General features: G+C 39.9%; 6 protein-coding genes across 9 annotated transcripts; 3 read left to right on the top strand and 3 right to left on the bottom strand.

Annotated features, from left to right (window-relative positions):
* Positions 1-524: 524 nt before the first annotated feature.
* On the top strand, positions 525-18,721 carry cfap43 (cilia and flagella associated protein 43). Its single transcript, XM_044136559.1, has 38 exons — positions 525-629; positions 737-990; positions 1,059-1,155; positions 2,931-3,098; positions 3,300-3,405; positions 3,512-3,647; positions 3,731-3,813; positions 3,888-4,019; positions 4,107-4,220; positions 4,321-4,398; positions 4,519-4,667; positions 4,795-4,898; positions 4,976-5,125; positions 5,648-5,802; positions 5,920-6,084; positions 7,032-7,162; positions 7,934-8,087; positions 8,310-8,405; positions 8,834-8,911; positions 10,063-10,170; positions 10,255-10,359; positions 10,451-10,567; positions 11,055-11,222; positions 12,237-12,443; positions 12,605-12,691; positions 12,922-13,002; positions 13,629-13,757; positions 13,875-13,994; positions 14,203-14,310; positions 14,503-14,589; positions 14,674-14,762; positions 14,839-15,046; positions 15,171-15,283; positions 15,904-16,069; positions 16,206-16,370; positions 17,356-17,436; positions 17,533-17,686; positions 18,306-18,721. The coding sequence occupies exons 1-38, from the start codon at positions 601-603 to the stop codon at positions 18,479-18,481; spliced, it is 4,848 nt and encodes a 1,615-aa protein (XP_043992494.1). The 5' UTR covers positions 525-600; the 3' UTR covers positions 18,482-18,721.
* On the bottom strand, positions 18,479-20,045 carry sfr1 (SWI5-dependent homologous recombination repair protein 1). Its single transcript, XM_044136560.1, has 3 exons — positions 19,750-20,045; positions 19,044-19,379; positions 18,479-18,959 (listed from the first exon to the last, which is right to left on the bottom strand). The coding sequence occupies exons 1-3, from the start codon at positions 19,837-19,839 to the stop codon at positions 18,771-18,773; spliced, it is 615 nt and encodes a 204-aa protein (XP_043992495.1). The 5' UTR covers positions 19,840-20,045; the 3' UTR covers positions 18,479-18,770.
* Positions 20,046-26,161: 6,116 nt separating this feature from the next.
* Positions 26,162-53,787, top strand: LOC122842543 (collagen alpha-1(XVII) chain-like). The gene is made up of 55 exons (XM_044136521.1): positions 26,162-26,563; positions 27,804-27,856; positions 30,888-30,938; positions 31,091-31,198; positions 32,727-33,032; positions 33,131-33,187; positions 33,271-33,306; positions 33,464-33,514; positions 35,052-35,195; positions 36,159-36,623; positions 36,775-36,858; positions 36,953-37,015; positions 37,130-37,288; positions 37,833-37,925; positions 38,012-38,056; positions 38,283-38,426; positions 41,002-41,577; positions 41,652-41,702; positions 41,815-41,832; positions 41,910-41,936; positions 42,042-42,104; positions 42,186-42,290; positions 42,387-42,431; positions 43,727-43,762; positions 43,861-43,905; positions 44,036-44,071; positions 44,155-44,190; positions 44,269-44,322; positions 44,468-44,503; positions 44,624-44,695; positions 44,784-44,810; positions 45,503-45,538; positions 45,618-45,653; positions 45,741-45,821; positions 45,947-45,982; positions 46,079-46,162; positions 47,157-47,237; positions 47,311-47,361; positions 47,477-47,536; positions 47,654-47,713; positions 47,790-47,816; positions 47,935-48,069; positions 48,163-48,201; positions 48,308-48,424; positions 48,501-48,620; positions 48,720-48,830; positions 49,968-50,105; positions 50,180-50,299; positions 50,375-50,554; positions 50,811-50,951; positions 51,872-52,099; positions 52,311-52,475; positions 52,581-52,661; positions 52,751-52,834; positions 52,960-53,787. Exons 2-55 carry the CDS (start codon positions 27,814-27,816, stop codon positions 53,013-53,015), a joined length of 5,343 nt encoding a protein of 1,780 aa, XP_043992456.1. The 5' UTR covers positions 26,162-26,563; positions 27,804-27,813; the 3' UTR covers positions 53,016-53,787.
* slka (STE20-like kinase a) lies at positions 53,769-82,325 on the bottom strand. 4 transcript variants are annotated; one of them, XM_044136522.1, is made up of 20 exons: positions 81,707-82,325; positions 77,543-77,707; positions 75,192-75,240; positions 74,605-74,754; positions 73,330-73,402; positions 72,876-73,070; positions 72,627-72,708; positions 72,395-72,526; positions 70,672-71,871; positions 70,462-70,592; positions 69,368-69,491; positions 68,929-69,108; positions 67,161-67,253; positions 65,462-65,533; positions 57,843-57,972; positions 57,028-57,152; positions 56,756-56,950; positions 56,466-56,591; positions 55,489-55,602; positions 53,769-55,399 (listed from the first exon to the last, which is right to left on the bottom strand). In XM_044136522.1, the coding sequence occupies exons 1-20, from the start codon at positions 81,854-81,856 to the stop codon at positions 55,253-55,255; spliced, it is 3,633 nt and encodes a 1,210-aa protein (XP_043992457.1). In that variant the 5' UTR covers positions 81,857-82,325; the 3' UTR covers positions 53,769-55,252. The 4 variants fall into 4 exon arrangements, with proteins under 4 accessions (XP_043992457.1, XP_043992458.1, XP_043992459.1 ...); XM_044136523.1 differs by lacking the exon at positions 65,462-65,533; XM_044136524.1 differs by lacking the exon at positions 67,161-67,253.
* A 3,321-nt stretch (positions 82,326-85,646) lies between these two features.
* LOC122842548 (SH3 and PX domain-containing protein 2A-like) lies at positions 85,647-110,556 on the top strand. The gene is made up of 5 exons (XM_044136529.1): positions 85,647-86,064; positions 94,981-95,061; positions 104,063-104,138; positions 105,020-105,096; positions 105,564-110,556. Exons 1-5 carry the CDS (start codon positions 85,993-85,995, stop codon positions 105,657-105,659), a joined length of 402 nt encoding a protein of 133 aa, XP_043992464.1. The 5' UTR covers positions 85,647-85,992; the 3' UTR covers positions 105,660-110,556.
* LOC122842547 (N-acetyllactosaminide beta-1,3-N-acetylglucosaminyltransferase 3-like) lies at positions 87,407-91,038 on the bottom strand. Its single transcript, XM_044136528.1, has 2 exons — positions 90,827-91,038; positions 87,407-89,244 (listed from the first exon to the last, which is right to left on the bottom strand). Exons 1-2 carry the CDS (start codon positions 90,832-90,834, stop codon positions 88,080-88,082), a joined length of 1,173 nt encoding a protein of 390 aa, XP_043992463.1. The 5' UTR covers positions 90,835-91,038; the 3' UTR covers positions 87,407-88,079.
* Positions 110,557-116,787: the final 6,231 nt, after the last annotated feature.

Here is a 116,787-nt window from a genome sequence, read left to right as displayed (position 1 = left end):
AAATTCAAGGCCTGCCATAAATTTTTATAGGGCTCTATACCCTGTGGAGGGACATAAATAGAACATTCAAAGTAACTTTGTAATGTGTTCATTCAAGACAAAATATATTTCTCAATCAAACCGTAGCAGTTTTTATCGGTATATTGCCAAATTACATCACTGTGACAAAATGTTCAATATTATTCAATAAGTATTTATCAAATGTAGACAGTAGTTTATTCATATTTTTACAGTTTGGGAAAATAAGAGTAGGAATAAGACAACATTCTTCTACTTCAGCTAACTTGAGAAAAAATATTTTTAGAAGAATTTTACAATTTTAGAGTTTTACCTTTGATCACACTCTTTTCACTGGACATCTTTGCACTTGAAACTTGCCACAGCAGACTTTATGAACAGGAACGTAACTGTGGACGTTTAATTATGTGCTTTTATTTTGTACACTACTTCCGGTGCACGTGGTGTCTAACAGCCAATAGCGTGACAGATAGGGCTTTCCAGTTGTTAGTGGTTGCTATGGATACTAAACCACTTTCCTAAGAAATTCGTTTTCTTGAAACTCGGACCTGTAATAGCGCTCAGTCATATTCCTGAATTAAAATGAGCGAAGTTGGAACCTTAGAAATAAGGTAATTTGTTTTTCTGTTTTATTACTACTTTATTCCTGAAAAACTGCCAGTTTTCCGCTGTGCCCAGCATTGCTTATATTACTTTCCTGCTTTCTCCCCTTTGCTAGCTGGATTCAAGGATTTACCAGAGACAATGTCGAGTTTGTGGATAATCATACAGTGTGTTACGCGTGTGGGAGTCATATATGCTTCCTAAACCTGGAGACAAGAACACGGAGCGTATTTCAGAGTCCTGGCAGTGGCGTCGGTGCGCTGACAACTAATGGCAGAAGTGGAATGTTTGCTTTCTCTGAGAGAGAATTGAATCCCTCTATATTTGTGTACAGTTTTCCGGAATTAGAACTGAAGAATGAACTGAAAGGTAGTTAGCTTTAGCGATATGTTGTCGTGAAACGTAATCATTGTAGTGAATTATAAATGTTTTTGCAGGAAATACGCCACTGGACTATACATCTTTGACATTAAGTGATGGAGAACCTTATTTGGTCTCCTGCTCGTCGCTTCCTGACTACTCCATCACACTGTGGTAAGACACCAAACACGCCTTTCAACTTTTTCACATTGTCAGCGTAAAGCGGAACTCTCAGTTACTACAGAGGAGGACTGAGTTGGCAGTTAAGGTCTACAATGACCGTGGAACTCTCGGTTACTACAGAATGAGACTGAGCAGAATGTTATAACTACAGACATGACAAAATGTTTTGGGCATTTAACCCAACCACTGTTCCTCATAGGATTAGTATAGCCCTTTATAATACAGTTTACTGAAAATTTCAAAATAAAAGCCTAAATATTCCTCTCAGGGTAGTGCACCTTAGGCGGTGCCCTAATATTAGCCTTTAATAATATCTCATTAGCACAAACATTAGCATTTCACTGTCCCCCACTATCATTAGCCTTTTCCCTAAAAAAGCTTTTGTTATTTCTCCGATTTATTAGCCATGTTTAGTATACTGAATGAAGCAAGTCAAAGAGAAGTCATACTACTGATACCCCACATGCCAATGACAACAATTAGGCTAACATTAGCATTTTGACTAATTTTAGCTTATACACTAATTTTAACTTACTGAATGGCGTAAGTCCATGTTACTCAACATGCTCGTGATTCTCCACATCTTTTAAGTACTTAGCATTGATGCTAATTTTTTTAGCATCAGAACGCTGGGTCTAAACCGACGGGCATATTTTGGCAGGCCCCTTTTAAATTTCTTCATAAATTTTCTAGTTAGGTTTTTAAAATTATTATTTAATTTTGAATCTGAAAATTGTGACATGCATTGGCATTCTAAGTCAATACTTTTAGAACCACATTAGAATTACATTTGCATGTCTTTTAGGAGTTGTGTTGCTGCACACAGCTAGTTATTAAAGTTGTCAAATTCTTTACCACATTGCTGAAGATCAGTCAAAAGGAGTCACCAACATCTCTGAATATTATTTTTAAGCAGATTGTTACTGTCAGTGGATCCCCCTTACACACAAATGTTTTCCTCTACCAGGAGTTCATCAGGGAGGGTGGGGTTCACTCAAATGTTTAGCGGCAGCATATATAAATGAATTGTCGACAGCCATCACATCAGGGGACTTTTTTAAAATGAATATCAAGGGCAGTCAAAAGTGTATTATACAATAACAGTAGAAAGTTTCCAGAGAGAATAACAGAAATGTGCCTTCTTGTCTACATTCTCTCCTGCTGCTTTCTGTACATGGAGGCATATGGCTTCATTTCAACACTAGTTTCCATTTTGCTACTCTTCCATAATGGTCAGATTTATGGGCTGACCAACTACCATCGTAGTCTTCCTATCAACATCCTCCGCCTGAGCTTTGGATCTCAGCAGCTCCTACAAAAAGAACATGTCTCTTGTCTTCGTCTCTGATTGAACCTTTCCTCTCTGCTTGGAATGTCCATGCTCTCCTGATTGATGCACAGGTTCTCTTCGGATACTCTGGCGTTCTCCCATCTTTCAAAAGCATGGCTGCTGTGTTTGTTGGTTACTCAAATTGACCTAGATGTGAGTGTGTGCATGTGTGGTTGTTCTGTGTCTCTGTGTTGCACTGTGATAGATTGGCTGCTGCAGGTAAGGATCAGCTCCCATGCTTGGGTGAATGGATAAAAAAGGAATAGATGAGGGGTGGATAGATTGATGGATGGTGAAAGCAATTAAGTATTTTCCTGTCACTTTGTGTTGGTCTATCAATTTGTGGTTGCAACATAAAATGAAATATGAGGGAATGAGCACCTTATACACTTTAATGTTTATCCCAATTAGGCATTTATAGTAATTCTGTGTACAGGAACTGGGAAAAGGCTGAGTTGATCTGTGAACAGCCTCAAGGTGGACAGGATGTCATTTATCTGGAGTTCAACCCTATAAATTGCTTCCAGCTGTGTGCTTTGGGCACCACAACCCTCACTGTCTGGAACATAGAGAAATGTGGATCTTTCCATCTGTTGATACCAAGGTAAAAAAAAACAAAAACAAACACACACACAGAGAAATAATCTGTGAAATTCACCTATTAGTTCATAAATATAACCAACATCATTTAGAGGTAAAATAACACATTTATTTATAGTTGAAGTGGTAATCTTACAGAAAAGTTGTCAAGAAGAAATATTAAGTTAGGATTTACATGTGTAGATTTATTTTTGTCCTATTGCAGTGAAATAGAGCTTCCAGAAATCCCGGATTCCTCTTCAGAGAGATCAACTCCCACTTCCACAAAGGACCCAAACTGTATTTCTCAAATTCTGGCTGCCTTTACAGAGGTCTCAAAAAATAAACCTTTTGGCTATGAAGTATTTCCCCACTGTTTACAGAAATGAAACATTTAACTACACCAGTTGAACCACAACTCAACTTGTGTTCAAACAGCCTACGGCGGCCACAGTAACACCATCTACCGTATGCTGGACAGCCACATCACAACTTTGTGTGGGCTGTGCTGAAGGCTATCTCCTTCTTGTTGACCTTCTGACCCTCTCTGTTTCAGTCCTTGTCGACCCTAAAGGTAAACTAAATTGTACACAGGTCATAACAAACACCTCTGCTATTCATCTGAGTGGAATCATTTTCTGTTTCTTTTGTTTTTAGCTGATGATGCCCTTCCTGAACTCAAAGACTTCTATTTTCAATCTGTAGCCCTTTTTTGCAATGGTCTTGTTGCAGTAGGAAAGGTAATGCAGCATGAGCACAACCAGCATTTGACATTCTCAAATAAAAGCGCTTTAAATATTTCAATGTTTTTCAGGAGAGTGTGATGTACTGTCTGCAGACCAAAGGGACTGAGATCAGCATCACACAAACTTGGCAGTTAGAGAGACCTGTTACATCTGCAGTGGTCTCCCCCAACAACGACACACTGCTTCTGTCCGCCAATACAGTAAGCACCTAAATGTGGTTTAGCCTACATGTGATATTCCATCGAGCTTTACATGCTAGCTAAATGTGAACTTGGTCAATCTTTTAGGGGCAGATCTATTTCCTGGATGCAGAAAGGTCAAACCATATTAAGAAGATCTTGAATGTTCTCAGTGGCAACTTTTTGAAAGCTGCTTTCCACTCTGGCAAGAACATTTGTGTGGTAAAGTGTTTAAGTTGCTCGTAAATTGGACTATAGTGTGTTGTTATAGCCTATATAGTTTAGCTGTGAGCTGTTGTGTTTACGTTTCCACTGACTGCAGTCATTAAGGGATAGTGGCATTCTGCAGCTGTGGTCCTCCAATGGCACCTGCCTCGCCTCCCTGCCCCTAGAAACAGACGTAAGATCGACGTTGAGTAAAACCACCGATTTCACAAGCATCTTAAAATATACTGTATTCAGATTTGCCAGAGCATAATTAAGCAATAACAGTGTATCGAGTTCATTTACGTCTGTTTAGGTGACTAACATCACCTGCTGTCCCATTGCACATTACGCCGCTGTTGGAACAGCTTCAGGAAAAATCCTTTTCTTTGACTTCCACGTTGAGAAGCATCTTCGCCTGGTGAATGAGATTTATCTCTACCACACTGCTGTGGATGATCTAGTGCAAGTATCCTTCATCATTGAAAGAGCATCGACTTTCAGATGTCTCGTGACACATAAATGCATTAAATGCAAGAGAGAAGCTTTTAGTTCTGGGTCATGAAAATAAAACCAAGATATCATTTTACAGTTTTGATCAAGAAGGACGCTACCTTCTCTGCAGTGGATTGAATTCACATCCTTATGTACTCGATGGAAGGCCATCAGCAAAGTTTTCAGTTCTGGGATACATCGGTAAGAATATGTTACAAAGACTCATGCGAGGATTCTTGAGCTTTATTGCAAACTATCCTGTATGTGTTCTTCTCCAGAGGTTCCTGGCAGAATTTTGTCACTTTCCACTCACTGCGCCAGCCGTGGTGAGGATGTGAAAGTTCTTGCACTCTTTGGTTCACAAGATGACAAAAAGGATGAGGGGAGCTGGCTGATGATGTTTTATCTACCTTTCAAGGGCACTGGAGGTAAAAAGCACATTGGTTACATACAAACTATAATAAAATAAAATTTAAAAAAAACATTCTAGTCTCTTTTACATAGTCATGGAGCCACAAATCTAGGTTCACTATGTGAGAAAACTAAACAAAGCACAGAACACATTTATCATGTCGACAGCGGCTGATTGTCGACAGCTGTCTTTGTAACAGCTGATTAATCATCTCGTGAGAAATGTGTGGGGTGATTGAGCAGAACTTAAAGGAATTTCTCTCTGCCCTTTGATGTCTTTGTGTAAAAGCTTTGAGTGCAGTTCTTGGTTAAAAAAAAATACTTAACAGATTGATGTCCGTGATTTGGCTATTTCAAAAACACCCTTGTTTGAAGAACCGACAGGTAAACTGCTGAATGACACAGCAATTTAAACTTAGTACCAGAGCAATGACTTGCAATAAATATGGTTCAGAAGAAATGAGTTTGGCTTATCTTTTCTGTGGCGCGGTCTTTATTGCTAAAGCTGATAACGCTGATGTGCCTCTGCTCAACTTTAGGTCTTTTTTATGCAGACCGCAATGGTTGTCTGAACATTCCCAGAGTATTCAGATTCAAAGTGCAAGCTCCATTGATGTCCTGCGTTCTCGGGGCCGGTGAGGCCTTTGGTTATTGCCACAGAAAAAAATCTCTTCAGCGATTTCAGTTTCCTGAGGTTTGATCCCAAATGATATTTTCCTGGGGTCTCTATCCTCATACATTCTAAACTTAGGCACGATTCCTTGCACTAATTGGATTTAAACTATTTTCTGACCCCTTTTTGTTGACTTAGGACACATTTGGTCTCTCCAGCAAAAAGAAGATCAACCTAAACCCAAAGAATGAAGTTAATTATCAGCTGCCTGGCCGTGCCACTCTCTTTCTGTCTCCTGACTGCATGTTGCTCGCCTCTGTGGGACGACAAGGCATACTTCAGCTCAGACCAACCTCCTCTATGGTAAGTGGTCATTTTGTTTGTATTTCATGCCATCATCTAGAGTTGATCATTTATTCATACCTCTTGACTTGTTCACATTTTCTATGTCAGAATCAGGTTTCATTCTTTCCCACTGTGATTTTATTTGTTAGGCCACCACAAAGTGATACAAACTTGTGAAGCAGAAAGTAAATGATGCTTAGGTTTCAGACTTTTTTTTTTTTTTTTTTTTTTCAAATTAAACTTAAAAATAGCATGTGTATTTAGCTCCACTAACTCTAATACATCCTGAATTATAATCAGTGGAAGCAATTGGCTTTAGAAGTTTGAAATTCGTTAAGAGTCCAAGTGTGTGTCATTTAATCTTAGGATAAATGCAGCCGTTCTGTGAAGATCTCAGAGGTTTGTTAGAGAACAAATTGCATCACAGATGTGGTAAGGGATGGAGTTGTGGAGAAAGTGGTTTAGTAAAGAAATCCAGACCTGTTATGTTCAATCCACAATCCAAAGATGAACAAAGTATGGCATATATGCAAACTTGTCAAGATGTAGCTGTCCTCCTGAACTTATAGACCTGGTAAGAAGGAGCATTATTAATAAGAGAAGGAGCAATAGGGCCATGCTATTAGAGGAGCTGATGGGATCCACAGCTTAAGAAGACTCTACAAATATAGTCTTTGTGAAAAGGGCAAAGAAAAAGACTGTGTTTAAAGAAATTCTTATTAAGTACTTAATATGAGTCATGTTTGATGTATACATAAATTTTTTAACAACTGAAAGTAGTTACCAGGAAAGTACATAATCATTTTCTTTGGCTTCACAACAAAGTATTCGTTTGTGCGTGTCTGTTAAATGAACTTTTAATATCAATATATTTGCAATAATCTGTAAATACATTGATACTTTTTTTCTTTACTCAAATATTATTGCAAAGTGCCACAGATATAACACTGCTGATTTGCCTGCAGGAGCTCTGCTGTGAGCTGCGGTGTCATTCAAGACGCCTCGGTGGAATGCGGAGTGTGTCCTTCTCCACAAACAGTCACACGGTCGTCACTACTGGCGTAGACGATGGCTCCCTCCTCTGCACTAACATCATGTAAAGCACCACCCAATGCACATGCTCATTTTGTGCACAACTGTGAACAGCAGGGGGCGTCCTTGCTTGCATAAGAAAGTCACACCTGCAGTTTGATGTAGCTTTTAATAAACAGTGCCTTTTCCTTCTACGGTGCAGGATAGCAGTAAAAACAACATGACTTAAGCTCCAGTGGGTGATATTATGAGGTTATAAAGAAACCATGAGCCGAAGGTGTGGAAAAACAAAGACTTGCTGTAGTAAAAGTCACATTCTGGCTCTGAAAATCTTCCCACTCAGATTCCACATCTGCCTGCTCTGTCCACTCCCACGCACATGTTAGTTTCAGATTTCAAAACACTGTGAACATAAGCACTATTCTTGATATTTTAGTAATATTTTATGAGCCTCTTATTGGTTCACCAAGCGTCTGATTTTCTGTAACATTTGATAAAAAAGCGTGAAAGCGGAGTAGAGAAAATCTCACTTCAAAAATTATTAAAACATAACTAAGTTACAATGATGCATGTTTTATTAATTGAATATTAAATTACTGAATAATTTATTGAAATGTCATTCATAAAGATTTGTCTCATTATTTTTAAAGATAGTTTATCATTGCTAGTTATGAAGTGATGTATTTTATTAACTGTTATATTGTAAAATGAAATAAGTATCATGTTAACTCAAGTCTGAGGTAATTACAGTGTATACTTCAATGTAACAATATTGCATTATTGAAACTACGCTAACATACTAATTTGCTTATTTATTTCTTATACCTTCCTACAGAGTTGAAGATGCATATATACCTCCTTTCCAAACCCGCCACATTAGGTCTCAGTCCTTAATGACTTCATTCATGTCTGAAAACCCCGCTCTGATTAACTTTCCTACGTGGGACCAGGAGACTCCAGATAACGGCGAGAAAACAGAGGAAACTGAGGTGAAACTCACTGTGTTATAATGCTTTTTCTCTTTATTTGGAATTAAATTATCCTTAAATTCCAGCACTACTGGTGTCTAGCATAATACTCTAGCTTTTATTAGTCTTTTTTTTCTCCATTTCTAATAATAATATAAATTTGTTAGCTAATTGATTTTAAAAGTTATATATGTAATGTCCCTAATCATTTACAAATATTTATAACTAAATTTTGATTTACAGTTCAGCCGTGCAGCATCAATTGATGTGCTAGAGGAAGATGAGCTTTATATCCCCCCTGCTTCAACCTCCACGTGGTTGGAAAAAAGACACGAAGAAGTGAGTGACAAGCTCTTGTATTTGTGGTTATGACAAGGTTGTAGACAGGGTGAAAATATGCGTCGTTATTTATCTTGTTTCACAATATTCCAGGCGGTGGTTTACGAGAGGGTCCTGCTCCACCTTGTGTGTGAAAGTAATTTCAGAAAGAGCGGTTATTGTTGGCACTGAGTTGCTATTTGCAGATATTTGATTTATTGTTGCTCACAGAGTGGGAGAAACAAGTAATTGCAACGGCATTAACCAGATGTTTACACCTGTTGGCACCGTTCCACATGACAAAGTGCTTGGCATAAAGATGAGCTGATAATAAACATGTGGGAGGTCTCTACTGCACCTGGTGTGGGGAAGGTGGAAAAGACTCTTCTCACTCTGTGTGTTTTCAAGACAATTTTACCTTCATGTTTACCTTTATCTTTTAAAAACAGATTGCGAAGGAAGATGAAATAAAGTATGCAGAAACTAAGAAAGGCCTAAGAGAAACCATGACAGAGTTACGGGAGATTGTAAGTAGGCTTTTAGAATTTGCTTGGAATTATGGTTTGTCCTCACAGTTTAGTAAACAGTCAACAGAAAAAAATTTCACTGCAGACAAACATAAGAAACTGTCACTATTACTAAAATCACAACTTTAGGTTTAAAAAAAAACCTCCTTATCATTATGCCACACAGCTTTTCGTTTTAGTTTTTTTCCCTCAGTTTTTGATTCAATTGTAATTATTAACATTTTTTGCCATTGACACATTATTAAAAAAGTCAATCAGGCTTTTGCTTCCTTGTGCCATTTTTCATTTTTCTTCATAATGTGAGTTGCTGGTTCCTATTTAGGATGATTTGTTTTTTCTTTATTCTAAGGACCAAAGCACTTAAGAGAAAAATGTGCTGCAGGTTGTTGGTAGAGTTACGTAGTTTTACATCCAACAGCATATTGTTATACCAAACAGAGAATTACAAGATATCAACGAAACACATTATTTGACGGGTTGTGAATAAGACTGTCATGACACCTTCATAAACATGACATAACACCTGTCATGAAGTGATATCATGACACTGTTATTACAAAGTTGACATTATTCAAAATATCTTTGTTATGACAACTTGACATCAACCAAGAAATCATGATCTGACTTAAATTTGTGATAAAAGTATTACTGATTAAACTTTAGCTTTAATAACATAAAGCTACATAATTTTAAAATCAATAATACTTTTTTAACAAGTTTATGACATTTTGAATAATGTCAACTTTATATTAAAAGTGTCATGATTTACCGAATGGCACTTTATGACAACAGCCATAAATATTTATGAAGACTTAATCATGTTCATGACAGGTGTTGTGTCATGTTTATGACGGTGTCATGACAGTCTTATTCACAACCCGTCAAATAAGCATATGTCCCAAACATTTATCCGATTTGTATTCTATTCGGTAATCTAAATAACTGATGTTGGTTTACATGATAACAGTAAAAAAAATGACATTCAAAGGAAAGGATAAAAATGAAAGATTGTTCTGTATTTAACTGATTTCTGAACTCATGACATGCTGTAACTCTACAAACATCTTTTTAACATTTCTAAACAAATCTGAATTTGGATTGAATTCTTCTCTATAAAGACATGTGCAAAATGTGATTTTGTTTGTGGTCAGGTTCAGGAAATGCTGCTCGAGAATGAAACCCTCCCAGTAAAACTGTTTAACTTAGATGTGGAGGAGCAGAAGAGACTGGACGCCATGGTGGAGGAGGAAGCCCAGAGGGTATTGAAAGCTCAAGTAAACACTATCGCCATCGACCTTAAATTATTCCTTAAAATGATCTTTTAAACCTGCTCCAATGCACAGGTGAAGGCCGAAATTGAGCAGGACATTCTAGAAAAGCAGTACCAAAGAGACGTCCTGAAGAGAGAATGCTGGGATTCTATGCTGATCAAACCCCGGAGCATCAACGTAAAGTGGCTCAGTGGCAAGCTTTTAATAAAGAAGACTACTTTTTTTTTAAATCAGTTAACTTTGATTTATGTATGGCTGTCATCCACAGGCGTTCCACTCTAAGTTAGCCGTGCAGAACTATCCCCTCAAAGTGCGAACAGAGAAGGAGTTGGAGGACATCCGCAGGGTTCAAAATATGAGGACGATCGAAAAAGCTGCAGGCATAGTGAATAAAACCGATGGTTTAGATTCTGATTGACGAAGCAAAGTAATGCACATGTGATGAGTTAAAAGTAATTAGAGCCATGTTTACTGTTGTGGTTGTGCAGCAGGAATGCAGCAATGTGATGTTTTCTGAACGCAGTAGCAGGGAAATGTCAACTTTTTCATCTTTATTTTCTTGTGGAAATCTATTTCAGGACAAAACCATTTAAGTCTAAACAAGTTTACTTCTGAAAACACTACTGGTTGTTTGAAATCACAGTCTTTCCTCTGAACCTTCCCCACTGCAGCCCTCTTTAAATACTTGAACACACGCCAGCCCAGCGCTGTTGAAATGTTTTTAGATTTATAGCCGTGTGGCTGAAAGCAGGCTGCTGCAATGATTTTCTCAATTGCAATATTCTTTGGGTATAGTTTATAATCTTCTGGCCACAGATTCGGCGCTCATGTTTTGCTCCATCATTTGTTGTGCCCTCAATTTCAACCTGCAGCTGATCGGCCTGACGAACAGCAGCAGTGAACCAGAGGAAGGCCAAGTGGCAGAGGGTGCAGACACTGTAGGACTCTCAGCTCTGTTAGCCCAAGCCAACAGTTACCTCTACAACCAGTTCAGCATGCAAACTGTCGAACAGCGGATCAACCAGATCATACTGTTACAGGTGGGAATCTGTCGAATCTCTGCAAAATGGTGATTTCTATTCATTTAGATTCTGACGCTTTCCAAAACCAGTGCCCAAAACACACTCTCAAAAAAAATAAAAAAAAAGGAAAAAAGGACAACAGAGATATTTATTTAAACTGTATAAAAAGACACATAATTGTTTTTTCCTCTCTGGCACTTATTCAGACTGTTTTTTTTTTGTTGTTTGTTTCTGTTTTAAGTCAGTTAGGTAACCAAAATTCTTTACATTTGCTAAGGCCAGAGTACCAAGAGTGTTTTATTTTTAACTTTTCATATATTTCCGTTGTATTTCATAGAACTGCCTTTTAAACTGCGTGACCTAACAGTTTTGTTGTACTACCACAAGATTCTCACAATATATTTGAGTCATTACATCATACAGATCTGAATACGCTTCATATGTCTTACTTTTTAGACACACCTTTTATCTCTCCAATAACTGGTTTTGTTGTCTTCAATCCACTTTAATTACAACTAATTTGGTCGTATGCATCGTTTATTTGGAAAACCAATTTGAACCCAGGATTTACCTTCCTGTCTGGTTTCTTATTATTCTTATTATTACGTGCATAGTATTATTTCATCATCTTACTAGGTCTGTTTTGTGAAGTGCACTAGTTGATCCTTTAACACAAATACATGACACTGCCACCTCCTGTGATGTTTCTGTTTTTTTCAGACATACCAGATTGCATTTGAAAAAAATACAATCTACTTTTAATTGTGGCTTCTTCCACTCTGAGTGGCATATGTGCTGGTAAAGGATTCGTTCACCACCATCACCCAGAATCTTTTTTTCTTTTCCTTTTTGTTCTGTGCTTAATATACATTTTCTTCCTCTGAAAAAGCAGAACCTGTCCCCTTCCTGGACTGACTAATTAGACATTCACTTGTTGTATATACACAGAGTCTGGGTGCAGATTCGGTTTTGTTATTGTTTTTGTCCCAGTCTTAATCAATAATGAATTCTTTCTCTCACTTCTGAACGCAGGATTTGATTTATGGTATCAAGATGGCCTTCAACTCCGACTTCGAAGCCCTGTTCAAGCGGAAACTGAAAGAGATCAAACTTGTGGTGGACATGAACAAAAACATCAGGGACATCATGCTGGAGCTGAACATCAATCAGACGCTGTGGGAGCCCACCCTGACCGACATGGAGTGGCCAGAGAGGCTGTTCATCGTGGAGGACTCTGAGGTCACTGTCCTCATGAAATGTCCTAGCAGTGGACATGGTTCATGTGAAGTTCAACCAAGCATGAGTGAATGTGGAAGTGCTGTGTGGTTTGTTTGTTTGTTTTGTGTGCCGAGATGTGAGCTTGTGTGTAATTATGAGACGTTGCCTTTGTCCAACTTCAGATTAAAGCGGAGAAATACCTCACCCCAGAGCAGAAGGCAGAGGAGGAGAGACTTAGGTTGGAGAGGGAGGCCCGCCTGGCTGCACACGTACGCTGTCATGATAAACATTTGAGCTTTTTGCTAATTCTTTGCCGTTGTCTATGAATTGCACACTTTTATCCGCGTCGTTCAGATGAGTGGTTTCATTTTACAATTGTAAACTGAAACCAATTGTGTGTGTCGCACACGCAATTTAAAACTCTATAAAGTAAGTAAAATGATAGTGATTAAAAGGTTAGTTGAGTCCTGTTGAGGGACGAATGCTTGTCCTGTTGCAGAAAGACGACAGCAGAGAGAGAGCTCTTAATGACATGATGGACGGAGTCCTGGAAGTGAAAAAAGTGGACATTTTAAAAGTGGTAAATATATAAATGTCCTGTTCACATAATGAAATTTTAATTGAATGATCGATCAATCGAAAGCATATCTTGCAAGATAACATGATATTTTTCCATAGTGTAACGTCTTCCCTAGCTTGATCAGTCTACTTAGAAGAATTATGAAGAATTATGTCTAATAGAAATGTACTTACAACTTGAAGGGTTTGACCATTAAACTGTCATTTAACCTTTGTTTTTTTTATTATTTAAAAGAAAACATCTCACCCCAAGTACAAGCAATCACATCTAAACTGAAACTGATTGAATTATATGTTAAACCCCAAGAGACAAACCTACATTAACCCTTTAACTGCCATGAGGATGCCGGTGTCCCCATTGACCCATTGACCTGCATGGGACAGTATTTGGGGTGACAGTTAAAGGGTTAATATCTTAGTTTATACATTATATCAGATTTCTCTGCAGCAGCACTTAACGTCACTCTATATAATATTCTTCTAAGTATTCTCTTTTGGCTAGAACAGTTAATTTAATTAAATTTTTTTTTTTTTGTAAAGCTTTTACATGTTTCTTTAAGGCACTGCCAGTAGAATCAAACCAAACAGCATGAGGAGCCCACAGTTTGTTTTGGTTTTACTCCACAGGAAATATTTCCTCCTGAGTTTTCTCTGACCAAACCTCCCATTCAGTGGAACGAAGACGAGAAGAAAGCCTTCAAAGAATATGAAAAGAACCTTAAAGATCTCATTGAGGAGAAGGAGAAATATAAACGGGTAATTAAAAAAAAGGGGGTGACCAAAAGTTCAGTTTGTGAGGATTGTTCTTGGTATTTTATTACCAAAATATTAGTCGAGATCAGTGTTAAGCATGTGTGAACCTTGGCTTTGCAGGGATTGGAATTTGAGATGAAAAAGCTGCAGGAAATCAGCAAAGAGTCAACGGAAAAGTTTGACGAGTCACTGACAAAGCTGTTTGAGAAGAAATTAAAATTCACAGCTGCTATATATCAGGTAATGTACGTTAAAGCGCAAAAGTGTGGCATTCATATGTATTCCGCCCTCTAAATAATGTCCAGTGAAACCAATTGCTGTAAAAAAAAAAAAAATCACCTAAGGTAAATCTTATATTATTCCTGCAGTGATGCACATGCACATGATAAAAAAATGTTCTCTCTTGTTCTGATTTGTTGTTTCGTATTGGTTTGGGTGTGTTTCACAGGAAGAGCTGAAGATCAGCTATCTTGCCGAATCAGTGCACGCGGTTGAGGCGATGAGCCATCAAGAGTATGAGCTCAAGCTCCAACTTGAACAACTGCTGGCACAAAAGGTTAACAATGTTGGACACACTCTTGCTCAGGAATGTATTAATGATGGAAACTAGATTCACTTTGTAGAAATTGCCGTGTGATCCAGTACAGCGCCTCACCATCTCAAGACATAATTTGACAAAGTGATGTGAAGCAGCAGGTACATGTGTCAGGCTGACTGGCCAGAACTGCGAACCTTTTTTTCCTGACAGGTAAACACGGAGAAAGACTTGGGTGGATACAAGGACACGGTGGAACAGTTTCAGTTCGACTATGAGAACACTGTAGCTGAAGACAAAGTAAGCGCGCTGATGAAACGCACACCAAAAAGAAAACATGGTTTGTGTAAGAGATAAATACAATTTTGTTTCATCACTCTAAAGAATCTCGACAAAGAATTCCGGAAAGAGTTTGCTGATCTACCAAAGTTTCTGACTGACCAACTTTACAAACAGTTCAAGCGTAGGCCCAGGTTTGTGACCATTTCCAGGCAACTGTTGTTTAACGCCGGTTGTTGTTAAAGCTCGGATTGTCACGACTGTTTCCAGGATTCAGAAGTTGAAGTCGCCGTCTACAGATTCCTCCAACGTGTTCAAGCCGCTTCGTCTGAGCACCCCCACTCCTGACGGACTCAGCCAGATACTCGCCGCCATGGAGGAGATGGACGCTCCAGAAAACATGCCAAAAGGACTGACCCTGCCCGCCTGGGAGAGATTTTGTGTTGTGCGCAAAACAAAAATAGAGTTCGAACAAAAGGTAATACAAAGAAAAAGACATATCTACCATCCTTGTGCATTCATTTTATATATTCAGAGATGCAATGTATTTACTTATTTTATTCCCTGACAGATTGTTAATTTCTTTGCTTACTGTTTTACAGATAAAAGTCAAAGTTATGGAGCTTGCTGAGATGCAGGCCTTTCTGGAGAGACGGATAAATGAAGATAATGCTGCCCAAGAAGAAATTAAGCAGCATTTTGAAGACCTCCGAAGGTAAGACCCAGAACCTCCGACTCGACAATCTGTTTTTCTCAGACCAGTTAAGTTGGGGAAAATAAAAACTGAGCTTGGAAAATAAGGATTTACTTTGGAACTAAATACTTTGGAAAAGTAAGTATCTACATCCAAGCAAGTAAATACTTGGAAAATAATTTGATAAGCACTTTTCTAAATATTTTGATCCAAATACCTAATTTGGATCTAAATATTTAGTGTTCAAACTCAGCTAAATATTTAGCTCAAATGTAAATATTTTGTTGGGAACTAAACATTTAGTTTATAACTAAATATTTAGCTTCTTACACAAATTTTTAATTTGAAAGCTAAATGTTTAATTTGTCAACTAGAAATTTCGCTTGTGAATTAAATACATTTAGTTTGTAACTGTAATGTTTATAAATGTGTGAATAACATGGCAAAAATATGATTTTGAAAAAAGAAACACCCACTTTTTTTTCCCCCCTGTGACAGCCTAAATAAACCAAAACATCACCGTTCTTTTTTTTTTCTTTTACTAGTACCCCACAAGAAATGCTTGAAAATGCTTAAGGACAATAAGTTTGGAAAATATTGTCGATAATACTGGGGTGGTTTCTGATGTGATGTTTCTGCAGCCTGAGGAACAGGAGGAACCAGTATCTCATGAACCCTACCATCCAGGTCGTCCTGCCACAGGGACAGGTGGAGACGTCCACCATAGATCTGGCAGCTGAAACAACCGAGACTGACTTCATCCTTCTCAACAGAAAGGTGGTGGATGACGTCAAAGAGAAGATCAGGGTCTGTCTTTACCGTCAAAAGTCTTCATCAGACATTTTCATTATCAAAAGAGGGATAAGAAAAGTGTTACAAGTGCTAAAATAATTATGACACAATACAAGCTGTCTATCAAATTCTTATCGGCTGTGTTTATCAGAAAGTTGCAGAGCAGAAGATTTCCTACATGGAGGCGCACGGCGCGGTCCGAAAAGAAATAATCCAGCTGGAGTGGGAGCACCGGGTGTTGGACAAGAAGATAGAGGACTTACATGAAAAGAAGAGAGAGATCAAGATGCTTCGGCTCTCAAAGGAAGATATGGAAGTAATCTAGTTTATAATCATAACTCCGCTTTTGAAGTTCTGGGAAACTGTGATTTGCTCTTTGACGACGACTGGAATTTTTCTTTCTGCCGCGTTAATTATATGTCGGAGGTTTCCAGAGGATTCAGCATCAAGTTTAAATAATAATACGAAGAAAGAAAAAAAAAAAAAACAAAGAGGGGAAAAAACAATCTACATATGGGGCAAAACATTAATCCAGTGTGCATGTCTGGCCAACTTTCTCCCTGTGTTATCCACGCAGGTATTTTGGTTTTGGCACGGCGAGATGTTTTGCAAGCAGAAAATTGTTACCATCTCCCAGCACAGATGGATTATCTTTTATAGAAAACTCACACCCTCTTCCTTCAGCCTCCCCACCCTTTTCTCCTTTTCAGCGTTTAAACGTCTTATTGAAGATGTCGTGTGTGGATAGAGGTTTTTACATCCCCTCCTCTGCCAAATGTATTTTTATTTAGTTTAGTCCCAACAGTTTTAAGCAAGAAATTCTTCACATCCTTTTTTTCCCCCTAGAATTTAAGCCAGAAAAATGCAGTTTAATTAAATTCATGCCAAACCGCAAACAGGATAGTTGTTTACTCTAGAATAGATGTTTACCCTTGCACTAAAACAATGCATTTCACTAGTATTTTTAAACCTATCTTATATTTTGGATAAGAAAACAGATCAACTAAATTATCTGTTACAGTTTAACAAAGCATTGCATGTGAATTTCCTCACTTTAATGCCAGTTTCCTTTGGCAGAAGATTTATGTTGCTCTACCGCTGGTAGCTTCCTGACATTGTTAAGGCCCATAAAACCATGCAGGAAGAAAGCTGTGAATATAAATAATCCATTCTTATCGTTAAAAATATTTCCTGATTGGGACATTAGCTTGGAAAGTTTCCATCTAAATTTAGTGAAAACACCGTTTGTAATTCATTTGTACAAATTAACCGTCTCCTTTTCTTTCTTTTTTTTTTTTCAGTGTATCGGCATGAAGGATCCGACCGCTCACGAGTTGGAGAAAATTTCTAAGCTGGAGAAAAGTATTGCTTTCATGAAACAGGTAACAGCCTGAACATGTCTTAGCGCAACGTTTAAAGTCTGAACCACAAAAAGCCAGCGACATCTTATGTGTAATGCACGCCGCTCTCAATTTCAGACCCATAAAAGGGCCATTCACCGGCGAATGAAAAAGGTAAAACAGATTAACAAAAAGATATCAATGATAGCAGACAGCAGTGTTGCTATACAGAAGGAGCTTCCTGAGATACAGGCTTCTGTGGCAGAGCTGAGACACATTTATGAAGCCTCAGGTAAATGAAAACGGATCTGGACACATCTCAGTAGTCAAGAATATCATTGAAATGTATGAATGACTGTGTGCAAAATAGCATAAAAAGAATGCAGCATGGAGGAGGCGCTGCTGAATCCCCCTGAATTGCTGAAATGGACTTTGCTTCACAAATGTATTCAACTTTCCATTCAACTTCAGTTAATCACAACACTGTCAAAAGCCAATGTTTTTAGCCATGATCTTTAGGCTTGCCTTACCTGTGGTGAGTGTTAATACCTGCTGGACATCTGTCAGGTCAGCAGTCTTACTCATGACAGTGTAGTTGCTAACATGGCCACATTGTAACAAATCTGTATGTGAAGTATAGCTTTATCGATCTTATGTGTCACTGGGATTTGGGTTTTCATTATGTGTAAAACATTATCACCAATTAATCAATCAAGTCAACAAAATAAATTCTTGAAATGTATCAGTCTGTATAGAGGGAATCTGTAAAAATTTGTAAATTTTAGTTTTTGAACAGATCAATACATATTTTGATGATATTCTGACTTACTGAGTTGACCATTAACTAATTACTCCGCACCAGGGAGTTTCCTCCTGTTTCAGCTTTTAATGAGGCTCTTTTGGCGTTTCAGCTACCGAGGCAAATGAGACAGTGGCAAGAGAAGAGCGCTACCAGGAGATTGTTGAAAGGCGCAACCTGAGGGACCTCGCTAGGGCTAAGTCGGACGAACTGGACCTCCTCCGGAAAGAAGTTGAGCGTCTGGAAAGGAGAAATTTTCCCTCACTCGATCAGCTGAAATACAACTAGTGCCCAACAAGTTCATTTATTTATACATTGATTTGCTAACAACTAATGAACAAGTTCATTTATTTATACATTGATTTGCTAACAACTAATGAACAAGTTCATTTATTTATACGTTGATTTGCTAACAACTAATGAACAACAAGTTTATTTAAATATATATATTGATTTGCTAACAGAATATTTAGTGTTATTTTTGCTGTGAACAAGAACAAGCACTAAGAATAAATAAGATGAATTGTGTTAAGTCTTTTCTGTGGTCCTTGATGGACTTAAGATACTTCTTCTGGCATTATGTAGTGAAGTCTCCCTCTGGACGGTCAAAGCACAGAATGCTATCATCCAGACCGAAGAGGTCAATGAGCTCGGACAGGTCGGCCTTCCTTCCGTCTATGGGGAACTCTGACTGGAGCTCGTACAGAGCAGCCTGAGTACAACTGCGCCACTTGTCAATCAACGTTTGGAGCTGCGTCAAATCATTCTGAGGAGGGAGACACATATATTGCCTTTTTCAGTCTAAGTGATAAAACTGGTTAAAGATATTTGATGATTTTACTGATGATACCTTGCTTCTGTACATTTTCACCATCTTGAGTCGACGCAGTGTCTCCGTTTTCTCCTTCACTTCCTTCCTCAGCTGTAGAGCTAAATCTCCTGAGGACATGTGTGATGGTTGGGGAGCAAGTGAGGACAACCTCTCATTGCCCAGCTTCACTTCAGTCCCGTTTGCGTCCAGAGTGTGGACAGGGATAGTCTCCTGGGAGTCTGCTGGAGCATGTGGGGCATCTTCCTCCTCCTCACTGTCAACACAAAGGCGCTTGGCCACAGAAAGGGGGGAGACGAAGGAGCGCCGTGTTCTCTTCAGCCTTTCCCTTAGGGAGGCACTCAGCCCAGAATGAAGCTGGGGAGTGGCAGTGGGAATCACACCAAACGATAGAGGTAAATGATAATTAACATGTCAGCGAGGATAACAGCATGTGTTTTGTACAAAATGTCAAACAATTTCCTCAAACATGGAGACTAAATGGATGAATAGATGGACAAACAGATGAGTGAAGTAGATGGATAGATCAATAGATCGATCGATCTGAAACAGACATGGAAAACAAATACTTTCCAAACTTTTATTATTTTCCATATTTATCCAGAAAAACACACCTACAATTAATTCTTTACTCTTACGAACTTTAAGAGACTGAAAACTTGTTAGTTTGATTCCAAGTTGCGTCAAGGGTGAAGTGATGCATTTAATAAAAGTCAACAATACTCACCTTCTCTTTAAATTCAGAGGGGCTTGACTCGACTGAACAAGGCGATGAATACCCACATGATAGTTTGGCTGCTTTCGGTGTGATCTCCATTAGTTAAAATCACTTTGACTCATGTGAACTCTTTCGCCAATGCAGTACAACGAGTCAGCTGCGTTGGCAACATTAAGTTTGCGAGTTAAAGCTTTTATATCTAAAGTCTTTTGTTTTGTTTTGTTTTTTGTAAATAGCACTTTCTTTCGAACACCCACTGAAGACTACTCTGTCTTTCCGTATTTTTGCGGCGTACTGCCTTCAACGTAAGTGATTGGACAGAATTTGATTACGGTCAGTCGAACAGCATCCTGGGAGTTGTAGTTTATTCTACCTATCTTAAAAGTGCCTGAAAATTACACGTGTTCGCAGGTTTTCTGAGACATTTGTTGTGTTTACATGTCATCCTAACCATTTTTCACTTGTACTGCGTTAAGTCACTACTGCCTTTGTGTTGTTTGTTACCGCCCAGAAGGCAAACTAACCTATAAGACGTTTTAGGGCTTTTTGGCCTGAAAGCTCTGTTTTGTTTCAGCTTCAGATCACATTTTAGCCCAAAACCATTCACAAATGATTATTAGACCTTGTCCTTTTCTGCTTTACAAGCTTTTTCTTTTTCTGCACTTCACTGTTACCACTAACTTTTTCAGTCAAGGGCAGTGCCATAATATTTGGGCTCCTCCATTTTTTTTAAAACTATGATTTATTTTTTATTTTAACACAACAATGAGCACCATATATTGACATTCAAGTCATACTTAAAGCAGTAATTTGAAGAATAATCACAAACCAATAAATGACAAAACAAAAACCAAAAGTAAAACAAAGCACACAGAAAAACAGCAATTAAAAACATAATAATATAATTATGGTATTTTAATTATAGTATACTTCAGAGATATCCTTTAAAAAGCCATCTGTTTGGAATTTTTATTTTGACTATATTTCTTTGTATAAACTATACTTATGTTTACAAAATAAATTGGTGCTTTCAATGTAATTAGTCTAAAAGTTCAAAAGTTAATAAAACTGACATTTTCTTCTAATGTAAATAAAGACCTAAATTAAGAAGTGTGGGATTTGAGTAATAAAAACGAGTATTAGTAAGAGTACAGGCTTATAAACACACGCACACAAAAATACAAGTGGTTTCTCCATTACATCTTCATTAAGGGCAGTAAAGTTACAGAAAGCCCCAGTGGCTCATAGTTTTGTATAAATATGAGGTCAGTGTTAAACTGAGCCGTTCTTGAGGGATAAACAGAGGAACTCTAATGCTGAGCTCTGAGTAAAAGTGATTTATCTGGGCCTTCGGACGTGTCTGGTCCATGTTCATCTTGTTGCTGGGTCTGAGTCACTTTGTTCTCGTTTGCTGATTCACGTCCTTTAACAGACCTATTTATAAACTCCTAAATGTAATTCAGAAGTCTTTTCACACTTGCACATGACACTCTGTCTGTCGCCACGTGGAGCATAATAATGTTAAATAAAATGCTGCCTGGACTTGATTCTCAGTACTTGAAAAGTGATATTACACACCCTGAGGAAATGGGATTTTTTTTCTTACATTTTACATGGATGAATCTTGCAGGGCTGAGGGTTGGAAATAATTACTATGCATTAGTCAAGGCTCTGGAGTGTGCTCTCCCTTTTTCTTTTTTTTTATGTCATTCACAGTAAAGATAAAATACTTTGGTTGCTCTCCAGTAAGATACATGAATCAACTGGTATGAGTTTATAGAATCTAGAGGCTATGTGAAACACCCAGTGAGCCAAATCTTTCAACAAACACACAAATGGCTACTTATTAAGTACATATGCTTGCACAAGCTATTAACACTTCTTAATGTTTATGTAGCTTAGGGTTAGGAAACTACCTTTAAGTTAAACATAATGTTGGAGAATAAAAGATCCAGTTTTTCTGGCTTATTCCTTTAGTCCCACTCAGTTTCTGTTTTGCTGAAAATCTTGTTTTGTGTTTTGGGTTACTTTGATTTCCAGTCAATGTGCTACATTGTCTTCTTAAGATCTCCCTGTAATTTGACGTGACTCATCTGTTAACACTTTCTCATACAGATACGGCAAAATTACCTGACGGCACCAGATGCTTTCACCTTGAGAAACACACAGATGTGGAGAACCAGAAACATTTTAGGCTATATGAAGTTTAGTTTGTTGTAACTGATATTTTTTTCCCACAGCAGACATGTTGACATGCCACTGATAAAAAAACCCCCACAGGTGTCATTGATGAAATAAATAAAGTTCCTGTCAGCAGGGAGCTCCTCCACAAATAGCTGTTTACTTCATGTTTCCTTTCCTTGTCTTGATAGATGAGAGAGGTCTGCTGTTGAAATGTGCTTTAAATTTGGTCCAACTGTTGTTTTGAAACAGTTGTTTTGCATTAATCTTCATAACTGTGGTGTCTGAATAAATACAGACCCTCTTTTTTGATTAAAAAAAATAAATAAATAAAGGTTAGTCTGGTTTAATTTTTAAATTTACTAAGAAAGCATGGGTACTCTTTTTTTTTTTTTTTTTTTTTTTTGCTTAATTCATTGTATAATAAGAAGCCATCAAAAGTAAATTATTATTGCTGTTTGACATTTCATAAATCTATTGGTTGTTTTCACTTCAAACCAAATACAACATGTTAACTGTCATGACAGGACTTGAAAAACAAACAGGAGGTTTCAATCTGTTTGCATCATTTAAGAGCACCCAAAGTGCCTGATTATAGACCAATAAAACAACCCAACAGCAGCGGAGAACACTGCTGAATATTCCCGCTGAGTGACGGTGTAACGTTTGAAATTGTGTGAAAATTTACATGACAGTTTATCTGGCGATAAGGAGGAAGTCACAAGAACTTCTGTGTAAGAGCAGTAGCTTGGAGATCTAACAGACCGGCATCCTATGGAAGATTTTAAAAGTGCACCTATGGTTTCCAGCAACATATGGAACAGTAAATATAGACTCAACATGATCTTTGTTTCTACAGTGTTTGCATCAGCAGATAATTTGTGTTGGGACATAAAAAGTAAAAGACCCAAAAAAGGAAACTTTTTTTTTTTTTTTTTAATGTGATGCATTTTATGGCCAAAAACAACAGCTGCAGTGGCAACGTTGGTCTTTGTTTTTACTCTGTCTTTGTTCAAGCTGTAGCAAGAGCTGTTACATCCTCTACTGTTAGGTTTTTGTTTGTAGTTGAAAAGGTGATAGTTCCCAAAGGTGTTTCATTAGGCAGAAAACAATTAATATTCCATGCACAACAACAGTCCATCCGCAGTCAAAAGTCTTTTTCCATATATGGTTTCAAGAGACATGCTCATTTGTTCTCAAAAAGTACTTTTAAAAATCACCAGTCTCCTTAAAAACTGTGAAGTTATGCTAAATATAATTTACTGACTTCAGTCTTTTAATATCCATAGGTTGCATCACTCTAGGATATAATGATGAGCCCTTTAAATGTGCTAAGTTATATTAGATGTGTTAAGTTATATTAGATATAAACATCAAAGACAGTCCTCTGAACTGAGCAACAGCATATTTAAGTTTTTCTTGTCAGATAAAGCGACGGTTTTGTATCAAGACAGATAAGCAACAGTTAAGCTCCTCTCTCCAGAATGTGCCTGGATGTTCTCTGAGCCAAGGGTCCAGTGCCGCACAGGAATGTTTTTTTTTTTTTTTATTATCACAGTTGAGTGGTTTAAAAGTTTAGCTCAGAGCAGAGCCAATCAGTATCTCTTTAGATATCCAAAACCCTCCAAGATTAATGTGACCGTAAAATTATCTCTTTTGTTTGGTTTTGTTTTGTTTTCTTGTCAACTACATAAGACAGGCTTTAAATAATTTGAGCAACAGTTTCTTTCCAACCTTGTAAATGAATGATAGTACAAACATTCCTATCAAAATCAGTATGGTTACCAAGTCCACGTAATACAGAGGCTTTTGTTTTTTCTACCACTTGTGTAACAGTGAATAATGTCACATTATAGTGTATTTTCCATGTTTAGGTCTTTTGTTGGACCTCTGGAAAATGCTGCTGTCCCGCTCTGCAAAAATACCAAAGCCGTGTCCGGCTGGTCTTTCACACAAAAGGAGTGTATCTGAAAAGAGGTATCACTGTTTAGTCAGCCCTGCTTTTTTCCTTTTTTCCCACCATCCTGGAATTAGTTGCTTTCTGCTACAGACCTGGAATTGTCCAAACTCACACATGGATGTGAGCGGGGCAGTTCCTCTCCGTGGGGCCATTTGTTTTCAATCATTTGAGCAGATTAGAGTCTTACTGGCTGTGAGTCATGCCTGGTGGGTGGATTTCTTCGCTGGGTGTGGCGGTTGAAGGGAACCTGTGGAAGTCTGTGGCTGCCACTGGAGGAATAAAGCATCTAATTTGGTGCCAAACGGCATTAAAACGTAAATTAGCAGATTGGGAATGCGTATCCTGATTACAGAGTTAAAAACAGGCCTTGTGTCCTCTCATTTGGGAATGCGCATGATGAGTATGATAATTGACACATGAAAAGTACCAGACCTCCCTAACAGAAGTGCAAACAGGAAGAGAGTCCCTGCAAAAGCTGCAAAAATGAAGCGCTTTCACTTGAAGTGACAATAGCTTGTAAGAGAATTAACGCCCTCTGAACTTACCCGCATTTTACTACGTTACAACCACAGACTTTCATGTGGTTTATTTTAACTTTATGTGCCAAAGCAACACAAAGTAGAAAATAATTGTGAAGTGAAAGGAAACTGAATTTTCAGAAAAAAATCTGAAATGTATGGCAGGCATTTGTACTCTGCCTCTTTTACTCAGACACCATAAAGAAAAAAAAACAAGTGCAAGTCAATTGATGAGCGGATTTAATTTGAAAAACTCTCTGAAAAGTGACGATTCTTTAAAAAGATTATTGCCCGAGTGTTATTTTTTAATCTCAGCCTTTATGGAAAACAGAAATTAACTGGAGGGGGAACAAACATCTGAAACGCCAGTCTCAGCTATTGAGTCAAGTTTCTCATAAAAATCCTGTCAAAAAAAGGGAGAGTATGAGCCAGTGAGGAATTATTCAGTTCCCTTTTTAGCTAAAAAAAAATAATAGGTGAAAGCAGAAGGACACAATATTTAAAAAAACACTCACAGAGAAAAAAAATCACTATGGAGAACATTTTTTGCATTTCTTTGACAGTTGTCTAGAGATTTAATAGCAACAAAACAAAAACAAAACGTAAGACAATTTGTCTATGTCTGTTTTTCTTGTATTGTACTTGTACTTGTATGTGGAGAACTTGTCTATTTCCTTTTAAAAATTTGTCAGGAAAATGCATTTGTGGGTTGAGCTGCGAGGGTTGCACCCATGGAAACCTTGCCAAGTCCCCTCTGCCAGAACCAAACAACTTTCTCTGCTCCTAACTGTGCAAAGCATTGGTATTGTAATAAGCAGAAGTGCTTCACAAGAAACGACTGAATTAAGAGATCCTCTCAAAACATGCGACTGGTCTGTGAAGGCGTCCGAGGTTTTACTGGGAAACATTAGTGAACAAACATCAAAAAGAACAAGAAAGGAGACGTGCCTGAGATAACATAAAGCAAAACGGTTTAAAATCATGATAACAGTAGCATCATGCTGTTGGAGCCAGGGATGCTGATCAGAAGTGATGCGCAGACAGACCCCAATTCAAAAATGGTGCAGGCTGCAAAAGATGGAGGTTCATCATCCAACAGGAGAACCACAACAGATGTTCAGCCAGGGATGTAACGGAATGGATTAGATTAAAACATTTTGTTGTGTTGAAATGGCCTAGTCAAAGCTATGATCTAAGTGAAATTAAAAAATAAATGATGCTCACTTCTTCATTCAATCTAACTGAGCTTGAGCTATTTTAAAAAAGACGTTTATCGATCCGCACACAAATTTTTCGTGAAAAGTAGTTCCAAAAAGTTGTCACATTAAGGACTTTTAAAACCACGCGCCGTGTCCAATCCACGTCATTAATGCAAAGTCCAGTGAAAACACAATGAAGTTTGATTAGCACCAAGCCACTCACATCCGAGTGCTGATTTTTACCCTCCAACTGACTGCGCATGTTGGAAAAATACGCAGCTATGCCTACTGTCTGAAGCCATAAGGAGCAAAAGTTGAGTTTCTTATTTCAATATGGGGACCAGATGTGTTGCAGCTGCAATGGATTTATTACTGCCCACTGCAAATCAGCACAACCTGGGACAGCCCCCTCCCTATCTGTTCAGAAAAACACAGAAAAAAGAGAGAGAGAGAGAGAGAGAGAGAGAGAGAGAGAGAGAGAGAGAGAAATCACAACTCCCAAATCTAACTTTTTTTCCCTTTTTTTTTTTTTACCACCTCCGCCCAAAACTTTGCCCGTTTCTAAACTGGTGACCACAGCGGTGAAGCAGTAGCGAGAAGAGGAGGAGTTTTTCTCCTTTCTTTCCCCCCCGGTCGACAATCTGTGTCTGCAGGGGCTGAGAATATGACAACTTAATTGCTTCTCTGTCCCCCCCTGAGGCTCTATTTTCTTCTTTTATATTCACTTTCCCGTGTCGTCTGCCACACCTGCCTGCCAAGCTGGGCGCGGCTGGGACCGGAGCCCAAATCTGTGTTTTGACTCGCCTGGGAAAGTTGAGCGAAAAGGCACAAAAGAAGCGAAGGGAGTTTGGGGGAACATCCCCGCACGCTCTGCGCGTCAGCTCCACACTGACGCATTGTTCTTCCACAGGATAAGTCGCTGCGTCCTGAGAGGAACCCGACTGCGACAAGGAGACTGCTTGAAGGTATGGAGAATAACACTGAAGGTGGAAGTTTTTCTCTCTTTTTTAAACTTTTTTTTTCTTCATTGTCTAAAGCCTATTTATGTTGGATGTGCGGTTATACATATATAGCCTATATTTATATATATATTTTATTATTATTATTTATTTTTTTCTTGCACCTGGGCTGGCTTGCATCTCTGCTTTAACGACGGCGCTCTGGGAGTTTTGGTGACGGGCTGTCGTTAGTTTTACAGACTGGAATAACTTTAGCTTCCCTCTGGCTTCCTCCTGAGAAGTACTTCTCGGCTTGTTTGTTAAAGCCACCGGGGGATTTTTTTGGGGATCGTTTTTCTGTTACAGAATACCCCCTTTTGCTGTGCTATTCACATCCTTCTAAATATATTCCAGAGGACCTGTCCAAGCTGTGGCTTTAGACATCAACCCTTAATAATTGTTGCCCAGATCAGTTACATGCTATAAAAAGGGGGATGAGTTTATAGAAACTTTAATAGGATGCTGATAGCATTTAATTTATGATGTGTGTGTGTGTGTGTGGGTGCGTGTGCGTGTGTGTGTGTGTGTGTTAGTTTTTATCTTTACTTTCAGAACAGATGCGAAAATGTATGTTTCTAGATGTTTATAACAGTGACTACAACCTTGGTATGTATGGGCATCACATGCCCCAAACAGGAATATACCAATGCAGTTAAATGTCCTTATCTGCCAGGGTGTGGTCGAAGGATGGTCTTTTGAGAACTGTGCTCTGATCCGCCTCAACTCCTTTTGTTTCTTTGTTGTTTTAGTTTCCAAAGACACAAAAGTACTCCGTATACGATCCATTGCGGGTCTAATGTGGTTTTCAGCATTCAGATGAGAGGTGTGCATTGCAGGAAAAGTTTTCTTCACAGAGGGGAGTGTCTCTGGGCCCGTCTCAGTTAATACCACTGGAGGCCAATGTCCAAATAAAAGGAGCCACAGAGGCATTCGACCGCGGTCTTTAAAATATGGTCATGCGACTGATGTGGGGGGACGTTTTCCAGCTTTGGGCTGGATGAAATTTCAATTGATTGCTGTAAACAAGCAGCTTTGAGTTCTTACACCCCCTTTCATCCGAGCACAAGAACTTCTCCTTCATCAAACAGTTGCTGAAATCTTGTTTTCCACATTTAAAGACTAACAGAATATGCATGACGGTGGCCAATGTTTCTTTTTTTTTTCTTTTTTTTCTCTTCTTCTGCTTCTTCTGTCACCATCTCACTAGATAAGATGGGATGGACGAGTTAACAAGGCAGATGGAGATCTCTGGAGAAAAGGGTGAGAATGCTTGATTTCATCACAAAGTGTTTAAGATGACAGACAAAAAAACAAAAAAAAAAACAAGAGCACAACAATTTGCTTTTTAAGGTGAAGCGAAAAGTTGTTTGACAAACTTTATAAAATAAGCATTCGAAACTTGTATGAAACTTTTTCACCTTGGAGACGGTTGTGTTTCCCTCTTTTTGAAGCCGTGCTAACACCATGCATGCCTTTACTGGTTTCCACATCTCATCATTGGGGTAATCGTTTTCTGGATCTTTTTTTTTTTTTTTCACAACCTGCAGCTAAAATGTTAAAGCCTACAGCATTTCAGGTCCAGCAAACAAGAGTAAATGTCAGACGGTAGCTGTGTTGGAGTGTGTCATCAGCTTCTCCGTCTGCTTATTTTACTGTATGTGTCTCCTTTGAGAGACAACTGCTGAACCCAAGAGTCAAAATGGCAGTCATTCTGACATTTTGAAGCCTGACGTAAGAAAAAAAAAAAAAAATGTACACAATTCTAGATTTTTTTAATGTGTTTGTTGGATGATTTGAAACAAATCAGTGCTTTCTTGTAACGTTGACCTATTTCTGATCGACTTCCCCTTTTTGTATTGTATTTGACACGTTAGGCTTTCACAGTAGATGTCTGCATAGTGCAAACACTATGCACTAAACTGAACAGGATTTTGTGTCTATATAAAGAACGTGTAAAATATATTTAGCAGCACATTTCCTAGAAAAATCAGGTGTGGAGGAAAATCGTAGTGAAGGTCTCATAACGAGCTGCATCAAAAATTATGCATTTCTAGAGTAACAGGGTTAAAGAGTGCATATTCCTCTAAGATAAAATAAGTCCCAATTTCATTTTTGAAATTAAAATCAGACAAACCTTTTGCAGGGTTGACTTACCTGGAAGGGTAAATTTGATTAAGAACTGAGTTGACTATATAGAAGAAACATACTGTAAGAATAGGAAATATCAGGAATATCAGTATATCAGTCAGAAATACAAAGTAAAAATAAAACACAGCCAGAGAAGGGGATTCCAACCAGCTTTAGTCATAAAATCAAACACCTGAGATGCACGTGTGCTTTAAAACCTCAAGAATCGACTCAGACTTGTTGTCTGGGACTAAAGTTTATTAACAATCTTTACTGGATTGATTATTTAGAAGCCAACGAATCTTGACGTCCACACAAAACCCTAACTCGAACGAACTGTGCTTTAACAAAAGAGAAGGGCCGACGAAAATGTGGTCTGGCTGATCGTCAAAAACAAATCTGTTTTTGGGGCTGTTATTGTGCAGGAAACTGCAGTGAGATTTTGTTTCCATAGTCAAACGTTAAGAGCAGCAGAGTAATGATTAGGTTTAGCCTCGACTGTGAAACAGACGGAGATCCCTAAAAGGAAGGAGAGCAAGAGGAGGACAGACGTGGAGGAGGACAAAGAGGCGGAGTGAAATCTAAGTGGAATGAACATTATCTTTAAGGGAAGCCAGTAAAGTGCAGAGACGAATTTGGTTCATAACGATTTTTTTCCTGCCTACAATTTACAATCTATACTAGACAAATAATAATTTCACAAAAGCCTTAATTTCCTGCCTTGAGGTTGTTCTAAAACCAGATCTTAATTGCAGCTCGCTGCAAGCATGCGCACGGATTAGGAAGGAGTTGTTTGTGCGTAGTACTTCTTAGATCAGCAAGATGAGTTCTGTTTAATGTAGGAGCCTCTGCATAACAGGTCCCAGCTGTCATAGCAAGTTACTGTGGAAAGGAACAATGTCACATGCACTTTGACCTCAACAGACTAATCAACTTTCAGATCTTCACAGAATAACAGCCAGTTAAAAAGACAGATTCTGACATGCAGAGACAGTCCACAGACGGATTATTAGATAAAAAAAAAAAGTTTGATATGAGGTGAGCTCGCTTTGACTTTTCTTATATTCAACATCTCAGTCTACTTTTTGTGCCAATGAAAATATAGATTTAATTAATCACAGCCAAAGACCTCAGGATCCGTCACATTTGGAGCAGAAAATAGTTTTGTATCCACCAGCAAAGGCGTCGCAAAATTTTACTGGACCTACAATACAACTAAAGTCTATTTTTTCAATCATTTTTTTCAATCATCCAAACTTTATTGCTTGCGTCTAACATTCCTAGTTAGAAGATTTACAAGTTAGAGAAATAAACTGACTATATTGCAAAGTGTTTTTCTTGACCATCCAAAATAATTTTCTCTACATATTAGGTAACTATAGAGGCGAAGTTACGTCTCCGACTCGTTTCGTCTGGCAGTCAGGCCCGACTTAAAGGAGAGTTCTGAAAAAGCTTCAACATGATTAATTTAAATTTATTTCTCTAAAATTCCAAATTGTGGTTTTCCTTTTACATACCAGACATATTTAAATCTTAAATACATTTTCCCATTTGCTCTCAAAACTGATTGAAAAGGCTCAGTATTGATAAATTACTTAGAAATGAGAAGTTTTATGGTTAGTTGTTGCTCTCAGGCCGGCCCCCTGCTGGCCTGTGAGCATAAAGCCTTTTATGTAACGTTGTGCCCTGGGCTTGATCTGTCCACCAGAAAACATTCACTTGTCAAATAGTTTTATAGTTTGGTGCAATTTATTTATGACTCCGCAGTCATGAATTTTAACTGTAGTTATATTATTGTCATCCATTCGGGTCAAAGTTTGCATCGGAAGACATTCCAGCTTCAAGAATAAGAGGCATGATTGAATTGATGAGGCCAAAAACTAATAAAGAAAGAAACTCAAATTGTCTGTGTTGTACAAGAATAAACTCAAACCAGTCATTGTTCTCTTTCATCTGTTAAACATTGTTAGTAATTGTTTCGAGGCGCCTCGTTTGATAGCGTTGTTGAGAAAATATGCTGCTGCTGCTGCTGCCTGAACTGAAACCCGGCATCAGCTTAGAGAACAGTCAGAGCACTAACACAGCAGTTGTTAAAATGAGATGAAGAGCACAGAAGTAGACCAAACACACAGCACACAGTGATAACAGTTTGTCTTTTCATCAGTTCTGACAGAAACCGTAACCTCCACCACCCGACTGACTTCTCTCCCACCAAGTGAGTCTGCTTTCGCCTTCTTTTGTTTTTTTCTTACGTTGTTGTCAGTATACGGCAAAAGTGTAATAAAATCACGAGGCAGCTATTTCTAAAGGAAGTAGCCAATGAGTAACAGCTTCTTGTTGTTTTGCTGTTTGTCTTCTTGTTGCCAGAGGGAACCAGCGGATCAAATCACAGGAATATGTCCAGCAGTACCGGAGGGCTGGGTTTTGAGAAGAATGTCTTAACGCAGAACAGCAGTGGAACCTACTTCTCTTCATGTGAGAGCAACTTTCCACTCGTCGGCTAAGTTGTGGGAAGCTGTGGGTTTGTTTCCAAGCAAAGTTTGGGGATGTTGTATTTTTATGCCCTGGTAGAGCAGAAGATTTCTGGGCTTGTGCAAGAGAGAAACTTTAAAGGGCTTCCAGGCAAAGTGGAGGAGGGAGTCCAAAGTCGATGCAGTGGCCGCTCAAGCAAACGGAAAGCAGAGTTATACTGAAATTGCGCTAATTCAGTTGCCAATAAGCCAAATGCCACATATGAACTATTACCTAAAGGGAAGAATTTTTCAACTTGGATAATGCACGTTATCATGCAGACAAATGATAACGTGCATTATCATTTGTCTGATAATGATATCATTATCATTATCAGATGATAATGGAGCAGAGAAAAAAGTAATCAATTAAATTGCCTGAACAAAGTCCTGTACATAGTTATCTTTAATTTAATTGAGTTTTACTAAGAGTGATGTCGTATAGAATGTGGGCGTCTGATAGCTTAAAAAATGATTTCAAAGTTTTACTAATACTCGCAAAGTTTGGTGTAAAAAATTTTTTTATTTTTTTTTGTCTGAAATGTAGCAGAACAAAATAACAAAGTTAAAAACAAGCCTTCTTCTTTAGAGCGTTAGGCGTGTTGCATTAAATTATATTTAGGTTGATTTGCGATTGAGACGAGTAAATGGGAGGAGAGATTTAATGTGTCAAGCCTTTGATTGGTCAGCTCCCACGACAGCACAAATAGCAGGGTGTCTAGTGTGTCTGAAATTGGGCTCAGCTCTTTTGCTGAACGTTGCATCTGTACTGGGATCAAGAGTGTGGATTTCTAAAGTTTTTACCGTGACATCTTTGTCTTGTTTTTTTATGGATTCACAAATCAACTGGGCATCTAGGGATGAAATTTTAATGCTCTATCAGCACCCCTACATGGTCAAATAACTATTAGTCAATTTATGCAGACAAAAGGTCAAGTTTTTCCATTTCAAGCGTCCGGAATGCCGAGGTGAGTGAATTTGTATTAGTGCAGACAGCTTAGTATGGTATGAGATTAAGTCCTAGTTTATTGCGAGTGATATTTGAAAGACAGTTGTATCTGCTGCAGACACACGTTTGTGTGGTTTGCTTGGCGTGTGAGGGCTGCGGTGCTCATGCGGCACAAATTATTCAATATGTCCAAAACATCTGTAGTCGTCTAACCTATCTGGTGAGCAAACTGCACATGCTAAAGAGTTAAATGATCAGTAAGGCAATCCTCCAGCCTTTTCTCTTGTGACATTGTGTCTTCATACTGACACACCAAAAAAGATGCACTGATATCTGATGTTGAACACAAGAAAAACGTCCTTTGAGTATCGCACTTTGAGATCATTATGACATCCATATTTTGATGAAATGTTTTTATGACTAGCGTTTGGAGGAAATAAATTTTCAGATTTTCTGTGCACTACTTAGAGTATCTTAAATGTTAGTCACCTCGGTTGTTCAAATTCGAGTTCATTTAAAAAGTATTTATTCATTGTCTCCCCAGCCTCTATAGGCGTGACGAGTAACTACAGCTCCTCCTCAGGAATCTACCTGGGAGGAGATTCCTCTGGAGGAGGTGAAGGTGGCGGGAGCTACATCGATGGAGAGGGCTATGGGAGTGGAGCAGGAGGAGGAGGAGGAGGAAGAGTGGGAAGCAGTGGAAGCACTTATCTCGTGAGCTCCGTGTCAAAGGTTCGGTCCAGCTCGTCGGGTGGTGCCAGGAGAGCTCAGACTGGGGGTTCATCAGTGGGGCTGTCGCCAGGTTTCAGAGAGAGGAAGACCATAACCAGCCGCTCGGGAGGCTACGACGGTAGGATTCTGAGTTTTCCACAAATGGAAACCAAACCTTGAAGGAAACAGGCATGACTCACGGGGATCACTAACTCTTCATATGTGTTTTACTTTTAGGGAGTTCCAGTGGTAATTCCTCCCCAGAATTTTCACGCAAAGACTATGGGAACTACTGTAAGACTGAAACAAGTATAGTATCAAATAGTTTGTGGTTTCACAGATGTGTTTTTGATGTTTCTTTCCATTTTCCTTCTTAGGCTCCGGTGCCACAAGAGGGAGGAGTGAAAGCAGAGGTATTCAGGTTTATTCCCCATTATTATTTATGCTCCATCTCACTAAATTGTCTTGGCCTGCTTTTCTTTTCTTTTTTCTTTTTTCTTTTTTTTTTTTATTAAATCAAGATTCCTTAGCCTAATGTGTGCTTTGATTTCTTTCTTTCTTTTTTCTCAGAGAGCGAGATCAGAGCCAGATTGCAAAGTGCCTCCCCATCTGCCGGAAGATGTAAGACCACTGGAGACACTGATCCTTTGGCAGTTGTTACGCAACTCCTCATAAAGCATCAAAAACAGTTTTCTGAGCATCCTTTCAAAGAAGTGCATTGCCGTTAAATGATTTCTCATGCGGGTTTTTCAGTTTTTGAGTTATGTCGCTGTCAGATGTTTTGGCTCGAAAACTGCATATCGCAAAGTCAAATTCCAGCTCTCACATGCCTTGACATTTATTCTATTAGTTGCACATGTATAGTTAGTTATATGAACAGAAACAGTAAGGGTGGGGTTGGAACAGGGACAGCTTGGACTCGCTCTGCAGTAAGACAATGTGGGGGGAAAGTAAAAGGGCCAGATCATGGTGGCAGGAATGGTACAAATGAGTCACTCCTGTTCTGGAAGCAAAATACTGAGGAGGCAAAGTGCTGCTTGTTGCGCCCCCTGCTGATTAAAGTCAGTAACTACTGTTATTCAATCAGTCATATAACCATTTTTCAGTGCCACCTTGGGACTCTTAAAATGAGTCTCTGACTTTTCCGTTGTGGTAGAAGAAGTGCTATTCCTTTAATTACACAGAATAGCAAAAATGACTGTAAAAATTAAATGTAGAATGTAAAAAAAAAAATGCTTTCTCTCAAGTACTTTTACTTTTTAAATTTTTTTTTTCCACTGTGGAGTTCCTCAACATATCAACTAAAAACAGTTTTATTGAACATACAAAAACACTGAAATGCTTAAGATCACAACCTTTACTATAGTTTATTATAAATCCGCCATTTTGCCCCCCTAAAATATATACCTATAAAAAAATAAACAATTTTGGAAAACATCTTAGCTAACTGCCGTTTGATAACAAAAGTTAGCTCAAAAGAAGGGCTATAGCTGACTAGCTTATTGAAAACGTATAATATTGTTATACTTATTAACGATTACTACCACTTATTTGTTAATTTTGTTGTGTAGTTAAATTTTTGCATAAATTTTAACCTGTTTTTTCACAGAGAAACAGCTAACTGTTTAACAAAACCTGGCTTGGTTGAACTAGCTTCTGGCTATCTCCATAATGTTATCCATGATCAATTGATTTCTTTAGGCCAGCTGGGAAGTTAACAAAATCCATGAAAAACTGATGTTTAGACAGAGAAAAAAAAATCACATAAAATCAAAATTTCTGCCAAAACTAACTGGCTTAGCATCATTGCTGAAGCTTTTGACTCATTTTGAGTTTTCATTGTTGCATTAGAAACGCGTGTCTCATAAATGCCACTATTATTTAATTGCATTAAGATTTATGTGGAGAAATAAACAATAAACATAATTTTCAGTCAGTAAAATTCTACAAAGACAGAAAAAGCAAAACTAACAAAGCAGATTTTGCTTTTCAAGCCTTTGAACCTGAAACCGTTATGCAGGCAAGTTAGTGCCTCAAGGCTTTATTTATTCATAGATTGTCTTTCGACTTATTTTGGATCCTTACAGTTAAGTTGCCACCGACATAGATTTGCTGTTTGAGTTTTTTGAGCGGTGTTTGTATGGCCGGGGTGTGTTAGGGGCAGAGTTGGAAGATGTGAAGAAGCTGCTGAAGGGACGCTCCAGCAGCGTCAGTCCAACCCGCTCCTCCGCCTCGGTCACCCTGCCAGTGCCTAAAAAAGCCAGCGTGGAGACCAAGACCGTCTCAGTGGGCACTCAATCAGGTATATTCTGTTACCGGAGCTACAAATATGCATGTGCGGCACATTCTTAGACACTTTGTCTCTGACCCAGAGGATTTAGTCTAGATTATTTGTCCCACTGTCACTGTCAAGCATCTTGTTCTTTAAAGTCCAAGAGTGCTTGTCGTTATGAGCTCTAAAAAATATGACTTTAATAATTGATGGAAGGAGTAAAAACCTGGCAGAAAAATTATCATGTCTTAATTTTTCTATTAAGACATAACATGTCTTAATAGAAAAATATTTTTGTCCATTTTGAAGCAATTGAAAAGTAACATTTGAATGAATTATAAACATCTTCAAGTATGCTTTATAAAAATGTTTATAGAAATTTATGGCAAAAAAAAAAAAATATTACAGTAAACTCAAAAAGGTGTTTGGTACAGGCAAGATTCCTGTTTGATGGACAGTATCTTTGTGCATCACACAAAAGAGAGGAAAAAAATTATAATTAATGTTTAACATGAAATGAGTAGCTAGAAAATTACTGAACACATAACTGCAACCACGTTCATTTGAAATTCTGCTATATGTAATTCATGGTTGCAAACTGAGTAACTTTTAAATAAGAGGGATTGACAGTGTTTGGTGTGAGGTGTGACTTGCAGATTCAGCAGTCAATTAGTTTTTAAAACATCAAAAGAATATATCACATTTAGATGATTTATTTTTCTCTGTCAGAGCTTATAAAAAATATAACTATCTCGATTACTCTCATTCTGATTCATAATCCTAATTCAGCCTTCTACCTAGTAAAGCTTTGCAACATTGTAAGATTAGAAAACACTATTTGAGCTTGTTAGTGTTATGAAATGATCATTTAGTAGCGTTTATTCTGATGTAAAATATACTTTACTCTAATAATAATATGATAAGGATAGACTTAACAAACAGTGTATGGTTCATTTCTCACATTTTTATCTCTTTGATGATTTTCTCCAACAGCTTCAACTCTATTTGAACCTATTGTTCAGACGAATGGGTTCAACACTATCGATGTGTCGGGCCTCTATGACAGCAGACTGACATCCAGGCAGCGTGACTCTGGTGTCCAAACAGGCCAACACACTGTCACAGTGAAGTCATGCCACTGTGACGCTGGCGTCAAATCCAGCCAGTATGACGTTAGCCTGAGCTCCGGTCAGTACGACACCGGTCTGAAATCTGGACGATATGACATGAATCTCAAATCAGGCCAGTATGACACCACTGGGAGATCAGGCCAATACGACACCCTGGATTCAGCCTTTCCCACTTTCTCCTGGTCCACCTCCACGCTGCCCTCCCCCTCCACGACCGTCGTCGCCGGCAACACCAGCAGCTACACCTATCAGCTTGGTCAGGTCAGCGCCAACAACAGGTCGGGAGGCTCCCCGCCGCTCAGTCCTGTCCCACAGCAATCTCTATCAGGTCAGAATCATCAGTTGGAGGCACACCTACAGGAAGATGCAGATGATTTTTTGTGCACTAAATGTTTTAATTGACTGGAAGCTTAAAAAAAGACAAACTGCTAAAGTTTTTGATAAAGTTTGTCATTCTGTGTCTGCATCTCTGTTTCCAGTTTACGGTTTTCAGAATAATCTGGCACCCACCTCTATCGGTGCGCTCACCACCAGCGGCGGCAACGTAACGGCTAACCTTGGAGGTAATGGCTGCTTGTCTGTGGAGTATCAGATGTCTACCAGGCAACAATAAACCAAAACAGATCTTTTATTTAGAGAGTACGTTTGATTTGACAGGGTATGGCGTCCAAAAGAACGTGTCAAACGGCAGTGCTGTCATAAGCTCAGGGATCTCTACAGGTAAGCATAGAAAAGTTTTCCTTTTTCTCTTTATTTAAAAAACAAAATCCAGAGAAATATTTGATAGGCCATATCTAATTGAAATGGCCTCTGAATGGGTTTCATCTTCTTTAGCCACTAGGTCCCAAACCGATGATGTCTACAAGAGAGACTACAGATATATGGCCTCTGAAAAGGAGAACGTTCCTGCCAGGAGGGAGGGAGAAATGCTCATTCTGGCAAAAGACAGTGGCAAGCAGTTTACCACCACCAGCAGCGCTCATATAGGAGGAGGTGAGAGGTGAACTCATGCTCCCTTGTGGAGAAAAAGAGGCACGTCTCATGTCTCAGGAGGAGACGCAGCACTTTATTTAAACCCAGGATCCCACATGCTTAAGCTTCAGTATAAATATCAGTTTATTTATCAGTTTCTTTACGATGGACAAAAAGTAAACATAAACACAGAGCCTACTTAACAGGCTATCATTAGGGTTGTAACCCTGTATTTTCGTACAGCGCTAATATTGAAAGGGGTGCCAATTTCCGACTGTCCCAATACGTAAGTAGGCAACTGAAAAGAGGATTTTTTTTTCCTATTGCGTAGCCATATGACACAGTGGTACCCTGGAAGATGAGCCATTTTGCCCAAATCAAAAAACGCCACTGTTGGTGATGTAACATATGTTACAACTGCAAAACCACACGTGCTCTTTATAGCAGTATTTTGTTTTTTGTTTTACCATGTGCTCACCACAAGGGGGCACCCATGATTATTGATATAATTGGATTGCGCAAAAAGCGGATTTTGAGTGATTGTTTGCCATTATGCTCGCCACAGGTTCACTTTCAGGAGACTCAATAAAGAAGGAGAAGCTTATTTCCAGCTACGTTGACACGGGCACGCTGAAAGCAGAGACAGGCAATTCATACTGTAAGCATAAATTATACTTATCTTTTCAGAAATATTAGTTTTCAGTGTAAATAGTGGAGATTGATCTGTTTTTTTTTTTCCATCAGATGGATCATCCGGAGTCCTGATGAAAGATAAGGCAACCTATGCAGGTATATCATTAGTAATGCGTTCATCAAAGGTTTTTAGGTGTTAATTCCTAAATAAGGCCCATTTGGAGCTTTACTTGCAGTATTATCTCAAACTGAACTGAAGCCATCTTTAGCATCTTTCTTCTGTTTTTGATGTTTTATAAATTAGGAACAACGTTATATTGATAGATTAAAACAGTTGTTGAAAGCTGGGCTGTAACTCCTCGGGTTAATCTGCTGTTTTCAGAGATTCACAGAGACAGCGGCATCTTTGGGGGAGGAGGTCTGTGCTGCTGCTCCGACTCCTGCTGCTCCTGGTGGAAGTGGCTGCTGGGCTTGCTGCTCCTCTGCCTGCTTCTGCTCGGGCTCCTGTTTGGCCTCATCGCACTGGGTAAGAGGCTTGTAAAAGCATTAGCTCGATTAAAGTAATACTAAGAAAATAAATGTGTCCCTTAAGAAACCACATCAGTACTGAGAGTTTAGAGTTTCGGCACCACAAGGTGTCAGAGAGTGAAAGGTTTTAGACCAGTAGGATGTGCTGCTTTAGCTTTTACAAGCTGAAGAATGTTATTTCACAGCACTGTGAGACAGTACATGTGGTCCCTAGGAAATTTGATCTCTGAATGCCTCCTTCACTCTCATAAAGTCTGCCATTCATTGGTGCAGCTTTAGAAATTGTTGCTTGATGACATCACTTCACACAACTCATCTAAGATCTCTGTGCAGTAAATGAGTCAACAATCTGCCTCCAGACTGATAAAAACGTGATAAACAGAACTGTAAAATCTGCTCTCTTTTTTTAAAGTAATTATGAACTTACTAAATGTAGCGGATAATAGCATGGTTAGCTTTTAATTAGCGACACACTCATGTTAATATTGTCCCCTAAATAAATGCTTTTTGTAAAAGAACACTTAAACTTTCCTCAGTTAGGTTTTATTGTTAATTCCCTTTTTGTTCTTTAAAGCAAAGTTAAGTTTGGAGGCAATAGAGAGCAACTGGCATCAAAACTCATCTTACAGTGGTGTCTGTCAATAATTGTTCAGCAGCATCAAAGGATCACTGACTGACCTATTATTCATTAACGATGCATGGAGATTTACTTAATATATTTTTTCACAAAGGTGCTATAAGTCAAACTTTGACTTCAGTAGCTAAACACCAATACTTGACAGGAGGAAGAGTAGCATGCAGGTAATATGTGCAGAGAAACCCATCAAGTTTCAAGAAAGCAGAATATTTTATACTACAGCTGCACGTTATGTTGCAAATATGTTGCCAAATGAGTGTGAGCAGTATTTTGTTTGCAAAAGACTGTTTGTAGGCCTATTTGTTAATGAATATATTCCAAATCTAAGAAATTTAAACTCTTCATGACCGAAAACTGAGTCACACTGTTGGAGTCTCACTGCCAGAGAGACGCTTCTGATGGAAGCGTCACTTTAAAATTCTTTCCATTCACTGTAACTCTGACAGCAAGGTTTCCGTCTTGATGTTTCTCCCCTGAGTACCAATGTGATTATCACCCAGAAAGAATCCTGCCTGAAATGAAGCTACACCACCTCGTTCCAGGAAACACCTTTTCAATGAAATAGCAAGGAATATATCTGTATTTGATTGTCTGATTGTAAACTCCAGTACTGATTTGTAATAAAGAACCAATTCTATTGTCGGTAAATATACTTGATTGTAGTGACTAAAAACCTGACAGAGGTATCTGTTAGCATGTTGTTTAATGGCATATTACGTGATAGACACAAAGAAGTGCATGTAATGTGAGAAATGGAATATAAATGAAAACATCTGGAAAGTGTGGCATGCATTTATATTCCCCTCATTCACCCGTCCTGAGTCAATACCAACTAGCATCACCTTTCACTGTTTACAGCCCCCAATGTTTCTGTGTGTCTGTGTCTGCTTTGCACATTTGAGCATTTTTAAGTCTTAGTGTGTGTTTTGGATTGATGTCTGGACTTTGACTGGGCCATTCTAACCCATACATAAGGCTTTGACCTAAACCGTTTAATTGTAGTTCTGGCTGCATCTTTAGGGCGGTTATTTCGTTGGAAGTACCTTGCAGACTCCTGTAGCTTTTCTTCCAGAGTTGCCCTGTATTTAATTGCTCCCATCATCTCTGACAACACTCTGTTTTGGCATATTGACCAAAATCTCAACTTTTCTTCCACATTCTCACCGTGCCGCTACATGGCTTATCGCAAACTGCAAATGGTACTTCATATTACTTTCTTTTTGTGTCTTTCTTTGTCACGTTTTCACCTGTGCTGTACAGCTTCTCCAGAGTTACCACAAACTTGTTGGCTAAATACTTTGATACATGCTCTCCTGGTCTGACCTGTTAGTTTAAGCATCATTGTCTTGGTGTTTTTGCAACTTGCACTATAGTCTTTCTATTTTCAGATGATGGATTGAACAGTTTTTTTTTCTGAGATGTTTAAAGCTGTGGATACTGTTTACTTTCTCCACAAATGTTCCCAAGATCTGGCTGTGGGTTTCCAGAACAGATCTATATACAATGAGATCAATTACACACAGATGGATCCTATTTACTAAATAGGAAACTTCAGTCGGATTAAATTGATTTTACTTTGGGGAAGACTAAAGGCGGCTGAATAAAATGTGTACCACAGTTTGAATTTTTCTTTCACTTCACAATTATAAATCACTTTGTGTTGGTCCATCATATAGGATTGCAATAAAACACATGAAAGTTTGCAGCTATAATATTACATCAAATCATAGCCTTGCCTCTGTCTATGGCTTTGCGCACTAACAGACAATATTTTCCGGTTAATTTGCCATTTTCTCACAAGTAGATTATGTGCTTATGTAATGTAATGTGACAGCACAAGTTACTTCTCGCATCCTTTGTGAATTGGTGCTTTTAAGTTTACTGAAAAATACAAACAATTCGTCAAAGTAAACACAGAAAATGTTCATTCTTTCAGCCGAGGACGTGAGGAAGCTCAAGAAGCAAGTGTCGTCTCTGGAGAACGACGTCTCAGTCGCCAATGCTCGCACTAGTCGGCTGTCGGGGTCGGGTTCCTCCAATGACATCAACACCTATGTGAGCGGCGGAGGGGGAGGCGCAGGCACCGACAACACACTCATCCTCGGATTCGGAGGTGCAGGTGGAGGTGGCTCGGATTCCAAAACGCAAATCAGTATTGCTGGTGCTGGTGCTGGTGCAGGCGGATCTGCCAGTCGGAATGATGTGGATGTTGGCGTTGTGGGTGTCGGTGGTGCTGGAGGGGCTGCGGGAGCTGGAACTAGCTCCAGTAGCAGTGCTGGTACCAGCTTGAGCGGCGGTGCTGGGAGTGCTGGTACTGGCGGTGTCAGTGCAGGCGGTGCCAGTTTTGGCGGCGGCACCGGCGGTTCCGGTACCAGTTTTGTCATTGGCGGCGGCGGTGGGGCCGGCAGTGGTGTCGGGACTGGAGTGAGTGGAAGATACATAGATAGCGCCTTCCTTCAGATGACCGTCCATCAAATGTTGAAGTCAGAAATGCAGTCACAGGCATTCAGAGGTAAAGCGCAAACACACATTCTCCCACATGCAAGTTCTGAATTCAGTTGACTGATATCCTCTTCTCTGACTCAGGCTTCCTGGCATCCTCAGTGCAGGGAGAGAGGGGATTACCTGGGCCTAAAGGTACCAGTAAAACACAGTTTTTTTTTTCATGAAAACCAAGTAAATGAAACTTCTTTTATGTAATGAGAATCCATCTGCTTATTTATTTATTTATTTATTTTGCCTTTTTCAGGGGACTCTGGATTGAAAGGTGACCAAGAAAGATGCCTGTTTTCCATTTTTTCCTTTACAGTTTCATGAAAGTAAAATATATTTCTGCATCAACAGGGGAAGCCGGTTTTCCTGGAATTCCAGGTGTGTAGCCATTTTCTTTGGTCAACCAATTGATTTTCACGTTTTCCTTTGGAAGGTTAAACCCTTTCATGATATAATCCTCCTGACTTTGACCTTTGCTTCCAGGCGCACCAGGTCCTATGGGACATGCTGGTCCTGAAGGTCCCAAAGGACAGAAAGGAAGTCAAGGTAAAGAGATTGCACTATGCTCTATTGTGGTACTTATTGGTTGGTGTGGACTGACGTATTTCATGCAAAATATCTGATCAGGTGAGCATGGAGTGGAAGGGCCACCAGGTATTAGGGGCCGCGAAGGACCACCTGGGCCTAGAGGTGACCCAGGAGCTACAGGCTTTGGACTCAAAGGGGATAAAGGTATGGCTCCGTGTAGGGGTTGTAGGCCGTTACTGTTGTATTTCTGGTTCAGAAGCAAGGGGGTTTCTTCATGATCTCGTGTTTGGGTTTCTCTAGGTGAAGCTGGATCTGTTGGACCTGCTGGGGCCCCTGGACCCAAAGGTAAGATGAGTGGAAAAAAAACTTCAAATTTTGTAGAAAAATTTGAAGTTAGACGGTATGTTTCTGTCAAGAGCCCTCTTTGGTGTATGAACTAAAAATGCCACCAGATGGCAGTGTGGAGTCATTTTTAATCCAAACCTTTTTTTTCAGAGGCGGTATTAACAACCTTTCCCACCAGTTTCAGATGAAAGTGGAGCTCACTAATCAGATCACAGTTACCCGGTTTATGTGCAAATAAAACATGCAGCCGAGTCCCAGCGTGGCCTGTCAGAGAGACAACCAGCAGGACATCAACAGCTCTGCTCATGTATCCATAACATCAGTCAAATGAAGTACATCTCCTGGCTGACATTTTCCCAGGATGCACTTTGAGTTTGTTTCAGCTGCAGTGCCTTGACGAGCTTAATGGTGTAACTTAACAGACATGGCATGAGAGAAGTAAAGGGACGTAAATAATGCGAGACTTTCCAAAGCTCAGCGCCGGTGCACAGACATGAAAGACTAGAGTCTGGATTTCACATATCGAGAGATAATCTGTACTCTCATACATGCATCATAAGACATTAGAATATTGTTGAAAAGTAAATGTTTCATACTCATAAAACCGACTTTTTCATTGCAGCAAAATACAGTTTCTCTCTCTCCCATGAAACCAACAAAAATGATTATTAATGCAGAAATGTTCAATCACAACTATTAAGTGACCCACATAAACATTAATAATATTATTGAACTCTTAGTTGTCCAGCAGGTATTTATATGTTAAGTGAAGAATAAAATAAACTTTAATATGTTTTTGTTTTAAGCAATAACATTTAGCAGCACATGTTCAGAAGTCATTGGAGAATCTTTAGCTTTTGAATACTCAAGAGACAATATTTTGGCGTACATGATAATGCTGTGTTCCACCTTTCCTATGGGAAGTTGAATGGAAGGAAAAAGTGAGGTAGCACATGAGGCATGATCGCAGAGATTAAATGCTAAATAAAGGCTAAGCTTGATGAACATCTAACCTGCAGTAATTCATTAACAGTAAGCCATATTCATCAAGATAAACATAAATAAATGCTTAAAATACATCACTGCAATGAATCTGAAATACATGGGCCTTTTGATACGCTTCATTTTTATTGAGATGATGATGTAACATCCTATTGGAGGCGAGAGTGTTATCCGACTCCTCCTCTCGCTCCACTGCAGCAGGTGTTCCTTTTGTAAAATAGATGGCCCTGAACGCTACAATGTAGATACAGAGTCAGGTAGTCATGGTGATTTATGTTTTGTTTTGTCCATAGGTGCACAAGGAATCCAAGGGTTACAAGGGCCACCTGGTCAGTTTCTTTCTTTCATACATACGCACTTTCCCAGTTTTAGTAGCCGACTATGTGATTTGATATTCTCCATTCTTGGTTTCCTGTACGTCAATCAGGTCCTCACGGTTTCCGTGGTGAGGCAGGACTACCTGGACCAAAAGGCTGGTTTTACACACGATTTCACCACTCAAAAATAACAACAAAAAACAGCAAATGCTAACTGTTTCTATGTTGTGTATGGCGCTCATGGTGATTTGTTTTTTCCTCTCTCTCTCTCTCTTTCTCTTGCAGGTGATAGAGGGCTGGCTGGATTCCAAGGACTCAAAGGTTTGCAGCTCTCCTCTTATTTTCAGACACAATCTGGAGTCAGCGAATGATCCAAATCAGTTTTATTTCATTCTGGATTTTAGGTGAAACTGGTGAAAAGGGAGTCAGAGGTCTGCAAGGTGAGCACAGCTCTGTGAATTGTTATGAACTTGGTTCGGTCTGCATGGCTTTACTGATCCAGACGTCTTGCTTATCAGGGGAACCTGGTTTACCAGGACCAGCGGGAGAGAAAGGCTCCAAAGGATCTATGGGTGAGTCGCAGGACTAACTAATCGAATCTGACATTATCTTGCTGTTCCAGACTATTAACTGTAAGCAATAAACACAATCATTATGCCACATCTTGTTTTGTGGGTTTATTTTTGAAATGATGAGCTTTTTGCTTTTTATCATCAGGACTTTCTGGACAAGATGGTGAAAAGGGATCAAGAGGTAAATTAAATATGTTCTCACAGCAGCACAAATCCACACTGAATTTTATCGCCCAAGAAGGTCTGAAGCGCGTCAACCTGTGGTCGTCGTGAATTCAGTTGTTTATTTTATGGACTTCAGGTGACCAGGGACCGTCTGGACCGCCTGGACTCAGGGGTTCTGCTGGGCCTCCTGGAGATGCTGGACTTCCAGGTAAAATCCCTTCTTGTAAAATATTTGTTGTTTGACCACATGCATGTTTTCTATTGCTATAACACACGGCGCCTCCTTTCCCCTGTAGGAACACCAGGCCTTCAAGGACCACCAGGTAGGCGTTTTGTTAAGGAAGCTTCACAAAAATCCAAGGATTCTAATTCAGTTCTTCTTGTTTAAAAATATGGTTTAGGGATTTTTGAACTGAGGTTCTGTTAAAACAGCATAAGCACTTAAAATCTCCCAGCTTCAGATTGGTTGGCCCTGGAGACTACAGATGATGTCTCATCCAAGATTAATGGAGACTTCTACAACACTATCCTTATTCAATAAACCATTAAAACTGTGTTCACATTCGGTGCACATTTTAATCATGAGTCAGTGAACCAGTTGGATTTGTAGTTTGGTCTTGACCAAGCAACTACAAGCAACACAATAGCATTGATATTGAACAATGTATTTCTCTCCCTGCAGTCAAATACAAAAGGAACATGTTAAGAAATGGCACAGAGCTGTCTGGCACTGGTTTAATAAAAAAAAACAAACGGTCAGAAATACCAATAAATAGGTTATATCTGAAACTGTAACCGAGTTATACAGCAGCTGCCATATTGGATTCTCCAGCCGGGGCTGCTGGGAACTCAGAAAAAAAAATTTTTTTGATTGAATACACAGAAAATGAAAAATCTGCAAATTAGATTGAAAGATATCAAGTGCTTCTGACCTTAACAGAACCTCTTTTTTTAAAGTCTGCTGCTTTCATTCCTGTAATGTTTTCCACATCGACGCTGTTCTTTGTGTTGTTAGGAATTCCAGGAAATCCCGGCCGACCTGGAGCCAAAGGTACAGCTGCTGTCCACCTGCAGAGCTCTCCTTTCAGTGAATGTTTTTCAGCTGTTTGACGTGCGTTTGTGTGTTTAAGGTGAACCCGGTCAAGCCGGACGAATCATCAATGCAGGTGAAGGAAATTAGAATGGCAAGACACTTTTCAACACACTCGGGTCAGACAGCAGCTAACGGTGTAGCGATCTCTGTCGTTTCCCAGCCGGCTCGGCTTCTGTTGGCATCCCAGGACCACCTGGACCTGCTGGGCCCCCGGGTCCCGCTGGTCCTCCAGGACTATCAGGTCTCTCTCTCTCTCTCTCACAGAAATGATACCTGAAAAGTTTTTGCCATCCGTTATGATATATCGTTGAACCTGGTGACTGTTACAAGTAGAAACCAGCTGATGTTTTATATCGATCTCCTCAGGTCCCATTGGCCCTGCTGGTCTGCCTGGCCCACCTGGTAGGTCAATGTCGACATATATTTCCATTTTATTTTAAACATTTTGCTCTTAGATGGCAAGTCTGATGGGTGTTGTGTTCTACTTGTCCTCTGCAGGTCCTAAAGGTGACAGAGGATATAAGGGAGAGCAGGGAGAGACTGGAATAACCAGGGAAACCATAAGTTCATCTGCAGCAGGGAGTGAGTCCTTTTTAATCTCCCTGCAGATGAATTTCCAATTTAATTTAACACAGAGTACGCTGAACGTAAATCTCTCTTTCTTTTTTAAACTAAAAGCATTATATTTAAGTTGTAAAGTTTCTGACATTGTGGTTTAGAAGTCTTCTTTGTGTATCTCGTCATCCATTTGCATGTTGCCACTCGTCAATACTGTTTACATAACAGTAAATCTCAATCTGCAGCAAACCAAGATATTTTGACCGCAGCTTAATTTATAAGTCACACTTTTGAACACCGACGTCCGAGTGAATCCTCAAAACGCATTTCTTTCGACAAGTTGCGGCACACAAGTGAGAAGTGATTTGGGATCATTGTGGAAAACTTGCTGTGAAGTGAAGCATGGCGTTGGCTGCATCATGACGTGGGAACGCTTTTGTTCAGGAGAGCAGAGTTGAGGCCGGAAGCTCACCTTCCATATCAGTGCAAACCTTTTAACATATGGTGAGGTACAACCGAATGGCTTTAGTTGATTAACATTCAACTAAAATGTCCCAGTCAAAGTCAAGACCTACGTCTAATTGATGGTCTTTGGTAAGACAATCATGTTCATAGATGCTTTAAATTCAATCTGACTGAGGTTGAGCCATTTAGAAAAGATGAATGAACAATGACGCTTTCTGTAGATGCTCAGCCATGATAGACTCTGAATCAGCTGCTGTAGTTTCAGGGGAATGTAGTTCTCCTTTGCCTTACAGGTGCGCAACACTTACCGTTGGTTTAGCAGATAAAACCCGTCAGCATACACCGAGTTTTATGGATGAAATGTGAAAAAGTTCATTCGTTCCGAGTACTTGATGCAAAAGTCTCATCGTGGGATGTTGATAAAGTCTTTACCTGCATCTTTGTCACCGCCCTTTCTATAATTGCTGGAGAATTCGGGGAGTTTTCGTTTTCAAACTTGTGGCGCAAAATGTTTTTTTTTTTTTAAACCTGTTATTCTTGGTTTGTTCTTCAGCGCAGTTCGGTGCTGGAGGAAGCTCCTCTTTCCGTAGCATACCTGGGCCACCGGGTCCACCTGGGCCTCCCGGACGTCCAGGTGAGAGACAGATCAGGCGGCGTCCCGAATCTCGCCGACTCCGATGGTTTCTGACGTTTTGTGCTTTCATCAGGCGACTCAAGACAAGGACCTCCAGGACCACCAGGGCCTCCAGGGCAGCCAGGCAAGTATTCGTATTCGCTTCTGCAACAGTTGCTATGGCAACATATGCAGACGAGATGATGATGATGATGCAGTACCCGGGTGGAATTTAAATGCCGTTACGTATCACTCTTTAGGTTATGGGATACCAGGACCTAAAGGAGAAAAGGGAGATGTGGGTTTCGCATCCAGCTCAGGTAAAATCCAAAGTGTCAGCTTGTCTTTAGTTTTTGTTTACTATCTAGTTTTGTAGTTTGCTGGAACTTTCCAGCCGGTTGTGAGTGACACACACTTTTCTGCGGCTGTGCTTATAGGAACATATTATTCTGGACCACCAGGACCTCCTGGACAGCCTGGACCTAAAGGAGCAACAGGTGATCATGGTTATAAATCCACCTCCGTGTTCTGACGTAGGTTTGCTCACAATCACGTTGCCTCTGTTTGTTTCAGGCTCTCCTGGACCCCGCGGATACACAGGTGCTTTCTGTAGTTCACATTTATGAAGATCGCACAGATTTTAATGTTTGGAGCTAAAAAAGAAAAAAAACAACACAGCCATGATGTTTGACTCGAGTGACTGTCACTTATGTCTCAGGTGAGCAAGGCCCACAGGGCGTGCCTGGGACACCAGGTAGAGCAGGAAGCTCCATTACGTATGGAGGAAACGCGGTTCCTGGACCACCGGGTCCACCGGGGCCTCCTGGACTCCCAGGGATACCTGGAGTGAAGGGTAAAGCTGATAAGACGTTGAGATGAATGAATTGCCTCGTTGTGTTTTACTTGAGGACTCATGATGATCCCGTGTGGATTGTTCCTTTGACAGGAGACACTGGAGCGCCAGGAATTCCAGGCGCGTCAAGAGGTGGAGATTTTCAAAACTTCCCTCCTCTTCAATCTTGTTCACTGATTGTTTATATTCTGCGAGAAACAAAAAAAAAAAAAAAACACAGACTATCTTATGTTTCTAGGTTCAGTCTCAGTCACCTCTGGCCCTGCTGGGCCCCCAGGGCCCCCAGGGCCTCCCGGCTCGCCTGGTTCCTTTGCTTCCTCCACTGAGATGCGGCAGTACATTTCAGACTATCTGAGTAAGTCTTTATCCAAGAACAAGGGAGTTGGAGGATGGGAACAAACTACTGATATGCCTTTTTTTGGTCCCTACAGGTAGATACAGACTGAGCAGCCTACCTGGCCCTCCAGGTCCACCTGGACCTCCAGGACTCCCAGGAACCTTCTCAGGGTCTATAGACGACATCTCTACTCGCATCATTGCATACCTGCGACGTAAGACCTGATATCAGTTGTATAAAGGGGACCTTCCTTTGACCTTTAGGAAAGGTCACGGTTGGCTGTTTGTAACCATGTTGAACTGTGGAACTGCAGGTTCAGACTCAGGCTTCAGTATCGGCGTTCAGGGACCTCCAGGACCGCCCGGTCCTCCTGGGCCCACCTCTGGCTCCCTGACTGTCAGCGCTCTCATCACCATGCTTCAGAGTGAGTTCATAAACAGCTTCCGAAAAGATGTATAGACATCCTTAGTGAAAATGTAAGTTAGAAAGCCTCAAAAGGTGAATTTATATATGTGTTACTTTGACCTAATCTCAGAACATTTTGTACTTTTAAGGGGAGGTGTTATGTAAAAGGAATTTTTCAACTTTATGTTATGTTGTAATGTTATTCCCTCATCAAAAACACACATGGAGTGTTGCTTTGATTTTTCATGCATGTTTGAGAAATCCTTTAATCTCCCTTGGCAACCTTGGGTGTGCCTAAACGCTTGCTCTCACAAAGCCCCGCCTATTTCCACAATGCTTCTCTTGACTAGCGGCGGCAGTCAAGAGAAGCAGTTAGCAAACACCCGATGGAGCTGCACATCGGCTGAGTTCATCATAAGAACTACCTCTCAGTCCTAAAAAAAAGTTGTCAGAGTAGAAACGATCAAACAGAAAAACAAATCGTTCCTATTGTGAAGAACAGTGGAGGAACCGTAACGCTGTGGGCCTGTTTCTATTAAATGTGTCCCTGGTCTAAACACTCATGCACCCTGTGGCACAATTTCCTCCTTAGCATACAGTCAGGATTTACAGACTCCTCTTATGACAGAATTATTTGATTCAGCTGTGTTGAAACAAAGACACATTTAAAATCCTCAAAAGACACCTGGCCTTTGATGATCAAGGAAAATGGATAGCGGATCAAGGAGAGCCCTCTTCATATGCCATTACAGCATAGGACTCAAACTCCAGTCCTCAAGGGCCGCTGTCCTGGAACTTTTAGATGTGCCTCTGCTGCACCACACCTGAATAGAATAATTAGGTCATTAGCAAGGCTCTGGAGAAATGATCTAGACAAGGAGGAGGTGATTAGACCATTTCATTCCAGTGTTTTGTAGCTGTGGCACATTTAAAAACTGCAGGACAGCGCCCCTTGAGGACTGGAGTTTGACACCTGTGCATTACAGGATCAAACCGTGTTCTCTTCTATTGGTTGAAAGAGTGTCTACAAAGTATTGACACACGTGGTCGCCATCTTTCTGTGTCTTTACTTTATCCTCATGTTGGACCGTGCAGACACTGACGTTTCATAGGGTGCATCAGTCTGATCTGTGTGTCTGTGGTTTGAAATGTCCAGGAGATGACGTGAGAAGATATTTGTTGTCTGGACCACCTGGGCCTCAAGGACCTCCTGGACCACCAGGGGCCTCAGGAGGACTCTCCGGCACTTACAGAATAGAGGAGATAGCCACTTATGTCTTCAATATCATGAACGGTAAGAACAGCTCACAGCGGAAATCCCCAACCTTGGAAGGTGAGGTCAATCACTGAGGTTACTATGACGTTCAGAGAGGGGGATTGCAAGAGGCCCGCCAGGTCCACGAGGTCTACCGGGCCCCCCCGGAGCTCCGGGCGCAGGAGGCTCTGGCTACACCACCGCTACCATCGACTACTCGGCTCTGATCCGAAGTGAGAGCGCTCCGTCAGTTCTACACGTCTTTACAGACGCAGAGTGGAAACTAATCACCATCTTCAATCACGCAGATTCAGATTTCCGCTCCTGGATCACTTCCGCTGTGCAGCAAGGTCCTTCTGGTCCTCCAGGTGCCCCAGGGCTGCCTGGGCCTCCTGGTCCTCAGGGGCCCCCAGGGGTCTCCACGGCGACAGTGTACGGATCGGGAGGTCGTGGCTACAGCTTGGAGGACATTCAGCGCTACCTGCAGGGTGAGTCTGAAAGAAACTAAAGCCTATTTGAGTTTGGGTCAACATTTCGTATTTAAAACAGACAGTTTTAGAAATGCAGAGTTGGCATTATAAAATTTTTCCGGTCTAGTACATGTTCACACCGTCGAAGCAACAAGAAATAAAGATGACATAAAGATGACGACCAAATCAATTTCATGTTTCACAACTTCATCTACTTCAATATGCATAAATTTGAGTCCTGTGTGTAACTTGATCTTACGGTCTTCTGTCTCAGGTTCTGGATTCAGAGGCCTTCCTGGACCCCCGGGCCCTCCAGGTCCCCAGGGGCCACCGGGCGCCGTCACCGGATCAGTGTCCTACAGCGGAAATCTCCCTCGGGAGAGCATCCGCGCTGAAATTCAACAGTATCTGTCTAGTAAGAATCCAACAGCTCACACACACATACGCAAAAACTTTAATATTAAAAGTAAGTGCACCCCTGAGTTCAGAAATGCATGGGTTAAAATGTAATGAGACATTAGCTGCTCCTCATCGGATATGAAAAATTAGTTGAATATTTTATTCCGCTGTATAAAGTGGAGAAAATATGACAAAGCATTTTAGCACAAACGCCTCAGTAGTTGTCGAGCACGGTGGTGGTGGGTTGATGATTTGGGCTCATCTCGCAGCCACATGAACTGGCAATAAAAATAAAAACGTTTGCTGACTGGGTTAAGCAAACGATGGATGTTAGAGGGTTTTATATTTCCATCTTATTTTAGCGATTAGTATAATTAGCATCACTGACAAAGCAGTCGGTGTATTTCCTAGAAATTACAGATTCTTACTACAATGATGAGATTTCCAAAAGGCTGAAAACGTTTTACAGCATTTTTCATTTTAAGCTCAAAAGGATAAAATGCCCACTTTTACTGCATCCTTTCAGCCTTTCTGTTGAGTGCTGAAAGTCCTGCTCTCTCTCGCTCTTCTGCAGCCTAAAAGAGCCGCAACATGTTTTAGAAAACACGGCTCCCTTTTGCAATGTCTTGCATCTCTGTCGCTCCTCTGACCTATTTTATTTACTTAAACTCACTGGCCTGAAAACAGCTCCACTTTGAGCCTCTTATAATAACTTCCCCACTGAACAGTGTTAGAAAAATCTGGACTTAGACATGGTGCATAAAATGGTGGAATAAAACGGATCGAGCTGAAAACTGTTTGATTCCAGTGACCTGCTGATTTCTCTAACAAAAGGACTGATGCTAATTAATCGGGTCAGATGGTCGTGTTCAGAAAATGCACACGAGGCAAACTTGCAATACCACGTTCAACCTCAATTTTTTTTTTTTTTTTCAGGCGACAGTGTTCGACGTACCATCGCCGGGCCTCCAGGTCCTCAAGGTCCAAAGGGTCAGAAGGGAGAACGCGGAGAGCCTGGCTACTCCCAGAGCTACATACAGAGCCAGAGCTACCAGCAGAGCGACGGTCGCTACGGCTCCCAGCGCAGAGACGTCGATGTCAGCAGGCTCGCCGAGACGCTCGACTACTCCAACGTCGCCATGAAAGTTACAGACTACATTAAGAGTGAGTGGACGACAGCTGCTGCAAGATTTTCTCAGTACTTCTCTGAATGCACAGTAATTTTGCCGATTATTAACGTCATACTTTTAAAAGCATAATAAAATTTCCAAACTTGACATTAAGAAAATGGAAGTATATCCTCAGACTGAGGGGGGAATAAAAAAACAGTTTCTGCATCTTCTGGTGGGATGTAAAATGTCTGGTTTTCCTGCAGATCAAGGCCTGCTGCAGCAGTACATCTCCGACGGTTCACGGAGGACAAACGTCCGAGCAATTCAAGGACCCCCGGGTCCTCCGGGGCCTCCAGGACCGCCCGGCCACAGCCGTGTGATTGGCTCCTATGGCAACGTCACAGCTGACCTGATGGACTTCTTCAGGAGTGAGGATGCACTTTTAGCTTTCCATCATCTTCATCAAAAACAAAAAGATAATAATAATGTGGCAACAGGCAAATATTTTTAAACGACCCGTTTTGTTTCCTCAGGATACGGCACCGTTACCGGGCCGCCAGGAAGCCCAGGTCCAAAGGGAGAGAGAGGGCACCCAGGACCCAGAGGAGAAAAGGGTAAGATTTGCACAAACCTGATGAAACTCTGCACCTTTTTGTAGAGATTTTTCATAAAACTGAAGCAAAGAGATTTGATTTGATCACAGGTGATCCAGGACCTCCAGGTTTACCTGGAATCCCAGCGCCCCTCACCATCCAGATTCCACACAAAGTGCAAAAGAGAGAAGCAGGTAACTTTAGCGGAAACATCCAATCTCATCTAAAAGATAAAATATGTGGGGAAAAAATAAATAAATACCCATAAATTCTTAAATATCTGAACCGTTCTTTTTTTTTTTTTTTTTTTTTGATGCAGGCGATAAAGGGGCGGTTCGTCAAAAGCGTCGTCGACGTCAAGCCGGCTTCGACTGAAGGCCGTCCCGCTGGCCGACGCAATATTCCACATCAGCTTTAATTGTTTTTTTTTGTTTTTAGAATTTTAGTTGTTAAACTGTATAAATATGCTCTTTACTGTTTCTTTCCAAGACAGGTTGGTTTGGGAAAATAATAATAATAATAATAAAAAAAAGCATTCATCTCTTTAAAAATGCTTCTTGTAGACATCTTAGCCTGTGGGTTTTTAGAAGGCTCAGACTTCACTGTTCAACTTGTGGGTGTGTAATGTTTACTTTGCTTAGTTAGAAGCCTACGTTCCCTTAGCCTGGGGGCAGCTTTTTGCCAAGCAATAAGCGGCGGTTGCTTTTTATTTCAAATGCAAGCATCTGCTCTTTTTTCCTTTTTATATTTGCTGACATTTGGGGATTATATGTATCGAGGACTATAGGAGCGTTGAAAAGCATTTATTTCACATTGGCCCCATAAAAAGAAATATTTTAAACCATTCGGCCTCTAACAGAAACATGAGCTAGACTCGGCCTCAAAGTGAGGGCCGTTTTACGAAGGTTTTGAGATTTACTTGAAAGGTTTCGTTGGTATAAAGAAGAGAAATATGTTTGTATTATTACAGAGATGGACTCGGAAAGACACGACTGATTTAATTGTATATTTTTGTGTAAGAGCACTGAATTTGATATTTTCTATATGCTTTAAGTGTTGGAGAGAGTAAATTATAAACATGGATGAACCTTTTGGATTAAAATACCAGACCAAAAAAAGAAGAATAAATCTATTTTTGGATTTGGGAGTCTTTGTATTTTTATGACTATTTTACAAACAGTTTCAGTCAAGTCTTCAAATAAACAGTCAGGGTTTTACTTACAAGAAAAGAAATTGGGCCTTTTATAAAGATGCATTAAATACATTAGATCTGACATCAAAAATGCATATAGGAATATTCATGATGGGAAAGTGACGCTTGAAAACGATGCAACTGAAAAAAAAAAAGAAATCTAAGAACTAAGAAAAATCCAGCATTCATAAAAAAAAAATTATGTTCAAGTCATCTTATAGGAAATATACCACAGAGCAGCAACAAATTAATTTGATGATGTAACATACGGCTGAAAGCTGCAGATGCTGACATTCATACAGTAACAGATGCTCTGATAAGCAACGACAGCATCAAGGTAGAGAAGCGTTTGAAAACTAAAACGTTGCAAAAACATAAAAATAAAATCGAGCGCAATAATTAAACAGAAAAAACTCTGAAACATTACAGTCATCTGGAGTTTCGATAGGCTTCTGTGAGGCAAAAGGATCAAGTCTCTGAACCTTCATGAATATTCTTTTTAACTCAAGTGGCGAACCAGTGCAATTACATTCCTTTACAATCCAAACTTTACAACAACTGTTTGTGCGAATGCTGCTCCAAATAAGTGACCTTATTTCTATTCTTTGAACAGGACGACGGTGTTTACAGCACTTTGGGGCGAGGGAGAGTAACAGTATGTCATAAACAAATACATCAATTTGTCTCTGGAGGAGACAGAAGTGCTGTTGGTAAGCACACTTTTTGATTATTCTGTAGTCACACGAAACACGGTACGTTCTAATTTTTTGGATACAGCTTTATGACAGTTTTTTTTTTTTTTTTGATGCCCTATGACAACATTATGCACAGTAAATACACTCCTCTTTTCTTCTCCCAGATCCACTTTACATGCAGCCACAGATTTTTTTTTTTTCCTCTCCCCCAAATTGGATTTGATCACCAGCTAAAGTGAAATGCAACAGGGACAACAGCTTTGTTTAAGTGCAAAACATTCAAGGGTTTCATTTATTTACTGCGAGCGGTAAAACTGTCAGAAATGGGGTGGGGAGGGGATGTGTGTGTGTGTGTGTGTGTGTGTGTGTGAGGCACTGGAGATTATTTATGCTGTTGCAGGTTGTGCTTATAATAATCTGACAAGCATGGCTGATCTTAGCTAACAACCGCAAACCTTGGAAGTCTTCTCATGCTCAAAAAAGTGCATATTACTTAGATATTTCCCAGCAGGCTGAGAAAATGCTTTTAGGTGAGGGAACGGTGTGTAGGCACATCAAGCTCACTGACTGTAGAATCAAAGCACAAATTACATTTCAATGTTTATCGGAAACAAAAAGAAGAAGAAGAAGAGCAACAACAACAACAAAAAAAAACTCTCATCAGGGATACAGGGTGGGCGGGAGATAAAAGTTTGGAGTTTAGTTTGAGGAACATAAACACGAGGCTATAAACCTGAGTTCTGCAGGTTTGGGATGGGGTAGAATTTGGACACCCGGCTTTGGGTGGTGGGGTTAAGGCATTCGGATTCCCCGCTCATCCTGAAGAAAACTTCTTGCTCCTGGAGCTTCCGCGTGAATTCCTCCTCTAGCGCCTGCAGGAAAGCAGCGAAAAGCAGCCTTAAAATGCAAATTCTGCTAAAAGAAAACTTGCTGTGAGCAACTTTATGACCAAAGAGCATACCTTCTTCCTAGGTCTCAGCTTCTCTCTCCAGTCTTTTATCTCCTGGCTGTGCTCTTCATCCAGCTCCTTCAGCTTTTGGGTCTCGTGTTCAATAAGCAGGTGGCATTTCTCGTTCTGAAAATGAGATAAGAGAACGATCAACATCAATCAGTGCTGAACTCTTTTTTTTTATTTTTATGCCCTCACCTCCAAGCAGCACTCTGCTCTGCTTTTAAACTGTTGCATGTGCTATTCTCTGTGTCATTAGCGTAGAAAGTCAGTTTTTTCTATCCGTCTGCAGTAATAGTAATATATTGATTTTAATGTAAAAATCAAAGAAAAAAAAAAAAACATCTCAAAATAAAAACATCTTTATTCTAGTAAAACCTTTTCATTTGTTTTTTTTTTTTTTTAAAGCATGCTAAATGTAATGCTACGTTTTTACGCCTGTTCATTTTCCCTGTTCAAACGCAGCCTTGTCACACATCTCCAAAAGATACTTTACAGGAACTGAAGAACGCATCTTGATTCTGGATTCAAATTCAAACTGTTTGGAAAAAGCTCTTAAACATATATTTTTAAAGCAATGCAGCAACAAAACTTGAAATAGAAATGTAGAAAAAAAATTGTATGGTGAGAAACCACACAAGTCTCTAATGGGTCTCAAAATGCAAATTTTAGGATTATAAAATATTATTCAACAGCTAAAACCAGAAGGTGCTAGTTAACACAAGTTGTCCAGCAGGGGGCACTGCAGCAGAAAACTGGGCCTAATGGCCTTGGACCTGGTTTCCATGAATACATCCTCAACTCCACAGTGCATTTTCCGTACATGTTATATAATTTAGGGGGGAAAACAAACACTTCCAAATGTATGCAGTAAATTTCCAATAAGTATTGCTACAACCAACAACCAACTGACAAGGCAGACTTTTAGTGTTCGGTTTTTATTTGCTTCAGAGTAAAAGTGTCGGCGACTGGAAGTATGTCAGTGTGACCTGCAGCTGCTGCAGCTCGCGGATGTTGGAGTCGCACTGCAGCTGCAGGTCCCTCATCTGGTTCTCGTGTTTCTGGTGCTGATTGAGTCTCTCGTTCTTCTGCCTCTTCTCCTCCTGCGCGGCAAACTAGACAGAGAGCAGAGGAATCAAATGGCTTTATTTAAAACGAATATTTGTTAAAAGCAAGAACAAATAAGGAGGTGAGCTAATGTGGATACAAAAAAAAAAAAAAAAGAGGGGGAAACCAAGGTACTACTCCTTGGGTGAGAGACGGGAGTGTGACTCTGCACCTGCTTTATGCGTTCCCTCTCTTGGTCTGGCGTCATGGCCGCAGCGACGGTGATGCGGAGGCTCTTCTTGAACATGGCCATGCGAGTCTTTGCGTCGCTGCGTTGGATTTTGGGCAGGCGGACCCTCTCTTGATTCTGTTTGTTCTTCAGCTCCTCTATCAACCGCTGGTTGTAGCGCTGCATCTGCTCCATTTCCTGCCACGGGCAAACGCAAACTTTTACATCTCCACTATGTTCAATGAAAACCTGCATCTGCTTCTCTAATCCGTTACTTTTTCATGCCGCTTCAGCAGTTGATGTCTCTGCATGAAGTACTGGTCTTTCAGCTGCTGCTTGAGCAGCTGGTGCTTCTCCTGCAGGTGGCGCTCCTCCAGCTCCCACATGGCCGCCTCTCGTGCTGCGGAACGCACCAGAACATGAAGGCAGGGCTGCGGAAGTGTTCTGGTTAGCAGACATACTGGGCAGTGATGGATTCAGGAGGAAAACTAACACAAATTGGACCGAGTGCATCACGTCTGGTTGATTGTCACTGTCTTTGTTTATGTTCACTTTAGGCATGGCATGCTGCACTGACGCAGTAAATCATGCAAAAGTGACCAAACTGTGTGCTGTGAAACCAAGTTTATGTTCATCGCCAGACATCTTAGTAGACTGATGTTTGTGGATCTCTGCATCAAAAAAAGGCTTTTTTTTATTTATTTTTTTATTTAAGTTCTTTTTTTTTTTTTATACCATATCGTTTTCATAGAAACTGAATTTTAGGTTTCATGGCTCTGGGATCCTAAAAATTAACTGTAAAGTTCATCACAAAGCCACAGATCACATGAGTTTCATCTTTTCAGTGGAACTACTGAAACTTTTCAAGGACTTTCTTTTTGCTGACATACTGTCCGTCGAGTCCCAACAGACACAACTGGATTGTTTTTCTTGTTGCGAGCTGTAAGCTGCAGTCAAATGTAGCATAAATGGAAAATGTGTCAGAAAAGAGAAACAAAGCATAATCTCTGGAAGCAGAAAACAGTGAAGGCGTTCTGGAAGTCCTAGGAGAAAAAAAAAATCGTTTCATGGCTCTCCTCGGCTTCCTTACCTCTCAGCAGCTGCTGTTTGTGGTTGAGGCAGTCTCTCTCGATGGTGGCTATTTCTAGTTTGTGCTGCTGGATGATTTTCTTCAGAGCGCCGTCCAGCTCCTGCTGCTGCTTCTGCAGGAACTCCTGCTCCTGAGGACAAGAGCAGCCGGAGTGAGGAGCGGCCAGGCGAGGCCATGAAGAGGGACAGCAAAGAGCCAGGAACAACGAAATGCAATGAAATGTCACACTACACACACACACACAGGTCCAAGCTTCCTCAAGTCGAATCATAGAACACCCACTTCAAACTCAGTCCAATATCATCAGCGGGGCTGAAGAGAGGAGACGGACATCATGGATGGAAAATTACGGTAAAAAAAAAAAAAGAGGCTCAGAGGAAAACGTTGGGTTACTTGACGTAATCCCTGGTTCTTTGATAACAGAGTGAGGTGTTTCACTATGGGAATCGCCTCAGCGTGACCCAACTACGGAAGCTCCAATGACATTACGTCTGTCCGTGACAGACAGGTTGAGCCGTGACCGTGGCTCCACCCACCATCCAATAACACGGCCAACCTACCCCTCTCAACTCATTCTAAGCAGGTTTCTTTCCGTGCCCATGCAAGAAGGGATGTGTTGGTGAAACACCTCACTCTGTTATCAAAGAACCAGGGATTACGTCAAGTAACCCAACGTTCTTTTTCTAACTTCGTTCGGTGTTTCACTATGGGAGATATGGCCAACTCCCGAATTGCATGCTGACCCCGAAGCAATGCTTGGCAGCAATTAATACAATCCAGGACTCAGGCGGAGCCTGATGAGTCAACCCCAAGCACCGTGTGCGCTAATGATGACTGGGCCACATCCAGCCTGTAAAACCTCACAAACGTGTGCGGTGTAGCCCAACTAGCTGCAGCACAGATGTCCTGGACGGACACACCGCGGAACAAAGCCCGAGGTGGCCATGCCCCTGGTAGAATGGGCCCTCACCCCTTCTGGTGGCTCTGACCCTGAGCATCTATATGCCAGAGAGATAGCCTCCACAATCCAGTCTTCTAACCTTTGGCGAGAAATAGGTTTGCCCTTATGAGAAGTGGCCCAAGACACGAACAGGTTATCAGCTCTTCTAAAGTCAGCTGTCCTGTCAACATAAGCCCTCAAAGTCCTCACGGACATAAGCAATTAAGCCTTTCTCTTCTGCTGAAGAGAAAGGAGGTGGATGGAATGCCAACAGTTCCACCTTCGAACACCTGTATGATGTTTCCATCACCTTGGGCACAAAAGCAGGATTGGGTCTCAAGCACACTTTGGAGACCCCGGTGCCCACTGTAGGCAGAAGGACTGACAGACAGTGCATGTAACTCACCCACTCTCTTAGCAGTAGTTAGCAGCTAAGAGCAGTGCCGTTTTACAATGTAAGAAATTTCATACCAATACCCTCCAAAGGCTCAAGGGATGATGGCAAAGGGCCTCCAGTACCAGAGTGAGGTCCCATAATGGCATAAGCGCCTAGAGGTGGGCAGCTTCACGTCGTGCCCCTTCATGAAGCAGCACACCAAGGGGTGCTGCCCCACAAGGTTTATCACTAAATCCACATGACAAGCTGAGATTGCAGCTAAATAAACCTTAATAGTAGAAAAAGGCCTTGCCCTTTTCCAACAAACTCTGTAGAAAACAGAGAACCTCCACCACCGAACACTGAAATGGAATAGCCTGTCTGCACACACCACTCCTCAAAAACTCGCCATTTACCACTGTAAAGTGAACGAGTTGAAGGAGCCCTTGAATTCTGGATGGTGTCGATGACCTCTGGAGGGAGACCTGTTGCATTTAGGTTCCACCTTTCACGGGCCAGGCCCAGAGAGCCAGACGATCTGGATGTGGATGATAAATCTCCCCCAGAGCTTGAGACAGAAGGTCCCTGCGAATGGGAAGCCGCCATGGTTGTGCTGACAGAACTTGGATTATTTCTGCCACCCAAGGCTTCGATGGCCACCATGGGGCCACCAGAATTAGGGACAGGCCCTGTTCCCTCACTCTGATTAGAGTTGGGGATATCAGACTCAGAGGGGGGAATGCATAGAGCAACACATTCGGCCATGAGTGAGCCAGCGCGTCCACGCCCAGTGGTGCGTCTCGGTCCGACAGGGAGAAAAACAGTGGGCAATGAGCGTTTTCCCATGAGGCGAAGAGATCTACGGCAGCCTGTCCGTACCTCTGCCAGATCTGCTCCATCACTTGAGGGTGCAGCTTCCACTCTCCGTAAAGGGGGTTGCCTCTGGATAACAGATCGGCCCCTCTGTTCAAAATTCCTGGTACATGCGTTGCGCGAACCGATAGAAATCTGGTGCTGCTCCACATGATTATTTCCCTGGCCAATTTGTGTAACTGAATGGATCGGGTCCCACCCTGACGGTTGATATACGCCACCACTGTGGAATTGTCTGTCTTTACCAAGACATGGTGTCCAACCATCAAAGGCATGAAATGCTTCAAAGCTAGGAATACAGCGTGTAGTTCCAGCATGTTGATGTGGAGCCGTGCCATTCTTTTCGACCATACACCGTTCACAGCTCTGCCCATCATAGTTGCACCCCAGCCCGTCATAGACGCATCCGTGGTCAGGATAACCCTGGATGATACCGCGCAGGGGCACGCCCCCCACGAAGACGGCCGGGTCTCCCCATGGTCGGAGAGCCTCCACACACGCGGGTGTTATTCTCACCCTGCGGTACAGATGACGGCGGGGACATAGGCGTAGCGAAGCGACCCACCGCTGAAAATCCCTCATCCGTAACAGTCCCAGATGGACAACGGAAATCACTGACGCCATGAGGCCGAGGAGCCTTAGGCAAAGTCTGAATGGAACGAATTTCCCCAGCTGGAAATACGCCATGCACTGAGCGAATGACAGGGTTCTCTCCTCCGATAACGTAACGCGGTAGGAGAGGGAGTTTATTTTGAGACCCAAATACTCCGTGCATTGCACGGGAATTAAACGACTTTTCGTCTGGTTTATTCTGAACCCCAGGTTGATGAGGTGGGTTAACACCACCCGAGAGTCGCTGATTGCCTGATCTCTCGATCGAGAGCAAATGAGGTAATCGTCTATGTACGAAAAAATTCTGATGCCGCTCGATCTCACTGGAGACAGCGCCGCCTCCACACTATTGATGAACACCCTCGGGGCTAATGACAGCCCGAACGGGACAGTTTGATACTCGTAGGCTGTGCCCTGGTAAGCAAACCTGAGAAACTTTCTGTGTGGGGGGTAAATGGCTATGTGAAAATATGCATCGGAGAGGTCGATAGTTACAAACCAATCCTCCGGGCGAATGGAGCGACATAGCGTCTTGTGTGTCAACATTCTGAATGTGTACTTGCGTAAGTGTTTGTTTAACACACGCAGGTCCAGTATGGGCCGTAATGACACGCCGTCTTTCTTTGGAATGAGAAAATAGCGTGAGTAGAAGCCTTGTGAACCTCTTCTTCCGGCACCACTCTGATTGCTTGTTTGGCTAACAGGGATGCGATCTAGATCCTCCAGGACCTGCGCCAATCCCCATTGGCCACTGAAACGAGCACTCCGTTGAATCTCGGAGGTCTCTGGCGAACTGCAGTCTGTACCCCCTGGAAATTGTGGTCAAAACCCACGGGGAGACTGCGCATGCGCGCCACTCCTCTGCCTGCGCAGAGAGGCTGCCTGCCATGTTGGGTGACGTCATCCCCTCTGCACAGCTGAGCTGTGCTCTCATGCAGAGAGCGCCAGCTCCCTCTGTTGGGTACAGAGGGGGGTGACATGGATTCATTTTTGCAATTTTCTTCTTTTTTCGTGGGGGGCTTTCTGCCCTTGGCATCATGCCTGGTTGCAGAAAAGCTTCTTTTATTTCCCTTGATTCCCCCAGAACAGAAAAATGTGTGAAGGGGCACTGGTGAGTGCTTGGTGACACTGACAAAGTGCTGTGAAGGGTGACATGACAGTTTTGAAGTGCTGGAAAACACTGTGTTGTCTGTCTCCAAATTTCCTCTCTCTGAACACGAGGGGGAGAATTTAACAGGACTCCTGATGAACTGGGAACCACAGGAGAATTTGAACACCGGACAGGAGGATTTGCACTGCTGTCTGAAAACCCCCTCTTCTGATGAAGAAGTCGTGGAAAAAAGACAGGGGCTAGGTGGCCCGCTTTTCCCCTCCCCGGGGTAAGATGGACGATTTTTTTGCAGCGGCTGCTGCAAAAGAATGTTTACCCCATGGCTTTGGGTTCTCAGATTTATTTTGCTGGGGAGGTTGTGTGGCAGGCCTCCTTGGAGCCCTAGGTCCACCCTGCCGTCCTCTCACTGCAGCAGCAGCAGCAAAGCCAGGTCTTGGTCCTGGTGGAGGAGTTTGACTAGGTTTACGAGGCAAACAAAGGTTGAAAGCCTCTCCTTCCTGTTTTCTGAGGGTACTTATTTCCCTCATTTTCTCCAGGGAGGGGCCAAATAGACCTTTTGATGGGTCATAGGTCGAATCCATAATTTCAGCCTTTTGGGCGTCACTTAGGCCTGACAGGTTTAGCCATAAGGCCCTCTCCCCTGAGACTGCCAGTCCCATGACACGACCACAGCCTTGAACGGCTCCTCTAGAGGAGCGTAGGATAAGATCGTTCACCACACAAATCTCATCCCAAAGGGTGGGGTTTGGTGTCCCCGAGTCCAGCTGACGACCCATCTCCTCCAAGATTTCACCCTGATAGGCTGACAACAGTGTAACTGCGTTAAGCGAGCACACTGATTGTCCAGCATATTTGTACATTCTTTGGTAAATAGATGCAGTGAGGCGATCTATTTTACCTGGAAGTGAGATGCTCGAAGATGCTGACACCGATCTGCGGTTAGGGTGAAGATGGTAAGCCACTGAAGGCTCCACTGTTGGGGGTTCGGCCAGCCCCAACTCACCCATCCCCTGTATCTCCAACTTAGAGAAGCCCTTAGTGGGGAGCTTGCTCTTGAATGGACTAGACCAGAAACGGCTCATTTCTCTCATGCAGGCTGGAACAGCTGGTAAAAGCTGTTTAGTTGAAGGTAAGACTGGTGGCAGTCTCTTCCCATCATATAAGTCACGTTCTGTACCGCCTGCATCCTGGGCTGCTGGCCAGGGGATGTTCAGCTTTAAAGCAGCCCGTTTGCACACATCATACAGGTCACTGTCCCCAGGGGAGGCGATGTCCGCTCCACTGGGCGGCCTGGACAGTTGAGCCGGGAAGACATCATCTTCCTCTTCTTCCATGTCTTCCAGGTCGAGGAGGTCAGAGTTTGCGTCACCCTCTGTTTCCTCCAAGCCTCTTTCGAGTTCCCTGCTCTCCATGAGACCCTCAAACAGAGGGGGCATGGGCGAGGACTCTTCCTCCATCATGTCCGCCCAGCTCTTAGAGGCTCGCGGCTGATGGTTTTCACCTGCTGCAACAGCTGAAGGTGATGAGAGGCATGGGTCCTGGCTGTTAGCTACAGCTACTCTAAGCCGCCTTTCCAGGATTTTTTCTGGCATCGACGAGCAGTGCTGGCACCCCTGAGGGTCAGCCAGCGACGCTTGAGCGTGTTTAGCGCCCATACAAGCGATGCACATAGGGTGTGGGTCCCTGCCTGAAATAGAGGCCCCGCATGACGCTGGGCACAGGCGGGATACAGCCTCTTTAACTGTCGATTCCGACCCTTTGGTGGGGGTGGGAGCCGTAGCCATGCCGAAAGCTTATTATAGCTCGTCGTAACACGTTAGCTATAAAACTGAAGATAAAGTCCGCTCGCCGCGACACGTTAGCCGAACTTTACCAACTGTTTATGCTAGCGATGTACCGCTATGCAACCACCAAGCCCGCCGTTACGCGTTAGCTTAGCCAACACAAACGTTAGTTACTCTGTTAATTAAAACAAAGTAGCTATAAAAGCCGCCCGCCTTTACGCGATAGCTGCTTCGAACGCTTGTATAACTGAAAAAGGCTTCTTTCGAAGCACTTACCCAGCACAGTCCAGGCCCGTCCTGGTACTGCGTTCAGCGGCGTTTTCCTTTACGGAACGCCTACGAACGGTTAAGCAGAGCCAAGCTAGCCTGAATGTGCTGAGGGAGCTTTGCTGTAGTTCTTCACACGGGAAGAAAGCGAGAATGAGTTGAGAGGGGTAGGTTGGCCGTGTTATTGGATGGTGGGTGGAGCCACGGTCACGGCTCAACCTGTCTGTCACGGACAGACGTAATGTCATTGGAGCTTCCGTAGTTGGGTCACGCTGAGGCGATTCCCATAGTGAAACACCGAACGAAGTTAGAAAAAGAACACCTGCACTGATCTCAGCACACACCCTTCATCCTTCAGTGAGGCTGATTTCACCAGGCGACCGCCTCAAACAGCAGGACGAAACAACGGGTTTGAACCGCTGCGAAATTTGGTATTTCTGATTTGTAGTAATGCAGTTGCAAATTTGCAGTTTTCTAGTTTCGTTACCAACTTATGAGTCCATGTGATAAAATTCATCGTACAGATGAGCATTTAATCAGGACTGACACAATAATTCTGACACAGGAAATCAGCTGGGAACCAGGAATGATGGATTTCACTTTGATACTAAAAATTTTATATTTTCTCCACCCTTTAAACACACACTACGTTAAAGCTAACAGGTAGCAACAATTTCTTTTCTGGAAGCTGATCATAAGGAAGGAAGATTAAACTAACCTCTGTGCCAGATTGGTGTTTAAAAATAAAGTAAAAGGAAAAAAACAAACAGCAAATCAGAGGTGAAATATCAAATTGGACACCAAAAATTGTGGCATTCTCACATGTGCAAAAACTAAATAAATAAATAAAAGAATAAAATCTAAAGTAATTTAGAAACTCATTGGGTTTCAGCTATAGATATTTCTTGTCAAATAATATGGAGGAATCGACTGTATTTCCACATATCTTTAAAACCATAAACATTTGATCGTTCACACCGTTAATTTCTAAATTGAGCCAGACAAAATCATACTTGAGGCGAAATTAACGTCGACTAAAACCTGAGTTTGCAGATGAAGATTAGAGATTATAAATAGGATTACAAAAACAAAATCGGTAATCAGAAAAAAAATCTGATTGGTGCATCTGTACTTTTGAATTCTTTCACTCTGCTTCACCACAACACGATTTGCTCTCAAAGACAACCTTCTGGCACGTAGGAACCTTATGACGCTGCTTTAAATTACTGAACAAATGACTCTCAGGCGCCATTTAGGCAGCTTCGGTATAACTGCTCCTCAGATATGCTCAGCCGGAAGATATCAAAACCTGCATTACCAGCATATTAAGACAAACACCATCCAGTTTTATGCACACGATATCAATGCCACGTACTTTACACAAACCAGATGTGGAACGTTTGTGAACGGGTGAAGGAAAAATACTGAGGAGGAGAGGAAGAGAGACCACTGCACAAATACAGTGATGAGAACACTCAAAAAAAAAAAACATCAAAGTACTACAAGCCCAACGCCGCCCATGCTTACATGTGTAGTTCTCAAAGTACAAGTGAAGCAGCACAAGCGGTCCTGTCACTGAACTTCACACACATCTAAGTATGGGCTAGAGACCGAGAGAAAGCAGGGTGGGTGGGTGGAGGAGGTGGGGGCACTTACGTCCTGCATCTGAGCGTTGAAGAGTGCGCATGAGGATAACTGAAAAGACTGTATCATAACCTGGGCCACTGCCTGCGGAGGAGAGCACACAGCGCACTCGCCTTGATCACACGGACAGACGGCACACACAGCAAACTGAGGAGTTTTCTCTCTCTCTCTCTCTCTCACACACACACACCCACATCTACACACTCGCACCAGTTCTTCTAGAGTTATGGAAGACGTGGGTCTTCCACTTTGGGGATGTCAGTCAGCTTAATGCGTGGGGAACTGCTCCGGTAAACGTTAGGAGGAAGCCAATTAATTAGTTATTAAAGCACCTTTCATATTGGCATGCTTTAAAGCGGGTAATAAATTCAGCATCTTATGTGAATCCGGCATGCAAAGGAGCAGCTTTTTAACGCCGCCGGCTAATCGAGCATTATAATTGGAGGTTTGCTTCGAAAGGCAACGTTTGGAAACGGTTTTCAGTTCAGATGTTTCCCCCCCTGGAAACTCATCAATTATCTATCGAGTAAGACCTAAATGATCTCCTCTTCGAACTGTAGTGTTGTATGAAATGGCAGAAGCAGCCCAAAACAGGGCAAACGTCCAACAATACTGCAGGAAGTTCATGTGGTTACTTCTTGACTATTTTTAATAGGACATTTTGTGAGAAACCACAGCAATACTACAATGGCAACCCGATTTCAAACGCCAAAGCAAGTTGCAATGACACAAAAACGCACTTAAAACGTCAAACGCACTTAAAGCTGCGAATGGTGGGCAGTCATGTTCATACTTCATAGTGCATTTTAATGGACTAAATACAAAGATCAATGACTTTCCTTTTGATTTACATACATAATAGCAGAAAATCAGGATCAGCATCACATTACTAAACAGCCTGTGGAGTCATGGAAACATGTTTCCACATGAAGCTTAATGAATGCATCGGCACCCTAACTCAGTACTCAGGAGAGTAAGCTCAAAAACTATTCAGATGCAAAATGACTGCACTATGTTTTATGTTACAATAACCACTGAATTCGATAAAATCTGCTTATTGTTCACCTCCAAATGAGTAACAATAGATAAAGGAAACTTTAATGGTTAAAGAGTTAGAACTCTAGAATTGGGGAATGTACAGAGTGAGTGGCATTTGTTGGCACCCTTGCTAAAGATGTGGAAAAACAACTAAAATAACTCTTTTTATTTAAGCTGAGAAATTTTATTTAGGAGGCAAAATGTTTTTAATATATTCAACCACAACTGAAAATTATTGGGACTTTGTAAAACCCTTTGCTGCTTACGGTCCGCTTTTTGTTTAACGATCCATATATGTTATGGATTATTAATCGCTATGTGTGGCGGAGAAATAAATGTGGGGCCTCATCCAGCCTGGGGATCCCTGACAGTGTCAAGTTAAAATTTACATCCCCAATAAACAAACTTCTATGAACTCGGAAAGTTTTACTTAACTTAAAAAAAAAATATATATATATATGCTTCAGTTACATTTAAATGCTTCAGAGTGAGTTTATACCACTGCAAGTTTGTTGTTGTTTTCACACATCTTCACTAGGTGGTGCCAATAAATGCACTTAACTTAATTAAGAATCCGATTAAAACTGGAAAAAGCTAGACAAACAGGAAATACAGTTATATTGCTTATGCACATTAAGTCAGAAGAATAAAAACAGAGACAGCAATGATTTACCTCTGCAGTCTGGAGGAGTGCCAGGTCCTCTTTTAAGCGTTTCATGAGCTCTTTTCTCATGTGTTTGGGTGACTGTCCGACCTCCTGAACGGCCTACAGCAGAAACTAGTTGATGTCGTATTGCTCTCAAAATCTGACAAAGCTGCCCAACAACCAAGGGAAGACATGCACAGCCCCCTCAGCATCCAGCCACCGACAGATTTATCGCCATCATGCTAATTTCTCCCCTCCGCTTTATCTTTTTTGACGTTTGTTAAACCATTTCTAAAAAATTTAAGACTGAACTGCAATATGTACAAGTCAAGAGTTTAACTGAAGCATGCCAGCAGGTGTTAGTCCCAGAAAAGCTTCATTATGTTTGCGTTTGATTAACTCCACCACAGCCACAGGTTTGAATGTCCTGACCGAAGAGATTAAAGGAAAAGAGTAACTGACATGGAGTAGAGATTGTTTAGTTTCAAAACAAGTTTTTTTTTTTTTTTTAAACTAAATACAAGCTGTGCAAAAATGCATGAACAGTGCATCTTTAAAGTGCACACTCGCCTTTTATAATGCTGAAACATCCATCTTTATATAGTAGAAATATTGTTCATTTCAACTAGAAAAACTAAAATGTCTTTAAGGGGAAATTTACACACCCTTAAAATAATGCGTTATTTATGCAACGCTGCAAATTATTGCTTGGTTTAACAGTTTGGATATGTGAGAAATATTCTGCTCATTTAAATCTGTCCAACTCTAGTGGTTAAATGTCTGTCTTTTTTGTTTCAGAGTTTGTGTTGTATAGAACTTTGTATAAAGGGCTCTTTAAATAAAGTTTGATTGATTGAATCCAAACAAAAAAAGAATGACTTTTCCCAATTGAGCAGTTTAAAATATTGAAAAACTTATGAATTATTGTCACAATGTCATGTCAACAGGAGTGTGTGCACTTTTTATATCAACTCATTTCTATTACCAAACATGTATAAACGCAATATGACTAAGAATTTGTTGAAACATGTTAGTAGGCTATCATAGGGTTTATTGGATTCCATATCAGTTATTCTGATGCAAGGCAAGGATTACTTAACCCAAAGACACCCAGCTCCTTTATAGATACAACAACATTGATCATCCCATAACCAGTACAAACTCACACATTCATAAAACAAACAAGGTTAGTTCAATATACAGTTAGATTACATGTCTAAACAACGAAAACATTTTAAAAAGCAAAACCACAAACATATTGAGGATGCAGTTGAGATATTTTGCGTTAAAATTAAAAGGAAAAAAAGGGGAAGCAGCAGAACAGAGGCCAAACAACTTAACTGCACTAAGACAAAGAAAAAGCAGCAAATGTTCAGAACATCTAAAGCACTCTGCAAAGCAAGCAGAGCCTGCTGAAGAGGCAAGGACAGAAAATATGGCACATGTCAGAAAGACTGAACTCCATTAAAGAGGTTTTTAAAAGACAAACACTCCTGAGGATTCAGTTCTCAGGAGGAAACCAGAGAGTAGAGAAGCAGCAGAAACCTTAGACAGATTAAGGCCGATATGAAAAAATGGATTAAGGAGCATTTAGGAGAAAAGCTAGAGCTGGTCTGTAGCGATCGTCTGCACACCACACCAACAGAGCAGCTGGCCACAGCACTCCCACGGGATCAGCGCAACAAAACAAACGGAGCCGCAGCTAAGTTGTTCAACAAGAAACACTACAAAGCTCCGCGTGACATGCAGATGCCAGAAATGAGCCGAACCCCCAAACTGCAGTGCAGGTCAGTACCTCCTTCTTCCTGTTCTTCAGCATGTTCTGGAACTTGGACAGCTCTTTGTCCTGGTCCGCTTTGATGCGCTTGGCTTCGTCTCGAAGCCGGCTGGTGTGATCCTGTTCCAGTCGCTCGATCGTCTGCTTCTGCTTCTTCTCCAGGTTCTCCACCTCTTGGTCATACTGACGTTTCTTTGCCTGTCAAACAAAACAGAAAGAGGCGACCGTAGAAATTTCTATAAAGACATTTTTAAAAAATCCAGTACAAAAAGCCTCTGACATTTTGCTGACTAATGAATAAACATTAACATCTTCAGCGTTCTCTCATTCTAGATGCCACAGATTACCAGAAGTATCAATTCTCATTTCTGAGAAGTTTGCCAAAAAGAGAAGGAATAAAAAAATTGGAAGGAAAGAGAAACATTACACCACTTGCGGTAGAAACAAAGTGACTCACAGTAGTTTCCTGTTCAAAGCGCCGGTAGATTTGTTCTCTCTGCTGCTGCAGCTTGTTGCTCAGCTCCTGCTGGGCCCTTTGCTCCTCTTTCTGAAGGAGGCGCAGCTCTCTCAGCTCCTGCCGCCTGAAGAAGCCGCACAAAATGACTTATCAGATCAACACAACAGCGAACCTAAAAACAAACTGATTGATTTGCAAATTGTACATTCATAAAAGATTTTTGAGTAGTTTTCAGTTTATGATCTGATCATAGTAATGGGCGAAGAATCAATTGGATAAAATTTTCTGTTTTTGAAAATAATTTTTTGGAAATAATTTTTTTTAAAAGCCAACACACTCCGTAGGTTTCCACAATTCAGAGTGATGTGATGCTATCCAAGATCCACCATCGTGTCTGACCAGCGTGTTTTTATTTGTTTTGACTTTGAATTCAAGTCAACTCACAAAAGAATGACTGAAATAAAATAAACATTTTTAAATATGTTTTCTGACATTTGTAGTTTTTTCCGAGGAAAAAACTGGCGACAAAAAAAATATATTCAAGTTCGAAATCGACTTGTTCTATGCTTACTGTGTTAGCTCGACCCATCATCCCATCTCAAATTTCTCAATAAAGATCGTATCACACACATGTGAACTATTGACTTATGAGGTGACTTCTGAGCGTCATTAGTTGCAATGCATTTTATTAAGGGGTATCAGGGTAGAGTGGCTCAATACATATAAGTGCTAAATTATTAAAATGTTTAAAAATGCTGAGACTTGTTTTTCTAGTATTTTGTTTTGCTTTATTTTATAAAACCAGACTGAAAGAATACTTTTGATTTTGTGACAAAATGTTAAACTATTACAAGAAAAGATACTAAACAGTCAGATGTTGTGCAGGCAAAGTGTTTTATCTTTAAAATGCAAAATCAGAGATGAATGGATCATAATGCCGCGTGAATCATGGCAGATAAGCCACCTGGCATTTGTAAAAAGTTGTGGGAGTTGCAAAAAGATTGAGAGCTATTTAAGGCAGGCGGGGACGTTAAAGGGGTCAGGTCCTAATTTTAGACTGAACAGTGTATGGAGCAGATCGGACATGGCTGTACCTCAGGAACCTCATCTCCTCACTTTTGGCGTCATTATCCGTCACTATTTTTGACGTTGTCACGCTGACCTCCACACCATCTACCATGAACTTCCGGGTCTTCTTCAGAGTCTTCTTCTGACGTTTTGACTCCTACCAAAATAATTCAGGTAGATTTACATCAAGACAAATAATTACTTGGCAACAGGGGCTGAGTACCATTTAGCTTTACCTGTATAGATATAGAGCCTCCTTCTCTGCTCTTGGACAGGAAGCTGGAGATGGACAGATTAAGGTCAAGGCTGTTGCTATCGGCAGCAGAGCTGCTTCCTGAATCAGAGTCCTTCTCCACGTCTGACTTAGCCACAGCAGGGCTTCCGTGCTCCATCCTGCTTTCTGAGTCGGTTTCACTCTCCTGGACAGAGACGCCGTCTTGTGAGGTGACCTCATCTGCCTGAGTACCCTTTTCTCCATCTTCCTTAACCGAGATATCCTGAGAGATAACTCCATGTTCAGAAACTTCTGACGTGACTTTGACGTCATCGCTGATTTGATTAGATTCACTTGGTGCTCGTTCCTCGAGTTCTTCCTCCACTTTGCTCTCATTGTTTTGTTTTGGCGGCTCGGACTCTTTAGGGACTTCGTCTTTTGTCTCGTCTGACTGATTTTCTGTTCTTCTGTTTTCTAAAACAGCCTCAGTGGAAGACTCCTCTACACTAGACTTGCTGTCCACGTCTCCATTTTTCTTCGTGTCTATTAAATTTGACTGTGAATTATCAGTATCAACATTTTCATCGATGTTTTTGATTCCGTCTTCTGTCAATTTCATGTGTTCGGCGATCTCCTTCTTTAAATCTTTGCTTTCTTCCTCACCCACTGCTACTTCATCTGCTGTTGTACCTTCAGGGATTTCTTGTGATTCAACTGAATCTGCAGCACCACCTTCACCTGCCTGCTGTTTATCTTCATCTAGCTTCATTTTGTCTTGGGTAGTATACTCCACTGTGTCCATTTTCTCCAATGTCTTCTTCGCTTCCTCAGCTTCTTCAACTTCTGAGGGAGGTTTTTGGGAATCCACAGCTTCATCTGGCTTTGACTCTCCCACCTCACCGGAGATCTCTTCAGTTTGATCAACATCTAGTTGAACCTTTGCAGAATCCTGTGAAGTCGGGTCTTTGCTCGTCTCTACTGGTGCAGGGGTCAGATCCTCGTTGCTGGCAGAAACTTCACTGAGCTTCTCGTCCTCCATTTTGTCCACTTCGCTTGTTCCGAGACCTTCGTCCGAGAGCTTATCGCTGCTCCGGTCATCCACGGGCTCAGCTTCAGTTTTTTCTGTAACAGATTCCAGGTTGGAGGGAGTAGGTGGGACTTTGTCTTCCTCTGAACTGGCCATGCTGACATCTGATGGTGCTCTTTTGTGCCCAGGAACTGCCTGATGGGTGGAAAAACAAACGGCTTTAATATGGTTGTGATTCACTTTTAAACTAATAAAATAAATAAATAAAATAATTTAACATTCGCTAATAATAAAGAAAATAATTTTAAATAATCATTTTTCAAATTACATTTTATTTAAAGTAAAAAGATCATATTTTTTCTGCATAAAATCAAAAAAGTCAAAATAATTCAAAGTGTTGTGATGTAACAAATTAAAGATAAATGTCAAATTAATATAAAAATAGCTTCTTTCTTTTTTCAAAAATGTTATCTTTATATATTATATTACAAAATAAAATATTGTCAAAATTCAAGATTTTTCAACAACTGAATTTTTGCGTTTTCTAAATCAAATATCCTGCTTTCCAGCCTGTGCAGGTATCCTTCCTGTTCAACCCCAAACTAAAGGAGATTCTCCCATTTTTGCTTCACTTTTCTTCAACTGCATCTTATGTTTTCAATTCATGTCCTCTTGCAAATTTTTAGTGCACATTCTGCCAACAAACAACATAACCCACCGCAGGAGTATCAGGTTCCTCCTCCTCTTCCTCTTCTTTGCTATCTTCAATCTCTTCTGTGACCTCAGCTTTGGCTTCGGCTATGAGCTCTCTAAGAGGTCTACTGTCAGTCACGCTGGTCACAAAAGGATGCTAGATGCCCAAAAGGTGTGAGAAAAAAAAAAAAAGAGTCAACACAAAAATGAACCCTTTTCTGCATGGGTTTGAAAGGAACGCTGAACAGGAAGCCAACCTGCAGGAGCTGTGTTGAATTCCACCTATTGTCCACATTTTTGTCCAGCGCTCTTCGCAGGAAGTCATTGAATTCTGGCGACCTGTAAAATATGTGAAGTATTAAATTTCTTGCTTTTAAAACACCAAAGTTGCAGCTTTCCAAAATACATTTTGCACATAAAAGGAAATACATAGGATATCTTGTTAACTCCAATCTGTAAACATCCCAGTGACACCTCTTCTTTTAATCAAGACTAAACAATCTCACCAGCGAGAGGGGTGCATCAGAGTGGGCGGCTCAGACTTGGCTATTTTCAGCAGCACCCTCATGGGATTCATCTCGTGGTTGGGCGGCTCGATCTGTGCCAGCTCTATGAGGGTCACCCCCAGGGACCAGATATCGGCCTTGTAGTCGTACGGACGATCTTTGGAAGTTTCACACATCACAACCTCCGGAGCCATCCTGAAAAGAATTCAGCCAATCAACAATTATAGGCTTTATTCAATTGAAAAGGTGATTTAAATATTGCATGTGTGTATTTAGTAGGGAGGTGGAAAGACAGGAAGGCTAAACGATAAAGGATGTCCAACATATAAGTGCCTCTAAATTGGTGAAAAAAGCCTTTTTCTGTAACTTCACATGCAATGGCACAGCGGGAAAAGAGAGAATAATCAGAAGTATAGAAAGAAGGGCCTCCCTATATTTAGGAAGCGTGACTCACCAATACGGAGTGCCGATGAAAGAATCTCTCCTCTGTAATGTGTTGGTGTTTTTAGCCGACACACCAAAATCAGCTGAAAGTAGAAATTAACAAGTGTTTTCTCAATTCAATTCAATTGAAATTTGACTCAATAAACCTAAAGCAAGCAGTGAAACTGCCATAAATATAAACCTCCTTAATGCAAACAGGCTTTGCAAAAACCTCCCAATGTCATAAACCATCAGCCAGTCTTTTTCTCACACGTCTTGGAAGAAGAAAGCTGTATCATTAAGTCCTGCTGACCAGCTTGATAATTATTGTTCGCCAGGCTAACATCATGACCCTCTGCCTACAGAACATGAATCATCAGGGGGAAAAGCAGCTTTGTGCGCTACAGCAGCTACGTGAATACTTTACTGGTGGAAAATTATGTAACTGATTTGATGCATCACTAACTGTAGAAGATCTGTGATTTATAAACAATACATGAGAAGTGCATCGCTTGGTTTTCTTTGTTACCTATTAAATGCACAGGGAATGAATCCAGAGTTTGCCTTCACGCCACTTGGAACGTTTGCACTTTTTTTTTGTGCATGTGATAAGCATTCACTTAAATGTCTTTTATTGGAATTTTATTTTATGTAATATTGACAAAATAAATAATTTTGAAGCTGAAGGAAAAATATTCGTGGCATTCAACAGTTAAAAAAAAATGTCTAAAAAGTAGTGTGCGTTTGAATTCAATCAGCTTTGCACAGAAACTTAAAATTCTGCTCAATCTTCTTTGGAGAATTTCTTAAGGCTCAGTCTGAGAGGATGAAGAGAATCCACAATAATTTTCAGGTTGCGACAGATTTTCAATTAGATTTAAGTCTGGAGTTGGACTGGAACTTTTTAACACATAAAATGTTAAAATGTCAATTAGCAAGTAGGCTGAACATCCTTTCAGCATAATGCTGCCATCGTCATGTTTCACCATGTGAAGGATGTGTTCAGGCTTTTTGTGCGGTGCTAGTTTTTACTCCTCTCATTCTGCATATAACACAAATCTTTATCTGTAAAACCTTTAAGAACAATAGCTTTTGTCCTCCTAATTTACAACTGCGCACTTCTCCCTGTCAGCCTATCACATAAAATCCCCCCCAAAAAATGCATTGAAGTTTGTAGCTGCAACATGACAAAATGCAAAAAGGATCAAAGGATGTGAATACCTTTTGCAGGCCTGTGCATTAGTCCAGCATCTGCACGTCAACTGCATTTACCAAAAAAAAAAAAAAAAACGGCGAAGCTTTTTACCGAGTTTTACTTCTCCGTCCAGTGAGAGGAGGATGTTTCCAGCTTTCAGGTCTCTGTGGATGACCTTGTTCTCGTGAAGATACGTCAAGGCCTCCAGCGTCTGCTTACACACCACCCGGATCTGGGGCTCAGTCAGGGGTCTCTCGAGTTCTGATGATCAACAACATGCACACTCAGTAAACCGACACTAGGCCATCTGCACAGATTCACATCAAATGTAATTCCTTGCTGGTATCCCATGGCAGGTGGGATACCAACGTCCAACCTTATGTCATCCTATATGCATGACTAGATGTATTTAAGTCAAACCACAGAGTATAATGGGTGTACATTGAACGGTTGAGTAAGTTGAAGTTCAGCTTTGTCATTAAAAACAAAGAGGCAAAGTGTTTCAAAACAAGACAGAATTTAGGAGCCACAGAGCTGGAACGGCTACGAAACCTGAGCTACAATAATAACAGTGAGGGGAGAGAAAATTCCCACTGTGCAATGAAGAGTTGGGAGTTTCCACTTCAGAATGTTAGAAAAAAAAAAAAAAATCCTGTTGAACACTTTGTCCTACTCTGTTCAGCAGATGAGGGTCTTACCCAGCATGACAGCATCAACCGCACCGCCAGCACAGAACTCAATCAGAATCTGAAAAAAAAAAAAGGGGAGACCATCAGAAACAAGGTAATATAATACAAGGAGGCGTTCAACGCCCAGGACCTTTATTGATTAGACAGTGATGACATTCCAGGGGCCTAATCAATCAGGTGCTCTCAGATCACCATGAGCTCCTAATCTAGACATATTTTTTGTTTCTTTTTTTTATCTTAGTTAAATGTGTAGCTGAAATTATTGCTGCTTCAACATAATTAAGTATTCAACAATTGCTGTTTTCTGAGATTATTGCAACAGTTTCCTGTTGCAATAATCTAACACACTGTTTAGAAACTAAAATCTCATATTTAGCCCAAATGATTGATTGAGGTGCTGGAGTTGCATATCTTGCATTATTTTAATGCAAAATACTAATGCATATATTGCATAAATAATGCATTATTTTTACATTTTTTAAAAAGTAAAAAAATACTGTGTATTAAATATATGACATTATTTAATAAAGTTTAGGTCATCGTCAAATTTGTAAATTGTTCAGTTTGCAATAAAATTGTACAAAAACTGTTTAGATAGTTAAATTAAATCAATACTGCAACGATTTCATATCTGCTTCTAATTAGATTAAAATTCTAATTAGATTTGAATCTAATTAGAAGCAGATTTAGAAGAGGTCACATTTACAAACCACATTTGTTCTCAGACACATATGATGCAACCAATGAAGGTATAACAAGTGTGGCTGAGATAGAACGCCTAAAATATCTGACCTATTGATTGTCATGTTTCACTTTATGCTAGGGGATATAGCCATGTCAAGAGATCTGTCCTAAAGGTTTAGACAAGATTGTTATTTTGCTCAAACAAGGAAAATTACACAAACAAAGGCCCAGGGAGCTCAGTTTATTGCTAAAGTAACATCGACAGCAGAGCTGTCAACAACGGCCACCAGATTCCTGTGAAGGCTGGTGGTCCAAAATCCCTATGTGGCCTTTAAAAGACCTGCAGTAAGACTTGGTGCCAGCAGCCACTGACGTGTCAGTTTCCACAGCGAGGCCCATGCAAAACTCTCAATGGCTCCTGGACTGTAACTCTAAGACATGCACCAACACTGAGCTGGGAACACAAGAAAAGTCAACTGTTGCAATAATCTAACACACTGTTGCATAAATAAACCAAAGAGGCTTCAGGATTTTGTTCTGTAGATTTGACGTTGGAAATTTCCAGCCTCGTGGATCAATAGACCACCAAGGAAAGACACCAGGGTGGCCATCATAGATGCCTGACTAGAAATCTCAAATTGAAAAGACAGCCGGAGCACAGAAACATGAATTATATTTGCAGCTTGTTGTCATGGCAAAGGATGCAATAGTCGTTAAAATTTGTATTTCGGGACAAACAGCTTATTAGACGTGCCGAGTTATTTGAATTGTTCTTGTTTGATCCGCTGAATAACAATAAAACTGCAGGTTTTCATTTTACTCTTTGAGGGTACAAAAAGAAGAGACAGCTTTACACCTTCAATCGGGGCTAATTTGATGAACTTGGCTCCCACTTCGTTCAACTCCATTAAGTTTTGCTTCAATACTCAGCAGCTTTTTGCACCAGATGGTTAGTAAAAAAAAAAACAAAAAAACAACAAATAAATAAAAACTTGAACTTTGCACTTCATTTGTGAATTCAAACAATGAGAAGAAAGTGATTAGACCAGTTTTGCACTAGTGCTAATAACGCCTATCATGCCATGGAGATTTCACTTTCACTTCTTTACTATATGCACAACTTAAAATCTGCCAACTTAAATCCCACAGCCGAACAAGGGAATAAATCATACATTAACTGAACGGCCCAGACAAAGCAGAGGCAGTTAGGAATTAATCATGCTGCTTAAGAGACGGGCTCCAGAGACATGACCTGCATGCATCTCTGAATTATTCACAGGCACTTTCGCCAGCCACCAAAACCATTCCATTATTTTCCTTTAGCTGTTGCTGGTCCACAAGGGGCGGTCACATGACACCACCTGACAGGACGTAATTGCTCTGGGACCTCTTAGTGCTCACAGAATGAGATCTACAGCACACATATTCAAACTGCACAGCTCACAAAGAAATAGCTGGATGATAATGTTGATCTTAAAGGAACGTCAGAAACTGCTGGTGTTCCTTAAATGTAAATACATTTGCATTTTCCAGTTGAGGAAGCATAAAAATCTATCTTGGCTCACGAGGATGACCCTTAAGTCTCTTCACAGTACATTTAAAGAAAAGAAATGCTCCATTTAGGAGTTTCACCAAAAGGAAAACAGCGTCACCTTTCAGGGAACTATGAAACTTACCCAAAGTTTGCCTTCAAAGTAGAAAGCATCAAGCAGTTTGACAATGTGGTGGTGGTTGCAGGAGGCCAGGATGTCAATCTCCACCATGTAATCCTCCAATTCATCTTCCGTCTTTGTGTCAATCACCTTAGCAGCGGCAAGGGTCCCGTTCTGCTTGTTTTGAGCCTGGAAGCAAAATGAACAAAACAGTTCAAACCTGAACGATACAAAAAGTTTAAACGGGAAGGGGGTTGTATTAAAGTATAGAAATATTATAGAAAAGCTTAACAATTTTAGCAATTCAATCCAAAAAGATTAGCCCATTTTATATGGATTTATTACACAGAGAGTGATATATTATAACTAGTTAATATTCATAATCATGTGTTAACTACCAAAACAGACCACTGAAACATACATGCAGCCAATTCTTTGTTCTGGCTTCTCTTCCATAAATTTGCTTGGAGGAAATCAGTTTTTACTGAAGCCCAGGTAAAAAGCCCACTTTACATAATCATCTCAAGGAGGGAATTATCTCTGTTAATGTGCATTTTGTTCTGTCACATTTTTTCCTTGCACTTAGTTTTCCATTAATAATGTTGGCTACAATGAAGAGTAACAAAAAATTTACCTTAGTAACAGTCTATTTTTTTTAATGTGCAAGATCTTTAATCTACATTAGGAATTATACAAAATAAAAAACAACTCTTTTTGGAGTTAACCACAATATATCTCTATCTTTTCCCCCAAACACAGACAACTCTGGCTTTCTACAGTTTATTTCTTCCACTTCTGTTCTTTATTTCCTATAGTCAGGCCAAATATCAGTCTATCATTTAAAGTCCTAGACCTGCATTCCAAAGTAGAAGATGCTAGTAGCAAAAATGACCGGGCACCCACGATCACCTGGAAGCCATTTTCAAAATTATTTTAAGGCTCGTATTGGATTTAATGTTTATGGATTCAGGCACAATGTCAGTGGAAAAAAACAAAAATGGAGTGTGAACATTTACCGCTGTATCAGGCTCTATATTTACACTTTCTGACATGACATGCGCCGCGGCTCTTTCCGCTCATTCCAGCTGGCTCCTTTTTGACAGACCCTTCCTAATACATACGCAGAATGTGAGAAATACAAAGAACTGGCTTGCCTTTGGTCAGTGTGAACGCAGCCCAACTGTCTTGAGAAACCTCAGTTAAAGTTTGCCAAATGAAGGCTAGTTTTTCTTAGCTCTGAACATAAAAACTGATTCAAATATGTAAAATCAATCACTGTGTAAGCAAAGCTTTCCTGGTAGTTTATAATGACCTTTAAAAATTACACACCTCTTCAATTTGTAACACATACTTCATGCATGCCACTTTTGTTTTCCCTTGCGACTCATTTAAACAGCTGATTCACACTTTGCAAGCAGCCAGTCCAGCCACGCCTAAAAGAGGCAAACATCAAAGGCCTGTGAAAAAACTCTGATGAGAATAGTAATGGCTCTGACGAAGGTAGACCCTATAGGCAAAACAGAGTCAGCTTAAGTTTGGTTTACTGTGCATTGTGTGGCTTAAGCAGCTAAATGTTGGCGCCCTTAGATTTCCCTTACAGCTAGTCCTACCAGCTAGCAGGAAACAAATAAAGGCAAATGAAGATTTAAAAAGAACATTAACTGGATTATTTGTAGACAACAGTTTCAGGAAGGAAGGAACCACACAGGCGGCACACTGAGAAGATGTTTCACAGTCAAAAGGCTAAATGATCTCAGAGTTCAAACACAGAACTCCTCCTCAGGGCCCAGCATGGAAGTAATTTCAAAGAGGTTATGTTATCTGCCAAAGATGGAAGACAGAAAATACTCTCGGTCCAAAACATCTGATGTCCGGTAGACTATGTTAGTGCTAAAAGCAGAAAATCAGGCTTCAATTTAAAGTGACAGCTTGGCATCGGCTGGAATGAGACACTCATGATAGGATGAGTGTTAAAGTAAAATATACTGCCGACTTTTGCTGCTAGGAAAACATAACAGAATGTTTACTACTCAAAATTATTTGACCAAACTTCTTTGGGCCAAAAACAATTCCAAATATTTTTTTGAAGAGGGATCTGATGATTCAGATTCAAACCAATTTAGATAATTTCATATATAAAAAAAGAATAAATAAGCTAAAAGCTGTGGGCCTTTTATAAAGTTTTATGTTTATAAGAACATCCCTGTTCATTGGCTAAAGGTTTATGCGTTTAATCTGCTTCAGTCTTTATTAAAAACATAATCAGAATAAGAAAATCAAGTGCATATTTTTGATATGAAACTGATATGTTTATTGTCCAAAAATAGAGTAAGGCTTTATTTTTTTTATATATATATTTCATTTATTCATTTATTTTTGATGCACAGACTGGAGTAGTTATAGATTTTAAGTGCTACCTGGGCAGAAAGGAGTACTTTCAGACCTATTTGTTAGGCTCTTTAAGGACGCTAACAGTTCAAGACAACTGGTCAGGCTATTTGTTAAAGTAGCAGAGCTGTATGAAATAAAATAAAAAATATTATACTGATTAACTGATCCTAATACTTTTCTTTCTTAACCTTTGCACAAGGTCTTTACTGCTTTCCATGACCTTTAGCATCTCAGCCTAAACATGCAATTTTATACAGTATATGATACTTGAAATATACTAAGTATTCTGTCTTTTACGATGATGTTGCAAACACAAATTCTGCATGGATTATTACAATTTGCTGTGTTGTGCAGCTTTTGTAGCCAATTTTCAGTGAGACGTTCCAACTGTAGTTTTTTGTTGTTTTTTCCCCAATCATTACCCTAAAAGGTTTTTTCACTAAATGGCTCTATTCATGGCAGAAAATATTTCCAAACAGATTCAGCTGACTTTGTCGTAAAACATGAGCAGCAACAGGTGGGGGAAGTGACATCTCTTCATCATTATACTCCTCCATAGGTGGAGAGGATACCAGTAACTGGCACTTTCTCTGGAGTGTCGAGGGCTAAATCTTCAAAATCCGAGCTGCACAATATATTGTATCCCATTCAACATCAGAATATCAATGGGTTTATTATCGTAATTTCAAAAGACTTCTTTGTGGCTTAACATATTAAGTGCCACTTCTTAAAGCTCTCCTTGCCAACATGCATCAGTGTGTAAGGTGGTGTGTCAGACGGCACATGTTGTTGTGGCAGCAGAATCATATCAAAAATTTCCAATGGATGTATTAAAGTAGTGAAACAATACATGGACTGTAACCTATCGGTGTTATCCTTCCTATTATTTGTGTTGGACTTTGAAAAATAACTTATGAATACAAAAATGAAGAGAGACTGAGAACAAGGACACAGTGGTAGAAGTGCTAATGCCTGGGTAAAAACAAACAAACAACAAAAACCGAGGTGGAAAAGAAAGTCAGCAAAGATCAACAATACTGATAAACTGATGAATTAACCTGAATTAACCTTAATTAACCCTCAATGTGTACAATGCTGAGGGTGTATGAAATGGTATGAAAACTTCAGTGTTTCTGTCCCTGCCTAGTAACAGCCAGTACACAGCTAAAGATCTAAAGATTTTCAGAGATTGTCCATTTGTTTTGGTGAAATAAATACAGGGTGTGCAATACAGAAAGTAATTAGTAATATCTGCAACAAAGCATAGCACAAACGAACTGCATAATAAAAGGTCAATTTAAAAGGGTGTGATTAGTTTACAAAGCAACTGTTCTGGTTGTTTGACATTTCTCAATTGTTATTAGTGGCTGTCTAGAAAGCATTTAAGGATGGCTTTCAGAAGGCAGTATTTATTCAATGGTTATGAACCACGCCTTTCATAATCTGCACTAAACACATGTCAAAGTCATGTTTAAGGTAAGTGTGATTTTTGACACTGATTTAGACCAATAAAATGAGAAACCTTTAGCGGTTCCTCACGTTTCTGCAACGGGGAGGCAGGTAACAGTTTAGATTTGCAGCTAACTTTAGCAGAATTGATTTTGTGTTATTTTTTAAGCTACTGGTCTTAGCTAATAATAAAACTATGGCCCGATCAAAAGCTAAGCCGATCTTGCTGCTGTATGACAGATCTACCCACTTGCTTCCATTCAACAACCAGACGCCGCCCGATCTAAGCGACTCTTTATAAATGGGGCTAAAACTAGAAAGCGGATGTAACGTAACGCCTTAACTTACCTTGTACACTTTCCCAAAAGCGCCATCTCCCAGCTCACCGATTATTTCCCAAATTTCCTCCGGATTCACGTCTCTGTGTACATGTTCGTACTGCTTCTTCTTTTTATCCGGCCCCAGCTTGAATATCTTCCGAAAATTGAAGAAAGACATCTTGTTGTTTTTCAGACGTTGAACTAAAGTGCTGTGGATGCGGTCTCTTCTCTCAATCCGCCAGCAAAACGTCCTTCCCGTTGCTGAACTCAAACCGCTATCGGAATAAAAGCACGCGGGCGTGAAACAAACAGTGACAGGCCGGTGCTACAGCCATTCAGCTGTGATAATGTCAATTATGACTTCCCTCGTCGGCAGTTATTCACAATCACATCATAGATAGAAGCCGTCACAGGACGCTAGCGGAGGAGGTGAGGGATACGGATAGAGGACTTCGTCGTTCTCGAACGGAAGCGTTTCCGTTTCATACAGACTGAAATCGAAAAAAAAAAAAAAAAATACCGACCAAACCTTCACTCTAGAGATGACATGTTTACCGTTTGAAGCCAAAGAGATAAAATGGACACAACACGGACCTCATGCTTCGGTTGGCTGACCACACTGAAGTTAGCGGACTTAGCATCAAGCTAGCGTACCCACGTTTCAACACTTCCGCTGTAATTTCAAAGTAAATCTGAAATAACAAGAAAATAGAAAATAACATTTTAGATCTGATGCAGTAAAGAACATTTATGACACAAGTGTATTTTTAAATATTTAATAAATATTTATTTGCAAAGCTGCGTTCTTGTATTTGGATACAAAGAGATTGCAGGCCTTAAATTTGAAAGATAATTTCCGCCGCACACTGCCCTGTCACTACTTCACTGAACATATTTGCTTGGCGGCGTCCGTTTCCTGAATCTTCTGTGCAGGAAGGTGCTCTGCCCAACCACGCATGCTAGTTGTGTTAATGTCGTCATGAACAGAAGGAGATGATGTTTTTTCGCACCACCACATTGTCAATCAATAAGATTAATCTTGTCAAGTGTGTGAAACGCAATGAAACATTTCAACGCAGAGGTATTTCAGAGCTGTAAGGGGAAGGTAAATGTACCCATTTTCTCCACATAGCGCTCTTAAGTCTGAATAAAGTTTCAACATGAGGTTAAATGATCAGACGCTCTTGTAAGCCTCCACTAGAGGGCAGCAAAATCCTTTACTAATTGCAGGTTAGTAATGCGTCCCCGAATAACTTGATTTTGCTTACAAGAGAAAACCAACTTGAATATCCCACTGGCAACATGGTTTTAATTTCTCACATTAACAGCCTGTCTTTCCTAATCATGATAATTTACTAATCTATCTCTAAGTAAACCAGTAGACTAACCAAATAAACTGCTGCAACCAAAATAATGCCTTCCCCTCTCAGTAGTTAGTGAGCTTTTCAGCTATGCAGTACAATTGCAACCAACAGGGTTTTCTAATAATCAACATATATAACATAAATTTGACGCTTTCAGTCCTCCACTCAGCAGATTCTTCCTTTTTAGTGGGGTTTTTATTTTCCATCATAGCAACATAATAAATGTTGATGAAAATAATTCATCTCTGATTTCCTGTTTCTCTTCATCCTGGTTCTCTACATTCATCCATCCTGGTTTCTTTCATCCATCCATTAAAACCTGGTTCCCTTTATTCTGGTTTCCTTCATCCATCCATCTTGGTTCCCTTCCATTCCTGGGAATTATGTGACCGCTTTGATTTCTTTACAGGGATGTCCTCACAATCTGTTAAAATTAAAATGAATAAAACCAGAAAATCTTTGAAAGTAAAGATTCGACATGAAGATTGCTTGGAGATGACAGAAAAAGACACCTTTTTCCTTTACAATTCTTAAATGAGTAATTCGATTATAGTAATGCATGTATTGTAGAAGTCCATACTCACTAAGAAAAATTGGCCTTTTATCCAAGAGTGTAATGGTTAAATATAAATTAAGAATTCATCTGTGTTGATTGGCAAGGAGTTGGTAATTATTCTGACTGTATGTCCGATTGTTACTTAAATTGTCATTATTACTATTATGTATTCATAGATTTTTTTCCTTTGTTTTATGAGTTAGTTTGTAACCATTTTAATCATGTAATATAGTTTAGTTGTTGCCTCTTTAGCACAGTATATATATATGTATAACATGAATATTATAATATATATATATATATATATATATATATATATATATATAAATAGGGCATATATATATATATAGTCATTAAACTGAGATAAAGGATAGGATTAAATAAGTGGTCTTCCTACTCTTTTTCAAACAGAAAAAGAGTGGTAAGCCAATAATTTTGTTGGTTATGTATGCATGATTTTTTTCTGTAGCACAGAGATGGTCAGAACACCGTTCCTATGCGACATCAGCAGCTGATCGACGAGACAGAAATGTAAACAATGGAGGGAGGAGAGATGCGCATTTTGTTGCTGGAAAAACTGGAACTATTTTAAGTTTCTGTCGCCAAGTCCGATTATTACAAGCAGTTTTGGATTTGCTTTTCCTAAAGTCACTTTTTTACGGCCCAAGGCCTTTCCTTTGGGTTGAAATCCCTATTTTGGAGCTTCTGATTGGTTCTGATTGGAAGTGGAGGCAGCTGGCCAGTGTCTCCAGAATGACATCACATCCAGCTTAAGATGCACCGTGTTTTTATCACCCCAGCTCATTCCTCTCTGTCTTTCTGCCACTCTCTTCCCTTTCTCCCTCTCCTCCTATGATTTTTGTTAAATAAATCCTACTTTAAGTTATCCCATGCGTTGCTTCCTTTTGATTTGTTATGGTACTAGAGCCAGACCATAACAACTTGCAAATTTAATTTGGGCTTTTAATTTTTTTGGGCTTGCTTTTGAACATGAATTTGCTCATTTAGGTTTTGAAATAAGCGGACACATAATAAGCCCCAGAATTTGTATGACAGCCAGTTAGTTTAAGTCAAATTCTCCTCATCCATCATTTCCCGGATGATCTGTGTTTTCATGTCAAGTTAGGGTTATAGAATAAGTAAAGATAAGTGTCACAAATCTGAGTTGTGGAGCCACAGGAGGAGCACTGTGAGCTGTGAAGCCGGGGGAGGAGGGAAGACACTCTAAAATACTACTTAGAGTTTTCCAGGCAGTAGTGGGACACGCAAAAACATGCAAAAATTACTAAAGGTTTTTTTTTTTCTTGTACTGTTGTAATTATTAAACAATCTCCCTTTCAGTTTATTCTTATAAGTAGAGACACATAGGTGATGTTACCATCAATACTTGCAATTAAGTATTGGCAAACCTCAATGTAATTCTCACAGCTGGTGGAACATTGTCAACAGCTGCTGAAAGTAACTTGAACGTTACTTTTAATGTAACATAGTTACTTTCCGAATCAAGTAATCAGTAATTAACTAAGTTACTTTTTCAAGGAGTAATTCGATTAAAGTAACTTTTTCAAAGTAACTATGCCATCACTGAGTTTGAACACGTATTCTGCTAAGTACAAAGAATATGACTCAGATTATTTTTTTTAAAGTAATTAAATAAATCCCTCTCAATATTCTTACATTGAACAAATGAAAATAATTTTGGTCATTCTAACATGACAAGTTTAATTTCACTTAAGGGACCAGTTAAGCGGACCAAACCAAATCATTTTAAATCATTTTTAGTAACAATGACACATTATTAATAACAATAATAATGTATCAGTAATATTGATGCATTATTGCTGTATCATTATTACAATAATAACGATAAACCAGTGAGTAAAGCATAATGCAGAATTTGACAGAATTTCAACTAAGCAGTATTGTGAAAACTAACGACAAAAGTGAAGGAATCCCTGTTCACGTAAAGCTTGCCCTCCACGGAACAAAGAAGCGGTAGTCCCAGCCAGGCTGACCTCCTTCCTGAAGAGTCCTGTGAAGTGTGTCCAGCCAGCTGAACTGGGTCCGCCCCATACGCTCTGACTGCCCTCTTTGGCTCCGGGCAGCGGCGGTGCAGCCCCTCTTTCAGGGTGGAGAAGTGTGATCACTCGCTAGTTTTATTGCGTTGCATTGTTTCACAAAGACCGCTTTACATCCTCAGTACATGGGGGCACCCAGAACCTGACCGTGGATCGCGCTAATTTCCTTCGCTTAAGTTTGCTTTACTGTTTGCACAAGTTAGGACTTTTGCCTCTTTATAGCTCCCTCTTCGGGGTTTCATGGGCAAATATCTTCGCCTTTGCAGTTTGTAGTTGTTTTCCCTTTAAATAAAGGCCCGTTCGGTCTGTTGAGAAGATGCAGTTCCGCACTGTCCTTGACGTTAACGTCGTGGACGTGCAGAAGAGAAGGAACCCCTCCAAACACTATGTAAGTTGTTTTCTCCTCCTCTCAGCTGCGTTGCTACTTCATCACTGCTGATTTTAGTATCCGTGATATCTATTCCTTGGATTGTGATGTCGTTCTGTTCATGCTGTACTGAACTTATTTTCAGTTGACAAAACACTGGGATTTATATGATTTTTGTCATGGGGTTTCACCGACGTCTGACATTTTGTAAACAATCAGATTTTAATACAATGTATAAAATAGGTTTCTACATAAATACAGTAATAACACTTGACAAGTAAATTAAACAGAAATATTCTAAAAAAATATTACATGTTTATTAACGTTAATGGATTTGCTTCAATCATATCTTGATGCTAACTAAAAATTACCAGTATGTCAATATATATAATTAATGTTGAACCTTTGCAAATCATCATGGGTACTGGATTATTTTATAAAAAGCTATTTGTATTGCCTTGCTGATGAAAATTTGCTATATAAATAAAATTACTTTACTTTACCTAAAATTACTTAATAAAAAGAAAAGGCAGAATAAATTCCTTTTTGTGATTAATTTGTATATGAAAACAGTAATGAACATGATATGAACACAGTAATCTGACTTTGGGTGTGGACCAAATCAACAGTACAAAGACCATGTGGAGGACAAAAAAAAAGATAAATCTGTTTTAGCTACACTGTCTCAAAGCTCATCTTTGGGCTTTGACTCTTCTTCATTTTCTGTAAGAGTCTCGTCCTTTGCATCATCATCATCATCTTCGTCCTCTTCCACCTCGTCGTCGTCATCGTCGTCTTCATCACCCTCAGTGGCTTGCTCTTTGTTCTTCTCCTCTTCCTATTTTCTCTTCACCTCATCCTGTTCTTGCTTCATTTCCTTCTCTGGTTCCTTCGTCCATGTGGAGGACATGGTCTTTGTATATGTGGCAAAATATTTTTTAGAGTGATTTAGTTTTGGTGTAAATGTGATCCAACCACATTCCGACGCAGATGCTGATGTGTCATGTCTTGTCACACATCGTGTTTTGCAGATACTTTAATAAAGTAAAGTATCACCTGGCCCAAGCTTGTCTTGGTAGATCTGCAGTTGTTTTCAGTTTTTGTCTCCAGTTCATGTGGTCCAGCAAATATTCAAAGCATGGAATATTGTTTTATAACCTAACTCTGCTTTAAACCTGTTAACAAAATTATCCTTGACCTTATGTGGCGCAATTCTTGATCATCATGATGTTGTTAATTCAATGACTAACTCTTGAGTCCTGACAACTCCATTTAAACTAATATTAAATCATACAAGGTGCACTTTATTCATTAACTTATGTGACTTCAGAAGGCATTTTGTAGGAGTTATGGTAGTAAAGAACCTTTAATATCTTTCATTTGATTACAAAAAAATGTAAATCCCAAATTAAATTTACAAGAAACAATTATTATCTCAAGACATGTAACAAATATAAAAACAGGTTCCATGAGAATTAACAGGTAGCATTTCTTTTACAGTTAGACTATGAGTTACATTGACTAATGAAACATTCCAACAGGAGGGAAAGAGGTGAAACAATAATAAAAAACTATAGAATTTCATAGACAACATTGTAAAGCGGTTTTATTAAGCTATATATTGATACTACTAAATCCGCTCCCCCAGCAACTTAGCTCACAGATTATTACGTTGTGTTTACTTGCACTCAGAAATCCGATGCTCATTTAAACACTAGTTCACATAGCATATGTTCAGATTTCACTTTTATTTTTTACAGTGTGTTTTTTTTTTGTAATTAACTAATCAAATCTAGAATCAAAGCATTAAAGCCCCTGCCCTACAAGTGATATGCTGCAAAAATAAGTTTATTAGTATTGGTAGCTTGCTTACTTACTAAATAACTACTACAAGTACCTAGCTTTCTCACTATGGTCAAAATAACAGGCTATAATGTGTTACTACCTGCCTAACTAACCAATTACTTAAATCTTTTTTTTTGACCCAGATTCTTGTTCAGACAGTTCATTTGAGTTTATTTTGGCTGAACTGTTTTTCATATTTTATCGCTACATGAGAGTTTTGGGTCGTGTACTTCTTTCCACAAGAAATATAGGTCAGTGGGCGAGAATTTGTGAAGCAAAAGTAATTCCTTAAGGTAACAGGGGTCATATTTATCAACCTTTCTGGAGGGAACATGCCAATATAGTGTTTTCACTCCCATGTGAGAGTCAGGTTTAAGTTTCATTTCAGCCAAACACATTCCCATGTAAACATCATCTATAGGAAGAATTTCGACCAATGGAGATATTTTGTAAATGACCAAAGCTGTATAGCCTGACAGAAGGTATCCTGCACCTCCACAGTAGGGTGGGTAAATATCTTTTTCATACACATGTAGCGGAACAAAGTACTTATCGCCTGGGCTTCTTTTAGGATACGCATTTTTCAACACATGGCCAGTAAAAAAGTGCTTATTTCCATTATTATCTTTAAGACTTTGAAGATATTCAACCATGTTGTCAGTGTGGGCAAAAACATCATCATCACCATTCAGTAGAAATTGAGCCTGTGGACAACGTCTGTCCATCCACTCAAGGAAGAGTATCTGCTTCAAAGTGAGGTTGAAAAAGGAATCCTTAAAATCCCATTGGAGGATGTCATTGTAATGTTGGTGCTCCCGCATGACTAATTTGTTCCACTTCTCCTCCTCTAAACCTGAACCGTCAGTTCCAATAATAAAGACTCTTCGAATCGCCTTTCCCTTATACGACCTCTCTTCAGCCCAGGTCTTGCGCAGAACCTCTCTCTGCTCATAGTTCTTTGGGGAACTTTTAATAACAAGCAAAAGAAAGACGTCCTCAGGCTCATCACCTCTTCTACATTTGTTAGGAAGGTCCAGAATCATGGGGAAGCTACGACAGTGACGATAGTAAAGAAAGTCTTGAATCATATGGGAAAAGGAATGAAAGCCAGGGATATTTTCAACCATTGTGTTTCGTTCACATCTTGGTGTGGTCCTTTCCAATTGCCAATTTGACGATGGGGAAGTTTTGTCTGAGGCATTGTGACCTTCTTCTTCTAAAAATGCAGCTGTCCAGTCGTGGTTGTGACTAGATTGAGGTGTTGAGATGTTTTGTGACTCATTGAAATAAAGAAGTTCCAGAAGGGCCACCATCAGTAATGAAATCGTGGCACAGATGCCAATCACTCTCAAAATACTGAAATCAGAGAAACATAAAGAAATACAGCTTAGAATGACAACTTATCTATATCTTGTGTAAGTACTTCCATTGTATTGTTTCTACTGCCTTGTTTTATAGTGGAATTAAGGAACAGATTCTCTCCTAATAGATGCTTATTACACAGTCGACCTAACACTGTCACTTTTGACCAATAAGTGATCTGTGCAATGGGAATTTACATTAATATGCTTATAAAAAAGGTTTGGGTGACTTTTAGCCTTTTGACTAGATTTGAAGAAAAGTTTGGCTACTGACTGTACTTCTCTTCTAAGACTTAAGACAAAATAAAACAAACTGACAGGGAGGTGATAAAACAAGAGACTCACTTAACTCTAAAATCCTATGGGAGACTGCAATTTTATTGAGGTGAAAAGGGTAAAATGGTATAAAGTAAGCTATAAACAAATATTCACATAAACCTTATAACAAGGGAAATGGGATCTTTTTCTTCTCATTATTTGGCATCATTTCAGAGTAAGCATTCCTGTGTTAGGGCTGGTAGGGTTAGGAAAATTTGTTCTATTTGCTAAGTTCCTGGAATAAAGGGAGATGTATTTTCACGTTTTATATTATTTTTTAAACTTGTCAGATTTAGAAGTTAAAATTTAGATTTACATTATATGAAAATGTGAAGTTTCAGACTTTTAATGGACAAAAATAAAAAGGAAGTGAAACGAAAATCAACACACACCGTGAAACAAATGTACAAAAACCCCAGCCCATTTAATAAATCTTATGGGAAGATTAATGTTTCATGGTTGTAATGATTTCTTCATTTCATAACAGTTTAATGAGAAAGGACAACATGACTCAGCAAAAACTGCGGTTCAAATGAAAGCAGAGAGATTTTTTTGAAATGTTTATAAGCAAAACGTAAGTTTTAAGTGCTAAGTAGAAAGGAAGATCTCTATAATGTCACTAGATTACTTTTTTTGTGGTCTTGATGCTAAGAAAACAGAATAATTCTGAATTTTGTTAGTATTAAGGCTAACAAACAACAACAAAAGGCTTAAAGTAAGGTTCACATATTCTGTTTGTGTACTCTTTAAGAGAGTAGGTGAAAGCTGACAGTTCTGCTTTTGCAGTTGAAAAAAACTATTAAGATACAGATTTTTTATACAGTTTAATAGTTATACCATAACATTTTTAGTTTTGTCAGAAAAAGTCTTAATATCATAATGACATTTAGGATAAAATAACTTATTTTATAATGAATGGCAAGTCAACATTTCAAAAGGTTTTTAGCCTTTTTATTTTCACATAAAGGTGAAATCAATAACTGTGTCTTTACTTTCAAACATAGTTTTAAATAAAGATAGAGAAGAAAAATAAAAAACTATAAAGACAAGAGAAAACATGACTAGAAAAATGGGACATGCCTCCTGATTATTGTGAAAGGCAATCTAACCTCAAACATCCAGTTATTAGCAGAAATGTACTTTACAAAACATTTTACAAACATATAACCCATTAACTGATCAGAAACATTCAAGTGATCAAAATAACACAAAAACTAAGCACAGCCCATAAATGTGGAAACTAATTTTGCTGCAATTACCTGACCATGTTGGTAGATGGTGAGTGTCGGATGAAATGACGACTTTATTCAATAAAGGAGAAAGATGCAACGCTTCCCTGATTCAGCCACACATTCGAAGATTCTCACCCAACTTGAGTGTATGACTGACAGGTAAAGTTTGATAAGGCGGCCTTTATGTATTCAACTTTATCTCTAGATAAACTTGCTCTACCAGTTATTAAACTTGTAGAGCAGGAGGAGTAGTAGGTACACAATTGATTTCTGCTTTATCCTCTTATAATAGTTGTTTCAGTTCTCTACAATACCTTCATCTTCATTTGGCTTAACATAAAGTATTGCAGTAAAAAATCAAATAGTTTACAGTTAATCTCATAGCTCAAGAATTCAATAAGAACGTCTAACTCAGTAATCCCATAACACAACGATCATATGTTACAAAAAATTCCCACTGATCAGGTCTGAACCCACTAACAGGATAGTAATATATAATGTAACTTTTTCCATGTAAGATCTTGTATTGCAAATATTTTTTTTAAGTCCATCAGTATAGTAAATAAACAAAAAAGACAAAGGATGGATGGATTATGTAATGGTCCTTCCATCCTTTCTTGAGACTAATGGATGGATGGACCATTCTTAAAGCTCAGAGATGATTTTGTATATAAAAAACCACAGGGGGCTTCAGTAGTTCTGTTATCCTGGGGGTGCTGTAGCCTGGTGGCTTCAACTTCTAGATGGCGTCACCCATGGTAAATTGGGTTCAGGGAAGAGATTAGACAAAGGCTGACTCAAAAATTTAAGTTGGTTTTAGACTCCACAAAACGGTGTGTGTGTGGTGCACCTGGTGGTCAAGACTTAGCTTCTTGGGGCTCAATCAGGCTCCTCTCAGAAAACTACAGAAAGCCACTACCAAGTGGAACTACCATCTGCAGAGTATGATATTGAGGTCAGGTTTTAAATTTAGTTTTTTTTTTTCTTTTCCCGTAATCAGTGTCGTTTTCTAACTAAATATATTGAGTGTTTTTATAAAGGTAGGGAAACACTTTCAGTGTTCTGGCAAAAATGATACTGAAATAGCTTGTACTTCTCTCTGTTAACGCTCTTGTTACAGTCCACTGTTGTTATGCTACTGCTTAAAGTAGTTCAACACAGTGAACCCTGAGAACTTCTCCGTTGGGATTTGAAAAATCAATGTGTCCATCAGGTTCAATTGAAATGATTAACCTGAGAGTTTAAATCAATTCCATCATCCATCTCCTGCTGAGAATTCCTCCCCAAGGCTGCTAAACATAGGGCAGAGACTTGCTCTCAGGAGAGATAGAGCCAGATGGAAGGTTTGACTTGGAAATCCCCGTGAGGAAGGAGGAGGGCAAAGACAAAAAGGTCTCATCATATATGAGCTAAGCAACTGGAAATGCATATCCGGTTTGACAGAGGAAAGAAGCAGCTCTTTGTTTTTGTCCCCACTGGTAAATTGTCACTTCCTTCCAGGAACATGTGGCACAGGAGCTGCAAAATGGCAGTGGCGATGTACGTAGAAATCTTATTTACAAGATTAACTTCTAGAAAATTAACTTCCTAGGAATTTTCTAGAAATCTTATTTACAAGATTTCTACGTACTAAACTAAACCTGAAAAATAACATTTCAGGTTTAGTTTAGCAGAAAGAAATAACTCTTTCCTGTTTCAGCCACACTTTGCAGATAACTTTTGTTTTGATCCAAATTAATCAAATGTCTCGTATATTTAATACACTTGAGATTTTAAGGTTCTATCTTGATGTACATTCATTCATCCTCGCACTAATCGGCCAGGCTGCTTCTCTCTCAATAGAGTGCTGATAGAAAACTTGCTTTGGTCTCTGTCTTTATGTAATACAATGTTTACACAACAGCTTGAGACCACATGTAAAAGAGCTAACTTCTGAAACACTATGGTTGTAAGTAGAGTATTTCATTGATCCCATGTGCATTGATAGACAGCAATAGCGAGACAAAGGTTGAACATGTTTTTTTTTATAGTCATGTTATGCTTTTTGTCTTTAACAGTAAGCTCCTCTGTTTGAGTGGTACATTGACTAATGATTTATCCATTTAATATACAACACAACTTTGATATTTTGCTAAATTAATCATGGGATACTGGACATCTTATCAAGTTGAAATATCATTGAAAAATGTATTCATTTCAGAAATTTCATTGAAAAGGTAAAACATGCTCATTTTTATTACAGTTGACATTTATGGTTTGCTGCTAAAAACTCAAAATTCAGTTTCCCAGAAGGTTAGAGTATTACACAAATCTTAAAAAAAACATTTTGAGTACAGAAATATCACCAGACACATATAAAAGTTTCAGCTTTTGAATTGAATTATTGAAATAAATTTACTGCTAAATGAGATTGCCATTTAAAAGAACAAAGTTACCAAGTCTACCATTCAGCCTTTTCAAATAGACAGGTTATAAAGTTACTCCTAAGCTGGGGTATGAGGAAATGTGGGTGAAAAGAAAGATACTGCTTGGATACTGATTGTATTTGTTGCTTTTTTGCTTTCTTGCCACTCTATATAGTGTCATTTAAGAAACAACAATGAAGCCAACCAGACAGGCCATAAATCTAAAATTGTTAATTTTATTGAGTGTGGGTATGATCTATTTCAGCATGTGATTGTGTATTTTGTTGCCTGCACTCCTTTATATGGCAATAGAAGATGTGACTGCTATAGATTGTGTTTTTGTTTTGCATTATTAGTGCTCAAGGCCATGCAAAATTCAGTTCTCGGTTACCAGAGATTCCCTCAAAACACTGATAATCTAGTGTCCGTTGCAGTTCAAGCAGCTTAAGCAAACCTTGGAGAAGGAGATTAAACTTGATGAATGGTGCTGTTAGAATATTTGACTAACATGATCTTTCAAAGCAGAAATATCTTTGTAATGTGGTTTGATGATTTGCTTCAGTTGGCAAAAAGTGTCTCCCCAAATTAAACTTCATTGCATCACAGACATCTGGCAATGTTTTTATTTTCAGGACATTTATAAACAGGAACAATCCTTCTAAAATTGGTCAGGTTTTAAAAAGAGGCATTACCTCTGGGTTCCTTTATTGACATGTGAGATAGGTTTTGGTAGGTATCCACTAGATAAGATAGTTATGCACATTAGCACAAAAATTTCAATCATTATCTGTATTAATAATATGTATTAATAAACTATATACATACAGAAATTTAAAAAGTTTTGTTTTTAAATAAAACCTTTTTTAATGCATAAATCATATCACTAATATACATTTGGACATTCACATTATGTATATATATTATGAAGCAAAATAATTCACAATTCGCCTTTGTTAGTTTCATAATAGTGTCTTAATATTTCATCACATCTTCCCTAAACTACTCATCCATTAATATTGACGCCTGGCCAGTTGACCATATTTAAATGTTTCAGATACTTTAAAACTCTTAACTTTTCAACATTACATGCAGCACGAAGAAGGAGGCCCACAAATTTATCATTAATTTCCTGATCTCCTCCGACCACTCCACTAAGGTGTGTTTACACTTCCTGCTGCTTGATATTTGTTTGCTGACAAGTGATTTCATGACAAGTGGAGGATGTAAGGCTTGTCTTCACTTCTTCACTGTTTTACATTCTTTTATTAAGCCTTTAATCAGTTAAGTAGCCATTAACACGAACTTTACTTTCTGTTTTTCAGAAACAGAAAGTAAAGTTCTGCCTTTCACACATCAGGTTATTCTAGCATAACCTTTGTTTAGTTTCTCCACCTGTAGTTAATTTTCTTAATCACTTATTTGTGGTCACAGTCACTCTTTTTATAGGCTTTTGATACAAAGGGAGTGATCTTTAACAGTGGCCGCTATGAAGCCAACTATTGAGCTATATTGTAAACAGTTATAAATCACCCTTTCTCAACAACACTGACTTGAGCGTAAACCATTATTTAAGAATTCATAGAGTTAATACTTGAAATCTGTTGTTTTTTGTTAACTCCCTTATAGCTGTCTGAAGTGTGATCAAAAAGGAGAGATTTAATTAGTTTATTTGACCTCTGAGAACCTTGGAAGTTAAGTCAGGAGGGATAAAGTGGTGCCTTGTGTCCTTTGCTAAGTGTTCCTAACCAGGCTTTTTGTCTACTCTTTCTTCTGTAGGTCTATCTTATCAAAGTGACTTACTCAGACTCCAGTTCCCATGTCATCTACCGAAGATATAGCAAGTTTTTTGACCTTCAGGTAAGCCACACACTTGCAAAAAAAAAAAAAAAGTCTTTCACGGCTTTAATTCACATTTATAGAATACTTGATATTTTCTGTTTATTTGATATTTCCTCATTTAGTGTTGCTAATTATACTCAATAAAGTCTGTGTGATCTTAAGACCCCTGCTTTCTGCTCTGCTGATGCAGATGCTTTGCTTTTGTGAAAAATCTATTTTAGGATGACTGCTTAAAACCAAGACAAGAGGGGAAACCCAGAGAGCAGATACAGGAAAAAACATGAGCTCTGTCAGAATGCATAATGCGGCAAAGTCTCCACGAAAAGTCGATCAAAATCCCTCCAGAGCAGGGGTGGGCACTCCTGGTCCTCGAGGGCCGGTGTCCTGCAACTTTTAGATGCATCTCTACTTCAACACACCTGAGTCAAATAATGAGGTCATTAGCAGGACTCTGGAGAGCCTGACTGCACTTGGGAGGTGATACCACTATTGGATTCAGCTGTGTTGGACCAGGGAGACATCTAAGAGTTGTAGGACACTGGCCCTCGAGGACCAGGAGTGCCCACCCCTGCTCCAGAGGATATATCTGAAATACTTAGATTAACGCATGATACAGCTTGTTTGTTGGGGAGATAATGCATTTAAACTTCAATGAGGCCTACATTAAAGTTCAAATGTAAGAGAGGTTTAAATCTAGAAAAACACACAATTCCTGCATGTTTCTGGGTTCTGTCTGATAACCCCTTCTTCCAGACTGAATTCCAGAGCGCTGTGACTCCTGTAGACTTTTGCTTGCAGGAAACCTTTTGTTCTCCGGTCCCTTAGCAATAGCCTGGAAAATTCAGCTGCTCAATGAGACTACAACAGAGGATCTCTCCTGTCTGCGTAATCATTGGTCACATCTGTGGTTTCCTGGTATAGATGTGTGTTCATCTGGCAATGTAAATCATTTGTTGAAGAGCAACAATGAGTAGCTGTCGTCACAAAATGACTGACACAGTGTCCTTCTTGTTCCTAAACAAGCAAACCTTTTCTGCAGAGGAAATGCAAACAAGACACCCAGGATATTTCCATTGGACAAGATATCCAGTTGCTCATTAAATATGTTTTGCAGTGTTGTGCAAATAAGCTTTTACATGTGCAAAGGAAAGATTTTATGACCTGCAAGTTTGATGTAAGCGGGACTGCACTGGTCAGTTCGTCAAGCTTAAGGGCTTTCCACATGGGGAGTGTGCATGCTGGCCTGGTTTCCTTTTGGACAGAGACCTTTTCTAAAAGCCCTTAGTCGTCATTATTTTTTGGAAGAAACTGGAACAGGATCAGCTTTATTCTGTCTGCATTATGATTTGTCTGACCTACATACTAGTCACAAGTTAAGTTTTTAACTTAACTTGTGTTTTAAACATTTACATAACGGCAATGGAAGTATGTTTGTGTTTCATCTTTCAAACACAATTAAGTGCTCTTGAGGAAAACAGGAAATATGTACATCAAAAATGATTACAGGAAAATTCTGGTTCCACATAAAAAGAAGAAACAGAAAGAAGTCATAAAATGTTTATTTAAATTAGATATATGTCTGGAAATTATTGAAAAATAAATTCTATTCTTGCTGCCAAAGCCATTACATTTAGAGGGAAGACTGCAACAGTAATGTTGCCAGTAAAGGAACCAGCAATTTCGGCACATCTCAGGTTTTCAGGGAATTGGTTCCAGAGCTGAGGAGTATAGATAATGAATATTAACTCTTCATCTTTAGTTCTTGTCCTACAAAAACTTATTTTTTGAAAGGAAATGTTTAATTCTGTAACTGTTGATTTAATATTTGACTTTATGTGACTGTTCAAAGTTAGGTCCATATGTAAAACAATGTTTGCATTTTTGGGACCAAAATTTGTCATCTGTATTAAGGTGAAATGCAAAGGTACATCATGTGAACTTGCTGTTGCACAAAGTTGTTGTGCTCATGATGGCTGTATGTGGCAGTTGCTCTGTTACATCGGGTCAGTTTTATTCTTTTTGTAGACTTTTGTTCATCATTCTTTTGGCTAACGCGTTGCACATTTGGACAATTATTCCCTCTGCTTTCGGATGCTGTGCAGTCATAAATTTTTTTGCTCTTACCTTTTTTCTCTCTGACAGTTGCTGTGAAGCGTAAGCGTAAAAATTACCTGTGCTTTTTTACAATTGGGAGTTCCTGATTAGCATAAGCTCAGATAGTACCAAACTATGACTCCAAATCCCACAAAAGTTGTAAAGGAAACTTCATAAACATGGAGTAGGACCAAAGAGTGGAGAGGCAAGGTTGAAGTTCAAATAGTCTCTTCCATCAATCATAACGGGCGAGGGTCACAACACCGATTCCAACATCATTCTGTCCGTCTTCTAACTGTACGACCAGACAGACGTTTTTAAATTGGAGCAGCTAAAGCAAGTAAAGTAGATTAGAAGTGCTTGCCAACAGCTGATAGTCTTGTCTATGTTACAGGTGAATATTCTCTGTACCTGGATATTGAGCTGTTAGCTTATCATGACAGTTATAAAACTGTCACACAGCAAAAGTCTTTAGCAAGCCTGACTGCTACCAAAGATCCTTTCTGCCCACTGAACACCATTCACAGTGACACTTTGAAGATACTTCCACATAACATTTAATTTCCCTTTGGCATAAGTAAAGTATATTTCACTTGATTTGAATCCAGCAGAGGTAAAGTTGCTAAACATATGAGAAGAAATGAAGCCTAGGCGCAAATTCAAACTGGAAGACTCTTTAGCCCCACCTGGCTCATCCTATCGGAGCATCCCGTCCATCACCGCTGTCCTATCAACGCTGGACCAAGCCACGTCACGTCCAATCACCTTCCAAGGCCCAGCTGAAAAGGACCTCCATCCATGGCGTCTTCCGCTTCCCGGCCGCACTCAACCCTCCTACATACAGAACTCTGCTAAGTTTTCCCCGAGGTAACCAACTGAGTTGAGTAATACTGCCAGATGCCGGTAATCACAGATGAAACATGCCAAGATAATATTACAGCACCCTAAGCATGTTAACAGTAGCCTGCGGTTACCAAGTCGTTAACCACGTTTGACTACGTAGATTCATTTCGCCCCTCAATTAAGTCTCTGCCACCCGATAGCTCGGCGTTCTCCACCAACAGTAAATTGCCTCGCATGCCGACATTACAAGCTCATGCCCCTGCTGGCACTTCTAGGCTTCATCTCTCATCAAAATAAATAAATAAATAAATCGTCTGAATTCGCACGTTATCCCCAGGCCATCCTGTCCTCTAGCTTTCCCAGGTTTCACTCTCGCTCATTCGTTCCAGTCCCTCTTCCGAGCCAATATCCTTTCCCCCACGGGGGTGAACCAGCACCTTCTTGTCGCCGGGAGGCCCGTATCGCATTTCCTCTCTAATTTTCCCATTCTTTCCAGCCGTTGAATCCCCATGCAGCCGGTTTGCTCCACCTCCATTTTCAACAGCACGAGTCCTCAGTTTTCTGCGAAACCCGTTCCACCCTGTAACCCGTTTCCCCGAGGGGTTTTTCTGCAAAGCGTCCCTACATCGCAGCTCTCTGCCATAAGTTATCATGTTTGACCCACAAGCCGAACCTCCACTATTTTCATCGTCATCACTCACCCCAAGCAATTCTATTGCTATTAATCAATTTAATCACGTCTGCTTATCGCAGATCCAGCCTTCATCTACCAACATCCTGCCATTCGAACACGCTCCCTTCACCAGCTGGCCTTCATCTACCAGCATCCCGCCTTTTAAACCCTTGCTAATAAGCCATCTCTCCCAGACTTTGTTCAGTCCAGCTACTAGGAAAAATCATTTACGTCAAACCGTCATCCACGTTCGCACTGTAATTTTATACCCTATAGTTCCTCAGCGTCTCATCCTCATTTCCTGTCCCAATCTTCGCTTCATGCTCCGCCATCGTTCCAAGCCCCTGCATTCTCGCAACCGTAAGACCATAATATATATACGACAGCATTCAATTCTTAAGATCACGTTTCACCAGTATTCAAGGTACTCTCTCGACCTTATGACAAAAGCTTTGTAGTCATCTCCAGCATTCTCTTCTTATTATTATATCTCGTAGCTTCTCAGCTTCCCTCAGTGCCTCACAAGCACTGCGCAATTACCTGGTGGTGGTTGGTCAACCTCATGCAAATGCATGCTCTCATCCAGCTAATGTTATGCTCATCTTGCCCCTTTTGTCCTTCACACCCCCATCTTAAGCTCCATTCCAGGATGTTCCCATATCTCGCTCAAATCATCTAATGTCTAACCCTAGTTCTAGCATCTCATCTCCAGTAGCAGGCAGTTATCTTCTTGTGTCCCAATCTATTCCCTCTATCTTGCTACCTCAGAACGACAGAAAGAGAAGACGTTTTTCTCCGTCGGCCCATATTGTTTCCATCAGTAACATCACCTGGTATTGACTTCCTAAAGTCCCAGCCCGTCAACCCCAAGTTAGTGTAGCTTCCCGGCCTATTCTCATTTCCCCAGTCTCTAACTCTCAGCTTCGGCCCCAGCCTCAGCTTCATTTTGGGGGATATTATTTCTAATTGGCAACACTATGCCATAGCATCACTCAGCGGCACCCCCAGCTGGCCAATATCTACCAGCATTCAGTCATTTCACGCATAGCGACATCCCCGGCGGGCCGCCATCTACTAGCATTCAGTTATTTCACACATAGCGGCGTCCCCGGCTGGCCTCCATCTACCAGCATTCAGTCATTTCACGCTGTTGAGGAAAAAATTATTATTTTTAGTGATTAACACAGCTAATCTTACAGCATGTGTAAAAGGTATATTGAACATTCTTATTTCGAACAAATTTCTTAATTTTGAACAGGTTTGTGTTAAGGATTTAAAACTAAACTATTCAATCGGTAAGTATTTAGAAAACAGCAGATCAAAGGGGATCTCTTTAGGTAAAGAATGTATATCTCTGTAACTCTGCGGTTTTCTTGTTAATTCATACGCTATTTAGCATGGGAATAAACGCTGTAATTCTGTGACGTCATCACGCATTGTTGTTTTCCTTGTCGCCATGCGGCGCCCGCCGGGAAGACCCGGGATCATTAGGAAGAGTGAGCCAAGCTTTTTCCAAAAACTAGCTAATAAAATATTCTTCCTTAACAACGCATAGCGGCTTCCCCGGCTGGCCTCCATCTACCAGCATTCAGTCATTTCACGCATAGCGGCATCCCCGGCTGGCCTCCATCTACAAGCATTCAGTCATTTCACGCATAGCGGCATCCCCGGCTGGCCTCCATCTACCAGCATTCAGTCATTTCATGCACAGCGCCGCCCCCAGCCAGCCCTCATCTACCCGCACGCCGCTATTTTACGCCGCAACGCTTCCCTTTCGGAGTCTCACTTACCAATAACAAACCCCTTTATGCTTCACCGCATCCTCAGCCCTCCGATTGCGACATTTATCCCTCGGCCTCGGCCCTGGCCTCAGCCTCACCTTTTGGGGGGATGACATTCCTATCCTACATCGGGAATGCTCATCCGAGCTTATTGCAATTCACAGCTCGATGACCACAGCCGGGGCCCGAGTGCCAAAGAACTTTAAATTCATGTCTGTCATTAAACCTTTCTAATCGCTGTTCATTTTCTCCGTCTGAGTCTTTCCAGATTGAAATGAAGCCTAGGCGCAAATTCAAACGGGAAGACTCTTTAGCCCCACCTGGCTCATCCTATCAGAGCATCCCGTCCATCACCTCCGTCCTATCAACGCTGGACCAAGCCACGTCACGTCCAATCACCTTCCAAGGCCCAGCTGAAAAGGACCTCCATCCATGGTGTCTTCCGCTTCCCGGCCGCACTCAACCCTCCTCCACCCCTCCTCCACCTTCCCTCGCCCGGATCCTCAGGCTCGCATCCTTCTCCGACCTCCACCACCAGTGTCGGGTCCCGGGGGGGATGACATTCCTATCCTACATCGGGAATGCTCATCCGAGCTTATTGCAATTCACAGCTCGATGACCACAGCCGGGGCCCGAGCGCCAAAGAACTTTAAATTCATGTCTGTCATTAAACCTTTCTAATCGCTGTTCATTTTCTCCGTCTGAGTCTTTCCAGATTGAAAGAGTTTTTCATCCATTAAAATGTCATTCCCTCAAAGCGAATCTAAGAGTTTTTAAAAAACTCCTTTACAACTGTCCTTTCTGAAGAAAACGACTATCAAGTAGGTGTCAAATAACAACCCAGAGATGGAATCAGATTGTTTTCCCACTGTAGCATTCCTCCTTACTCCCCCTGTCCCAGATTCCTCCCAGAGCACTTCTTTGTCTGCTGAAGTTCTCAGTCTTTCTTTGTTTTAGCTGCTCTCGTTCTCACAGCTTAGTAAAACTGCTTAACATGTCAACAGTTATCATTTCAGACAACCTGCTTTGCTTTCTCCTGTTTCTGGAATTTTGTGTAGTAATTATGTGAAGCCACTTTCGGGAGAACTCACCCCATTTTTAAGGGAATATCCTAAGAGGCGTCATAAGACAATTGCACCTGCTAAGCATAAACATTTTCATTGGGGAGAAATTGCCACTTAATACACACACTTTTTATGACACAGTGGCCCATAAAAGTGTGCCAACCTCTTTTGAAATGCCAGATTTTTTGTGATGGAGAAAATTAGTCCAGATTTATTGTGACATGTAACCTGAAGATTTCAATAAAAAACACCCAAAAAACAAGAATTACTTCCCCACGCTCTCTTGCAAAATTTTTACTCCAAATCTCAATTTTGACTGCTTTCAGGAAATAAGATGGCATTTTAACAGGAAGACTGAAGTCTTTTGAGAGCCACTGCATGTGATTGTGTATCCCCCAAATAAATAATAAATATAATGTAGGAAATGTTGTCATTCTAAGTTGTTGATGTTAAATCATAAAAATTCTTGGGCTCAAGAGACTGTCAAGGCAGGTCCTGGAGGATGATTTCATCCTAATTTCTTAATAGGAACACATCATGTGAACTTTCCTGACTTACGCGAGTGTTTAGCTACATTCAAGTGTGAAGCTGAGTGTGCAACTTTCATATTCAGAAAAAAACAATGAAGTTGCAAAATATTGTTATAACATGTAGTTTGAACCCTTTCTGTAAAACTCTGTTATTTATCTTGAATCATACAGAAAGACGGTGGGTTTTTTATGCATTTGTCAGCTTTTGGCCTTCTTAGTTCTTGGAGCAAAAGGATTCAATCTTAGTAGCTAGTCTGCATGTGTGGTTAACCAATGCTTTTCTTTATGCCCTGCCCTCTCCTTTACCCTAAACAAAGTGATGACTGTCATTTTTTACACAACCCAAAGCCTCCTAGCTGCTCGGTTCAGAGGAGGAAATGCTGTGCCCTGCAAGTAATTTTGACATTTAGCAAAGTTAGAGTTGACCAGGGAAACAAAGAACCGCAACATGGGAAACCAAACCACCCCTTTGAGGAAAAGTCTTACAAACAACTCCTACAGACCCAGACAGGCTGGGTCCAACTTTACCCGCCAACTGGATTCTGTTCGTCCACCTGGTTCTTTTTTGAATCAGTTTATAGTGAAACCAGTCTTAAGGTCTCCTCCTCCTTGGAGCTCAGTGTGATTCAGTTTGACACCCACACTCTGTGGTGTTAGAGGGAGCACATCTGGAACAGGGCAAGGCAAAATCATCTTAGCCAGGACTACATCTGGATTTCAGGTCTGCTGTTACTACAGATGGTCTCTCATGTGTATTTATGAAATTATTCAAGTTTGTTGCCAGAAAACTAGAAACACTTCTATGCGGTTTCCTGCACTCAGCAGAACATGCAGATCCACCTCACAAACCTTGCAGCGTATAGACCAGGGGTCTCAAACTCCAGACCTCGAGGGCCGCAGTCCTGCAGTTTTTAGATGTGCCACACGTACAAAACACTGGAATGAAATGGCTTAATTACCTCCACCTTGTGTAGACCAGTTCTCCAGAGCTTTAATTATTCTATTCAGGTGTGATGCAGCAGAGGCACATCTAAAAGTTGCAGGAATGCAGCCCTCGAGGACTGGAGTTTGAGACCCCTGGTATAGACAGAGTGTGACAGTACAGTGTTGTGAAAAATAGATATTCCTCCTTGCATACTTCTCCTGGATTTCACTTAGAATAATTTTCCTGCCATATAATCCAAGTTTACAATCCAAGGTCACAAACAGATGACTGGACATTCTCCCTCTGGATTTCCTGGCAGAAATCAGAATTCATGGGTTCATAAATTACGCCAATCAAGGCCCTGAAGCAGTAAAACAGACCTACACCATAACACTTTCATCATCTTTTTTAATTGTTGGTTAAGATGACCTGTTTTGGAAATTGTGTGTCAGTCTTAGCTCAGAACGCACATCCCACAAAAAGCCAATTGAATATTTTCCCCAAAGTCCCAGGTATCATCAACATGCCATAAGATTGGCCTTTGTGTCCTTTTTGGTCAGAAGTGGTTTTTGCCTTTGAAAACTCCTGTGGAGTCACTAGTAAGACTCCATAATTTGAAAACTGCATTTTGTAATGTGTCTGTCTGACATCCAAATTTGTTAGTTAATCTGAAAAGTTTGACTGAGGTAAACAAAGGAAAAAAAAGGGACAATTGCTTTTCACAGCACTGGATGTGTTTATGCATGACCTAAGGATATGCACAAGCTTCCAACTTTATCCCTAATCTGGTATTAGCATTCAATCCCGTCTGAGAGCAGAAACAACTACACCAGTGTGTTTTGCTGATACAGTTTGTCAATTACAATTTAATATTTATTCATTTTTTGCTTGCTTCTTATGGGTAAGCTGTTGGGTAAGTGAAGTGATGTTAGTTAATTCAGTAGCAAAAAAAGTAATACGTTTTAATTCACACACAGAAACAACAAAGAGGTGTAGTGTTTTAATATCCCTTTTATATTCTATTTTCTTTTAGCATCAAAGACAGTTCAGGTGTTTTTATGAGAATGTGAAACATTTCCGTAACCATTGATGTAATTTTACTCTTGCAGATGCGAATTCTTGACAAATTCCCGATTGAGGCAGGACAAAAGGATCCCAAGAAGAGAATCATTCCGTTCTTACCAGGTAATACATTTCTTCGATCTCCTCTACAACTGCCAAGCAAAAACTAAACACCCATAGACACACCTTGTTAAATGAATTGGAATTCCTTTTCACCTCAGCGGAGAAACAGGCTCATCAAGTTAATGCTGCTCAAAGTTGATTCAGCGCTTTATTCAAATGAAGCCAAGTGCAGTGTGGAAACCTTTATGTAAACCATAAAGCTCTTTTTTTATTGTTCTTATAAAACGTTGGGATTTTCAGGTAATCTAGGTCATATGGTTTTATATACTGTAAACCATAATCATCAACTATTTTTTAAGCATTCTTAAAAAAATATCACTCAGTTAAACAAATCTATATCATTTATGAAATTTAGGAACATTTATGAATTATTAAATCAAATGGCTGACTATTTCCATTCAGAATGGCTGTTTGTTGGCCCTCCTACGGTGTCCGCAGCTGTGCCCACCACACTGCATTGTTTTATCAACTACCATGCTGTAGCCAGGCCAAATCAATTTGTGGCTGGCTACAGCAGGAGGTTAGCAGAGAAGGATTTGTCTAATCTGATAAAGTTGTTGTGGGCCGGAGCGGAGGAGAGTAGTGAAGAGATCCTTTGTTAGATAAGTCTCGGAGCTCAGGCATGGTCCTTGTTGTTTTGATCACACTGGAGGAACAACATGGCCTGAGCTGTGTTTCTGCTAGGGAACTGCTTGGTCCAATTTATCTTTTAGATTCTGCTGGAGGTCAGCCCCCCCATGAATGTTAGGGTATAGCAATGAGGGGGCTCTGTTTTCACTGTCAACAAGCCAGTAAAAAAAAAAAAAAACTTTTTTGGGGATAAAATGTATACCTAATTTTTTGTTTTTGAATTTCACAACTTTTGCTCTGTTTCTGTTCAGGTAAAGTCTTGTTTCGTCGCAGTCACATTAGAGATGTAGCTGTCAAAAGACTGAAGCATCTGGATAACTACTGCAACGTAAGGATTGCATAAAACCTTTTTTTCTTTAATTTGTTTACAGCACACACCAAATAGAGTTTGGGAAACACGCAAACATTTGCCAACAGATCTTCAATGCAGGCCTCAGCTTCTCTTTTTTTAATCTCCCCTGCCACCAGCCTCAACAGGAAAGCAGCTTCTCTATCTGTAGTGGTCATATCCTGTCAGCAGTGCTAATAGGACTTGTATGAAGGAAACATGGAAAACTGGGTCGTGCACGGGGTTAGGAGGAATGAATCAGCAGTTGTGAAGGAAAGTACAATAATTAGCTCAGACCAGTTCATTAGTTCCTTTTTGCTCATCAAAAAGAATGCAGGGCAGCAGTGCTGCCAAAAGTGGCAGCATTTTTTTCAAAAGCATCAAGCTTCACTGGATATAAATGCAGTTGGCTAACAATCTTTGACTGAGTCTCTGTCAAACTGAGATGTTTGTATGCTTACTCACAGGCTTTGATGAAACTTCCTTCTTCCATTTCGGAAAGCGAAGAGGTTCTTAAGTTCTTTGAAACCCGACCAGACGACGTCAACCCTCCCTCAGAGTGAGTTACTGGAAATACATAAAAAAAAAACAACAGGTTTTTCACCATCACCTTCATCTCAAAAGTATTCGTACTCCTTGAACATTTTTTCACCTTTTGCTTTATTACAAACGCAAACTATGACTGCATTTTCAATTTTATTTTTCGTGATAGATCAACACAAAGCAAAGGACATGAGCTGGAAAGGAAAATGATGCACGCTTTACAATTTTCTTTGAAGTGTAGTGTGGATATGTATTCAACCTCTTTTTACTTTGATACATTGATGCCTAAATAAACTTCAGAACATCCAACAACTTTAGAAGACACCTTATTAGTAGAGTCCAGCTGTGTGAAATTTAATCCCAGTATAAATTTAGCTGTTCTTCAAAGGCCTATAAGAGTGATCGATAAATTGTGGCATAAAGTTACCACAGCATTTAAACCTAAACACATCTTCTCAAAAGTGAAACATGCTTGTGGCAGTGTCATGCTGTGAGGACATTATTCTGCATCAGGGACAATGAATCTGGTCAGGGCTTAATACAGTGCAATGCTGCAAGGAAACCTCCTAGAGGCAGCAAAATTGTACATTAAACTTGGGCAAACTTGGGCAGACTGAAGGTTTATCTTCTTGCTGAGGACAATGATGGATAACACGTTTTTTTTTCTAACAACAATTAAAATCCTGTACCATTTTTGTTCTATTTCACATTTACGTTTTACAATTCATTGAAGTTTGGACAAGTGAATACTTTTGCAAAGTGCTTTAAGAGACCAAGCATTGTCTGGTGGGCTGTAAATATCTGAGTGTGTTTGTCTGGTTCAGCAGCCGAGAATGTTTTTATTTGTGTTGACCCCATCTCGATCCTACGGCTTCATTTTGTCTGAAATGATGGATTGATTCTGGTCCAGAGTCACCGTGTTTTATTAATAATGATGTCATGGGGGTGACATATGAAGCCAGAACAAATGAAGAGAGATCAGCTGTGACATACGATTCAGCCAGCTCAGGTCTCAGGGCAGATAAAGGCCTCAGTCAGGTTGTTAGTCATGCTCAGTTCAAAGTCAAAGAGTGGGAGTAATTACAGTATAGACTGGCTGCAAGATTTCTGTTCTTTTGTACGTTTTTGTCTTTCAAATTTAATTTCAGAGGAATTTAGGAAATGTATTAGGAAAAGTTCCAAATTTAGGACTTGTTTATTATTCTGACTTCTCAGCCACAACCAGGCCCACGACCTCTAACCTCGACTAGCCATGCATGTTAATCCTACTTCAAAGTGGGAGCCTCCTGCAGTCACTGAGACAGTCCAGGCCACCTTCAGCTGAGAGGTGCAAAAGTCATACCACCCATACACTCCAATTACTCATGCTGGAGCTCTCCCATTTAAAATGACTACTCATAAGAGCCAGTTGGACTGCCGTATAAAAATCTGTTTGTGATTCTGCGAACATGCTTCCTGTAAGGTGCAATTCAAAATAGAGATTGTAAGCTTGCTTTACAAATCAGTGAAAATGTCAGATAACAGCTAGTTTTCCCAATCACACCATGCAGGGTTAACACTGTCAGAAGACGTAAAAATTAGGTTAACTTTAATCCAATCAGTGTGTTGGATTCACAATTCATAGGCAAATAAACCCACCAGCTTCAGTACTTGCATGCTATTCTTGTTGGATTCTGCCACCTAATGTTCAATGGACAAACGCTCATATAATTCCAGAGAAGTTGTTTTCATACCCATCTAACACCAGAGGGAGCTGCTGAACAAGCAAGAAAAGCAGGAATAATCTTGGCTTTAATTGAAATAAATATAGCATACTTACTGTGGTAGGAAGCACAGCTTGCATATTTTATAAAATCTATGGTAACATTACTAATAAGGGGAAAAAAATTATTACATTTTAACTTTGCCAAAACATGCTTTGATATGACAGTATGATCTCAGATTATTGATAAATAGTCTATGACAGTGTAAAGGTGACTATGCATGGAGTTCTGTTGCTTTAAGTTTTTTGAAAAGTTGTTGGTGAAAAGGAGTCTGCAGCTAAATTAGCATATTAACACTAGATTATTTAAAAAATATTTAATAATGGCATTTATTTAATATTTGATTGTGTTTGTAGGGAAATTGTAAGATGAATAAATAAAGTAACTGAATTTAGGGAGAATCACTATAGGCTGAGTGATTTTCCCTGGCAGCCTATATGTCACATTAAAAGTGGGAAAAGGTCCAAAACAATTATATTAGTGTCATGGTTTTTACATCCCAAAAACATGCCATTTTAACAAGGTCTTTCTAAGCTTTTTAGATCGAATGTATGAAGCAAATGGTATAAATTGTCTCCAGTGCTGAGGTCAGTGTTCAGGGAAACTGGCCACTATGAAAACTTCAAATATTTAGGACCTGGTATTTAAAGGTTAAAAGATGAAATGCCAAATTGGTCTATATTTTAACTTGTAACAGTCTTAGTATGCAACTAAGCTCTGCATGCATTCTTAGTGAACTATTGTATTATGATATTAACCATATATTTTTTTTCAGATTATGTACAAATAACACAGTTTAAGCATTTATTTCATTTTGCAACAATTCTGTCTGGTTTAATATTCCTCAACCAATTAAAACTTTTCATGCAAGGCTAGACTTTTTGGTACACATATACACCCTAACCCTATTTCCTTAGATTATTTGCACTTCCCTAGTAACTGAACCAAATGTTGAATTAGCCCCCCAACATAAAAACAACTGAAATAATTGTAAAATTCAGGAAGTTTGTTTGTCCAAGTAAAACTTTAGTGAAGTTTTAGTCTTTTCATTTGCAACTCGGAGCTTAATTTGGCAGCGATGTTTCATCGCTGTCGTCAGTGTCTGGCCAAGATTTGCTTCAACTGTTGGCACTTATTCCTGAGTTTAGAGGGATTGTGTGTGTTTTGTACAGTGCCATTGCCTCCTCGCACAAAAACCCTCCATCGCACGTTTTCTCTGTGTACATAATCACTCTGCTTTATCATCGTGATTTGCAGTTCAATGATGTCAACCTGTTGACCACAGAGATTAGAGGTTACTCCTGCAGAGGTAAATCTGAGGTCATGCCTCAGGCGTCTCTGTATCATTGTCATGTAGCTGGACAGATACATAGTTGCTGTAAAAAAAAAAAAAATGTGAGAGGAGGGCCAATATCTCACACATTCCTTTCTGGAAGGCCCACCTATGAAGAGTTAGCTGCAGGCTTGTACAAACATAAGGTTTCTCAATACGGAAGAAGGGGGTGAGACTTTTAGAGATACTGACATATACACAGTGAAAACCAGTCTCTGCTGTGCTGGCTTGCACTAAAAATGGGCACAAAGTCTTATAGAGTTCAAAGAAACTTTTCTCCTTAGTTCTAACGGTTAGAATTTGGAAGAAAATGCACAGAGTCTGAGCTGTGTGCTCAGTCTCCTCCCGGGAGGAATATATAACTCCACCTCTGAGCTTGTGCTGAGGGTCAGAAGTAAGCAGAACAGGTCAGGCATTTACTTCATCCTCAGCTTTTTTCCTCCAAAGCCTCAGTTTTTTCTCCACCCCAAAAACACACAATGCATTTCTGATTTCCTACCTCCATGTAAAAATTACAGCAGCATGGCGGTGTTGCCACAGTGTTATTGTGTGGCATGAATAGTATTATATAAAGCTCATCATTTAAGCTTTCTGTTAATCTGAACAATATTTGCACATTTTGTTTTGTATTAAGTTTCTGAATTTTGTTTGAAACAAATATTGCAGTTTAAAACATTGTTCATTTGAATTTGAAGTTGCACTGTTTTTTTTCTCCATATTTTCTTTATGAATCTTGTTCCTGATATTTTGTTTACACATGTGTTTAATTTGTGTATCTATTGTAGAAGTGTCAAATTTACTCACAGATCTGAAAACAATGAAGTCTTTGGGAAAAATAGTTTAAACTAACATTTATTTTTTGCTTGAAAAAAACCCCTGATTTATTTATTTGTTCAGATTTGCAGATTATCCTCTAAAACGTCTTCAAAACCTTACAGTGATCAAACGGCTTGATCTGAAACTTCGATTCAGCAGCAAACTCCATTTAAAAGAGTGTTATTGCAACTTGTTAGTCCTTAGGTCTAGTGTGTTTACAAAATTGGAAAAGTACAAACATATCATTTCTGATCACCATGTCCCTGGCCAGAGGCCAGTAACCAGCCCATTTGTCAGTGTCAGTGTAAAATATATATAAAAACCCTACAGATGTTTTTTTTTAAAGTCATATCAGAAGTGTTGCATCATCATCTGGCATTAGTAAAGTTTCTTTGTTAACTGAAGATGATAAGCGTGCCACTTCTTAGACAAGTTTTATCCAACCATGCGCTCATATCCTTGACTGGCCTTGGCTCCAGTTCTGCTGCTGGCCTCTCCTGAGAGCCAGGTGTCTGTTTCCATCTGTGTCAGACATCAGCTTCTCATCACTCTTCTCTCCACTGCCCAGTTAACTAAATGAGGAAAAGCAGTCATCCCAAACTTCTGAAAATGATCTTGTGGTTTGAAATATTTACCTTTTCCCACCTCATGATCCACCCCCATTTATGTTTATGCAGTTTAGGTGATGAGGAGCGATCACTCAAACTGACTGGACAGCACCTTAATGTGGAACTAATTAATGCATTTGTCATGTAGTCATTTTGTGTTTCTGACTAATTTTAGTAATTGCAGGATAATTGCTGTATAACTCCTCTGGCACAGCTGGAGAATAAATGACAGACATCAAAAATGATCTCTTCTGAATGAGCTAATGCTGTGCAGAAGCAAAGCAAGAAAATACACTTCCGTATTTGATTTAACGTGTGCAACATCTAGAAAGAAACTTAAAAATGAATAAGTACATAAATGTATTTAACCAATCAAGGTTTAAAACATTTACTCAAAAAATCTAATAGAGACTTTTCTGTCAATGGACACTAATTTTTCTTTTTTTTTCTTTTTTTCTTTTTTTTTTTTTACATTTCACTTCTGAACTGTTTAATACATTGCATGAAGACCACCTGTTAGTGCCTCTTCATTTTCAGCTGAGCATGGGGGATATGAGCGTAGGAGTCAGGAGGAAAAGTATGAAGGCAGTTTAGTGAACAGCTGTGCAGATTTTGCATGTTTGTATGTGCACGGTCTTGCATGCATGCAGTCTTAGAATAGCCACATGTATTACAAAATTAAACGCTCTTCTACAGTCAGATGGAGCTTCTTTGGTCATCCTTTCTATAACTGTCTGGAGCTATGAAGGCCTGTGTCATAGCTGACCCATAAAAGTTTCAGTAGGTGAAAAGTGGACACAACTTTGTTCTCTTTTTGTGGGTGGAGAGGCTGCATGGGAGTTGTCACCAACATGAAATAAGATCCCTACCTTATTTCAGCATTCATTCCATTGCATTGAGGCGGTAGATGATGGGGGATTCCATCCACATAGAGAAATGGAAAATTTGTCTTATTTCAGCTGTGCATGTGTGTGTGAGAGAGAGTATGTGTGTGTTACGCCTATATTCGGCCTGTGGAAGCTATCAGACTGGTTAAAAATCCTTGAGCCATTTTCCATATAGTGCTTCTCACTGCTCAGCTCATATTAATTAGTTCTTAATGGTTAATCGTTAGTAATGAAAAAAATGGTGAGAACACACAACAACCTAGTGCTAAGATCTTGTTCCTTTTGTTCTAGCTGTTGTAATTATTTGATTTGGAAACATTCACGGTAGCTCCCTTTCTGGACATTAGTGGTTTAAAAGTAATATTTCCCTTTTAAAGCGGGATAGCAGATAAAGTGAGTCTGTGGTGAGTTTTTTTTTGCTGTACTTGCAGCTTATAGGTTTCATAATTATATGGTGCTGGGGTATCCAGAAGAGTTTCCTGAGCCCCTGCCCTGAAGAGGAGAATGTAGCTTTTCACCACAAAACTGTGAGTGGTTAGAGGTTCTGCTCTGTTTACCTGGCAAGCAGAGGAAATCGGAGAATCACTAACTCAAAGCTGACTATTCACTTCAAGCTTTCGATCCCTTTGTTGCCATGACAGTGCTTTCATGAGATCTGTTGGTGTCAAAATTAGGTTTGAGATTCATATGGTGTTCTGCTACCATATGAATCTCATTTGGTTTCATACGACCCAATTTAAAACAACAAGAAAAACCAAACGAACAAGATGGATAAAATAATTTAATGATTGGCTGCAGTGGTGCAGTTGCTAGGACCAAAAGTGCTTGGTTCCAAAAGCAAACAAAGCCTTTCTTCACTTTGTTTATATTGTGTCCTTTTACATTCGTGGGTAATGTCAGGGTTCTCTGGCTTCCTTGCATAGTCCAAAAATCAGAATTTTAATTTGTCTCTAAAAATCACCCTTGGAGACCCTGCATAGCCTCTTTCAAACAATGGATGGAACGCATGATGTACAGTTTTGTCTTAGTCTGCTAATTTGCCTCATACCTCATTTTAGCCACTGACCTGTCCAGGATGTACTCTTGCCCAATGACCACTGGAGATAGGCACCAAACCCTGTGGTACAGACGATAGATGGATATATTTTTCTATGTCATGCATGTGGTTGAATGGAGCAGCTAAACATTCAATTAATGACAACAAAGAAATACCAGAATTTGAGCAAAAAGCTGTTGTCTTGTTTTACGATAAACCTTGAAACCAGAAACCAGCAACTGCTACGTAACAATTATTTGAGATTTTCTAAAGGTGGTGAAATGAAAAATGGTTTATATAAACAGAAACTTAAACAAGTTTTTTTTTTTGTTTTGTTTGTACAAATGTCCATCAGCAGGTCTGATTTATTGCTTTGAAGTAAAACTTGACCTTTTTTAAAAGTTGAAATAGCCCAGGGTTACTAATGCATCACAGCTTTCCTGCCATTTTATGGAGATCTTCTGCATCCTTTCCGGCATATAAATGAGCTTTTAGGCTTGACGGCTTGTTAGCATAAATCATTGTCAGATGACGGCAACTGATGAAGAAACATGCTGTCATAACAGCTTTACAGGTCTGAGGTTCAGGAACATCGTGTCATCTTCGAAAGCATCAGCTTCTTCTTCTTCTTCTTTTTTTTTTAATATGTGAATGACGAACAAAACTTAGATCCTCAGATCTAACTCGGAAAAAAGTAGGAGAGAAAAATATTGGAGTGCTTGGGGGTGTGCAGTGCATGTGAAAAGCAGCTGGAGAGGAGAGGACAGCCTACGTGGCAAGTGGGGACCATGTTGATGCACTGTCAGTGCAAGACTTGCTGTCTTTATTTTTGCCGCAGATCTTTGGAGATGGCTACTGTCTGTATACAGTACAGAGCATGTGGTCGTTTCTGTGTCAACTGCATGCTTGTAGGTAGGGGCAGGGTAATGAGTCAGGGTGGGTGGATCAGGAGGTCTGCATGTTTGTTTGGATTTGCAGATGGATGCGATTGCAAACTAGAGAAGGAAGTCATTAAGCTCAGTCGGTTTTTCTGAATGGCTTTGACATCCAGCACTCGCTTCTCTCTTCTCCTTTTTCGGAACAGCTGCAGATTCTGGCTTATGCCACCTTATTTAGTTCTGTTCAAACTTTTGTCACATTTTTACATCTTTTATGTGAGTGTGCTGTTAAATAGTTTACAGAAGTATTTATTGAAGTAACTGAAGATGATAATGAAGGAAGTCTAAACCATATCTTTCCTCAACTGTCATAGGGAATGTGATATCTCCATCAAACAAAGTGGATGAGAAGGAATGCTGCAGAAATATACAGATAAAGCGTTTGGCTGAGATGTGGGCACAAAGCAATGTTCTGGACTCCATACAGATACCACAGATGGAGGAGTTGATGCATACAGATGTTTCCATCTTAAAAAAGGAGCAGTAAACGTCGCCGTTCTTGCTGACTCCAGTATTTACTGCTGTTTCCCTTTTAGTTATTAGTTTTTTCCCAAATACAAAAAAAAAAATAAAAAATAAAAAATACAAAGGGACTGATCAAAGTGGTGCGGCCAATTTCGAACCTCAGTATGTTTATTAACAGCCTTCAAAATATGGTTTTTCCATCAATCCAGCCATGAACCACCGTTACGTATTTTTGTTAGGAGCAGAGAAGACGTCACACCGTCTGCTTGAAAGGAAACAATCGTTGTTAAACAAGTGTTTTACTCTATAAAACCAGGACAAATTGATTTGGAGTTGACGTGTTTATTTGTCTTTGGTATCTTATATTAGGGAACAGCACAGTTACCATAAATCTCTCAACATCACTCTCTTCCTACTTCCTTTACTCTGAGTTTTCCAAACAACTCCTAATATGTCCAAGTCCAGCTCAGCTTACAATAAATATAAATTGAATTGAAGTTGGCTTCTTTAGCCCCTTTTTTTCAGCTTGGCTTTCAATCTACTCTCTTCCAATTATCCCCAGCTGGATTAATCTCCATTTGCAGTTACTGCTCGGTTCTTCCCCAGTTGTTTGGAACCACCTCAGGGGAGGACAAGCCGGACTGAGCTGGGTGTTGCACGCAAGTGGTTCGATAGCCAGCAGACTGCGTTCGCTGCTTAGCCTCTGAATTTACATCAACACAAACATCTCCCTTTTCAGTCTGTGATGAGACTGTGGTAGTTGGTGGGGTGGTGAGCTGCAATTCGATAATTTCATGGTCAAACCCTGAGATCTAGACCTTTTTGATAATTGTGGCAGAATAGAGCAAAGGAGAAACTGGACGCATAAACCACAGTTTTTTTTTCAACAACATCTTACAGCTTGTGTGGACCATCTGACTTAATTTTTAAGCTTATGTCAGATGAAAGCTAACTTTGAGTCTTTTTCCTACAATAACAACTGCCACACCAAAGACAGCTGTTGTTGTTAACTCTGGGGACACTTAAGTGTGGTGCGTTCACTGATCGAATAATGGTTTGATTTTTGAGTTTTCTCTATGAAGTAGCATTCAAGTGGTCAAGGTGATTGCTTGGTGCATCTCACAAACTAAAAAAATATATTTGTGATGAGTAAAAAAGGTATGGCATTATGTAAAGACACATTTCAGCTATGAAATATTCCCAACCTATAGCACCGTTATAAGACTTGAGAGATAAATTTCTCTATAATATTGGAAATTATAACTGAAACTACATTTAATGTACTAAGCTGAAATTGCTGTAGGGTTTTCATTCTCTCTTGTTAAAATTGAGCTCTGGTTAGGAGGACGCTCTCGCCTCCCTCAACTCAAGACCAGGCCCCATACTGGCTTCTCTGTTTCTGATAAGTGACCATTTGTCATACCAGACTCCCACCCTGGAGGCAGAGCTGAAGGGTCTCTCTCAAAATAGTTTCAGGACAGAAGCGGTTTTGTACGAGAATAAGAGCTCAAATGTGTAAGGCTTTTCCAACATGCAGTTGCGTTACGATCCAGAGTCATAAATTTTAAGAAAGAATTGAAAAACCTGAACACACGGGTGTCAACTTCGTAAGTTTTCCCATTTACTATTACTGTAGTTTATATTAACTATCAACTGACTCATAATGCTTTTCCTCAAGTCCTAAACATTAATTTGTGAGAAGGAATCATTGTATTTCTGGTGCAACCATGTGCAGAGTAGTTCCTTAGATTATCTTAATTTCCCTTCTGAGTGATTTGGATTAGGTTGACAGTGTTGACTATTGGCATTATTATAGCAAAGAGAGACAGGAAGAGAAGAATTAAAAAGATAAAACTACTATGTTGCATGATGTGTTTTAAGATCCAGTTTAATTTGAAGATATTCCATATCTGCTCCATGTGAATGAAATTCTCTTCATAATATTGAACAGTGAAGTAGCCCTCCCCTACCAGGTTTATGTCTGGAGCAGGTTGGGTTGTTCGTAAAACTTAAATGTCTTTAGATTGCAAAATACTCGTTGATCAATGGAATAATAATACTCAATAATATTGCTTCTGTTCTGCCCCCCTTCTCTTTTTGCATACTGCATAACGCATACTGATTCAGTGACACGAGTACATCTGTACTACATTGATCAGCAGATCTGTGTCTCCTTCTAATCCAGCTGCACATCTGCTGCCAATGAGTCAAACAAAGGCATTACGCTTTGCTAGTTTTTACTACTCTTAGCTAAATTATTCCTCCGTAGAGATTTTCTGGGGCTCAAAACGTGGAGTTAACACATAAAGACTTTCAGGTCCTAAACAGGAAAAATGAAAACAAAACAAAACAAAACAAAAAAACTTAACAACGCTTTGGAATAAAATTGTAGCATAGTCTCATGGTGATGAATCATTGCATCTCTCTCAGTGGTTATCATCTCCGGATGGAGTTTATGATGGAGCGAGTGTTTGAGGGCGGGGGTTGGATGGAATTAGGATGTTTGGGTGTGCCGGGGTGGGAACAGGAGACAAATTTATAAAGCTGAGTGAGGACAGATAAGGAGAAAGTGGCCTCGAGGAATAAATATTGGAACTCAAGATGAAACACTTTTTGAACTTAAAGCTTCTAACGTTTGAGTATTCCACATTCAATACAAAATGCTTGATATTTTCAGATGAAGGTCAGTGTTTCTTTCAGGTATTTGTTCATACAGCAATCAGAAATGTGGAGCCTGAAAGTTTTATGCAATGTCTGTTACTATCTGTACCACCTTAGCGAACAAAGGTTTGGAAAATGGAATGATTAAAGTTTTAAAACTTCACTAATGTGTTACAGTTAACAACAATACTCACCTGTAGTCTTTTTGAAATGGTTAGTTTTGCAACAGATTTGACCTAGGTCATGTGCAGGGCTGTTTTCACTCTCGTTTTTCTCTCATATTTTCTTCTTGTTCTGGCTCTGTCTTCCTGCTGTTGCAAAACATTTCATTTCCTGAATGGGGCCAAAATATCAGCTTTTGCCTTTCATTCCTGTTGACTTTGCTGACAAACTCTTTAGTCCCTCTCATCTGGCCTCACATTTCCCCCATTCCTAACAGCATTAGTAAATTTCTACCTGCTTTTATTATGTTAATTCCACTTACTTTATAAAAATAATGACTTATTTTTATCTGTGTCCATTTTTTGTGTAAATTTTTCCGTATATTTCACCTAGTGAATTTAGTTACTGAAATAAGTTAACTTTTCAACTGTATTCCCAATGCATTAAAATCATATGTAGGTCTCAGATTTCACTGGGTC

The sequence above is a fragment of the Gambusia affinis genome, linkage group LG13, assembly GCF_019740435.1.
Source record: "Gambusia affinis linkage group LG13, SWU_Gaff_1.0, whole genome shotgun sequence".
Taxonomy (NCBI): domain Eukaryota; kingdom Metazoa; phylum Chordata; class Actinopteri; order Cyprinodontiformes; family Poeciliidae; genus Gambusia; species Gambusia affinis.
Note: the sequence above shows the minus strand (reverse complement) of the source record. Positions and strands in the feature narration are given on the sequence as shown.

Bases quoted from the DNA above. Each gene is read 5' to 3' on its own strand.
- cfap43 (XM_044136559.1), top strand. From the start codon at position 601: ATGAGCGAAGTTGGAACCTTAGAAATAAG. The intron at 14,763-14,838 runs GTTTGTGACCAT...GACTGTTTCCAG, and splicing joins CAGTTCAAGCGTAGGCCCAG to GATTCAGAAGTTGAAGTCGC. The intron at 17,437-17,532 runs GTAACAGCCTGA...TCTCAATTTCAG, and splicing joins GTATTGCTTTCATGAAACAG to ACCCATAAAAGGGCCATTCA.
- sfr1 (XM_044136560.1), bottom strand. From the start codon at position 19,839: ATGGAGATCACACCGAAAGCAGCCAAACTATCATGTGGGTATTCATCG. The intron at 19,380-19,749 runs GTGAGTATTGTT...GCCACTCCCCAG, and splicing joins CCTCTGAATTTAAAGAGAAG to CTTCATTCTGGGCTGAGTGC. The intron at 18,960-19,043 runs GTATCATCAGTA...CTCCCTCCTCAG, and splicing joins TGAAAATGTACAGAAGCAAG to AATGATTTGACGCAGCTCCA.
- LOC122842543 (XM_044136521.1), top strand. From the start codon at position 27,814: ATGGACGAGTTAACAAGGCAGATGGAGATCTCTGGAGAAAAGG. The intron at 35,196-36,158 runs GTATATTCTGTT...TTTCTCCAACAG, and splicing joins CTCAGTGGGCACTCAATCAG to CTTCAACTCTATTTGAACCT. The intron at 36,624-36,774 runs GTCAGAATCATC...CTCTGTTTCCAG, and splicing joins CCCACAGCAATCTCTATCAG to TTTACGGTTTTCAGAATAAT.
- slka (XM_044136522.1), bottom strand. From the start codon at position 81,856: ATGTCTTTCTTCAATTTTCGGAAGATATTCAAGCTGGGGCCGGATAAA. The intron at 72,709-72,875 runs GTGAGATTGTTT...CATATTTTACAG, and splicing joins CTGATGCACCCCTCTCGCTG to GTCGCCAGAATTCAATGACT. The intron at 56,951-57,027 runs GTAACGGATTAG...TGCCCGTGGCAG, and splicing joins TGCTGAAGCGGCATGAAAAA to GAAATGGAGCAGATGCAGCG.
- LOC122842548 (XM_044136529.1), top strand. From the start codon at position 85,993: ATGCAGTTCCGCACTGTCCTTGACGTTAACGTCGTGGACGTGCAGAAG. The intron at 86,065-94,980 runs GTAAGTTGTTTT...TTTCTTCTGTAG, and splicing joins GGAACCCCTCCAAACACTAT to GTCTATCTTATCAAAGTGAC. The intron at 105,097-105,563 runs GTAAGGATTGCA...GCTTACTCACAG, and splicing joins ATCTGGATAACTACTGCAAC to GCTTTGATGAAACTTCCTTC.